At 49.0% G+C, this 120,951-nt stretch overlaps 1 long non-coding RNA gene across 1 annotated transcript, besides 11 other annotated features; it reads right to left on the bottom strand.

Moving 5' to 3' along the window:
• Window positions 948-1,674: an enhancer, noted in NCBI's record as "H3K27ac-H3K4me1 hESC enhancer chr1:29877072-29877798 (GRCh37/hg19 assembly coordinates)". NCBI's record gives its function as "activates a minimal SCP1, AML or CMV promoter by ChIP-STARR-seq in naive H9 embryonic stem cells {active_cell/tissue: H9 hESC(naive)}" and the evidence as "EXISTENCE:reporter gene assay evidence [ECO:0000049][PMID:30033119]".
• LOC107984933 (uncharacterized) lies at window positions 27,133-109,290 on the bottom strand. The gene is made up of 3 exons (XR_001737955.2): window positions 109,236-109,290; window positions 34,531-34,647; window positions 27,133-32,626 (listed from the first exon to the last, which is right to left on the bottom strand). It is a non-coding gene; the product is annotated as an uncharacterized LOC107984933 (long non-coding RNA).
• Window positions 50,018-50,699: an enhancer, noted in NCBI's record as "OCT4-NANOG-H3K27ac-H3K4me1 hESC enhancer chr1:29828047-29828728 (GRCh37/hg19 assembly coordinates)". NCBI's record gives its function as "activates a minimal SCP1, AML or CMV promoter by ChIP-STARR-seq in naive H9 embryonic stem cells {active_cell/tissue: H9 hESC(naive)}" and the evidence as "EXISTENCE:reporter gene assay evidence [ECO:0000049][PMID:30033119]".
• Window positions 50,700-51,381: an enhancer, noted in NCBI's record as "NANOG-H3K27ac-H3K4me1 hESC enhancer chr1:29827365-29828046 (GRCh37/hg19 assembly coordinates)". NCBI's record gives its function as "activates a minimal SCP1, AML or CMV promoter by ChIP-STARR-seq in primed H9 embryonic stem cells {active_cell/tissue: H9 hESC(primed)}" and the evidence as "EXISTENCE:reporter gene assay evidence [ECO:0000049][PMID:30033119]".
• Window positions 51,382-52,063: an enhancer, noted in NCBI's record as "H3K27ac-H3K4me1 hESC enhancer chr1:29826683-29827364 (GRCh37/hg19 assembly coordinates)". NCBI's record gives its function as "activates a minimal SCP1, AML or CMV promoter by ChIP-STARR-seq in primed H9 embryonic stem cells {active_cell/tissue: H9 hESC(primed)}" and the evidence as "EXISTENCE:reporter gene assay evidence [ECO:0000049][PMID:30033119]".
• Window positions 63,177-63,808: an enhancer, noted in NCBI's record as "H3K4me1 hESC enhancer chr1:29814938-29815569 (GRCh37/hg19 assembly coordinates)". NCBI's record gives its function as "activates a minimal SCP1, AML or CMV promoter by ChIP-STARR-seq in naive and primed H9 embryonic stem cells {active_cell/tissue: H9 hESC(naive and primed)}" and the evidence as "EXISTENCE:reporter gene assay evidence [ECO:0000049][PMID:30033119]".
• Window positions 63,809-64,441: an enhancer, noted in NCBI's record as "H3K4me1 hESC enhancer chr1:29814305-29814937 (GRCh37/hg19 assembly coordinates)". NCBI's record gives its function as "activates a minimal SCP1, AML or CMV promoter by ChIP-STARR-seq in naive H9 embryonic stem cells {active_cell/tissue: H9 hESC(naive)}" and the evidence as "EXISTENCE:reporter gene assay evidence [ECO:0000049][PMID:30033119]".
• Window positions 79,817-80,387: an enhancer, noted in NCBI's record as "OCT4-NANOG-H3K4me1 hESC enhancer chr1:29798359-29798929 (GRCh37/hg19 assembly coordinates)". NCBI's record gives its function as "activates a minimal SCP1, AML or CMV promoter by ChIP-STARR-seq in naive H9 embryonic stem cells {active_cell/tissue: H9 hESC(naive)}" and the evidence as "EXISTENCE:reporter gene assay evidence [ECO:0000049][PMID:30033119]".
• Window positions 86,170-86,370: a silencer, noted in NCBI's record as "peak143 fragment used in MPRA reporter construct". NCBI's record gives its function as "represses an SCP1 promoter by STARR-seq MPRAs in K562 erythroleukemia cells {active_cell/tissue: K562}" and the evidence as "EXISTENCE:reporter gene assay evidence [ECO:0000049][PMID:32103011]".
• Window positions 86,371-86,571: a silencer, noted in NCBI's record as "peak142 fragment used in MPRA reporter construct". NCBI's record gives its function as "represses an SCP1 promoter by STARR-seq MPRAs in K562 erythroleukemia cells {active_cell/tissue: K562}" and the evidence as "EXISTENCE:reporter gene assay evidence [ECO:0000049][PMID:32103011]".
• Window positions 96,763-97,741: an enhancer, noted in NCBI's record as "H3K27ac-H3K4me1 hESC enhancer chr1:29781005-29781983 (GRCh37/hg19 assembly coordinates)". NCBI's record gives its function as "activates a minimal SCP1, AML or CMV promoter by ChIP-STARR-seq in primed H9 embryonic stem cells {active_cell/tissue: H9 hESC(primed)}" and the evidence as "EXISTENCE:reporter gene assay evidence [ECO:0000049][PMID:30033119]".
• Window positions 98,827-99,327: an enhancer, noted in NCBI's record as "H3K4me1 hESC enhancer chr1:29779419-29779919 (GRCh37/hg19 assembly coordinates)". NCBI's record gives its function as "activates a minimal SCP1, AML or CMV promoter by ChIP-STARR-seq in naive H9 embryonic stem cells {active_cell/tissue: H9 hESC(naive)}" and the evidence as "EXISTENCE:reporter gene assay evidence [ECO:0000049][PMID:30033119]".
• Window positions 109,291-120,951: the final 11,661 nt, after the last annotated feature.

The following is a 120,951-nucleotide window of genomic DNA, read 5'->3' as shown; positions in this document are numbered from 1 at the left end:
GGGCTGCTGCCTGCACATTCTAGGGGGCGCCCTTCACGGCATGTCCATGTGTGAGTTGTGCAGTGCACAGCCTGTGCAGCAGTATGCTGAGGCCCTGAATTCTAGAAAGCCTTTCCTGACTGGCCGAGTTTGGTCAGGGGCCTCTCTCTCCTCTCTCACCCCTGGTCCATACCAGTCTGTGAGTTCCTTGAGGGTAGAGGCCTTGTCCTGCCCACCCCTGTGTCCCCAAGCCCAGCTCAGCACTTGATCCACAACAGGGCAGGCACCAGCAACCATTCCTTCAGCTCATGGGCGGCTGAACAGAGATTTACATCTATGTTTAGGCTCCAAAGCTCTTAACTGAGGTCCAAAGAGGTTAAGTGCCTGAAATAGCTAAACATACCCTATTGATATTTGCAAAGCCAGAGATCTGAGGTGGACAGTTAGACACGGCCTAGTGTCAAAATGCACAAATCCCACATCTCATTGCCAAGTCACATGCCTGGCAACGCCCATGTCCCCGCCCCTCCCGGCTTAGTACCGACTGAGACTTCGAAGAGACACAGTGAGGGTGTCTGTCTCAAACACCACTGAGTTCCCTGGCACTGCTGGAATCCTAAAGGTCTATTTCGTAGGCCATATCAAAATATTTCTGATGTTGCCCAAAAGAGCTGCACGGGACACTCGTGCTGTGCCAACCACAGGAGGAGAAATGGCCCAAACATGTGACATAAGCAGATGTGATGAGCTGCACCCCCCAACACACGGGAGGGGCAGCTCCGAGTGCAGGAGAGTCCCAGCCTTCTCCAGATGTCCCCAAAGGGCCATGCAGGGACCAGGACTTGGCGCCCACTCACCTCAGGCATTTGGTTTCCCGTGGTGCTGACTGGGAGGCAAATGTCCCTGGAAGGGGGCGTCAGGCTCAGTGGCCTTTGGGGACAGCTGGAGCCTCCATGTGCCAGGCCCTGTGCTGGGCACTGGGGATGCAGAGATGCCAGATGTCTTCCGGGGAGGAGCGTCTATGCTGAGCCCCGAGGGTGAGATGTTAGGCAGACGTGGAGGGTGGGGACTGACCATCACTCGCTGCTGTCACCTGCCACGTGCTGGGGCTGTGTTCTAAGCGTTTACTTGTATTAAATCCTCACAGTAGCCCCCGTGAGAGTGAGGGAGACACTATCACTACCCCCATTTACAGATGAGGAGACTGAGGCACAGAGAGGTTAGGAACTGCTCATCATCCGGTCACCCACCCGGCCAGGTTTCAGACCGAGGGGGCCTGGTTCCCGAGTCCTCCCAGGTCCCTGCTGTGCACGGGCAGAGGGAACAGCAGTGGCATAGGCTCAGAGGCAAGAGTGGGGGCAGGGAAGACTCAGGCAAGGGACATAGCTCAGTCTCACCTGGAGTGACAGCATGGGCAGCTGAGGGCGAGTAAGGCTGGGGGAGGGGCCGGCCCCGGGGAGCCTGACCCGCAGTCAGGGTATGACCACCCACACTCACTGCCCCGGGCAGGAGCACAAGGACAAAGCTTTGCCCTCAGGGCACTGGGTGGTGACTCCCGCAGGTCTCACTCCCCAACTTCGGGGCTGTGTCATCACCTCTGGGCCCACAGGCCCTGGCACAGGGCAGGGGCAGCCTTTGTCCATTTGGACTGCACAGGGCATTGCTTTCTCCTGCTCTGCGCTCAGCCCCGAACAGGCACGATGGAGCTGCAGACATGGGGGACACTGCCCTCAGTAGCTCTCGGCCCAGCCAGGGACACAGGTGAAAGTTCTGAGTGCTGCACCCGACATCACCAGCTCCCACATTCCTGACAAGTGGCTGAATGCACTTGAATCTGAAGGGAGATGTGGCCACGTGACTGGCTCTGGCCACTGTGCTGTGAGAGGCGGCGGCGTGTGTCACCTCCAGGAGGGGCAAAAAGGGCCAGGGCAGGGTTGATGCCTTCTTCCTGTTGCTGCATGAAGCCCTGTCCAGGTGAGAGGTGAGAGACTGCAGTGAGCAGAGCCCCGAGCCCCACCCTGAGCCACCCAGGCAGAGGCAGGAGCCTGCTCCTGCTGAGGGCGCAGGGCCGTTGATCACTGCAGCACAGCCCAGGCCCAGCCCATGCCCTGCACAGAGCCAGGTCACCTGAGAAGGTAAACACCACTGTGAGGAGGGAGGGGGCGGGGAGGCCGACTCCCCAGCCCCCAGTTCCCCAAGGAGGCTAGTCCCTGTGGGACGGATCCCTCAACGCCACCAGTCACAGGTCTATGGTGGTCCTGCCAGCATCAGGGCGGCTCCCAGGCCCCACCTCCAGCCTCTGACTGACCCAGACCTGGGGCCAGGTCTGCATTTACTCAGCCACTCAACAGGGAACATAGCCAGACACCAACCCTGTGCCAGGCGTGTGCTGGGCCCTGGAAATACCCAGGAACAGGACCCATGAGGCCCCTGCCCGCCTGGAGCTCATGGACTAGTGAGAGCAACAGTGATTCCAGTAAACCCCCAAGGAAAGAATTACAGAAGGTGCTGAGAGAAACCAGAGGAATGCCAAGAAGCTGGGGTGAGGGGAGCCAAGTCTGTGGGGCAGTGGGGGGAGAGGTCACATTTAAGCTGATGAAGATCAAAGGGACCGGCCAAGTAGAGGAGAGCAGGAAAGGGCATTGCAGGTGGAGGGAACTGCGTGGGCAAAGGCCCTGTGGCAGCAAAGCGCTCGAGTGTCCATGGGAGAGACAGCAGGGAGGGGAGGGAGGGCGAGGGCTGGGCCACACAGGCCTGGGAGCAGCAGTGGGGGGTCTGCACTTGATCCTGGAGGGAAGGAGAAGCCACTGAAGGGTCAGGAGGAAAGGGATGTGACCAATCCTCATTTCAGAAGAATCTTCTGGGAGCCCAGGGCTAAGCACAGGGCCTGGCATACGGTTGGTGCTCAATGAATGCTTGCTGACAATGACACTGCAGGAGGGAAGTGGGGACACTCCATGTAGGGCGACACTGACCGGCCCTGCACGATGCACCTGCACTAACACCCAGCTAGGGAGGGATCCCCTTGAGGACAGTGAGGAGCTGGTGTTTGTGGAGCAGCTGCCACCTGCCTGGCCCTGGGCTCAAGCTTCTTACACGACAGATGAAATGTCCTCAATGATGATCCCAGGAGGAGGGGCACAGGTGTCCCCAGTGAGGACCAGGAAGAGGGAGCACAGACGTCCCCAGTGAGAACCAGGAGGAGGGGCACAGACCTCCCCAGTGAGGACCAGGAGGAAGGGCACAGAAGTCCCTAGTGAGAACCAGGAGGAGGGAGTACAGACGTCCCCAGGAGGACCTCAGGAGGAGGGGGCACAAACGTCCCCAGTGAGGATCAAGAGGAGGGGCACAGACCTCCCCAGTGAGGATCAGAAGGAGGGGACACAGATGTCCCCAGGAGGACCTCAGAAGGAGGGGCACTTGTGTCCCCTGTGAGGCCCCTGGGAGAAGGGTACATTGTCATCGCAGCTAGGGTCCCAGATGGATGGTACACAACATGGCTCCAGTGAGGACCAGGAGAAGGGTACACCACTCTCCCAGTGGGAACTGATGCTGTTTTTACAATGAAAGAGGCTCAAAGTGAAATGCTCTAACCTGATGCTAGTGCACTTGAGACAGGACTCTCATTAAAAAGTGCATCAAGAAATATTTCAATCCAGAAATCAATGGGAGCTCATGGAAAGAATTACTTGCTGAAAAATGAGGAAGGATAAGTCAATAAAACTGAGTATACGGCAGAGGAGAAAGCTACAACTCACCTCCTGATTGTGTGGTCTGAGACACCAAATTGATAAAACCGTGACTTTGAAATATGAGAAAACATGCAACTTCTTAACAAGAGGAAGAAGCCAGCTATTCTGACAACGAAAGATACTGGGGGAACATCAGAGCCTGCAGTCGGGTCTGGGCATTTTCTAGCCACATGAGTGACTCTGGAAGACCCCACCTCTGTCCCGAAATGAGCCCTGGGTTGGACCCTCAACCTGGCCCCACACTTGCTCCTCACAGAGTCAGAGCTCAGTCTCCCCAGCACCTTCTCTGTCCCAGAGGCCAGTCAGCCCTGTCCACCCCTCCACCCTCAGCATGTAATCCACCCCTTCCAGGAAGCCCTGATTACTCCAGGCCCCACGGTCACCCAACTCTGACCTCAGCCCATCTTCTTCACCTAAACAGCAGGTGGGCACAGCAGAACATCCTGAGCCATGTCCTAACGTTTAGGAGTAATGTGGACAGGGACAGAATAATGTTCCTGCAGGTAAGAATTTGGACTCTGGAGTCAGAGAGACCTGTGTTGACATTCCAGTTTGTGTATGACCTTGGCCAAGGGGCTTTACCATCTGAGCCTCAGTTTCCTCATCTGTGAGGTGGACTCACGATTCCCACCTCACAGCAGATTTAATGAAATGCTGAACGTAAAGTGTTGCCACGGTGCCTGGCATTTAGGTGGTGCTCAAGAAATGTTGGTAACAATTATCACAGCACTTCACGGTCTACAGGGTCCAGCCACACCTGTCAGGTTGAAATTCCATCCCCCGTAGAAGGGACTGCGTCTGGTCTTTCCGCAGCATTTTGGAGTTTGCAGAGCCCAACCTCGGCCTTCATCTTAGGGATCCTCAGAGCAACCCCAAGGAGCAGACCAGAGTGTGCGCCTGGGGCCAGAATCCCTGGGTTCACATCCTGCCTCCACCATGTCCTAGTTACCTTGAGCAAGGAATTTCCCCTGTTTAAGCCTCAGTTTTCCCACCTGTGAAATGGGACCGCCCATAATGCTTGCTTTGCATGGCTGTTGTAGGGTTGCACACAGAAAGCATCTACCTTGTGTCATGTCTGGGATCTTCATCATCCTCTCCATTTTACAGATGAGGAAACTGAGGCTCAGAGAGGGAAAGTGGCCTCCTTGAGTCCTTGCAACTGGTGACATTGCTGACCCAGGATTCAGACGCCTGTGCTTTGACCCGCTCTCCACTGCACCATCCTGGAAGCTGCTTTATCTTCTCAGTTTTATCAGCACAAGACGTAGGCAGGAACCAAGAGTCCCTCGCTTTTGTCTGCACAGGCTCAGGGCCAGGCCGGCATCTGCTGCCCAGGCAGTGCCCAGGAGAAGGGGGTAGCAAAACTGTCCAAAGATGACTGACCTCACGCCCATCATGGCACTGAGCACCTGATCTTCGTTTGCCCCTTTGTCATGACGACGACTCTATTCCCACTTCACAGTGGGGCAAACTGAGCCCGGGAGAGGCTGAGACACGTGTCCAGGATCACACAGATAATGGCCATCAGAGTTGGCTCTAACTTGGATCTGTCTTTGTCCAGGTCCCACATCCCACCCACCCATGCCAAGTGCTGTGCGGCTCCCAACACACATTCATCTCATTGAATCCTGCAGCATCCTTGGAGGGAAATCTCACCCCACATTGCACAGGCTAGGAAACTGCCAGGTTGGGCATGGAACTCCCCGAGGCCCCACAGCTAGTGAGTGGGAGAATCCCACATAATTCAAACCCAGGGCCCATCTGTTCCCAAACCCACAGCCAAGGTGGTTCCCTCCTCCCTGCCTTGTTCTCGAAGCCTGCAGGGAGATCGATGACCCCACCATGGGGAGGGCACTGCAGGAACAGAAGGGCCAGCTGGGGCCTTCAGGAGGGCAGGTGGGGAAGCCAGCCCCCAGGTCTCCAGAGATGACTCAAGTTGTGCAGTTCCCAGGAACTTTGCAGACTTCAACCCTTTGCAAAGCCAGAGGTCTTAGGGCAGAGCCAGTCTTCTGAGAGCCTGGGCGGAAGACATCGGGTGAAGCTTACTTCCTGGAGTTCATGCCTCACAGTCCTCCTCCCTGTGGCACTAGGAGAGCCACTTGTCTGCACCAAGTCATATATCTAAGGGCCTAGCGATAAACCCCAAGAAGATGGATTTATCATAAACCCCTCATTATCTTTCCCTCCCCAGGGTCAGAGGTCACATCGATAACTTCCTGCCCACTGCTTTCTCGTACAGATTCACATCAAGGCTGCAAACCTATTTTAGGAACTGTAAATCCATCCCCACTTCCCTCTAGAAATCAATTGGAAACTCGGTTGTTAAATCCACCCTAACAGAAAAGCTCTTAAACCACAGGCTTTTGCTGGGCCAGGATGGGGCTACATTCTGAGTCTGGAACACTTCAGACCGGGGTTCTATATAGGGTTGTGGAGAACAATGGGGATTTTCCAGGGCCAGGCCTGGCCAGGAACACAGAGAGCAGATGACACTGGAAAAACTTCAGCTGGGCAGCCTCTGTAGTTAGCACCTCCCTCTCCTCCTACTTAGAAGCCTGTTCCCCCTGGGCAGAGATCATCTCCATCAAAGGGATAAAGATCAGCTCAGAGGCAGCGAGGGTCCCACCATGGCTTCCACTGTGCATCAGGCTGAGGATGAGGACCATGGCCATGCTGCCCAGGTCAACCTTTGGTCCAGGAGACAAGGCTTTCTCACTGCATCAAATGTAGAATCATGAACCCAGGATTTCCTTAGGATAAGCTGGCCAACTATCCTTAGGATAATCAGACCAACTAGTGTGATCCCCATAAGCTGCTCTTGTTTTTAAAGAAGAGAAAACTTTTATGTGCAAGCGGAGAATGGATAGTCCTGGGTTCACAGAAAGGAGGTGACTGTCTCTGCAAGTATTGCAGGGCTCCAGCCTCCTGCCTGCCTTCTTGGTTTCCAGAATAGAAGAGAACATGCCATGTGCCTTTGCTGAATGATTGACTGGGATGGGTCAAACTTAGATATGGCACCTAGAATTGGAGATGATCTTTGACCAAGTTTCTGCAACAGCAATATTCTCCACCACAAAAAGTGGCAATTTTAAAACATTATCACAAATTCTTTAAGTTCTCCTCCCATAGAGAGGTGGAGTCTATGCCCTTTCTCCTTGAATGTCTGAGGGTTGTGACTGCTTTGACCAATGGTATATGATAGAAGTTGTATCACTTCCAGGCTAGGTCCCAAAAGCGGCTACGTGAGAAGTCCAACTACCCCTAAGGCTACCATGCAGTGAGGAAGCCCAAGCTACATGCAAAGGCTACAGGTAGAACTCTGGTTGACATCCTCAGCCAAGTGCAGTCTTCAAACCCATCCCAGCTCAGCTATCAGACACATGACTGAGAAATTATCTGTGTGCTTTCAACACCCAGCTGTTCAGGCCATTCCCAGACATTCAACCCTGAAAAGGCCAGATTTGAATTCCAGCTAAGGCCTCAGCCATTGTGGAAGGGAGATCAAACCATCCCCACTGTGCTTTGTCCAAATTCCTGACCCATATACTCTAGTTGTTATTTCATACCACTAATGGGCAGCCAGAATACCAACGAAAGGTCCAAACGCTATCCAAAGTGCTTTGACTCTGAGCCTCCATCTTGAAATTCTCAGGAAGGTTGTTTCCTTATCTTTGGAAAGATTACCAATCCTGAGTGCTTCCATTACCCTTTGCTGTGTAACAAATCACCCCAAAACTTGGAAACTTAAAAACAACAGCAATGCACTGTTTCTCACAATGCTGTGGTTGGCCAAGCACGTCCCTGCTGGTCTCACCTGGACTTTCTCCTGTGCTGCATTCCATCTGGCCTGGAAAGCCCAATCAGACCTCCCTGACATGGATAGTGCTTGGCTGTTGGTCAGGAAGCTTCAGCCATCCATGTGCCCACTCATCTCCAGCAGGCCAGGCCAGCTTCCTTAAGTGGTGGTCTCAGGGCAGCATTCTAAGAGGGCAGAAACAGAGGCTGCAAGGCCCCTGAGGCCATCTCCCAGAAGTCATATAGAATCTCTTCCCCTGAATTCTATAGCAAAAGCAAGCCATGGGCCTGCCCAGATTCAAGGTAAGGGGAAGCAGACTCTGTCTCTTGATAAGACAAGCAACAAAGTCCTGCTTCAAAGGGCATGCACATCAGGATGGGAGGAACTTGTGGCCGTGCATTAAAATCTACCCCACTAAGGAAACACCCGGCAAGCCTGTGGGAACAGAGTGTGAGTTCATGCAGAGAGAGAGGTTCAGGGACAAGCCTAAGAACCCCAAGTGGCTTACTCAGCCCCAAGGGGGCAAGCCCAGATTGCCACTGCCTCGTGCAGAAGACAGCAGGCACATGATCTCTGTGCCAGTCTCCATGGCCCCTGCAGCTGCCTGGACAGTCCTGATCCCCAGTGTCAGACAGCAGGGGTCAGATACTTCCCTCCCTGGTGTTATGTCTATAGTCTGCCTTCTGGTCCCAGCCCCACAGCCTTCTGTGATGGGTGGGCCCTCATACAGGCCAAAGAGGGCTCTGCTGAGCACCTGGTGAGGTGTGAGTGGCAAGTAGGCCTGGAGCAAGGTTGGGCTGTCAAGCTGAATGGATGGCGGAACTGGAATGAAAGTGCCGAAGGCAAGGACATCTGGAGGGTGGGTGCTGCCCAGGGGTAATGCAGGAGGGAGGGAGGGAAAAAGATAAAAGCAAAAAGCTGAGCTGGGGGTGGCCTGGGGCTAGGGCATGTTAAGGTAGGGCCGTCTCAGGCTCCGCTGGAAGCTGCCATAGTGGTATGAGGCAGACCCCTCCGCCACAGCCCCACCTGGGGACAAAAGCCCACTGGGAGTTGTCTTAGTCCATTTGGGCCGCTACAACAAAATACCTTAGACTGGGTAATTTATAAATGACAGAAGAGTGTTAGTCACAGTTCTAGAGGCTGGCAAGTCCAAGATCAAGGCGCTGGCAGAGTTGATGCCTGCTGAGGGCCCATTCCTCATAGATGGCACCTTCTTGCTGCATCCTCACATGGCAGAAGGGACAAATACACTCCCTCAAGCCTCTTTTATATAAAGGCAATAATCACATCTACAAAGGCTCACCTCATCACTGCCCAAAGGCCCCATCTCTTAATACTATTGCACTGGAGATTACAGTTCAACAGATGAATGTGGGAGGCCACACGCATTCAGACCACAGCAGGAATCTACCACCAGCAGCATATGGAGTGGGGGTTCATCTCAGCCTTATTCAACTCTTGGGGGTCTGCAAGCTGGGGGACTAGGATCAGCCCAGCATTAGTCAGGCACCAAATTTAGACTAAATTAACAGTGGGCAGGAGAGGGAACAAGATCAAGGAAGACCTTGGGAGAGCCCCCACTATTGCCATGTGGAAGGGGTTGGGGAGCAGGTGCCTTGAAGAGAAGGGGAACTGGGAAAGTTGCAATTCCCATTGCACAGATGAGAAACCTGAGGCTCATGGAGCAGAGGGAGCTTGACTGAAGTCACAGAGCTGGGACCTGAACCCAGGCTCATTGTGTCCCGGAGTCTGTGCTCTAACCACCAGGCAGCAGAACCTCAGACTACACTCAGGAGAGCCTGCAGAGATCGGAGGGGACGCAGGGCCCAGGAACCAGGACACCCGGGAAGGCTGGCACTCTGCCCCAGCTTCCCTCAGCCCTCTCAGAAGGCCTGGCTGTGTGAGCACATGTAGCATATGGGGGCTGAGGCGGGGGCACGTCTGGAGCTTCCACTCCTCACAAGCAAAGCTAGTGCCAGTAAATCACTCCAAATAATGGGACCGTTTGCTCAGGAAATCGAGGAGGCAGTAAACAGTTGCCAAAGTAATTAAACACACACAGTGGACGTGCCAGACTTCCCAATGCTGCCAAGCTGCTCCAGTGGTAGCCTCCCCTCCTCAGGGTGGGAGGAAGCCTGAGCAATCAAGAGTCAGAGAATTCAATCAAAGCCTTGATTTACAGATGGGGAAGCTGAGACCCAGAGAGGGTGAGAGACCTGCCCAAGGACACACAGCTGGCTAGAGACAGAGGTAGGTCAGGGTTGTTCCAAACACACCTGGCTAAGCACAGGGTCAAGGTCATGAGGGGCAAGGGGTGAAATCTGGCAGGGGATGAAGGAGGAAACCGAGGCTCAGAAAGGGTAGGTAACTTGCCCAACAGTTCACAAGTTAAGTTGTGGAACAAGGAGTTGAGCCCAGGTCTCTTGAACATATTTTAATTATTCTCTGCTGCCTTTTTCACTTTAGCTGTGGGGTCAGGACTTTAAGAAGAAGGATGGCAGTCAGAGAGGAGATTTCTAGAGGCAAGGGAAGGCAATTCCAGGCTGAGGGCAAAGCATAAGCAAAGATAGGGCAGGGGAGACAGGGGTTGGGGGTACCCTGCCTGGTGCACGTATTAGTTAGTCCTCTATGCAGCAGTAAAAGGCCCACTCACCCCAGCTCAGTCAAGGGAGTTTAATGGGTCATGGAACTGAGAGGCCCAGAGTTAAGCCCTGGACATCTTCCATGTGTCCATCCCAATCCACCCCACCCTGCTCCGTGCTCCAGAAGGATGACCCATGTGGACTGCACTACCATCCGTCTAGCTCAACTGGTGGGGATCACCCACGGGACACAGGAGGGAGGGAGGAGCGTGCGTCCAAGGCATTTACTGCCTGACTCCCTGAAGGGGCCACCAGGGTCAGTGACCCAGGCTCACAGCTCCAACAGGGCAGCCCTCTCCACCCAGCCCTGTGTCTCCAGGCTCTGATAATTGCTCACTCTCCTCACCCTTTTCAGGCCCCAGGGTAGTAATGGCCCCTTCGTTAGTTGCCCTGAGGTGCTGAACTATCCCTGGGGTGTCCCCTTCACCCTGCCGTCACCTTTTATAAATTGTCCATTTATCAAACTCTCCTCAAATTGCCCAGTTTTGTTTTCTATGGAGATACAGACTCACGAACAACTTCAGGTGTGGCTTGACCTAGCCGCTCAAATGATATCAACTTAGACACAGGCTCTCTCCATCTCCCTGCTCTGCCTTCTGAGATACCAGTTTAATCTTCAGGCTTCCCAGGATAGCACTCCTCGCTCTTCCCATCCCTCTCCACCCCCGCTTCCCCACCCCACCCCCGCTTCCCCACTCCACCCCACCCTCATCTCCAATGACCCACATTCTCCTGGTCTCACCTCTTCACATCACACCATTCGGAATGGAAGAGAGTCTCTAGCCATAGCTGAATGTAAAAAAAGAACAATTCGTTTCCCTGAAGTTGGAGCAGACATCTCCACATCTCATTGGTTCCGATTCAATTACGTGTCCAACCCAGCCAGTCACAGCCCAGTGACTATCTGGCTCAGACCAATCAGGGCCCACCCTGGAGCTGTGAGTTGGAGCAGGCCATCCCACCCAAACCACACGACTGAGAATCGTAAAGGAGAATTCAGGAGAGACTGGATGTGCGGGGTAGGGGGCGGGCAGTCAGGAGGCTGTTACAATGGTCCAGGTAGCACCGACAGGCTCTGGCCTAGGGCAGGGCTGGGGACAGTGAGAAGGAAGAGGGTTCAGAGACAGAAGTGTAGACATCCACTCCTGCATCCCAAAGGCCTGGGTAAGAAATTGAATTCCAGAGTTGGCGTCTGGCCCTGCCTAATTCAGGACTTGCCTCCTAGGTCTTCCCAGACAAGGTTGGTGGATAATAGTGGGGAAAGACCGGCAACCACGCAGGACAGGGGAAAGGTGTGGACTGAGGAATCTTACAGACCTGGGTTCAAACCCCAGCCCTGTCCCCCACTTCCTGTGCAACCCTACACAAGTTACTGATGTCTCTGAGCCTTGGGTTTCTTATCTGTACAAAGAGGGGTTAAACTTGCTTACAGGGACCAACCACCCATGTCAAATTCTGGGGCAATGTGGGCTGCAGCACAAAGATGGACTCTGAGACTGGAAAGGAGAAGTTTCCCACCCTGGCCCTCCATCCCACCCAGCTAACAACAACAACAACAAACAGCACTTAGTTGCGCTATTCAGGTACTGAAAACAGGATGAGCCTCAGCTAGGTATTTTATTGAGCCTTATGTATACATTGACCAGAAAATCTATTAAAAGCATCTGGGACCTGATCTGCAGGCGGTGCTTAGAGACAGCCCTACTCTTGGAATCCATAAGCCCAAGGACCCTAATTCCGGATCTGTGGCTGGTTGGAGCCTATGGTAAAGGCAGGATATTTTCACCGGCAGGCACTTCGTGGGGTTTGGGATTCCCTGCCTCCCCTACCCAGCTACCCTGCTACACTCCACTGGGTAAACAGCTAGGCCTGCTGTGGGTGCTTGTGGAGACCACACACCTCATGCAGGCCCCCCAGGTAACACTAGAGCAGATATTTCCATCTCAGGCTGGGTCCCCTAAGATGCTGGCTGCAGCGTGACGGGCACAACAGTATTCTCTTAGTAAATGGAAACAGTGTTCGAGGGGAAAGCAACTCTAGCCCCACAAGCGAGTCCCCCTAATGCAAAAAGGATGCAACCATACCTTTAGGGGTCCTGTTACCTCCCCTCAATTACTCACAGGGGTAATTTTTCACTACCTGAAATATTGGTCCCGATTCCAGGGAGTTCCTGAGAGTGCTCGGGCTTGGTTTACTGGCAGCGCAGCCAAACTATAAACTGATGGTGTCCACTGGGCAGCTGTCTAGCTGGAACAACTCAGAAAGTCCCACTTCAGGAAGGGTCAATGAGCACAGTGGGCCCAATTGAAAGTCATTGTCCTTGCCTTGGATGGTACTCCTAAGGACCAGACATGTTATATTTTCATCAACTCTGGGACAATGGCCTGTAATCCAGGTATCTGGTCAAGTACATGGGTGATGGCTGACTGGTATATTAAGGACACATTTCTGTGGAGCTGTGAGCTCTGAAAAGCCATGGCAGCAGCCCGTCGGGACATTTATAAATCCGTGTGGATGTCATACTCACAGGCGACTGGGTGGAAGAGGTAGCCGACATCACTACTAGGATCCGTCATTGGCATGGGCACAGCAATTCGGCCACCATAACCCAGTGGGCTCAAAACATGGTCTCCATCTGCCTGCCAAGGGGGGGCTGTGGTACCTTCAGTGGCAACTTCCCGTTCCTTACAGGAAGGGAACTCACTTGTTTAGTACTTGTTACAATGTTTACTGCATGCTCTAAAAGTACCAGACCCTTAGCCCCGGATTCCTCAGCTCCAGCAGGACTCACTGTGTGTGCAGCATCCACCAGAGTCCATCCCTTTGCCCCATGGGATTTGGGGCAGGGAATCCATGCAACTGCACTAATGGGCCCGCTGCCTGCTGCACATAGGTAAGAAACTGCTGTGCTCTGGTCTACTAAGTCAAGTCTGCTTTGGGCATCTGTGGCATGTAGCAGGGTTGCTCCTTGCCATCGTCTGTAAGGTTGGAGTTTTTCCATGACAGCCCCCACTTCAGGGCTGGAGAAGACACAGGGGAGCTCTCCAAACAGAAGCTACAGGAATGGAACTCTCATTGGCCCTCAAGGATTCTTTCTCTGCCTGTCTTTCATCTGTCTCTGCCTCATTCTGCAAAGCAGCCTCTGTTTCTCTCACCACATCCCATGAGGACAAGGAAGGGGGTCCCAAGCAGCAGCTTCTTCCAGCTGTGTGACCCCAAAGCCAAGAGTTTCTCCCATTATCTGCAGTGGAAGTCCCAGGGAGGGCTCTGACTGGCCCATCTCTGAGCCAATCCCTGTGGCCCAGAGTGCAAATCTGACTGGCCAAGCCTGGGTCATGTGCCTATCCTGGACTGGCTCCGGTGAGAAGAGGTTAAGGAATTGAGAGTTCCCAGAATTACGTGGAGCCATTGAGAAGTTCTCACGAAGGGAAAGAAGGTGCTGTTACTAGAAAAGGGGAGGGGAGATCAAGAAGTAGACATTTTACACACCCACACACACTCACACGCTTAAAGTCTGTTTCACCTGGTTAATTCCTACTCATCCCTTAAGACTCAGCTCAGCCTCCACCTCTGCCAGGAACCCCCTCCCCGGCCACCCTTAGACTCTATCAGAAGCCCCTTTTTTGTGTCACAGTAGCATCCCACATTACCACCATCACAGCCCTGGGCAGCTGGTGCAAGTGTGTCCCTCCCACCGGGCTGCAACTCCCGGCCCTGCCTGGTGCACATGCGCCTGGCATAGAGAAGATTTCAGCACCAGTGGTTTGTTGAACACTTCGTTGCACACCTCCCCTGACCTTTCCTAGGGTTCATTGGTAGTCGGAATCAGTCATCACCAGTGGGACAGGGAAGAGAGAGGGGACCCAACAGTGTGTGCAGCTGGGCCCGTAGGTGACCCGAAGGGTTGTTCTGATCATTCTGCCCAAAGGGCTACCTGGCCAGGGGCTCAGTGTCACCAGGAACTGTCCAAGCTCCTCCTGTCCCTTTGTAATTCCTCTCTCCTGTTCTCCATCCCCAAGCAAGCACTGATCTGTTTCTGTCACTGTAGATTGGTTACATTTTCTAGATTTGAATATATATGGCCACAGCAAGTAAACTATTGAATAAATGGAAGATCCTCTCCCATCTTGCAAACAGCCACCTGGGACCTGTAACCCACGTCTTCCACAACCTCCTATGGCCACAAACAAGGCCCACCCTGGCAAACCCTTCCACTCTGCAATTACACTTCTAGTTACCAATACTATAGAAAAACTCTCATGTGAACACAATGAGGCATGCACAGAATGTTTATTGCAATATTTTTATAGAGAGAAAAATGGAAACAACCTAAATTTCTATTAGTAGTAGGGGAATGATGAAGAAAGGGAGAAAAGACAGAGGGAGGGAAGGTGAGAGACAGGGAGGGAGGGAGAGAGATGCAAGCAATTGAACACGCCTTCTGAAAAAAAATGAGGTAGCTCTGTATACACTGAAAGATGTTTGTGATTTTAAATGATAAAAAGCCAAATACAAAACAATCCATATAATACAATACCTTTTGTGTTTTTAAAAACACACAGAGCAAACATACATAGCTAAGCATACATGTATGTACAGAGATGCATATTAAAAGCATCTGTAGGGCTCACATACCACTCTGATAACAGTGTACTGTGGGGAGGATATTGAAAGTTGGAAGTGACTGCAAAGGTGGCTAGAGTGGAGGAGTTTCCCTTTATCTGAATTCATGAATATAAAACAATGAGAATGTCTGCATGCAACACTTGTGTCATTAAAAATAATTTTAAATGAATGGGGAAAATGACTGGATACGTTTATTGTAACATTGCTGTCATAGCAGAAAATCCAAAACAACCTAAAAATTCATCTATAGGGAGCTAACTAAATACATGGTGGTGCCTATGGCAACAGAATTCTAGGCAGCCAGTGAGAGAATGGAGAAGATCCATGTGGGAAGATGAAGTGAAAAGCAACTTGAAAAAAATGCATATTATATGATGCCTTTTTTTTTTTTTTGAGCTCGAATCTCTCTCTGCACCCAGGCTGGAGCGCAGTGGTGCTATCTCAGCTCACTGCAATCTCTGCCTCCCAGGTTCAAGCAATTCTCCTGTCTCAGCCTCCCGAGTAGCTGGGACTACAGGCACACACCACCACGCCTGGCTAATTTTCAGTAGAGACAGGGTTTCACTATATTGATCAGGCTGGTCTTGAACTCCTAACCTCAGGTGATCCACCTGCCTCGGCCTCTCAGAGTGCTGGGATTACAGGTGTGAGCCACCGCACCAGGCCATGATGCCATTTTATAAAAGCAAAGAAAGAGAGAAGGGAAGAGAGAAAGGAAGGGAGGAAAGAAGGAAGACAGGAAGGCAGGCAGGAAGGGAGGGAAGGAGGGAGGGAGGGAGGGAAGGAGGGAGGGAGGGAGGGAGGGAGGGAGGGAGGGAGGGAGGGAGGGGAGAAAGAAAAAGAAAAAGAAAAAGTAGAATATACATTAAAATGAATGCCATATTATAGAGAGTAGGGCCTTTGGAATTACACAGAATTGGGTTTGAACCTCTGCGGTGACAGTTACTAATGGGGTGGCCTTGGGTGGGTCACTCCATATCTCTGAGCCTCAGTTTGCCCATCTTGAAATGGCAATAATAACAGCATCCACATCATGAGGTTCATGGGGAATCGATTGATCTAATATATCCAAAATGCTTATCACAGGGGATGCAAGAGAGTGAACTCATGATCATTATTTTTGTTCTTATTTCCAGTGTTTCATCTGAGAAGTGGATTTGGAGTGGAGGAGGAATGTTGCTTTTACTCTTTCTTTAAAAAGCTGTATTGAAGTGTAATTGTAACGCAATAAACTGAACACATTTAAGGTATAAAATTGGATAAGTGTTTACATAGGTACACACCTGTGAAACCATCACCACAATCAACATAAAGAAGGCATCCATCACCAATAGCTTCCTCCTGTCCCTTTGTAATTCCTCCCTCCTGTTCTTCATCCCCAAACAAGCACTAATCTGTTTCTGTCACTATAGATTGGTTACAGTTCTAGATTTTAATATATATGAACTCACACAGTATGTGTGCTTTTTCATCCAGCTCCTTCCACTCAGTGTAATTATTTGATGATTTAGCCATGTTGATAAATGTATCAAGAGTTCATTCATTTTTATTGCTGAGTAGTATTCCATTGTCAGATTTATATAAATCTTTTGTTAGATGTATTTCTGAGTATTTCACATTTTGTGCCATTCTCAATGGGATTTTTTTAATTCAAATTTCTGATTTATTATTGCTATTGAGATTATCTTTTTAAAAATGTGTTATGGTGAACTACATTGATATTTCTTACACATATAGGATATACATATATACATATATAGGATATACATACATGCATAGGCTATACACACACACATATGTGTGTGTGTGTGTACATATATATAACCACATATACATATATATAGATATATGTGTGGTTATTCAGTTTATCTGTTTGTTCTTCAATGAGTTTGGATACTCAGTGTCTTTAAAGTGTCTTTCAAGACATTGGGCCATTCCATGGAAGTTATCAAATTTATGTGCATAGGGTTATTCATAGTAATCCCTCATTATAGTTGTAATGTCTGTGGGCTTGATACCGACATTGGTGGATTTGTTCCCTCTTTCTCTCTCTCTCTCTCTACTAATGAGGATGTACCAATTTTATTTCTCTTTTCCAAGAACCAGCTTTTTATTTTATTGATTCTATTAATGATCTGTTTTCAATTTCAGAGATTTGTACCCCAATTTGTGTTATTTCTTTCCTTCTGCTTGATTTAGGTTTAATTTGTTCTTCTTTCTCTACTTTTTAAAACAAGTTATTGATTTTGAGATCTTCTTTTCTAATACATGCATTCAGTGCTATAAATTTCTCTCTAAGTGCCACTTTAGCTGCATCCTACAAATTTTGGTATGTTGTATTTTCATTTTCATTTAGCTCAAGATAATTTTTTATTTTTCTTAAGACTTTCATTTCAATCCATGGTTTATTTAGAAGCATGTTACTTAATTTCCAAATGTTTGGGAATTTTCCAGGTATATTTCTGTTATTAATGTCTAGTTTGATTCCATTAAAGTTAGAAAACATACTTTGCATAATTTCTGTTCTTTTAAATTTTTTAAGGTTTGTTTTGTAACCCCAGGTATGGCCTATCTTGGTGAAAGTTCCATGTGTACTTGAGAAAAACATGAATTCTGCTATTGTTGGGTGGAGTGTTATATAAATATCTATTAGGTTAACCTGGTTGATAATATTGTTCAAATCTTGAACAATTATGGATTAGTTTCAATTGATTGGTTTTCCTCCGCATTATGGGTCATATTTTTCTGCTAGTTTGCATGCCAGGTAATTTTTGACTGGGTGCCAGACATTGTGAGCTGTATCTTCCTGGGTGGTAGATATTTTCATGTTCCTATACATGTTCTTGTGCTTTTGTTCTGGGATGCAGTTTTTACATTCACACAGTTTGATCCTTTCAGGTCTTGCTTAAGCCCAAAGGAGTGTTCAGTCTTGGAATAACCATTCCCCATTCCTGAGGCAAGACCCTTATATGAATTCTACTCAGTGTCATGTGAGTCAGGAGGCATTCCCATCTGGCTGGCGGGAACAGACACTATTCCCAGCCCTATGTGAGTATGTGGCACTGTTCTCTGGGTGGTATTTTCCCCCAGCCACAGGAATATTCATCCTATGTATGCCCTGGTTAGAACTCAGGTGAATACTTGAAAGGACATTCTGCAGATCTCTCTCTCTGCATCGCTCTCTCCTTTCCAGGACTCTGTCCTGTGAACTCTAAGCACATTGGTCTTCCTAGACTCTCAGCACCGTCTCCTCTACTCAAGGAGTCCACTGTGTTCTGTTTGGATTCCCCCTCCCTGCACAACATACCACTGAAAGCTCTCTCAGAGCAGTAAGCCGGTGACATCACAGGGCTCACATCATTTGTTTTCCATCTCTCAGAGACCACCATTCATCGCCTGTTGTCCAGTATCTTGTGTACTGTTGTTTTATATTTTTTTAATTGTATATATTGTGCTCAATTTGTGGCAGGAAAAATTCAGTCCCTGTAACTCCATCTTGTCCAGAAGCAAATCCCCTCATTTTATTCTTATATACTTTTACATTGTGTGATGTAAAAGTGTATAACTCACTTGTAATACATTTCTAAATTAAAATGTATGTTTACAACGCACTTGTATTACTTTCTAAATTAAAGAAGAAAGATACTCTAATTAAGATTAAGGTGCAGGAAGGTGTATGTTCATTAAAGCGCTATTCACAATAGCAAAGACATGGGATCAACATAAATGCCCATCAGTGGTAGACTGGATAAAGAAAATGTGAGATATATATATATATAAAACATGGAATACTATGCAGCCATAAAAAACAATGAGATTATGTCCTTTGCAGGAACATGGATAGAGCTGGAGGCCATTATGCTTAGCAAACTAATGCAGGAACAGAAAACCAAATACCACATGTTCTCACTTATAAGTGGGAGCTAAAGGATGAGATCACATGAACACGTAGAGGGGAACAACACACACTGGGATCTATTGAAGGGTGGAGAGTGGGAGGAGGAAGAGGATCAGGAAAAGTAACTAAGGGGCACTAGGCTTAATACCTGGGTGACAAAATAATCTGTATAACAAACCCGCATGACTCAAGTTTACCTGTATAACAAACCTACACATGTACACCTGAACCTAAAATAAAAGTTCAATTTAAAAATATGTATATTAAGATGCAGGGAGAGGTGAATAACTCCAACCCAGCAGCTGCCTGTGATACATTCTTTCTTCTGGGTTCTACACCCTTGTGCTACCCTGAAGTGAAGGTCCTGGGGCCATGATGCTGGCCCTGCTGGCTACAGCTTCTGGTAGAGTGTGCCAGGCCATCTCCACTCTTATCTCAAGAAAATTGCTTTCAATTCTATGTAGTTATGGGGAAGTGCATATGAGTTGAGCCAGGTCCTCAGAGCATAGCAAGACAGGCCAAGATGGTCACTTCCTGGCAAGGGCTTGGCTGTGTCTGCCCAGTGTTCTCCCATTGTGCACACATGCCCTGTGAGCTCACATAGTTTTGAAATGTCTCCAGCTGTTGGTGGGAGGGGCTCCAGCCACATGACATTATACAGATAAACCCTTAAGCAAAGAGTACTGAGAACTTGCCTCTCTGACATTTTGCCACCAGCTCCGCCACAGCCCAACAGGTACATTAAATGACTAGAGTTCATAATGAGATACTCTAAGGGCTGAAATAAAAAGAGGGAGAAAAGTGGGAGGACCGCAAAATGGGCTCCTGCTTGAGAGCCACGTTGTTGTGTTGCTGTCACTTTTGGCAGAGGGAGCATCAGGCAGGTTCTGGGGGACTCCATCCCATTGTGGCAGAAGAGACAACACTAGCCCCATCAAGAGGATGTCAGTTCCACATGGACCCACAGAAGCGCAGACAGCTGCTCTGTTGGCCTTCGACCTGCAGGGCACAGATCAGTTTTGTGAAACAGAAAACATCAGTCCATTCAGCTGTGTGATGGAGTTGGGGGCTCCAATGCCATGCATTGAACACCTACTATGTGCCAAGCCAGGACAGGCCCCAAAGACGCTGCAGCAAACAAGACAGGCGAGGCCTCTCCCCCATGGACAGTGGTCGTCACCTTCACCATAAGTCATATATTCCTTGGTTGCTATGGCTGCAGTTCTCTGCTAAGTGCTTTACACGCATTTTTTTCAATTAATTCTCTCAAACACCCTCTGAGGTAGAATTTTACAGAAAAGGAAACTGAGGCTTAGAGGAATTAAGCATGCTCCCCACTAGAGGCAGCATGTTTTATATTTTTTTAAATTTTAAAATTTAGAATACTTTCTAAGAGGCAGCATTAGAGTTTGAACCCAGATCTCCTCTGTCTCCAGAGCCAAACCTGAAGCATTGCAGGCTTCAGCATCTCTCATTCTCTAGAACTGCGCTGTGTGGCACTGGGTGAGTTGTTAAACCTTGTACAATTGGCTAAATAACCCCTCCCCTGGGTACATACTTGTGTGATTTCTAACAGCTCTTCAACTCAAGACAAGGGTTCCTAATAATTATTTCCCAAAATCCTATGTGTCCCTAAACCTGGCCTTCTCCAGTGTTCAGATTTCTGCCCCCACGTCACTGACCTTCCTTCTGACTCCTGACCTAAGCAGCCAGGCATGAAGGCTCTGGAGTCTCCTGCACAGGTCCATAGGTGAGGGGAGGGACCAACTGGGGGCAAGTGGTGATGGCTGGAGAGAGTTCTCTAGGCTTTGTTGGCTGACACCTGCGAGGCAAAGCACTGAGCTAGAATGGTGGGATTGGGGAAGGAAACTGAGTGAGAGAGAGGCTTAACCATCTCCCAGTTTGGGAGCCTTAGGCCTCAGTGTCCTTATCTGTAAAATGCAAATAATAAGTTCAAATAGTTTATTTAGTAGTGGGGAGTGACATGATAATGTGGGAAGAAACATGGAGCCCCATCCACAGCCTCTCCCAGCAAAGATAAAACAACATGAACCATTTGGAATTTTTACAGGCAGATGATAGAAAACCCAATCTGAACTTAAGAAAAATTGAATATATCAAACGCAGTAACTGAAAGGATTATGAGGAGTTCAGTTTCTGACCTGGCTTCATCTAGGGTGAGCCCATGATCTCCCCACAACTTGGTTTCTCTCTCCCTATCTCTCTTTTCCAATTTTTCTTATCTGGCTACATCTTCAGACCTGCTCTCCATTGATAAAGATGAGATGTCTGCCGCAACAATACACCTGCTCCAGAGGTCAAAAAGTTTCCCTGGCAGGCTCAGCATAAGTCCTAGAAGTCACTTTGATTTCCTCCCTGTTTTTTATTATTTTCTTTCTTCAGCTTACTTTGAATTTAATTTGCTCTTCTTTTTCTAGTTTCCTAAGGCAGCAGCTACAGTCATTAATTTGAGATATTTCTTCTTTTCTAATATAAATTTTTGGTGCCATAAATTTTCCTCAAAGTACTGCCTTAGGGACATCCCACAAATGTTGACATGCTGTTCTTTCATTTACATTCAGTTCAATATACTTTCTAATTTCCCTTTTGTTTTTCTTTGATCCACAGGTAACTTTACAAATGTGTTTTTTGTTTGTTTGTTTGTTTGTTTGTTTGTTTGTTTTTGTTTTGTTTTGAGATGGAGTCTCGCTCTGTCGCCCAGGCTGGAGTGCAGCAGGGAGATCTCAGCTCACTGCAAGCTCCGCCTCCTGGGTTCATGCCATTCTCCTGCCTCAGCCTCCCAAGTAGCTGGGACTACAGGCACATCCACCATGCCCAGCTAGTTTTTTTGTATTTTTAGTAGAGACGGGGTTTCACCGTGTTAGCCAGGATGGTCTCAATCTCTTGACCTCATGATCTGCCCACCTCGGCCTCCCAAAGTGCTGGGATTACAGGTGTGAGCCCCTGTGCCTGGCCTACAAATGTGTTTTTAACTTCCAAACTTGGTGGGGTTTATAGGGAAAGTTCTTATTTTCATTTCTAATTTAATTCTATTACTGCCAGAACATAGTTTGACAACTTAAATCCTTTTAAATTTATTGAGATTATTTTATGGCCAAGAATGAGGTTTGTTTTGATAAATGTTTAATGTGCATTTGAAAATAATGTATATTTTTCTGTTGTTGGAAACAGTGGTCTATGAATATCAATTAGGTGGAGTTGTTTAACAGTGTTATGCAAGTTTTCTGAGCCTTACCAATTTTCTGTTCACTTTTAAAAATCAGTTATTGACAGAAGAATATCAAAATCTCTGACTATACTTATGGATTTGTCTATTTCTCCTTACAGTTTCATTAGTTTTGTTGCATGTATTTTGAAACTCTGCAATTGGGGGCATAAAAGCTTAGGATTCTTATGTCTTCTTGATGAATTAATCACTTTATCATTAGGAAATGTCCTTCTTTATCCCTGGTTATGTTGTATGCTCTGAGATCTATTTCTTCTGATGTTAATATGACCACTCCAGCTTTGTTTTGATATTAACATCGCATATCTTTTTCAATGCCTTCTACTTTTAAGCTATTTGTTTCTTTATATTCAAAGTGCATTTTATAGACAACATACAGTTGGATCTTGCCTGTTTATCCAATATGACAATCTCTGCCTTTTAATTCAGGTAATTAGACCATTTATGTTTAATGTAATTATTAGTATAGTTAAAGTCTCTTGTCATTTGTTTTCTATGCTTCTCAACTGTTCTTTGTTCCCTTTTTTCTTTTTCTGCCATTTTTCAGATTGAGTTTTGTGTGTGCATGTGATTCCATTCTATCTTCTTTATTAACTTATTAGCACCATCTCCTTGTTTTGTTATATTAGTAGCTGGCTTTATGGTTTATAGTATACATTTTCAAACTATCACAGCCTACCTTCAAGTGACATCATACTACTTCATACTATATCCTACTATTATAATATGACATAGTATCATACAGTATGAGAATTTTACAACGTATACATTCTTTTCTCCCTTCCTGGCCTCTGTGCTATATTTTCTGATACGTTTTACTTCTACATTTGTTATAAATCCCACAATCCATTGTCATTGCTTTTAATTTATAACCAGGTAATTATCTTCTAAAGGTCTTCTAAATAATCAGATAAAAAACCTTTTACTATTTACCCATGTAGTTACTATTTACCCATGTAGTTACTATTTCCTGTGATTTTCATTCTTTGTGTAAATCAATATTTTCATCTGGTATTATTTCCTTCTGCCTGAAGGATTCTCTTTAACATTTCTCATAGTGTAGAATGAATTTGCCAAGAATCTGTTATTCCAGGCTTTTTCACCCAGACACCCAACACCACAATTTCCCAGGAATTATGCCCTCCAAAAAATCAAAGTGAACCAACATTTCCTGTCAACCGTGTGGGGAAACAGTGTATAAATACCACAGAGCCACTAGCCAGACACTCTTTCGTCTAGTATTCAAGGTCCTTCTAGAGCTGATTGTGACCATTCCTCAACCCACTTCTCATATGCTTACTATCCCTAGAAAGTCTCTGCTGTTTTCTGCCTCCATCCTTTGGCATACATTGTGTTTTGTTCTCCTAAACATGTCTTTCCCCAGCTCATCCAATGAGCAAACTCCTATTCATCCATCAAAAGCCCAAGTAGAGGCCACAATCTCTGAAAAATACCCCCTGCCCTCTCCCAATCCCTGTAGAGTAAATCTTCTTCTTTCTACTGCTTCTGACTATGTAACTTCTTCTTTTTTTTTTTCTTTTTTTTTTGAGACGGAGTCTCGCTCTGTCACCCAGGCTGGAGTGCAGTGGCGCCATCTCGGCTCACTGCAAGCTCCGCCTCCCGGGTTCACGCCATTCTCCTGCCTCAGCCTCCCGACTAGCTGGGACTACAGGTGCCTGCCACCACACCCAGCTAATTTTTCGTATTTTTAGTAGACACAGGGTTTCACCATGGTCTCAATCTCCTGACCCTGTGATCCGCCTGCCTCAGCCTCCTAAAGTGCTGGGATTACAGGCGTAAGCCACCGCGCCTGGCCTATGTAACTTCTTATACAGGAGTCATTATCAACTAGATTGTAATTTATTTATTTGAATAAATCTCTCTCCCATGCACAGGTACAGAATGCTGTAAGGAGGCCAGTACAGACCTTGTCCAAGGCTTGAGCCATTAGCTAACACTGAAACACTCTCGCTTCCAACTCTAGTAAATGGGGGGACTGGGGAAGCAGCCAAGCATGTGCCCAATCACTCCCCTGGCTTGAAGTTTATACCCCTTTGAGATGCAGAACTTCCCAAGGACAGAGACTAGAACCTCATCTTCTTTGTCTCAGTAGTGTCACTGCCAGCAGAGTTTGGCATTTAGCAGGTGTTCAGGAACCAGGAGGTGAAGTGTATTATGGAGCCAGGAAGGGGAAATTTTCTCTGCTTCTGTGTGAAACTCACCCCTACTCTGGTAATTAGATGATGGACACCTCAGAGAGCATGAGGACCAGACCCCTTGGCAAGGACACTGCCATCCCCATCTCTGCTGGGACACCACCAATAGGGCACCTCCAGGCACCTCTGGAGGCTCCTTGAGTAGAGATCACTGAAACAGCCAGGGGGAGGACAGCACAGCCTCCACCTGGTGACTGTAGTTGGTAGGTTGGTTTGTGAACCCACGTGAACCACCCCAGGGACTCCCAGCGAGGTGCTTTGCAAGGGATGGCTGTTCCCTTGAGTACAGGAAGATCTTAAGGCTGTGCAGACCAGCCTTCCTGTGATGACCTGCTGCATTTCCGTGCTAGCTAGCGTGAGATCGCTAGCTACAGCAGACCCCCAGCTGGGTGCACATGTTCCCCTGTGCGCTCCTCCCTTAAGGTCTCTGCAGCCCAGAGTCAGGGTCTAACTCAGAAAGAAAACCTGGCCCATTTTGGTCCCTATCACATCTCCAACTCTGGAGCTATCAGAGTCTGTGATGAGCACAACGGCAGCTGGGTCCAGGGCTGTTTGCACAGAAACATGCTGCACCCCACCCACTCAGATCTGTGCCAGGGACATGAAGAGTTCAGCTCACTTGATCTTTTTCTTCTAAGAAATCAGTGTGTTTTTGCTGGAACCAAGCAGTGTGAAAAGTACAATGTGTGCAGGTGTCAGAGGCATAAAAACCAACTTCGGATTCTGCAGGTTCTATTTGTCTCACCCATGGTCACCTGCTGCCCTTCTCCTCCAGGGTCACCAGGGACTGGCCATGCACAAAGCCCTGTGCTTCAATCCCCTGCGCAAACAAAGGAACAGTGTTTTCTTTTATTTTCTTTGTTTTTTCCCCTCTTTCTCTTCCTATTTCCTTCGTCCTCCCTTGCTGCCTGTAGTCTCTGAGAACAGAAAAACACAATCTCAGAATGGTATTGCCTTCCTCTAATCAGAGGCTAATTCCTTTGTCACAGAGCTCAGAGATGGAGATTTCCAAAGGAGACAGATAAGAAAGATACTGACCGTAATTAACATTTGTCTGCTTTGTGGAAAACAGGAATTATTCCAGGGTGTGGGTTTCTTTTTAAGAAGCTTCAACATAAGAGACACTGGGAGGCCAGCCATGGATTAGCAGATACCCCAGGAGGAACAGCAAGAATTCAGAGGAAAGGAGGGATGCCAAGCTGAGAGATGAGAGGATGAGCCTTGAGGCAGGATTGAGGGGACCTCGTGACAGCGGCAGGAGCCCTGGATTCCCTCTACCAGGACAACAGGATGTTCTGGGCATCAAAGGAAAGGAGAGAGGGAAGGTGGTGCCTGGATCAATTCTGCCAAGTTTGCAAAACTGTTCGTAGTTTCAAACCTTTCCTAATCTCCTGTCCATACCCAATTCCATCATGCCGTGTTAGTGAAAATAATCTTCTGAATCCCAGAAAATTAGAAAGTGATGAGGGAGGATACCCAGTGACCAGAGTGGAGCACACTCTGGGGAAGAATCAGGAAATAAGGGCGGGGCTGGGCAGACCCAGTAAGAAGCTGTTATAGTCCTCGGGTGAGTGATGGTGGTGGCCTGGAGGGGAGAAGGAGACAGATCTGTTACAAGGCAGCAGGTGGAATCAGCAAGACTTGGTGGCCATGGCCATGTGGAATAAGACTCATGAGAAATACGTATGTGGCAAGGTCCACATCTAAACATGAACTGGGTTCCAAAGCTGATGTTTCTGAGGCAGAATTGACAGTCCTCAGGGACAGTGCAGACATGGAGAGGGCTGGGAGCAGAAGAGGAAAGAAGATGTCAGAATTTTACATCCCACTCTCCTCCTGTACATTCTGTCCAGGGCCTTTCCGACCCTGATGTGATTCGCCCAGTGTCCTAATGGCCGACCCATCCCTCCCCAGCCACTTGGAAGAAAACTGAACTTGGAGTTCAGCAGAAGGACAGAAATATTTTTAAAAAACCATCAAGAACATAGGCCGGCTGGGTGCAGTGGCTCACACCTGTAATCCCAGCTACACGGAAGACTGAGGCAGCAGAATCGCTTGAACCCAGAAGGCAGAAGTTGCAGTGAGCTGAGATCACGCCACTGCACTCCAGCCTGGGTGAAAAAAGTGAAACTCCATCTCAAAAAATAAAAAAAAAAAAAGAACATAGGCCCAGCTTCCTGCACATGTGACCTGCGCAGCCACGCAGGGCCCTGCCCTCAGAAGACCTTAGGTTTGGTTTAATGCTCTGCTGTTGCTGTCTTGAAATTCTTAACAACTTTATCTCTGAACTTGTGTTTTGTAAGTGAAGTCCAGTGGAGTATACGCAAGTGAGCAGAGGAGATCCACGCTCTATGTGTCTGCTGTTTCTTGCTGCCCCATCTGCATAGAACACTCACAATATCCTGTGAACTGAGAGTTCTAGGTGTGTACGAGGTCAGCGAGATGCAAAGTGAGCACAAGACAGGAGTGTTATGTCTGTGACCAAGTGAGTGGGGATGCTGACAGCCCCTGAAAGACCACCCTTCCTGTTTGAACCAGAACGGTCTTCAAATGCAGAAAGAGGCAATGGTGTTCTAAGAAATATAAATGACCAAGAACCTTATCATGTCCTTTCTTACCTGCCTTACTGCCCTGCACTAACCAACTATTTGCACTGCAAATGATGATGGAGAGAAAGGAAAAGACAAGGCAACTCATGGTTTCTTTTCCTTCCAATCTTTCTTTACTCAGTCATGATCCAAAGGTAGAGCTTGTTGGCAGAATGTGCATATCAAGAAGTGAAATAAAAGCACTTAATTTTGTGCTGAATTTCCACTCTTCTGATAAGAATGAAATACCTGCGCATGAATGACCCATGAGATACAAATTGTATCATTTCAGTGATTCTGTTTGTCGTTGAATGCTCCTATAATTTGTATTTAAAACTGGCATTGCATAACATAAAAATGAATGATAAAGTTCATGCTAATAATCTAAAGTTCTAAATTTTTACTTAGAACATTAAATAGCAAATAAAAAATAACATGACAAGGGAGAGACTTCGGCGGAAAAGAAAAAACTTTATATTAAAGTATATGTCATGGCATTTCTTGTTCTCCGCTTTTTAAACAAGGGCATCACATATCCGTGTTTCACTGGGCCCTACAAATTATGTAACTGGTCCTGCAGGGAGACGTCAACACACTTCTCCAGGGCAGGGAGGCCGCGTCCATGTTATGTAACTCCTGAGTAGCAGGTTGTGCTAATTAAGCAGGGAACTTCAGGACATGGTGCTGGAGGAAGTTTTAATTACCTCTCCTCTGAAGGTTGGGAGAAGGTGCGGGGGTGGGGGTGGCAATCCTGCAGGAGAGCGGAGCCCAGGCCCCTCAGAGGTGGAGTTGAGGATGGAGGGAAGTACGGAGGGAGGAGGGGAGGCTGAGGTCACCCAGCTCGCGCCCTTGCCTCTACCATCACCGTGCCTGAGCCCTCACACGTGTCGCAAGCCTGGGGGATGTGGACTGTCACCCGTCTGACAGATGAGGACACTAGGGCCTGAGTGGTGAGGAGACTGGTCCAGGCCCCATAGTCAGGGAGGGCAGAGCTATGTGGTCACCACACGGGGACAGAGATGTCATCGCTGCCCTCCAGACCCTCAGTCCGGGGGAGACAGATGGTGGCAGCACCGTGCGATCTGATGGGGGACACACAGACAACGTGGGAGCCACAGGGGCCCCTAGCCCAACCTGGGGGGTCAGGGAGCTCCCTAAGGAGGTGCTGTCTACATCGGGGCCTGCAGGAGAGCAGGAGCATAGATAGATATAAACATAGACATAAATCCTCCTCCTGACATTTAATGAGTACCTGGGTTGCTGGGAGTAGCACATCCGCGGCCCTCACACACAGTGGGTGCTCAGTAAACCTCAATGTCCACCTCTCCTGAAAAAGACCTGCAAACTCTATAAGTTGCGTCCAATGCAAAATCAACGATGAAAGAAGCTCCTGTATGAATCCTTGATCAGAGCAGCCTTGGGTCCCCAGCCCCACTCTTCAGAGGTCCCAGCAGGACTTGGAGCCCAACTCAGCCTAGGTTTCCTAACATAATTCGTGTGGTTTTTGCACAGACACACTTTACATCCATTATTTAGAATAAGTCTTCCAGGCTGTTCAAATTTCAAATAAAAAATTCTCCCCCAGAGGAATGGCTGCACTCAGCAAAGGTCGCACATAAAACACACCGAACTGGACGGGAAAGGAGGCAAGGACTGGATTAAGCAGCAGTTGCCATTCATTAGGGGAAATTGTAGCATCTCCTTTCAAGGAGCACTTGCTCTGCCAGGGCTGCGAAGCCCAGATGACTGCACTCTCCTCCCCGCCACCTCAGAAATGCGTAATTTAGGAGCTCTGAGAGGCGCTGCTTCTTAAGGCAAGTTGTGTTTTCTGAGCGCTGCTTCCTTGGGCCCACCAGAGCCCTGCACGGTGAGAAGAGGATCATTACTGCCACTGTAGGGGATGGAGACACGCAGGCTGAGAGGTGCAGGGACTTGCCCAGGATCACACACAGCAGGAAGAGGTGGGCTGGACTTTGAACCCAGGTGTCTCTGACTCTAAGGCTCCTTCTCCTTGCCCCCCATTCTCCTGCTCCCAGGGAACACGGGAAGATTACGGCAGGAAACGTGAACAGAGAAATCAGCCCAATCCAGGCAGACACTCCCCAGGCTTTAGGTTCAACCCACTCCTCTGCTCATTTACATATATTTGCATGCCAAGGCTCCAGAGACCTCAAGTATAGGCAATAAAGTTGATTAATTACTGCAACCGACCAGTGGGCACTTAGCTGCAGGATACACTTCATCAAGGTAAAAAATGGAACAGATTCTGAAAATGATCTGCTTCGTCACCTCCCAGTTCAGTAGAGTTGACCCTAAACCAGGCTCAGTCCCCACCACCATCAGCACCTTCTAGTCATAAGAGAGAGGCTCAAGGGGAAAGACCTCCCAAGCTCAGTTTTCTGGGAGAACAAATTAGATACAAATATAGATGGCATAGGCCGGGCGCAGTGGCTGATGCCTGTAATCCCAGCACTTTGGGAGGCCGAGGCGGGCGGATCACCTGAGGTCAGGAGTTCGAGACCAGCCTGGCCAGCATGGTGAAACCCCTTTTCTACTAAGAATAGCAAAAAAATTAGCCATGCATGGTGGCAGGCACCTGTAATCTCTCCTACTGGGGAGGCTTGGGCAGGAGAATTGCTTGAACCCAGGAGGTGAAGATTGCAGTAAGCCGAGATCGCACAGCAGCCTAGGCGACAGTGAGACTCTGTCTCAAAAAAGATAGATAGATAGATAGATAGATAGATAGATAGATAGATAGATAGATAGATAGAGACAGAGAGAGATGGCATAGATAGATATAGACACAGACATAGACCTAGACACAGACATAGATATAGATACAAAAAGGGCCGTGAGAAGCAGGATGGATAACGACCTCTGTTCTCTGCAAACTGGCCAGAGGCAGAGCCTTCTCCCAGCCCAGAGCCACAAGGAGGCTCAGACAACTCCCCACACCCAGAGGTGAAAGGACTTCCTAGGCAGAGTGAGGAAAGGTGATCTGGCCCAGGTCACACAGACAGCACTAAGAGGTGGCAGGCTCCCCTCCAATGGGCAGCTCTGGACTCCCCCCAAGGGACCACCCATTAATGCCCTGCCCCTGAGTGACCTAGGAGGAGGAAGCTGGGTGGGGACCTGGGGGACTTGAGGCCTAAATGAAGTCACACTGCGTTCTTTAAACTGCCCAGCCCCCTTCACAGGCACAGGAGGGATCCTGGTTTCTCACAGCAGAGGCCAGAGTCATGCACGGGTTGGGGGCTGAGGGAGGGCTGGGCGGTGAGTAAATGCACTGGGGAAGGGGAGCTCGGGGCTGATGGGGAATAAACCCACGCCTGGTGAATGAGGGTGCAGGTCCTGAGTGGGCGGGCGGGGGAATGGGAGAGAAGAATGAATGACCGCCCGGGGAACAGGAGACAGAGTGAAGCCCAGGTGTGAGGGAGCTGGGGCTGCCTCCTTCAGTCTACACTGCTGCCCTGCACAAGAGCCACCAGCGTCAACCCTGCCCTGTAGGAGGAGCGTGGGCACAGAGAGGTTAGGCAACATGCCCCACGTCACACAGCTCATGGGGAGAGAGCTGAGATCCCAGCTTCCTGTGTCCCCACAACGTGCCTCCGGCTGCTCCCTGACATCTACCCTGGGCTGGTACCAGGGCCCAGGCTCATCAGGGGACTTGGCCTCATTTATTCCCCAGTTGGCATTTGAAGTGAACTTAATGAGATCCAGCCCTTTATGTCAGAATAAAACCGTGCCAGACCCTTCTAAACTGCCCTAATGTTCCGGTGCTGGGTTTCAGCATCAAATCATTCCATGTGCTCAGGGCTGGGGTTTGGCTGGGCACGGACCTCGTCTGTGTGATGATTGTTTCTGGTGTGTTTTCATTGGTTCCACTTTTCTGCTGCTGCCTGGCTGGTGGGGTCCCAGGAGGCTGGGCAGCTACACTCTCTCCCCAGGCTGATACTGGGCACCAAAGGAGGGTGGAGGGTCTCTGCAGGAGGCTACCTGTGCCTGTTATGGCTCCCAGCGCCCTCACCCCACCATCCTGGATGGTGGCATCCAGGGCCCACTGCCCCCAGACCAGGCCTGCACTTTGCCCCCACATCCTGACACTCCGAGTCTTCAAATGCTCCCAGCTCCCAGGGCTTGGCACAGGCTGTTCCCTGCGCCTGGAATGCCTTTCCCAGATCTTCTCCATCTGGAGAATCCTGCTCATCCCCCAGGCCCAAGGATGGAGGGACAGGAGGGAATTAATATATTTTGCCTTGGCTGTGCCAAGAGCCGTGCTGGGAGGTGAGTGCCCTGCGTGAATCCCAACACAGCCCTGCACCAATCACACAGAGGGGGCTTCATGATCCCATTTCTCAGATGGAGAAACTGAGGCTCTGAGGCATTGAGTGATTTCCCAAAGTTACCTCATGGTCAGCGGCAGGGCTGGGATAACTCTGACCAGCCTTATTTGTCACCTCTGGCCCCAGGCATCCTCTCTACCCCTGAGAACAGGATCATTCCTTCTCCCAGAGCACCACTGAGCTTCCTTCCTGGTGGGCGTTCCTACCTGCCCACCCCTGTCCCTGACCGGCCCCTCCTCCAGAAGAGGAGCAGACTGGACACCTCTTGCTTGTTTGGGTGAACTGAATTGAACTGAAGTGAGCCAAGCAGCCCCATCGGTTCCTGCGTCCTGGTGCCCAACTCTGCCCTAGAGGGAGGCAGACACCTCTGGCCAAGGACCAAGCTGTGCTTGGCTGTGTTAAGCCTCTGTGTGGGTGTCCAGATCACCTTACATATTCAGTTCTTCGTGGGAGGAGGAGCCAGGAGCCAGATTGGTAGGTGGGTCATGTGGAGGCAAATTTAGTCTCAGCACCAGCAGCCTGATCTGCCCAAGAATGGAACAGGTGACCCTGTCAGATGGTGACCTCACCGTCTCTACCAGAGTTCAAACCATTACCCAGGACAGTGAAGAGAGGACTTCCCGCATGACCAGGGGGAACTGGGCTAAGGTCACGTCCTGTGCTAAGATGCTGATTCCACGATATTAGATATCTTCTAATATCACTTCTCCCGATTGTTCTGTGATTCCAGGGGTCTGAGCTGCGTGGGTGAGTCTCCAAGTCTTCCCCAGAGATCCTTTCATTCTGAGAGTCTTGAGTCTGTGAGTCCACAAATGATTCTGTGATCCTGGGATTCTAGGATTCTGTGACAGGGAGCAGATGCTCAGATTCTGTGATTCAAAGCTTTTATGAAAGTGTCTTGGAGCTCATGAAAGAAGCTCTGACTCTGAGATCCCATGTGTGACAGCTGCCATGGAGGGGACTGCAAGATCTGAAAATCCTCCACCCGAGTGTGAGAAGGAAGGTTCCAGGACCCTCTCCTCCTGTTTCAGAATCTGCAGGAGGACGTTGAGCCAAAGATCTCTAAGCTCCTCTCTGCATCAAAATGCAGGGTCCTGGTCACTGACTCCAGATTCCCCCCTCCCATGGCTCACCCCAGTCTCCCCCTCCCAGCACCTCCATGTCTGAGTGGGTTAAACGGGCCCTGAAGCCCCAGGTGGCGAAGCTATGAGCTCAGCCCTTGGCAGATGCATCCCGGCTGAACACACGGCTGCTGCCGGGGTTGCTGTTTTCCCAGCATATTAACTATGAGGAGCGAGACAGGACCTTTGCTGAGTGGAGTTTTCTCGTGACTCTCCCTTGGCATGAGCAGCTTGGGCAGCAGGAGCCAGGAGCCCCTTGTCTTTCATGTCTGTTTATTCTTCTGGTGGACTCGCCCTGCCCCACCATGGAGGTCTTCTCCCATATTTCCCCATTTAATTGGCTGAATTCTCAGTGGGCTCTGAGCAGCAGCTGTCCTGCCAGGGTTAGTTCAGGCTTCTCTGGGAAGAAATTTGATTTCTGGGAAGGAGAGAAATGAGAGAATAGGCATGGAGGGGCTGGAACTCTGGAAGAGACGGGATCAGTACTGAGTCCCCCGGGACATCCCAGGGCAGCCCCCTGCCCACCCATCCCAATCTCAGCTGCTCTCCAGCAGGAAGGTTGGGGTCCAGGGGTGGCCTGTCGCAGAGAGGAAACCAGAGCCCAGAGCCCAGTAGACTTGGCCGTGGGGAGGGCACAAGCCACTCCCCTCTCACACCCTGAGAGGTGGATCTTGTGGTCTCAGCCTATAGTCAAGGACAGGGCAGCTCTGAGAGGCTGTTCAGCTCCCCAGTGGGCGGCCAAGCTGGACTTACACCCAGCCTGCCTAGCCCCAAGCCAGGCCCTCTCCCACATGGCCAGCTGTCCTGCTCAAGGTTCGAGGAGGACACCCTAGTGGGGACTGCCCACAGGATGCTTTGCGAGGATTGGGGTGTCGAGCTCTCAGTCTCTTCCCTACTGAAAGCCATGGGTCACTTCACCCAGAATAACTTCCCTGAGGAGCCAGGCACAGAGTGGCTCATGCTTATAATCCTGGCACTTTGGGAGGCTGAGGTGGGAGGATTGTTTGAGCCCAGGACTTTGAGGATGCAGTGAGCCATGATCACATCAACGCACTACAAGCTGGTCAACAGTGAGACCTTTTCAAAAAAAAAAAAGAAGAAGAAGAAGAAGAAGGAGAAGGAAGAAGGAAGAAGGAAGGAGGAGAAGGAGAAGGAGAATGAGGAAGGAGGAAGGAGGAGAAGGAAGAAGCAGGAGGAGGAGAAGGAGAAGGAAGAAGGAGGAGAAAAGGAGAAGGAGGAAGGAGGAAGCAGGAAGGAGGAGAAGGAGAAGGAAGAAGGAGGAAGAGGAGAAGAAGAAGTAGAAGAAGAAGAAGAGGAAGAGGAGGAAGAGGAGGAGGAAGAAGAAGAAGAGGAAGAGGAGGAAGAGGAGGAGGAGGAAGAAGAAGAAGAGGAAGAGGAAGAAGAAGAAGGAGAAGAAGAAGAAGAAGAAGTCATCCACCCTAAGGATAACAGTGACACTACTAATAACAATAATAATGATCACACCAATCCCCACTACTCTGACTGGGCCGACCCTGTGCCAAGCTCCTTCCAGCACACCACCCTCTTCATCTCATCAACCCTCACTACAACCCTGTGAGCTGCTATGGCTCACCCCACGTCACAGATGAGGAAACTTAAGCTCACAGAGGTGCAGCAACCTGCCCAAGGCCCCTCAGCCCCAGACAGAGCCAGACTGGCCCCGGGTGTCTAACTCTGGAGCTCAGAGGCCTCCTCTGCATCTCCCACACTGGAGAAGCTTCTCTGATACTTTCAGGCGTTTCGCTGTCCCCACCCTCCCCTTATACAATGTTGACTCACACGTCCCTTTAAACTGATTTGAAATGGGGCCCCTGTTTTCCATTTGTCTCACTCTGAGCAACAATATCCATGAAATCAAGGCTTCAATCCACTAATTGCTTGTGGGCTTTTTCCTGATACTATTAAAATACATACATGACTGGGAAACTATGAAATATAAAATGTTTGTGCATGCACAACCCATGCATATCCCAGTGAGTACACCCCACTCCCTGGGCAGCTCCAGTTGCTATTGGAGAAGTGGCAGGATCCAAGAGAAGGCGGCACCCTGGGTGGACATGGCCTGGCCCCTACCAGCCCAGCCCAGCCCAACCCAGCCCAGGGCAAGGCCAGTTCCTCTCCTTCCTGGAGAGGCCCCATCCACACCTGCTGCTCCCAGGCAGGGTCTGGGCAAAGGAAACTCCACGGCAGCTGGAAGGGGCCGGCTGAGCATGGGCCTTGTATGGGAAAGCCCATCAGGGGGATCCAAGGCTGTGATGACCCCAAGGGACCCGAGAATGGGACGCACACTGGGGTACTCACCACGTGCTCCTCCTTCTTCCCAGAGGAAGCCCCAGGCACTGAGGGGCAGGATTCCAGGCTCTGCACCACCCCAGGGAGAGAACCCAAAAGGTGGCTTCTGTTCAGGTGCCAAGGGTCCTACCGCAAACAAAGAGGAAACTGCAAGTGAAAATCTGACAATAAGAAAAGGGAACAGAACCTTCCAGAAAGGCAGCCACATCCAAACGAGCCCTGGCAACAATGGCAGGGTAGGGAACAGGCAGAGAAGCTTCTGGGAAGTAGTAGGGGCTATGGGGAAGGGCATGGGGAGTCCAGACATGGTACCAATCCAGGCAGGGACACCAATCCAAGTCCCCTGAAGAGTACATGGGGGAATGAGAGGTTTTCCACTGGGGAAGAGAAGCATCAGGGGCCTCATGGGGCAGACAGGCCCAGGTTCAAGTCCCAGCCCTTCCCTTTACCACTGCAAGGGCTTGCTCTCTGAGCCTCATTTTCCCCCATCTGGAAGATGGGATCAAATAGTACCTGCGTCCTGAAGCTGTTGTGAAGAACAGCAGTGTTTAGCATGTTCATCTTCAACAGTGAGGGTGCCCAGCCCGTACTCTGCACTTTGCACACATCCCCTTATTTCACAGTCTCCCCTAAGCAAGGAGAATTATTCTTGCCATCTCCCAGGGGAGCAAACTGAGCCCCAGAGCTGCAGTCACATGACCACAGCCACAGGCCATGCCAGGGACAAGGCCCACCACACCAGGAAGGAGGAAGGAGGAGAAGGAGAAGGAAGAAGGAGGAAGAAGGAGAAGGAGGAGGAGGAGGAAGAGGAGGAGGAGGAAGAGGAAGAGGAAGAGTCCATGGTCTCTCCAAGGTGTCTGTGTTGGGGTTCCTCCAACACCTCTGCTCAGTGTCTCTAGTATCCCCCTGCCCCCACCAGGCTGCAGTGACTGGGGCTCACAAACAATTATATTCTGATTTGAGGACAAAGGACTTAGCCATTTGCAAATAGGAACAAGAGAGGATAAGGCACAGGAAGGTGTCTCCTGGGCGTGCCCCTTCTCAGCCCCCACTTCACTCCCAACACACAGGTCTTGGCTGCTGCCCCCCGAATTACAAAGACTCTACACATACAAAGGCCAGGGAAAGTGGAGGTGACCCTCACACAGACACTCCAGAGTCATATGTGGAGGATGGCCCAGCTGGAGAAAGGGGTGTAGCCTTCTCTGACACCACAGACCCATGGTTTGTCCTATGAGCAAGGTCATTGCCTACCTTGGGAGTTTTTGGGAAAAGGAGATTAAAGAGTGAGATGCTACTGATATCCCTCAAGTGACAGGGGTAAAACCAGCTCTCTCTGATCAGGTCTGAGCCAACCCTAGTGCTGAGGACTGAAGGCTCCTCATTTCTGGAGACTCAGAGTCCCCGACACCAGACTCTCCCATACCAGCCCCACGCCTGCCATTCCAGGCCCAGCCTCTTCAAAACACAGCACCCCAAAGCCGAAGGAGCCTTCACACTCACTCCATCCAGTCTCTGGGGCCCATTTCACAGGTAGGAAAACTGAAGCACAGAAAGTGCCACCAGACAGCAGCAAAGAGAGAGTGAACATAACAGAAATTTCTGAGACAACAGGCCTGACTTCAAATTCCAGCTCCCACTTCAGTGCCCAAGGCGGGGTCTCCTTTAACGTCTGGAAAATGTTCATCTCCCACCTCTCTGCATCTAGCCCAGGGTCCTGCACACATTTGTTTGCCTTAGTTCCTCTACCTGCAAAATGGTCTGTAAAAATGGATCACAGCAAAGTTTAAATTAGAAAATCCATGTAAAGCCCCTAGCACATAGTAGGTACCCAAGAAGCAATAGGTGAGACCTTTTCAAAAAAAAAAAAGGAAGAAAGAAGAGGAAGAGGAGGAAAAAGAAGAAGAGGAAGAAGAAGAAGAAGGAGGAGGAGGAGGAGGAGAAGGAGGAGGAGGGGAGGAAGTGGAGGAGGATGGGAGGAGGAGCAGGAGGAGGAGGAGGGAGAAGTGTTTAGCATGCAGCTTCGTCTTGAACAGCGAGGGCACCCGGCCCGTACTCTGCACTTTGCACACATCCCCTCATTTCACAGTCTCCCCCAAGCGAAGAGAATCATTCTCCCCATCTCCCCAAAAAGCAATAGGTGCTTCTTGGGTACCTACTATGTGTTAGGGGCTTACATTCTGAGAGCTCAATAGAGGACCAAGGCTGTCCTGACCCAAATCCCCAGATATTGCATCTCCGTGGGCAGAACAGCCCCTGCCTACACCAGCATACCTGCTGCCAACTGAGCTCTGGTGGCTGAGCTTCCGAGCCACAAGGTAGCTCTGAAGAGGAGGCAGGTGCAGCCTCAGTTAGCAGGAAGCCCCTGAGAAGCTCCTGTCTCCTCCCCTATTAATTGCATTGGCATCTGGAACAGATGGGGTGCTGGGACTTTCCCCCCATCTTTCACAGAACTCTGAACCAGGACATAAGCCATGTAATTAAAAGAAGAGAAATGCAAAATAATCCTCTTAGTGAGACTTAACCATCCTCCCTCCCTTTTAAATCTATTAATGAACTGTAATTGCAAAGACAGACCCTTTATTGAAACCTGGTAATCAATTCACTATGGAGCAAAGAGGTTCCCAAGACCTAAAGATGATAAGAAATGTATATTAATTAGCTTAGTTCTTTATCTGTATAAAAATCAAGCAAACAAAAATATTGGCTGCAAAGCAATTTGCCATCTGCCAATAGACTCTGGCTGCCCTGGGGAGATGCTGGTTTCCTTTTTCCTGAAATTTGTTTATAACTTGCTGTTAATCAAACCTAGAGCAGAGAGATATGTGGAAATTATATGGAGACGACGGATTTCATGAGGACCTTGAGCAGACATGGGAAGAATTGCGACAAACGAGCAGCGGGAACTTGGGTTGCAAGACCCCACGATGCCAGCCCTGCCTTGCTGGGAGCTTGGCAACAGAGCCCTTTCTGAATCAGCCCCTCACAGAGAGAACGTGATCTACAGGATGGCAGGTGCCCGAGGATGGCTGTTCCAGAAGATTCCATATAGGTCGGTCTCCCTAGAAGCAGAGCCTGAGACGGAGATGTGTGGGGATGTGTGGGATTGTGGAGGGCATACCCTCAGGAGAACGGGAGTGACGGAAGCAGCAGAGGGCAGGCAAGAAGCCAGACCAGGGCATGGGCTCAACGCGAGTTCACCCCCAGCCTGAGCCCACGGGGAGCTCTGGAACGTCATCTGTGGCACCACACGGCTCTCCTGCCCTGGGCAGTGAGATAGATTTTTTTGAACCCTGTGTCATTAGCTGAAGGTCACCGTGTGGGGAGAGTTTAACCTCTTAGCCTTTGCAAGGTGAGTCTGCAGTCAGCGCTCTTGAGCTGAGGTTAATACTCACTGCAGCCAGAAAGAATTGGTGCCCTGGTCAGTCAAGAGGATCTGGGTGGGTACCAGCTGTCACGCCTGTTATGGCTTGGGTTGTGTCCTCCAAATATTTATATGTCGAAAGCCTAATCCCTAGCACCTCAGAATGTGGCCTCATTTGGAAATAGGGCCTTTACAAAGAAAGGCAATCAATTTAAAATGAGGTCATTGGGGTGGGCCCCAATTCAATATAACTAGTGTCCTTGTAAAAAGGGGAAACCTGGACGTAGAGACACACATACCAAGAGAATGCCATATGAAGATGGGAGCAGCAATTGGGTAACGCTTCTACAAGCCAAGGGACGCCGAAGATTGCCAGCCATCCATCCCCGAGAAGCTAGGGGAAGACATGGAACGTATTCTTCCTCACAGCCCTCAGAAGGAACTCACATTGCTGGCACCTTAAATGGGGACTTCTAGCCTCCAGAACTATGAGGGAACACAATACATTCTGTCCTTGAAGCCCCTCGGTTTGTGACACATCGTTATGGCAGCTTTAGCAAACTAAAAGCCCATCTGTGACTCCAGCCACCACCAACATCTGCTGATTCTGCCCACCCCACCAGAAGGCTCGCCTCTGATAATAGCCTCCTTATTTCCCTGGAGAAACCCTCTCGGTCCTAAGGGGTCCTGCAGAAATCACCCCACCCCAGATGGAGGGGTAGCCAGAACCCCAGGTCTAGCCAATCAGAGCCTTGCTTCCCCAGCCACAGTGACTGGTTCAGGCATGAGCACATGACCCAATCTGAGCCAATCAGGCTGAATTCCGGCCCTGTCCGTGGAATCAGAGACCACAGGGTGTGAGCGTGGAACCATGGAGCCATCTAGAGGAGAGAGCCTGTCTGTGTGTGAGGCTGGCATGGTGGAGACCAGAGCCAAGAATGGAGACCTGATGATATCATTTAGTTAACCATAAGGCTTTCATTTCCCCCATCATCCTGATTTCTATAAATATATTTCATCCAATGTATAACTAAACTGTTTCAGATCAATTTTGGAACTTATAAATTTAAATACTACAAAAAAATAGGTTGATTCAGACTGCAGTCCAGGGCGATCTTGAATTAGGAAGTGACACTACGTTATTAAACAAAATTATAGCAATCATTTATTAAAGGTGAATTACATACTGTAAGTGCCAGGCATTAATGCATTTGTTTTATATGCATTACCTTAAACCTCACAACCACAACCCTTCCTGTGACGTGAGGCCTATGATTTCCTCATTTTTCAGTTGAAAAAACTTGTGTTACTTTCAACCAGCCATTCCTCTACCCTGATACCAAAAAAGCCAAAGACAGCACACAAAAAGAAAACTACAGACCAATATCCCTTGTTTCTTTCTTCTGCCTTCCTGTGGGTTATGTGAATAGTTTTTTTAGACTTCAATTTTGACTTATCTATACTGGTTTTGAGTATATCTCTTTGTATAGTGTCTATAGTGGTTACTGTCAGTTACATTACATTAATATATAGATAATTTATCACAGTCTACTAGTGTCATCATTTTGCCAGTTTGAGGGAAGTATAGAAAGCTTGCCTCCCTTTACCCTCCTCGTTAATAATATAAATTTCTTAACTATTTCTTCTATATACATTTAGAACCACATCAGAAAGTGCTATAATTTTTTTCAACCATCAAATACAATTTAGAAAACTTAAGAGGAGAGTAAAAGTTCATTATATTTACCCATACTTTTGCTTACTGTGTTCTTTCTTCTTCCTGGTGTTCTATGATTCCTTCTTTTACTGTTTCTTCTCCATTTAGAGAGTGTTTTAGCCATTCTTTTAGGGTACGTTTCTGTTAGCAACAAATTATCTTAGTTTTTCTTCATCTGAAAATGTCAATTTCCCCTTCATTTATGAAGGGTATTTTCCCTGAATATAGGATTCTGGGTTGACAGTTCTTTTCTTTCAGCACTTGAAAAAAATGTTGAGCCACTTCCCTCTAGCCTCCATGGTTTCTGATGAGAAATCCTTTTTTGTTCTAATATTTTTCCCCTGCAGAGAGGTTGTCATTTCTCCCTCACTGCTTTCAAGATATTTTCTTTGTCTTTAATTTTAAAAATTTTGACTATGATGTGTCTTGGTGTGAATATCTTTTGAGATTATCCTGTTTGGAGTTCACTCAGCTTCTTGAATCCGTAGGTTTGTGTCTTTTGCCAAATTTAGGAAGTTTTCAGCCATTATTTCTCTGAGTCTTTTTTCAGCCCCCACCTCCTTTTTTTTCTCTTCCTGGGATTCTGATGACATAAGTGTTAGATCTCTAGTTATAGTCCCATAGGTCCCTGGTGCTCTGTTCTTTTTTTCTCCCAGTATATTTTCTTTCTGTGGTTCAGATTGAGTAATTTATATTGTTCTGTATCCAAGATTACTGACTCTTTCCTCTGTCTCCTCCATTTGACTATTGAACCCATTCGTTAACTTTCGTTGTTTTCATTTTTGTTATTTATGGCACAGGGTATAGTCTTACCTTAGTGACTGTTCCGTGGGCACTTGAAAATAGATGTGTGTTCTTCTGTTTGGGGTAAAGTGTTCTGTATATGTCAATTAGACCCTCTTGATCAGGGATCCCCAACCCCTGGGCTGCAGACCGGTGTCGGTCTGTGGCCTATTAGGAACCAGGCTGCACAGCAGGAGGTGAGCATTAGGTGGGCAGGAATTACTGCCTGAGCCCCACCTCTTGCCAGATCAGCAGCAACATTAGATTCTCCTAGAAGTGCAAACTCTATTGTAAACTGTGCATGCGACGGATCTAGGTTGCCTGCTCCTTATGAAAATCTAACTAACACCTGATGATCTGAGATGAAACAGTTTCATCCCCAAACTATTCTCCCCACTACCCCATGTCCGTGGAAAAATTGTCTTCCACGAAACCAGTCCCTGGTGCCAGAATGGTTAGGAACCACTGCTCTTGATCGTGTTGTTCCGATCTAAAGCTTTACTGATGATCTATTAGTTTTATCAATTGCTGAGAATAGCATATTGAAATCTCCAGCTACATTTTTTGATTTGTCTGTTACTCTGTTCAGCTTTATCAGTTTTGCTTCATGTATTTTGAGACGCTAGTATTTAATGCATACACACTTAGGATTGTTATGTCTTCTTGGTAAATGAATCCTTTTATCATTAGGTAATGTTCCTCTTTCTCTCTAGCAATTTTCTTTGTTCTGAAGTCTGCTTTATCTGATATTAATATAGCCACTCTTTCTTTTCTTATCAACATTTTTATGGTGTATCTCTTTCCATTCTTTCCATTTCAACCTACCTATGTTGTTGTATTTGCAGTGAATTACTTGAATGCAGCATGTTGTTGGATTGTATGAGGTTCTGTTGTAGTTATTGTTGCTGTGGGTTTTTTTTTGTTTTTTTTTGCTTGTTTTAATCCACTCTGCCAATCTCTGTCTTTTAATTGATGCATTGAGACAATTTGCATTTAATTGTTGATATGTTAGAGCTTAAGTCTGCTGTTTTATTTTTTGTTTTCTATTTGTTTTCTTTGTTTCTTATTCCTCTGGATCTCTCTTGGTATCTTCTTGTGGGTTACCTAAACATTTTTTAGGATTCTGTATTGATTTTTTATAGTGTTTTTGAGAATACAAGAATATCACTTTCTATAATTTTCTTAGTGTTTTCTCTAAATATCACAAAATATATACATAACTCATCCTGTTCTACTGGTGTTGATGTTTTAACACTGGGAACAAAGCATAGGCCCCTTACTCCTGTTCAGATCTCTTTACACACTTTATGAGGATAATCATAAACTACTTCCTTTACATCCATTATACACCACATTAGATGGTTTTTAATTTTTGCTTCAACCAGCAAATAGGATTTAAGAAACTCCTAAGAAAAAGGATAGTCTACTCTGTTTATCCCCACCCATTCTTAGAGTCTTCATTCTTTCTGAAATTCCTAGCTTTCCTCCATTATCATGTCCTTTATGTTCACAGAACTTCCTTTAGCTATTCTTTAAGGGTATATCTGCTAGCAACAAATTCTCTTAGTTTTTCTTCATCTGAGAATGCCTTTATTTTCCCCTTAATATTTTCACCAGATATAGAATGTGCTATTGACAGTTCTTTTCTCTCTGTACCTGAAAACTGTTGTGCCACTTAATTTGAGCCTCCTTGGTATCAAAAGAGACATCGGCTGTCATTCAAATTGGTGTAACTTAGAAGTAACATGTAGTTTCTTTCTGACTGTGTTTAAGATGTTTCATTGTCTTTAGTTTTCAGGTGTTTAATTATGATGTGGCTTCACATGAATTTCTTTATTTTTCAGACAGGGTCTCACTCTGTCACCTGGGCTGGAGTGCAGTGGCACACACACAGCTCACTGTAGCCTCGATCTCCCAGACTCAAGCAATCCTCCCACCTCAGTCTCCCAAAAAGCTGAGACTACAGGCATGGCTGTACATGGGACTACAAGCTGGTGCCACCATGCTTGGCTAATTTTTGTGTTTTTTTAAAGAGATGGGGTTTCAGCATGTTGTCCAGGCTGGTCTCAAACTCCTGCAGTCAAGCAGTTCACCTGCCTCAGCCTCCAAAAGTGCTGGAATTACAAGCATTAGCCACCACACCGGGCCGACATGAATTTCTTTGGATTTATACTACTTAACGGTTTATTCAGCTTCTTGAATCGTTAGGTATATGTCCTTCTCTAAATTGGGGGAGTATTAGCCATTATTTCTTCAAATACTTTTTCAGTCCCACTCTCCTCGCCTTCTGAGACTCCAATAATAAGACTGAGAGCTATTGTGCTGATGTCCACAGGTCTCTGAGACTTTCTGTTTTATTTTTAGGTCTATTTTCTCTCTGTTCTTCAGGCTGGGTAAATTCTATTGATCTTTCCTCAAGTTCACTGGTTCCATCCTCCATCATCTCCACTGTTGAGCCATTCATTGAGTTTTTTATTTGGTCATTGTATATTTCAGAACCATCATTTCCATTTTGTTCTTTTTTATTACTTCTATTTCTTTGCTGAAATGTTTTATTTTTCACTTGTTTCAAGATCATCCATAATTGCTTATTGAATCATTTTTATGATGGCTGCTTTAGAGTCCTTGTTAGATCATTTCAACATGTGATTCATCTCAATGTTGGCATCTGTTGATTATCTTTTCTCATTCAAGTTGTGATTTTCCTATTCTTGGTATGATAAGTGATTATTTTTCTATTGTATTCTGAGCATTTTGAATATTGTAAGACTCTAGATTCTTTTTTTTTTCCCACAGTTTTAATGAGAGGGCCAGATGGATATGTGTGTTCTGCTCCCCTTGGGCCTGCCTGCAAAGATGGGGTCAGCTCTACTCCCCTGTTGCCTCTGAATGGAGGTGTTAAGCTCAGCTTCCCACCATGCCCTACTGACACCAGGGGTGGAGGGAGGTGAGGGCTGACTCACATCACTTTATTGCTGCAGGGTAGAAGCAGAAACTCAGCTTCCCACTGGGCCCTACTGACACCAGGAGAGGGACGGGAAGGAAGCAGAGTGCCAACCAGCCCTACTTCCTATCACCTTGTTCTGCTTTATGGATGCCAGATTAGGGTGCAGGCAGTTTCTCTCTGGACACACTGATGATTGCCAGTTGGATGAGGTTGAAAGTGTCAAGTGTAAATAGCCCCACAGTGCATTACCCCCTTAAGTCTCACTGCTGCCAGGTGGAAGTGGAGGTTCAGCTCATGGCTGGTCCTGCTGACACCACCCTGGCAGGGGAGTCAGAGCATCTATGTCTGCTACATGCAGCGGAAGTGGGGATGGATGGAACATCAGCTTCCTGCTCGATCCTGCTCAAATTGCAGGGCAGAAGGAGTGGGAGAAGAGCAGCTTTTCTGTTGGTATTGGAGTAGGGCAGGATTTGACAAAAATATTTCCTCCTTTGGCTTCCCTTTTCCCAGTCCTCTGCGTAGAGCAACAGGTTTTTCTTGGTGCTTTTTAGGTCTGTGTCTGTTGGCCATTCTGGGTTGGGGGCTTATGCAGCACTCTGTCCTAGGATATAAGGGAAGCAATAGGGAAAGGCAGAGAGCTTGCCACCGTGCCATTCCTCACATTCTGAGCATCTAGACAGTCTGCTTTCCTCTGTCCTTCAGCCTTCCTGTGCCTACTGCTGGGTTATGTCCATGGCTTTTTAGTTGTCATGGGGAAGACCTGAAAGGACTATGGAGACTCTATCTTGGAGGAAATGAAAGCCCCATCCTTTCAATATTTTAATGCTACTCTTAGACAGAAATAGGGATGCCCTCCCTAACCCCCACAATAGGTGAGGGCCCCATTACCTGTTTCCATGGCAACCCATGTGCTTCCTGTGTGGCACAACCAGTTGTTTTTTTCATAGTTATGTGTGTGTGTGTGTGTGTGTGTGTGTGTGTGTGTGTGTGTGTGTGTGTGTGTGTTTCCTGGCTAATATTGGTCCTCATGATCCCTTTTCTTTTTATTTTTTTCTCGTTTTTTCTTTTCATCCTTCTAATCAATGGAAACTAAAGTTCTCATCATTACTCATCAACAGGACCCACAAGGACCCAAGAACAGGGACATGTCCTGCTCGCTGCTGTATCCTCTGTGCACAGCACAGAGCCTAAAAAGGAAACTGTGAGATGGACTAAAAGCACCAGCGCTGGGAGGCAGAGCTCCTTTAGATCCCAGAGGGCCTTACTGAGGTGGTGACATTTAGGCTGATATTAGAAAGACAAAACAACAGAGCCAGGCAGGTGACACTCAGAGCCTCCCTGACAGAGGGGACGTCAAGTGACCAAGACCCACAGTGGAGATGAGTTTGGTGCATTTCCAGAGGAGCAAGGAGGTCAGCAGGTGTAGAGAGAGGCAAGGCAGCAGACCACAAGGGTCAACGTCTGCCAGCGTAGGAGGGCGATGGGAAGCCAGGAGGTGACATGGCCTGACTTGGGTTTGGGGAAGAGCTTCTGTCTGATGTGATCTGTGTGATCTGCATGGGCTGCAACAGGCACCCAGGGAGGAGGCTGCTGAAATGCTGAGGAGAGATGGAGTGGGGACCCTGAGTCAGGTTAGGGAAGATGTTAAGGGGTAGTTGGATTTGGGAAGTCACCACCTGCAGAGGGTGAGGGGTAATAATGGGGCAGGGTTCGGAAAGCCCCAGGCACACAGTAGCGGCCCCTCCACCCCGCCCAAGTAGAATCTGATTTCTCCCATCTCAGCTCAGGGCTTTCACCCTGCCCCAGGGTCCTCTGCAGAAAACAGGGTCTGCACCAGCTGCTCCAGCTCTGAAGGGGACAGTGTCAGCTGGCCTCTTGCAGAAGCAGACGTTCCTGCATGTTTTGCCTGTGACTTCTCACCACAGGTTTATTGGAGCCTGTCTCAGCACGCACTGGGGGCCCCTATGGAAGCATCTCCTCCAAAGCCTCACCTGCTAAATCCGGACCATTTCACTTCAAGCCAACCTGCCTACCAGAAATCTGCCATGCATCCAGGGGCTGTATACGGGATCCTGTCCTGAAAGCACAAGGGGAGCCCATTGCTTTCAAGACGCGTTCCAAGTCTCGAATCCCCACCGAGAATCTCACAAAGGCAAGAGTGTTAGCACTGGAACTCTAGGCATCCTCCCCTCCAGCCCCTGCACCTTACAGATGGGGACGCTGAGGCTAAAGAGGTCGAAGGCCCTGAGGCCCTGCTGCAATCATTAAGGGGAGTGCTTCGGGGTCAGGTAGATCTTGGATTCACGTTCTAACTCTACCACCTCATTGCTGAGAGCTCAGGTAAGTGACTTTCCCACTCTCAGTTTCCTCATCTATAAAATGTGGACAATAGTAATAGCCAACCCTTAAACTGTGTCTGACATTATTTTAAGCCCTTTATGTATATTCACTCTTTAAATTCTCAAAACAGCTCCATGAGATGGATAATATCATTACCTCCATTTTACATGGGAAAGTAAGGCACCCAGAGCTTAGGTAACTTGATAAAGATCACCCAGCCAATAAATGCAGAGCCAGATCCAAATCCACCTGGCCTTCAAGTCTTTCTTCCCAGCCCAACCCCACCCTGTCTCCAATATGTCCTTGAAGGTCATCTTACGTTAATTAATATATGTCTGTAAAGGGCTGAGCACAGTCTTGGCACACAGTCAGCACTCAATAAATGTTGACTAAGGTGTCAGGTGCCACCCTGCACTCTAGGGAAACAGAGTGGCCAGATGCAGAGTCAGCTCTCAAGGGGCTTCCGATCCCATGGGAAGGACAGAGGAGTGAATTGTCACTTACAGTGCAGACAGCAGAGCTGGGACTGGAGAAGTTCAGGGAGGCACAGGAGCTCGGGGAGGGGAAGTGGAGGTGACAGAAGAGGAAACAGCACGTACAAAGGTGAGGCAGGCCCGGGGACCCAGAGAGGAGCAGCAGGAGCCACTGTAGGTCCCAGAGGTCTAGGAAGGGACACAGTGAGTGGTGAAGGAGTTTTTCAGGGTCGCTGTAGAGCAGGACAGGGATTAGATGGGGAGAGGGCGGAGCCCGGAGTCAGAGGCTGGTGGGCAGCTGCCAGGGTTGGGGCTGAGCTCACATCCAGGTCCTCACTTCCTTACACTCCATGGGCTTGGGGGGCTTTCATAAGGACAGTAGGGGGCCCCCCTCACCTCCCTCTTATGGCGTGCTCTAGATTGGAAAGAGCAATTCTATGGGCAGATGCTGGCACCCCCGACCTCCTCCCGCTTCTCCCTACCCCATCCCCTCTCTCCCTGAAGATGTTCCCACACAGTAGCACAGTACATGATGAAGCACCCTCATTCCTGACAGCTCCAGCTTCAGGGGGCTGGGCTGGGGGAGCACTCAGGAGAGACACTGGACAGGGGCGGGGTGGGTGGAGCGGCAGAGCCTAGACAACACCACTGTCTTCATGGCACTCTACTGTGTCCTGAGTTTGGCGCAGCAGGTCAGTATACAGCTTAGCAAGCATTTTTCATTGTGTTTACTCACCCATGGTCCCATTTGATCTTGACAACAACCTGTGGCACTGTATTAGCACTGACCCCATTTTAGGCCATGGATATGGGCACAGAGAGGGAAAATGACTTTCTCAAGGTCAGACAGCTGGGAGATGGCAGAGCTGGGATGATCTTTGTCTCTGCCATGTGATGATACATACAGCAAGAAGGCGGCCATCCGCCAACCAGGAAGAGAGCCTCCTCAGATACAGAGTTGGCTGACACCTTGATTTTGAGGTTCCCGGCCTCCTGAACCGTGAGAAGTAAATGTCTGTAGTTTAAACCCCCCAGTCAATGGTATTTGTTATAGCAGCCTGAACTGACCAAGATATACACTGACCCCACACAATCACACACACTTGCTCACATGCACACACCCCACATGCTCACATCCCACACACCCTTTGTACGCTCAACAAATGTGGGTTGCTTTTCTAAGACCAGGTTTGCATCCCAGCTCTGCCACCTCCCACACACCAATTTCCACTGACCACCCGGGGGTCCTGTGGGCAAGAGTCAGGAGTATAGTAAGGGCTTTCTGGGGGAAAGCAGCACAGCCTCAAGAAGAGAGGAGACCCTTGCTGTGTGACCTTGGGCATCTCCCGTCACCTCTCTGAGCCTTTCTTTCCCTACCTGCAAAATGGGGATCATTCCAAATTAAGATGCACTTTATTCATAGCTAGCTAATTTTCATTATTATTGCTTCTGGGTGGTAGCTGGGTCTGAGGACAGCCTGACCTCAGCCTGGAGAAAGGAAGACTGAAAAGGGCCTGGGCTAGAGACAGGAATGAGCCCATGTGGCCCAAATCCCGGGACACTGGGGTGACTCCCTGCAACTTGTAAGCTCGAAAGAAACAGCTCAAGAGGAAAGCAAAGGCATTTCTGCTTCCCAGAGCAGAGGCTGTCAGTATGGGATGTCACATGCAGAGACGTGACCAAGGCCAACACTGGAAATATTTAAATGTGTAAGCATTCAATTATTTACTCTGGGCTTTGTTCCACAGAGGATTTGGAAGAGCATGCAGCAAAAGGCCATTCAATAAAGAGAAAAAATAAACAGAAACACAGACATCAGAACCGAGGAACACAAATCAGAGTGGGCATGGAGACCCAGAGACAACAGGGCTCCAGTTGGCTGCCCAGAGGCAGGAGGGAACTCCACGCATTCCTGGTGACCTGGAGGGAAGGGCACAAGGTCAACCCTTCCAGAATTTTCTAAGCCTTTCTGCTATTTTTTTTTTAGCTCAAAGCAAAGGTTGCAGCTTCTGAGTTGTTTCGGCTTCTGAAGGAGCCCTGGTTGTGGGAGCTCCCACATGCAGAGTCAGGGGCGAGGTAGTATTAGGCACCCTCAACCCTTTGCCCCCGGAGATAATTCCAGGTGAGGGACGGAACCCCAGCCCATCTCTTGTCACCTGTGCTGAGTTCCCTGCAGCCTCCTCACACCCTGCAGTAGGTGATTGGGTAATTTTAACACTTCGCATTGTTTCTCTTCCCCAGGCTGAGAGCTCTGTGAAGTAGGAAAGGTTCTGGATTATAGGCTGTGTGGACCCAGTGTCTGACAGCTGCTCAGTCAACACAAGTCAATGGATGGGCAGGAGCCGATGACTTCGGTTCAATTCAACACACTTTGATTAGACAGCTGCTCTGAGCCACCTGGGATAGAGCAATTCACAGCCTGGGCCTGGAGTCCTGTTTCACTGGAGAGGGCAAGTTCAGGAGAGGGAGGAGGGGGAATGAACTAGTGTTCATAGTGCACCTGCTGTGGGCATGCTTACCATTATTCATGTTTCACAGCAGCCCCTGATGGGCAGAATAATAAATAGCCATGTTTTTCAGAGGAGGAAACGCTGGGTTCAGAGGAGCAAAATTCTTTCATTCATTTATCAGCTAACTCAACAAATATTTATAGAGTCTGTACAATGGTCCAGGCACTGTCCTGGGTACCGAGGATCCGGGCTGGGAAAACAGGCAGGCATTCTGCTCTTGCATAGCTCATAGGCTGGAGAGGAGAGCGGTATTAAACAAGAAAGAACACAGATGAATGGATGATTACCAATTGAGGTAAGTGCTGGAAAGGAAAAGAGCAGGAGGCCAGAAGTGAGGACAACAGAGGGAGATTCATTTGGTGGGTGGAAGGGGGGAATCAAGAAAGGTTCTGCTGAGACTGAAGGCACAAAGAGAAGAGAGAGAAAATGCAGGTATAGACGACTCCGTGTGCAACGGCCCCAAGATGGGGAAACACAAGTGCTGTGTGGCTGGAGCAGAGAGGAGCAGCGAGGTACAGGGGCTGGACCATGTTGGGGCCACCCGAGCCAGAGGAAAGCCTGTGGACTGCATTCAAAGAGCGCCAGGAATCCAGTGAAGGGTTTTAGGCAAGGGAAGAAAAGTAGGATCTGAGTTTATCTTTTATAAAAATAACTTCTATATTGTTCAAGGCAGAGCTAGGACTGACTCAGGTCTGCCAAATCTCCATACATCTGTCCAGCCCACCACATCATGCTATGTCATTCATCCACCCCACCCCCACCCAAACCTCTGCCACCAGCTCCAGCACCCTGGATCCTCTCCTTCTCTCCCTGGGTTGGAGATGTGCTGAGTGACCTGGGGCCAATCTCCTGCCCTTGCTGGCCTCAGTCTTCCACTCTCATCCCCTCAATCTATAGAGTTTCCTGTGAAAGGCCATGCTCTGGAATTCCTGCTGATGGCATGATGTGGGGGGCAAGTGAATGAAGGACCCTGAAACAAGCCTAGGCAGGGCCTCAGGAGGGGGCACAGAGGAGGTTCAGGGGCCAGAGTCTTGGGACAGGCATCCAGAGGCCTAGGGCCTCTGCCACTGACCTCCAGAGAGGCCTGGGGCAGCCCATGACTCCCCATGACTCAGCTTCCCCATCTGCGAAATGGGAATCAGCTTGCTGTACACTGTGGGTGACGTAAACCAAAAATAAACCACATCAGTAATCCCAGCACTTTGGGAGGCTGAAGGAGGGGATCACTTGAGCCTAGGAGTTCGAGACCAGCCTGGGCAACATGTCAAAACCTCATCTCTACAAAAAATACAAAAAGTTAGCTGGGCATGCTGACACACACCTGTAGTCCCAGCTACTCAAGAGGCTGAGGCAGGAGGATCACCTGAGCCTGGGAGGTCAAGGCTGCAGTAAGCCATGATTACGCCACTGCATTCCAGCCTGGGTGACAGAATGAGACCCTGTTTCAAAAAATAAAATAAAATAAAAATTAAGAAGTTTTCTAAGCATAGTGGTGCACACTTGAAGTCCCAGTTACTTGGGATGCTGAGGTGGAAAGACAGCTTGAGCCAGGAGGCTGCAGTGATCTGTGATCATGCCACTGCTCTCCAGCCTGGGTGACAGAGCAAGACTGTGTCTCAAAATAAAAATAAAGTAAAATAAAATTCTAAGCCCCCCAACCTACTAAATGGACCCTCCTCTCAGCCAAGGGGATTTCAAAGAAACCTAAAAAACTAGTTAATGCCATGATGGAACGGGAGGGTCAGACATGCCTCATTATTCCCACCTCCCTTCGGAATTCAGCACAGCTGGCCAGCATTAACATTAAAATAGAGATCTTAAGGCTTACAAAACAGACTCTTTGTAGCAATAAAATATCGAATTCCAAACGGACTCTAGTGTAGCATCACATGACAGATAACAGACACTGAAAGAAATCAAAATATTTTACCCCAAAATATATTTCTTTGACATATTTTTAAATGGCCCTGCAATGCTTCTCTTGTGAGGGAAATTTACATTCTGTAGAGAATTCCTTTCCCTTTCCAGGTCTTTTTCTGATCCCGAAGAGATTAGCTTCGAGTCTAACTCCTTTTAAAGGTCTGAATAGAAAACATTTGCCATCTACTGCCTCTAAGGGTGGCCACCTAAGAGACTTCATCTACATAATAAGAACCTTGGTCTCCACAACTCCTTATCTTAAGCCAGACACTCCTTTCTATTGATTCCAGTTCTTTAGATAATAACTTAACTCATTCAACCAATTGCCCAATTGCAAATCAGAAAATCTGCGAATCCACCTATGACCTCCCCGCCTTTGAGTTGTCCCACCTTTCCAGACTGAACCAATGTATACCTCACATGTATTGATGTCTTAAGTCTCCCTAAAACATAAAACCAAGGTATAACCCAACCACCTTGGGCACATGTTCTCAAGACCTTTCCAGACTGTGCTTCAGGCCATGGTCATTCAAATTTGGCTCAGAATAAACCTCTTTAAAAATATTTTACAGAGGTTGACTATTTTCATTGACAGTGCTTTCTGGTAGCATAGGGCTTCTGACCCAAGTTGTGTTCCAGGAGCCCCTGGAAGGGATGGCATGGCTCCTTTAGTGGATCCCACAGCCAGGGGCAGTCAGGGTGGGTGAGGGCAGGCCCGAGGTTTATCCTGGGTGTCCAAGTGGAGTCATCTCCACTCTGCCCACTCTCTGTCCCCACCCAGGTGGAGGTGCAGGCAAAGGGCTGACCTCTCAGGGGCAGAGAGGCCTGCAGGGAGGGAAAGCGGAAGGCTGTCTGCAGGGGTGACAGCAGCCCTAGGTGAGCACAGTTACCCTCGAGTGTGAGTGTGTGGGTCGGGGGGTGTTAAGTGTGTGTGTGTTTGTGAATGTATGTCTGCATGTGTGTCAGTGTGTTTGAATACATGTGTATGCATGTCTGCACCTGTGCGTGTCTGCATTTGTCAGTGCATATGAGTGTGTGTCAGTGTGTGCTTTTCTGTGTATGAGTGCATCTGAGTGTATATCTACATGTGTGTCTGTTTATGTAAGTATTTATTTCTGTGTATACATGTGTATATGACTCTGTGTGGAAGCTCTGTGACCCCCCAGGCCCTTTCCCGCACCTCCTCCTCACTCCTACAGTAGGCTTGCAGAAGGTTCCAGAAGGGCCTTGGGTGCTGGTCCTTAATGTCTGAGCCCAGCTAGTCCTTGGGAGATCAGGAAGGTCTTTCTGACCTGTCCAGTCCCCGGTCAGCCCCCACCCCAGCACAGGAAGCACCCAGGCCCCACCCTCCTGCGTGGGCATTGCCTCAGCCCGGCCTTGGTGGACGGACCTCGGACACGACTGTGCTGTTCTCTCTTTGCACACTGCTGGGAGAGACCACTATGCCTACTCCTACTACCCGTAAGTAGTTCCACCTGGCCTGGGAGTCCACAGCCCCACCTAGGGGGAGATCTCCCACCCCCGCTCTCTCTGGCTGGGCTTGGGCTCGCTGCACCTGGCCTGGTGTCTGCCCTGTTCTCCATGGCCACCTCAGCCTCTGACTTTCTCTCCTCTGCTCTGTCCCTCCCCTCTGCCTCTTCCTCCTCAAGTCATGGTCATCAGTGCTGGAGCTGACTCTGCTGAGTAGCCCTGGGCAACTCACCTCTCCTCCCTCAGTCTCAATGTCCTTTCCACCACAGGGGCAGTCCCTTATGTCCTTGAACCATTCCCTGTGGTCAGGAGGACGTCCTGCAGAGCACAGTGGCTCAAGCCTGTAATCCCAGCACTTTGGGAGGCCAAGGCAGGCAGATTGCTTGAGCCCAGGAGTTTGAGACCAGCCTGGGTAACATGGCAAAACCCCGTATATACAAAAAAATAGAAAAATTAGCCAGGCGTGATGGTGCATGCCTGTAGTCCCAGCTACTCAGGAGGCTGAGGTGGGAGGATCACCTGAGCTCAGAAGGTTGAGGCTGTAATGAGCTGTGTTCTGGCCACTGCACTCCATCCTGGGCAACACAGCAAGACCGTCTCAAAAAAAATGAAAAACGAAGGACGTTCTCACCACCTACCAAATCCACATCCAGGACCATCCTTACACAGGTCCCACTCTAGAGTCCATGCCTGTGTGCACGTGTGTGCTTGCATGCACGAGGGCAGGGTGGACCTGTCCCGACACTGGCAGCTCTGTTCACAACACAGACGACTCTCAGATCCCCCATGAGCCCCTTCTCCAGCCAGGCAGCCCCAGCTCTGCAGACCCACCACTTCCTGGGCACCTCCTCTGGGCCAAGCCCTGTGCTCAGTTCTGGACCCAGAATCCTCATGACAGCCCTGACAATAGGAGCTCTTATCACTCCCACTTTACTGATGAGGAAACTGAGGCTCAGAGAGGCCAAGGGACTTGTGGGAGGTCGCAGAATGTGCCAGAGCTGGGACACATCCCAGGCCCCTGCTGACTCCACAGCCTGCCGATGCTACTCTGTCTTCTGTCTCTGTCTTCTCCTAATCTGCAAGCCTTCCAGAACATTCCTCCCACATCAGTGCTGGTTTTCCCTACTTCGCAGAGCAGGCCCAGATGGAACTGGGCTAGCCCCCAAGGATGGCAGGTCTCTCACCTCCTCCTCCCTGGACTGCTCCTTACCTTGCTGTTTCCCGACATGAGCTTTTGCAGCAACTCAACACCCAGTGACTCACACTGAGCCTCCAGCTCAGCTCCTGCAGGGGCTGTGGACAGGCAGCTCTCCCTCCCTGCTGCTTGTGCGGTTAGTTTTCAAAACCAGATGCAGAACTTTTCAAAGAACCTGTATTAAATTCCATCTGCTTAATCTCGCATTGAGCTCAGCCCGACGCCAACAGCGTTAGGTGTCCCTCCCAGGTTCCATCTTCTGGGGATCGGGTTGGTTTGTTTCTGTAGCTCTTCTTCCAGGTAGGCCAGGAGTCCTGGGCTGGGAACAGAACCTGTGGCACACCCCTGGAGAACGCCCTCTAGGCCAGCATCTGCTCACTGACGGGTCCTCTCTTGCCTCCATGTTCAGACAGCCTGGCTGGCTGTCCTCTGTCCATGGCCCTGTCTGTCCTCCCTACAGCTTTTTGTGTCTGGCCTGTCCCTCCCTCTCTCTCTGTCCCCTTCCCCATCTCTCTCTCTCTCCTTGTTATTGTCCTTTTCTCTCTTCTCCTCCCCTTCTCCTTCTCTGTCTGCCCCTGATCCTTTCCCCACTCAAGGTGGTCAAGGTCACAGCCACAGAGGCTGCTCCTCATCTGCCCCCAAAGGGTGCTTTGGCTCCGCCCTGGGCCACAGTGAGGGCGATGCCCAGAGCCTGGCAGGGACCAAAGGTAAGAGGCCTGGGCCTGGCGAGCCCTCTCCCATCCAGGCTGGGAAGGCTGTGCCCTCCTCAGTGCCCAACAGCAGTGGTCCCAGTGGGGACACAGAGCCATCTCCTTATCGCAGGAAGGACAACCTGGTCCTAGCAGGAGAGGCATCCAGAGGTCATCCTGTCCTTCCCTTGCCCCAGGACAGGCTGGCTAAAGTTTGTCTAGGAAGATTCTTTCATTGGCCTCCCTGTCCCCATGGATGGTAAGTGTCCCTGAGCCCGCATAACCTGGAAGTCCTTTCTCAGGTCTACCCTGCATCCTGCATGCTCTAGGGCCGAACAGGTGAACAGCTCTCTCCTCTGGAGCCTCCCCTGTGACTGGGCCGCTCGGGCTCATCTCCAGCCTTGACAAGAGTCCCAAGTTGTTTCCCCTGTGCCTGTTTCTTGGACCCTTGATCATGGAGCTGTCTCCTACCTCTCCACCTCCTTCTCTCCCTCCCAGTTTCCTCCAAGTTTTTCCAGGATCACAAACTGCTGTCCTCATGCATGAAACTGGGCCTGGAAGCCTGGGCCATGCAGGGCCCTTGCCTAGAAGCCACTCCAGAAGCTCTGTCCCTCCAGTGGAGGGACTGGGGCCTCTCACCTTCTTCCCCTGCTACTTGGTCTTAACTGGGGATGGGGGCTGGATGGGCTGATTGGGGCTGGCGGGAAGATGGACCCTGGGTGGATTTCTGTTCCATATCCTTTGTAGCTGGCGATGGGCCCAGGCCTGGTGGCTTCTTGGAGAAATGCGCACAGAACTGAAAGGCCCAGGTTGGAGCTCAGCCTCCGCCTACAAGAAACTCCCCACCAACCGGGCTATTGCCAGACCTCGGTCACTAAGAAGGAGGGAGGATGGCTTCACACAGCCCATTCCCACAGCTAGAGAAAATCAACTTGACTGTAGGTCTTTGGAATGGATGACGGGGAAGGGGATGGAGGTGGGGACACACTGTGGCTGGAGCCAGGCCAGCTACCTTCCCAGTTTGGGATGCAGTGGAGGCAGAGGAATTGTCTGCTGTGACACCAAAGTAGGCCTGGAGAGGCTTTCCTTCCCATTTTCTGAGCCCATGGGGCCAGTGAGACCTAGAAGCAGGATCCCAGCCTGAGGTCACTGCTGCTCCATGCCTTGCCCTCAGCAAAGGTCCCCAGGACAGGCACCCTGCCAGCCCCATTTTGGGGAGGCAGCAGCTCTCTGGGTTTGATGAGTGAAGGTTGGAGGCGGAGCCCTTCAGCATCCAGAGATGCTTCCAGGACAGCTGCTGGCTCCAGGCCTCAAGACCCTTGACTTTGGGGCCTCTCCACCCACCTCTGAGCACTGTCCGGCCCCACACAGCACCTATGTCTCCCATCAACCCCCGACCCCCACCCCGCAGGAAGCCGATGAACGAGACCAAGGCCACTGTCAACTACTGCCAGGAGAGGACCCACATGATGAGCACCATGGACCAGAGCTTCACAGACCAGAGCCCCCTGCAGGAGGAGGAGTGGCTGGGCCTGTCCTTCATAGACACTCACGGCTATAGCTCCCAGTGTGAGTACCCGGCCCTCCTGTCCCTTCCTTATTGTTCTGGGGCTCCTGACCCAAGCCAAAAGGATCAAGCCCCTCTGGGGCACTCCCCACATTGGGTGAGTTCTGTAACACCATGAATCAAAATTGAAGCATCTATTCTGCCCCTTCTGGGTACTGACACTGTACTAGAAATACAGAGAAGGCACATGGGGTATCTTGTACAGGAGGAGCTTTTAAATCATTGAGGACTTAGACACAGACTCATACTAAGATATGAAAAGAGTGGGGAAATAATTAGCCCTCTTTTGGGCACTGCTCTGGTTCCACCTAACAAATATTAAAAGCAAGACCAAGTATAATCAAACTGTTTCCAAGTAACTTAACTATATGCCAGACAAAGCTCAAGAATACTTATAGGAATACAAAAATATATGGCTTCCCACAAAAATTTGCAATGTCTAACATCCAATCAAAAATTACCAGACATGCAAAGAAGCATAAAAATATGACTAATAATGAAGAGAAAAATAATTCAATTGAAACTGATTCAGCATGCAGAGCATGGTCAAAGCAGGGGTGGCTGGGAAGCCGTGTTCAAGAGACTAGAAGGGAGTCTCAGCATCTTCTATCTCCTTTCACCTCTTACCCCTGACTGGTCCAGAATTTCACCTTGCTATGGTTTGAATGCCCCCTCCAAAACTATGTTGACCCTTAATCCCCATTGTAACAGTGTTAAGATGTAGTCTTTGAGAGGTTATTAGGATAAGATAAGCTCATCAGGGTGAAATCCCTATGATGGGACTGGTGGCTTTATAAGAAGAGGAAGAGAGGTCTGAGCAGGCATGATCTAGTCCCCTTACCATGTGATGCCCTGCACCACTTCAAGACTCTGCAGAGGAGACAAACAAGGAGGCCCTCACCAGATGTAGCTCCTTGCCTTGGACTTCCCAGCCTCCAGAACTGTGAGAAATAATTTTATTTTCTTTATGAAACACCAAGTTTGTGGTATTCTGTTATAGCAACAGAAAACTACCTAAGACACCCCTCTACCCTTTCTTCATCAAGATGTAGAGACCCAACTCCTCTGGCCTAAGTCTGAAAGCCATGTTATTTTGACAGTTCCTCAATATGAAAGTTTTTAAAAATGGACTTATCAGACACACTTCACACCCCGATTTGTATTTTAATACAATTTTCCAATAAAAGGAATCTGGGGTCCTTGGAGAAATCTGGCTGATTCTAAGATTAGGTTAGAAATTGTACAAAATGGGCCTGGAGTATCTTGTAGTGCCAGAAAATAAGTAGAAAGTGCTTAACACATACACACACAATAATGACAAAGTGTCAAAGGAATACAGGTGCCAACTGAAAAATCTCCCAATGGCAAAAGTCAGAAAAAAATAGCAAAAACTAAATAAAGTAATATCATATTATAAACCAAAGTATAAAATAAATATCCATGCCTTCATACTGATTTAAATAAATTATCTAATAAGTTAATATGGGAGAAGAGACAAACCTCCCATGCAGAATTCCAAATAATTTAGTTAGATGCTCAGCACTCACATGGGTAGAGCTTAACTCCTTCTTAAGGGTGGCTGCATATAATGACTTCCTTCTAAAGTGTGCAGTATGAGAAGAGAGAGAAAGAGTAACCTTATGGTGGAGAAACCTGATGAACGTGACCTTAGCCAGATGATTAAGGTTAACATCATCAGTGATAAGTCTTGTCAATATCACATAGTCTTAATGTGACATAGTAAGAATGGTGACTCTGTAGTCTTCCTGCCTAAAAAATATAACCCCAGTATAATTACAAGAAAAAAATCAGACAAACCCCAATTGAGGCTTAACAAGTGATACTGGGACAACTATTCTAACAGAGGCAAAAGAATGAATCCAGACCCCTACCTCACACCATCTACAAAACTAACTCAAAATGGATCTAAGTTTTAAAGGTAAGAGCTAAAACTATAGAATTCTTAGATGAAAACATGAATGTAAATCTTTGTGTCATTGGATTAGGCAATGGATTCTTAGGTAAGACATGTAAAACACAAGTGACCAAAGAAAAATAGATAAATTTGACTCCATCACAATTAAAAGCTTTTGTGATTCAAAGGACACTCTCAAGAAAGTGAAAGGACAACCCACAGAATGGGAGAGAATATTTGTAAGTCATATATCTGACAAGGGCCTAGTACACAGAATATATAAAGAACTCTTACAACTAAACAACAAAAAAAGACAGATTTTTAAATGGACAAAGGATGTGTGTAGACATTTCTCCAAAGAAGATATGCAAGTGGCCAATAAGCACATGAAAAAATGTTCAGCATTAGCCACGGGGGAAATGCAAATCAAAAACCACAATAAAATATCACCTCCCATCCACTGGGATTGTTATAATTAAACAATAACAAATATATTAACAAAAAACAAATATTAGATGTGGATAAATGGAAATCCTTATATATTGCTATAGGAATATAAAATAATTAAAGCCACTTTAGTAAAGTTTGACAGCATCTCAAAAAGTTAAACATAGAGTTACCACATGACCCAGAAATTCCATTCATACATATATACCCAAGAGAACTGAAAACATATATTCAAACAAAAACTTGTACACAAGTGTTCATATTAGTATTATTCATACTAGTCTAAAAGAAAAACCAGCTCAAATGTCTGCCAAGTGATGAATAAATAAACCAAATGTGGTATATCCATACAATTGCAATATTATTCACCCATAAAAATTAATGAAGACCTCACATCCATTAGGATGGCTACTATCATTTTTTAATTTTTTTTAAGAAAATGACAAGTACTACATTGCAGAGAAATTAGAACCTTTATGCACTGTTGGTGGGAATGTAAAATAGTGCAGCTGCTATGAAAAGCAGTACGGTGGTTCTTCAAATAATTAAAAATAGAACTGCCATATGATCCAGGAATTCCATGTATAGGTATATATCTGAAAGAATTGAAGGCAGGGTCTCAAAGAGATATTTGTACATCCATATTCATACCAGCATTATTCACAATAGCCAAGAGGTGGAAGCAACCCAAGTGATCATCAACAGGTAAATGAATAAACAAAATGTGGTATACGTACAGGTATTAGCCTTTTCTCACATTGCTATAAACAACTACTTGAGACTGGGTAATTATAAAGAAAAGAGGTTTGATTGGCCCACAGTTCCACAGGCTGTACAGAAAGCATGGTTGGGGAAACCTCAGGAAACTTACAATCATGGCAGAAGGCGAAGGGGAAGCCAGCACATTCTACATGGCTGGAGCAGGAGGAAGAAAGAGAGTGAAGGGGAAGATGCTACACACTTTTAAGCAACCAGATCTCATGAGAACTCAATCACGAGACAGCACGAGGGGGATAGCGCTAAACGGTTAGAAACTACCCCATGATCCAATCACCTCCCGTCAGGCCCCACCTCCAACATTGGGAATTATAATTCAACATGAGATTTGGGTGGGGACACAGAGCCAAACCATATTAACACATGATAGAATATTATTCAGCCTTAAAAATGAAGGAAATTCTGAGACATGCTACAACATGAAGGAACCCTGAGGACATTATGCTAAATGAAATAAACCAGTCACAAAAAGACAAATACTATATGATTCCACTTATATGAAGTATCTAGAGTAGCCAAATTCATGGAAGCAGAAAGTAGAATGGTGGTTGCCAGGGGCTGGAGGGAGGGGGAAATGGGGAGTTATTTAATAGGTATAGAGTTTCAGTTTTGCAAGATGAGAATGTTCTGGAAACTGGCTGTAAAACAATGTGAATGCACTTAACACTACTGAACCGTATACTTCAAAATGGTTAAGATAATAAATTTTATGTTATATGTATTTTACCATAAATTTTTTTTGAGATGGAGTCTTGCTCTGTTGCCCAGGCTGGAGTGCAGTGGTGCAATCTCGGCTCACTGCAACCTCCACCTCCTGGGTTCAAGCGATTCTCCTGTCTCAGCCACCGTAGTAGCTGGAATTACATGCATGCACCACACCAGCTAATTTTTGTATTTTTATTAGAGGTGGGGTTTCGCCACATTGGCCAGGGTGATCTCAAACTCCTGACTTCAGGTGATTTGTCTGCATCGGCCTCCCAAAGTACTAGGATTACAAGCATGAGCCACTGAGCCTGGCCTAATTTTTTTTTTAATTTTTTGAGACGGAGTCTCGCTCTGTCACCAGGCTGGAGTGTAGTGGCATGATCTCAGCTCACTGCAACCTCCGCATCCCAGGTTCAAGCGATTCTCCTGCCTCAGCCTCCCAAATAGCAGGGACTACAGGCGTGTGCCACCACACCCAGCTAAGTTTTGTATTTTTAGTAGAGACAGGGTTTCACCATGTTGGCCAGGATGGTCTCAATCTCTTGACCTCATCATCAGCCTGCCTCAGCCTCCCAAAGTGCTGGGATTACAGGGGTGAGCAATATTAAAAAAAAAAAAATGAATGAAATAAGGATACATGCAGTACATCAGCCAGATGAAGACAGCTGAAGACTCGAGGACTACAGCTTCAAGCAGGCGTATGAGGTGCACATTGGCTCCAGTCCAGCAGGACCCCTGCAGGGGTCTTACCTGGCTCCTCCTTTCTGCGGACTCTGACCCTGGTCTGACCTTAACCTGACTCTGATCATCAACCTAATTCACTTTTGACCTTGATCCTGCTCCAATCAACAATTCACTCAGCATTACATTAAGTGAAAGAAGCCAGTCACAAAGGCCATGTATTGTATGATCCTTTTCATATGAACGTCCAGGATAAGCAAATCCACAGAAATAGAAAGTAGACTCATGGTTGCCAGGGTCTAGGGGAGCTGGGGGAGGGAAAGGGGAGTGACTGCTAAAGAGAACTGGATTTCTTTCCAGTGTGATAAAGCTGTTCTGGGAATTAGATAGTGGTGACAGTTGCACAACCTTGTGAATATTCTAAAAACCACTGAATAGGCCGGGCACGGTGGCTCACACCTGTAATCCCAGCACTTTGGGAGGCAGAATTGGGTGGATCACCTGAGGTCAGGAGGTCGAGACCAGCCTGGCCAACATGGTGAAACCCCGTCTCCACTAAAAATACAAAAATTAGTGGCACATGGTAGTGCATGCCTGTAATCCCAGCTGCTCGGGAGCCTGAGGCAGGAGAATCCCTTGAACCTGGGAGGCAGGTGTTGCAGTGAGCCGAGATTGTACCATTGCACTCCAGCCTGGGTGACAAAGTGAGACTCCGTCTCAAAAAAATAAAATAAAATACATAAAAATAAAAACCACTGAATTGTACACGTTAACATGGTGACTTTTACAGTGTGTGAAGTATATCTCAATTTTTTAAAATCCCAACTGAGGAATATTTATGCAAAGTATCTGACCAGTAATCCTCAAAACTGTCAAGTTCAATAAAATAAGGAAAGTCTGAGAAACTGACACAGCCAAGAGGAGACAAGACGATTCAGTGTAAATGTGATATCTTCCATGGGATTTTAGAACAGAAAAGAAATATTAGGCTACAACTAAGGAAATCTGAATCAAGTGCAGACTTTAGTTAACAATAAAGTATCCATAAGGTATCCCTACTGGTTCATTATTTGTGACAAATTTACCACACTTGGGTAAGAGGATAATAGAGGAAACCGGGTTTGGGGGAATATGGGGACTGACTCTGTACTATCTTTGCAACTTTTCTATAAATATAAACCTATCATAAATAAACAGTGTACTTATTTTAAAAGAAATCAAATTGTCATGTCAGGCAAACAGTGGCAGGCTGGTGTGAGGAGCTTGCTGGGAATTTCACAAGCTATTTGAATTCAGTCCCCACTGGCTCCAAAGCACAGTCTGGAAAACCCCCAGATCCCCCAGCCCCATCCATCCTGAGCTCTTGACCCTGGCGGGTGCCAGTGAATTCCATCCAAGTGGTTTGCCAAATAAGTGCCGGTTTCTTTCATCAACGCAAATACTCCTTTATCAGGGGAAACACGGGAGCCTGGGGGAGAACGGGGTCCCAGTGTCAGGCGGGGCTTGGCATGAATCCTGAGGCCACCTCTTTCTTGCTGTGTGATCAGAGAAAGGCCATACTCCCAGGCTCAGGGCACCCGGGGCCAAGGGCAGCAGTGTCACTTGTCCTACACTGCCAGCTGCGTTTGCAGAGCCTCTTGTATTGTCCTTGGACTTAGCCAGGAAGCTGCCTGGCTTTGGCTCCATCCTCCTGACATTATCCTGACCAGGTGGCACTATTTGCTCATCCTCAGACACTGGGAGCTTACCTTGTGCCACTTTCTGATCCCCCAAGGGCACCAGCCCTTCCTGGAGCCCTCTCCCACCTCCTCCTTCCCCTAGAGGGCTCTCTGCTGAGCTCTCTGCACAGCTTCCATGAAGAGCATGACAAACTCTTTGTCTCCCAATCCCCTCTTTCTGAACTCCTAAGAGTTCTTTGAGCAGGAGAAAATTTTCCGTCTGGAAATAGAAGCACACGTTTTGTGCGCTGGCTGCAGCTGTCTCCCCAGAATCATCTCCCAGTGCCACCTTCCAAGTCCTGGGCCAAATTCTCAAACTAAAGGAGATTAAAGACAGATCATGCTCTACTCTGCTCAGCTCCAGCTTTCCTCTGTCCGGAATGACAGAGAATATTATTAGTCTTTCCAACTTTACGGTCAATTCTAGTAATAATAATCCCAACACAACAGCTACTATCTGTGGGCATTCACCACGTGTCAACAGTGGACTGGGTACTTTTCATGCATCATCTCGTAAATGCTCTCAGTAATCACGATACCTCTATTGGATAGTAATAACTTTATCCTCACTTAGCATTTAGGAAAACTGAGGCTTATAAAGGGCTAGTAACCTTCCAAGGACACACAGCCAGTAAGTGGCAGAACTGGGATTCGAACTCAAACAGGTCTTTTTTTTTTTTTCTTTTTCTTAGAGATGGGTCTCTCTATGTTGCCTAGGCTGGAGTGCAGTGGGCATTCACAGGCACAATCCTAGCTCACTGTAGCCTCCAGCTCCTGGGCTCAAGTGATCCTCCCATCTCAGCCTCCCAAGTAGCTGGAACTACAGGCATGTGCCACCACGCCCAGCCCAAACTTGTCTTCATCCAGAGCGCTTGCTCTTAAGCACCATGTCATACTCTTTCCCTAAAGATGTTTTGTGAAACAAACAAAAAATGATCTCCATGATGAAAGAAATTTGGGGAACGTCGTCCTTTTCATTCTCTTCATGGATGTTCACCATAGGCATTAGTGTGTTGGAAGGCCTGAGATGTTCTGCAGCGATCAGACCTGTTTAATCTTGTTTAAACCAAAATTTTTCAAATTCATTCTTAAAAATGAACATTTGTTTTTCTTGTTTACTTGTAAATGAACCACTTTGTCATCTTTTTCAGCTAGTGTTCTCTGGAACACGCTTTGGGAAACACTGCATTGCTAAGTCACAACTTTCCCAGCCTCTGCTGGAGCTTCTGGCCATGATAGAGCAGTGGCGGACTTCCCTCCCACCAGGAGCAACCGGAAAACAAGATAGAATATATGGAAAGACTGTTTTCAGATATTGGGCAACCAGAGACTCAGGACTGCGATCCTTGAGAAGAAAAACAGAACAAGGCGAGTCACATGACTGCCCACATGCATGTCCCAAGGCAGGTGTGGCTGTTCTTTCAGTCCCAGGACCTGATCTCCAGGACCAGAGTGGGACGTCCTTGAGAATGCTGAGCAGAACAGCCGGGGAGAGTGTGGTCCTGGGGGCTGGGGAGAGGGTGGTTTCCCCAGGTGTGGGGGCCACTCTGCACCTCTTGACTGACTCCGCCAGTGGTTACGGCCCCACACGGGCTGACAGTGGAACTGCCTGTGCAGGAGAAAGGCTCCCATTCAGGTGCCTCGCGTTAACCTGCAGAGGGGTTGGCAGCAGCTGCTTATTTCTGATTTGCTTGTCTTTGAATGGGGGTAATTGCTGGGAGCTGCCAGTGTTCCAGGTTGTTCCCTGGAAGAGGGGGAAGAAGAAATGGCTGTCATGGGCTCTGCGGAGTGCTGCCTTCTGCAGGTAGTGCAGTGAAGCCTCGCGGGGTGGAGTGAGGGGAAAATGGAATCATAGCCCAGCAGGGCCGCAAGGGCCCTCGGAGGCCACCTGATCTGACCGGCTCATTCTACAGGTGGAACCAAGATTCGGAGGGAGGGGACATGCCCAGGGCCACACAGGGTGGGCCTGGCTAGGCTGCTTGGCTCCAGCCAACAACCCAGCTGTCCTTGGCATTAGCTGTGCCTCCCCACCCCCACAGCGCCTCAGTCTCTCGGGCTCCCCAAGCTGGGGCATGTGTGTCAGGAACCCCTTTGTCTTTCTCTGACTGCGGGAGACCAGCGCAGCGGTGGGGTCACTGAGGCCAGCAGCCTCCTGAGGGACTCCCTGAAGCATCCCTGTGGCCAGAAGGGCTCCCCGCACCACATGGGGCAGCTGCACCCTGCAGTGCGTGTGGCAGACCTTCTGCAGCACATCAACCAGATGAAGACGGCCGAGGGTTACGGCTTCAAGCAGGAGTACGAGGTGCACGCTGGCCCCGGGCCAGCAGGACCCCTGCACAAGCCTCGTCTGGCTCCTCCTTTCTGTGGACGCTGACCCTGGTCTGACCTTAACCTGACTCTGATCATCAACCTAATTCATTTTTTACCTTGACCCTGACCCTCAATCTAATCCCACACTGACCACAACTCTGACCCTGAATCTCATTCCAGTCTCCATTAAGAATATAAACCCTTGTTCTAATCCTTAACTGACCCTGACCTTACCTTCTGGATTTTGACCTTGAACCTTATCCTAACATTTATCTGAATTTTGACCGTTATCATCACCTGATCCTCCTTCTGTACTTTCTCTGAATTTTGACCTTCTTCCATCAGTTTCCTCTACCCACATCTTGGTTTTGAACAATGGTCCCTACCCCAGCCTTCACTGTGGCTAAGCCCCCAGCCTGCCCATTTTATTCCTGCCAAGAAGTTGACCATCACTTTTCTTCCTTGCAGAGCTACATTGGAGCCTGGATACTTGACAAAGAAACAAGCTCAGGAACCTATGCCCGCCTGTGAGTCTTGGGGAAGGGCCTGGGGCCCAGTGGAGTGGGTCGGAGGCACTCAGAAGGAGCACAGCAGGGCGTGTGTGTGTGTGTGCAGGCATCTGTGTTTGTGCGTTTGTGTCATGCATGTGTGTGCCTGTGTGAGGGTCACATTTGCATGTATACATGCATATGTACATGTGTGTATCATGTGAGTGTGCGTATGTATGTGTCTGTGAGAGGGTGTGTGCATGGTGCATGTGTGCATGTGTGTGGAGGAGGCATGTGTTCTCTGTGTATGTGTTGTGTGTGTATATGTGTGCATTAGGGGAATTCTCAGTGCTCTGAAAGGTGCTATGGGCACGCTTGTGTGCCACACAGGAAGACCCTATCTGAGATCACAGCTGGAGGGATCAAGTTATGGTAATAGGAAGGATTTGAATTAGTCTGTTCTCACACTGCTATAAAGATACTGCCCAAGACTAGGTAATTTATAAAGGAAAGAAGTTTAACTGACTCACAGTTCCACATGGCTGGGAAGGCCTCAGGGAATTTACAGTCATGACAGAAAGGGAAGCAAGGACCTTCTAAACATGGTGGCAGGAGAGAGAAGCATGAGCGAAGGAGGAACTTGTCAAACACTTACAAAACCATAAGCTCTCTTGAGAACTCACTATCATGAGAACAGCATGAGGGAAACCGCCCCCATGATCCAATCACCTCCCACCAAGTTCCTCCCTCAATACCTGGGGATTATGGGGATTACAATTCAAGATGAGGTTTGGAAGGAGACACAAAGCCTAACCATATCAGACTTCCAGACAGTAAAGAAGGTGGCACCACAAAGCAGTTAAAAGTATAGGCTTTGAAGTCAGATATACCATGGACCACTCCCTGGTTTGCCTTGGGAGGCCTTCAGCAATTCACACGACTTCCCCAAGCCTCAGTTTTCATACCTATAAAATAAACATAGTGGCATCTTTCCTCACAATAACCGTATACACATAGACATATCATTATCCCATTGTATAGGGAAAACTGGGGCTGAGAGATACAGTAACACACCTAAGTTTACACAGTTGAGTCAGGAGCTCTGTCCTGAGCTCTGTCCAGGCTATGCAACTTTGCACAGGGAGAAGGCATTGAACTCCACCCAGTTGTGAAGGGGTCATCAGACAAGATAATCTCTAGGGTCCCAGAGACTGTGATTTGGGGAGAGTGAGGAGTGGTGGGGGGTCAGGAATCAGGCGGGTGGGGTAGAGTTGGACAGAGTGAGTTAATGCCTATGTTGGTTGCTCTTTTGCAGTGTCACCTTGACCAGGGCCTCTCTTTCTAGCCCTTGATTTCTCCATCCATAAAACAAAGCTAAGAGCCCCAGCCAGGCCTCCCTCATGAGGCTTTTAGAGGCTCACCAGCCTCATTTCTCGTGGGCACTGAACTTGGTCACCTGGCACTGGACACGGAGGAGCATTGCCCTGCTGTCCTGGAACCGTGACAAGAGCCACAGCATGGATATCCTGCCACCCAACCACTGCCTGCCCTTCCTCATCTCCACCAACAGGGACCCCAGTAACTGCATCTGTGAGGACTCAGGGACAAAGCAAACCTAGGGACGATCCAACCCCATCTAGACTGGGGGAGCAGGGCTGAAACACTAGAGGGGTCCCCTGTGTGCCCCTGTGCATCTCCCTTGGAACCAGGCCTGCGGGGAGATTCCTCTCCCCTTGAAGACTCCTCCACTCAGGACATCAAAGCCAGTGCTCCCTCCTCAGTGTGTCCATCTGTACCCTGGGGGCCTGGAGAGAAGGCTTGCTCAAGGTCCTTCCAGTCCTAAAGGTCTGAATTTGTGAGGGTCTCAATCAGGCTCCCTGGCCCTGATGGGAATGGGCCCAACAGGTGGAGAAGCTCTGGAACAGCCCTGCCTTCTGCTGCAGTCCTTGAGGCCCCTGATGCCTGACCCCAGCCAGGAGGGTCCTGTTGGCTCAGAAGCCAGGAGGCCTTGAGTCTCAGATGGCCCTGAACCTGTCGTTGAGTCTTTTGGGGATGGTCAAGTCTGCAAAGGGCCCCAATGGGCACCCAGGCCTGAGTTTTGGAGTCTGGCTGGGCCTGGCCTTGAGAAGCTACCAATCGTAAGCCTTCAGAAAGTCCTGGATTGGGGAGAGCCCCTTGTTTCTCCACACTGCCTCTTGCAGGATTACAGAGGATAGGTCAAAGTTTGGTCAGGGCCCAAGTCAGGGTCAAGGGCAGAAGAAGCCAGACACGGATCAAGGTGGTGGGAGCCTGTGCCACCCCCTAGGTCAGGAGGGCAGGGTTTAGAAGAGCTCAGGGGAGGAGGGGGGACATGACACAGGGTAGGGCATGGCAGGTCACCAGGGGAGCTTGGTGGCTGGAGCTCTAATGGGAGAAGGTCGGGTGCCAGCTTGCCTGGCAGGATGAGGTTGGGAGCAGAGAGCAGGGTCAGGGCCTGTCACAGCCTGGAGCTTGGGTTGGGATGTCAGATCCTCTTGGTCATGGAATTGAACGTGGAAGGAACCCAAGAGATTCATTCATTAATTTAAGTATATTTATTGGGCCCCTGCCATTTGCTAGGTCCTGGGGATGCTGAAGTGGACAAGATGTTCAGAAACCTCTGCTTTTCCAGAGCTTACATGGGAAAGGCAATAAACAGATAAGAATGGGGTGGACTATCGGGAGCTGGGCAGCACCATGAAGAGCCAGTGGGCAAGAGAAGTGGTTCGATCGTTAGCCTTCAGAAAGTCCTAGATGGGGGAAGGTCTCCTACCTGCCAGCTGCGAGACCCTGGGCATCAGATGCCCTCTCCAGGCCTCAATTTGTTCCTCTGTAAACCGAGGACCATCCTCTTTGGATGAGATGGGATAGTGATTAAGTGCCTTACATGGTGCCAGGCATGCTGAAACAGCTCAGTTTACAAACACAGGGCAGAGACAGGGGCAGAGAAGACACAGCCCTGCTAGGGATGACTGTCCTGCTGCCCCAGCCCAGCCTATTCCCAGCCCCAGCCTCCTCATGGGGTAGAGAGGGAGGAGGAGCAGGCTAACTGGTAGGAACCCAGGTCACTCCTGGCTCTGTCACAAACATGCTGTGTGACTTTGGGCAAGAGACTTCCTATTTCTGAGTGTCAATTTCTTTCTATGACAGCTGGCTCTATGAGGCACTCATTCTATTTGCACACTGGTAGACGCTCTGTCCCTCAGTTTCTCCACTGATTCTTCAGAAGATACCACCTATGCTAATGACCTCAGGAGCCAACATCCTTTCATCTGAATTTAAAGTTTATGAGCCAAGAGCCTGGGCAACATGGTGAAACCCCATCTCTACAAAAAAATTAGCTGGGCGTGGTGGCTCGCACCTATAGTCCCAGCTACTTGGGGGATCACTTGAAACTGGGAGGCTGAGGCTGCAGTGAGCCGAGATCATGCCACTGCACTCCAGCCTGGGTGACAAAGTGAGACCCTGTCTCAAAAAAATAAAAGTTGATGAAACAGTACGACCTTCTAGAGATTGATGTCATCTCTTCCTACCAGCCAATGATTCTGATGTGCACCTCTGAACAGGGCTCTGGGCATTCTGGGAAAGTGTTTAGAGAAGGAGCAGCAGCGACAGTGCCCCCAAGAAGCCCCAGCCCACCAGGGGAAGGAGAGACCACAGCATCATTAGAGGCTACTCCATGGGGAGGCTTCGAAGGTGGCTTAATACTTAACAGGATACTAATAGGTACTTTGTGAATTAATTAAACAATGTGATCTCACCCATGCTCTTCTCAGGCTGGAGACCCTGCCTTTAGGCAAGGTTTAGCTTATTCATGACTCTCTTGAGGTCTGATTCTCAGATGGCACAAGGATTTGGGCCTCCCAGTTGAACAGGACTCTCACCTACCTTTTTCTAGACTCCATAGCACTATTTACATGGTCTGAAAAACACCAGGATGGGCATGGAAGTGTTTGAGCTTTGGAGTGAGGATGAGGTGTAAATTCTCAGCTCTGCCACTTACTAGCTCTCTATTCCTTAGCTTTTCTGAGTTTCAGTTTTCTCTTGTGTAAAATGGTATCAATAATATTCACCGTGCAAATTTGCAGGGAGAGAGATTGTGAGCAGGATGCACTTGGGAACGGGTGGCTGTTCCTATCATTGTTGTTGCTGTTGTTATTAAGCTAGCCAGGTTTGGAGCCCCTCCATCCTACAGGAAGAGCCTTGGCTGGGAATGGGATGGCTGGGAATGGGGAGAGCAACCCAGGGACATGTGATGTGAGAGACACATGCAGCTCCGTGGGCTCACACTGAGCTCCCTGTCAGCCCCTCTCAAGGCCTGGCTCCCTCCTCTGTACCTGAACTGTTGATTTATTTTGCACTGCATGTTTAATTCAGGGTTGCATTTTAAATCCCATCGTGCGAGTCTCAGTCTGGAACTCTGGCCTCTGGGGATTTTCTATCTTGCCCTGGTCCAAAACACTTGTTTTTCTTCCAAGAGCCTGTCATCTGCAAACCCAAGGAGCCTGCCTCCCCGTGGAGGAGTGAAGCTTGCTGATAGTTGTCAAAAGATGCTCAGTTGGGAGCAGCAGGTGCAAACACCCTGAGGTCGGAATGAGCACGATATGCTCAAGGACAGGGGAGAGGCCAGCGTGTCTGGAGATGAGGGTAGAAGATGAGATGTGAGGAGTTAGTGGGAGAAGATCATTTCAGGTCTACAGGCCATGGCAGAGTTTGAATTTTCTTTTTAGTGTTGACAGAATTCATTGCAGGGTTTTGAGCAGGAGAGTGACATAATCTGATCTGTGTTGTAAAAAGACTTCTGTGGCTGCTGGGTGGAAAAGAGGCTGCTGGTGAAAATGGAAGCAAGAAGACCAGGGAGGAAGGATCGCAGAAATCCAGGAGCACCAGGGTGGGGGCCAAGGAGGGCGGGAGAAGTGGTTGCTCACACGTGGAGTTATTGAAGGATGTAGTACTTGTTCTAAAAACATAGAGGCTCAAGTGGACACAAGAGCTGATCTTCAACTTTGGAAGGGCTGTCAAGTGGACCAGAAGTTGGGCCCATTCTGCAGTCCACAAAAGGTCAGATCTAAGACTAAGGGGTGAGGTAGTAACCTCCTCACCACCGGAGATGCACTGCAGAGGTTAACTTACAGGGTTGTAAGGTGTAGTGGACAGAGTTGAGCTTTTAGAATCAGGCAAATCTAAATTCATAGCCTTCTTTTTCAGCCTATTATATGTGCTGCCTTGGGCCACTTTCTGGACCTCAGTTTCCTCATCTGTAAATTAGAACCAATACCTATCACATTGGACTGTTCAATAGAGTATGTAAAGTATCCAACACTGTACCTGGCACATAAAAGGTGCTCAAAAAGTGGCAGTGATGATGGAGATGATGATGGTGATGATGATGATGATGATGGCAATTATGGTGATGGTGAAAAGAAGGAAGATGAGAATGGCGCTGGTGATGATGATGAAGACTGATGAGGATGAAGACAAGAGTGATGAGGATGTTAACAATGGCGAAATTATTTTTATGATTGACAGTGGTTGTTGTGGAAGGAATCCTAGCACCAAACAGAATATAACTAGAAGATCACTAAGCCTCTGTTCAAATGCTAAGATTTAATGAGAAAATGCTCTGTGAGCTGGCTCACTTTATCTGTTGACATCATCATCCCCTCTGTTCACTCTGAGAGTGCTATAGACAGTGGATCAGAGTCTCTTGTACCACCAGACTTAGCCTCTGGACAGGGAAGCTCTGACCCAGCTGGTGATTGACACAGTGCATCCCCTGTTCTGTGTAGCCATGGGAGCCAAGGAGGCCATGGCCAGCTTGGGGGAGGTTTTATTTTTTCCACCACCATTTCATAGTCTCCCATATGCCATACCTGCTCATCCAGTTATAGTCAGAGATTCATAGGTCAGAAAGAAACTTAGACATCTTTTTATCCAACTAACTCCTCCCATTTAACACATGGGAAACCAAGGCCTAGAAGCAGAGACCACTTGCTCAAGATCACAGGCAAAGTCCAGGTGTCCTGACTTATCATTTCACTCTCTTTCCACTTCAACAAAGTGCATCTACTTGTGCCAGTTATCAATGTACTGCCCCTTAGCTCCAAGCTGAGCTTTCAATGCCTGATCTGTAATAGTGGACTGAATTCCTTTTAGCACCTCTCCTGTGCAGTGAACACATTAAGCTTCTTCAGTAGAGGGCTCTGAATGAACATTGCAGGAGGAAGGGGCTTCTCCTGCTGGTTCCAGTGCTTCACAGTCAGTCAACAGTGCGCATCTGAGGACATCCACTGATGCTCTGCCCCAGCCATGCTCTGGGAACACGCGGTCCCTTGCAACCTTGCAGCCTTGCTCTAGCCAGGTGATAACCTTCCTGTGGCCCTCTTGACATGGACACCCATGCCCCACCCACACCAGCACTCAGATTCCATCTGCGTGCCCACCCACATGCCCAGGAACAGGCTACAGCTTGCTACACTAGAGGATTGTTTTCTGCTTGTCCAGTGACTGCAGACCAGCACTGGCCCAGGCAAACCACTGAATGTCTCTGCCGTCCAGTGGGCTATAACTCCACCTCTTCAACAAGGTCTGAACCATCCTTGGCAAAGGAACCCCTTTCCAAGGCTGTCCTTCCTTGGGTGCTATATAAAGTTTCCTTTATCTTATAGTTACTGTTTTATCATAGTTTAATAAAGGTTTATAGTACATTTGCCCCCATTTAAATCACTGTGTGGTTCGTGTCTCATGATTAGACCCAAGCTAATACACTATTGGCATCTGTGTTCTAGTAATTAATCCACAGCAACTATCTTGGCTTGATTGTCCTGACAATCAAGCCCACCCCACACACACCATGCTATGTGAGACTGATCCACATTTATAGGTACACAGCCTAATTACATAGGTCAGCTCCATCTAACTAACACTTATTTTATAGAGATGTTTTATTTAGAAGTCAGTTAACCTTGTACCTGTCCTACTCTCCCTTGCACTAAGAGAAGTTGCTATTTTTGTACCTATTTTATTTATTTATTTATTTATTTATTTATTTATTTATTTATTTATTTTTGAGACAGAGTGAGACTCTGTCTCCCAGGCTGGAGTGCAATGGCACAATCTCGGCTCACTGCAACCTCTGCCTCCCAGGTTCAAGTGATTCTCCTGCCTCAGCCTCCCGAGTAGCTGGGACTACAGGTGCGTGCCCCCAGGCCTGGCTAATTTTTTGTATTTTTAGTAGAGACAGGGTTTCACTGTGTTAGCCAGGATTGTCTCGATCTCCTGACCTCATGATCCACCCTCCTCGGCCTCCCAAAGTGCTGGGATTACAGGCGTGAGCCACCGCGCCCGGCCTGTACCAATTTTATTAAAGTCCCTGTGGATTATCTGGGGTTTTGCTTTTTCTCAGCCATCCTTCAGAATAGCCTAATGTATCTCTTAGGAAATGCATTCATCTGCTAGAAACAGGAATCCAGACAATAAGGTCTTAAGCCAGTTAAAGGTTCACTCTTCCCTCATATGAGTTAAGTCTGGATATAGGAAGCCCAGGACTGCTGTGATAGCTACACACACAAAGCTGTCAAATTCCCAGATTCCTTCTTTGTTTCTGCTCCACCATCCTCAGTGGTGCATGACTTTATCCTAAAGGTTACCTCTTGGTTACATGATGGCTACTGGAGTTTCAGCCCACTAGAGCTGCATTCCAGGCAGGAAAAAGGGAGGGAAAGGAAAGGAAAAGGGGACTTCTGTCAATTGAATAAATTCCCATCAATGAATTTTCCCGGAAGCTGCAACCACCATCTCCACTCACATTTCATTGTCCATCCCCATCTGCAAGGAAAGCTTTGGACACAAAGCCATCCCCAACAGCACTGGCCCCTTATTACTAAAGAAGGGGTGACTAGATTCTGTGCAGACCACCGACAGGCTCTCCTACAACCAGCAACTAGGAGACTTAAATGTGGGCAGAGAGAGCCTGACATTGGCGCTCCACCCACAGAACTCCCTCCAATAAGTCCCCTAAGGGTGGGGGTTCCCTTTGTACTTAATCTGCTTTAAAAATAGTTAAACATACTTTAATATTCTGCTTCTTGCAGAATTTTCTTAAAACATAAAAAAAGAGAAGAGAAAATCCAAATCCCTCTTCATCTCATCAAGCAGAGATTAATAATTGCTAGTATTTTTTGCTTACTTTCTTCTGGGATTTCTTTTTCTTGGTAGATTTAGAATGTATATCCAGGCCTATATGTTGCTTTTTTCTCTCGCTCTTATTTTATCAGTATTTTCTCAGTGTGAATTACTTTCTGACTGTGTCCTTTCTAATGGCTGCACGACTTTCCACCTTATGGTTGTTCTGTAACTGAGGTAGCTAATCCTCAGGTTGTTAGGCATTTTGATGGCTCCCATGTAAGTTTGACCGTTATAAATTATACTGGGATGGCCGGCCCTACCCATAGATTTTGGTCTCCATCTCTGATTATTCCTTGGGATAGATCTGTGGTCTTCTCAGGTTAGCAGGTATGGGTATTTTTAAAGCTTTGCCTATATTTTGCCCAAGTGGCCCTTCCAGGTGGCTGGCCTGGATTCCACCGGCGGTGGGGTCTAAGAGCCTCTTCAAACGGGTTTCTGAGTCCTCCCTCCCACTTTTTCAGCGTCTTCTCTAACTCAGGCCTCCGCCTCCTTCCCCTGGCTCCCTTGGGGAAAACAATGAAAAAGTTTATATTCTGAAATATCTAATCATGTATTTATCTCTAACTACTTGAAAAAGTCAACATAATTACTCTAGTCCCATTAAGTTTAATTTGCAGCAAATTATGCATTTAGCGTGAAGTTGGGGGTGCGTTGCTGGATGAAGTGAGTAGGGTTTGGCTATTTAAAACTGGCGCTGGCGACAGCAGCGCAGGCTGGTTAAGCTGCGGCAGGTCCTTGCAGAGGAGGGGCTCTTCCCAGGAGGGCGCTCCAGCCGAAGCCCCTGTGCGTTCACCTGCTCCATGACCACTTCCCTCGGCTCTCTCCCCTCCTCCACGCCTCCTGGGGCCGCTCTCCAGGGTCCTGGGACGAGACCAGCCCCGGGCAGGGCAGCGCGGGAAGCCAGGGGTCCCACACCCAGGAGCGACCCTCACCGCGAGGGACGGGCTTTGGCGGATAAATGTCCGGCTCCCCTTGATGGGCAGAGTCAGCACCCCCCGACACGGTCCCTGAGATGGCCCTGGGACCGAGCCGCCGCCCCCGCCTCCTTGTGATTCAGCCTCTTTCCGCCCTGCTATCCCCTCCCCACTGTGCCTCCTGGGATCGCCTCCCCAGTCAGCCGCCTGAGCCTTACAGGGACCCCACCCAGACAGCAGGAATCAGCCGCGGCTGGAGTACAGGGAAGGGGGGAAGGGGTCGAGAGACGCTGGGAGGGGGCCGGCGGACTGCGATGGACACAGCGGAGGGGGAGGGGAGAGGTCAGCGCTGAGGCCCAGCTGCCTGCTCTGGCATCTAGTGAATCGTGGTTCCTTCCCTCATTTCCTTACACACTGTGTTGTTTTTCATCGGTAAGGGTTCTTGGTAATCCTTCTCACAGCTGGGTGGTGGTGGTTGTTGTTGTTGTTGTTGTTGTTTTGAAACAAGGTCTGGCTCTGTCGCCCAGGCTGGAGTGTGGTGGAGTGATACCACAGCCCTTTTTGATCAAAGCAGCATAGCGATGCTCATGCCTTGTATAATCCCCTCCCGCTGAGCACCAGCGGGACCTGGGACTTGATCTTCTGAACAAAATATGGCAAAGGTGATGGGATGTCACTGCCATGACTGGCTTATGAGATATGTATGTGTTATGTGTTATATGTGTATCACATAACATGTATGCATGCACACATGTAGATCTACATATGTATCTATCTATCTGTATGTAAAAAGACATAGCCATCATGGAAGCACACATGAGACTCTCTCCTTTGTTGGCTACCAGGAAGCTGCTGTTTCATGAGAGCCTGGTTCAGAGGGCCACATGGCAAGCAGCTGCCGACAAACTGAGAGCAGCCGCTGATGGGTGGCCAGCAAGAAAACATGGACCTCAGTTATGCGGCTGCAAGGAGGTGAATTCTGCCAACAAACTGAAGGTGCTTGAAAGCAGAACTTCCTCATTCAAGCCTCTGATGAGAATGCAGCCTTCTGAGACCTCAGAGGACCCAGCACCCTATGCCAGACTCCTGACCCATGGAAACTGGGAGATGATAAATGTGTGTTGTAGTAAGACACTTCATTTGTGTTATTTTTTTTTTCAGCAATGAAAAACTAATACACCAAGGAAGAACAGTTTTAATGGAAAGGCAGAGGAGAAAGTTTGATCTGGTGGGTTCAGGAGACCCCTATCTCACACCATGCACAACAATTAACTCAAAATGGATCATAGGCCTAAATAGAAGAGCTAAAACTATAAAGCTTTTATGTGACCTTGGGTTTGGTAAATATTTTACAAATATGACACCAAAAGCATGATTTATTTAAAAAAACTTCAATTTCATCAAAATTTAAAACTTTTGGGCTCCAAAAGATACCATTAAGAAACTCAAAAGATGACCCACAGACTGAGAGACAATGTTTGTAAATCATATATCTCATAAGGGACTTGTACCAGACTATACAAAGAACTCTTACAATTCAATAATAAGAAAACATGTACCCCAATTTAAAATGGGCAAAAGATTTGAATAGACAGTTCACCAAAGAAGATATAGGACAAAGATATTAAAGAAGATGTTGGTCAAATGGCCAGTAAGCGCATGAAAAGATGCTCAACATTCTTAGTCATCGGGGAAACAGAAGTTCAAATCACAATGAGACACTTCTTTGCACCCATTACAATGGCTATAACCAAAACAACAGTCAATAGCGAGCGTTAGCAAGGATGTGAGGATGTGGAGAAACTTAAGACCTCATACATTCCTTGTGGGAATATAAAATGGCACAGCCACTTCAGAAAACAGTTTGGCAAATTCTTAAATTATTAAACATAAACATAAACTTACCCTACAGCCCAACAATTTTACTCCTAACTATATACTCAAGAGAAATGAAAACATATGTCCACACAAAAACTTGTGTATGAAGGTTGATAGCAGCATTATTCATAATAGCTCAAAACTGAAAACAACCAAGAGTCCATTGACTGATGAATGAATGTGTAGAATATGGTATATCCATCCAATGGACTGTCGAACAGCCATAAAAATGAACACAGTACTAATACATGCCGCAACATGGATGAACCTTAAAAACACTATGCTAGGTTTTTAGAAAACCAGACAGGAAACCTCGCATATTACATGATTCCAAATATGAAATGACCAGAAAAGGCCAATCTATAGAGACAGAAAGTAGCTTAGTGGCTACCTGGAGATGGGGGTGGAAAGAGGGAGTGACCCCAAATAGGCACAAGACAACTCTTTGGAGGGATTGAAATATTCTAAAACTGATTGTAGTGATGGTTGTCCATTCTGTAAATTTACTAAAAATCACTGAAATGTACTCTTAACATGGGTGAATTTGATGGCATCTCTCTGTGCTTGATTGCTACTGATAGGGTGTAAGCCTGGAGTTGGGGAACATCTCATCACTGCTCGGGAAAAGCCTGTTAGAGAAAGTTGAGCCCAAAGAGGGCAGCAGGATACTCCTGCAGACAAGATTTGGGAACGTGGATCCAGCCAGTCCTGACCTAGTTTTTTAGTTATGTGAGCCAGTGAATTCTTCTTTGTTTTCTTGCCTGTTTTTATCTTAAGCCAGTTTTGGCTTCTTCCACTCGTAACCCAAAGGTTCCTGACAAATACCATAATTCATAATGATTATCTCTGAAGCAGAAACTTTACAGATGGTGTTTGATTTCATCACCACGAAAACCCCGTGTGTCAGGCACAGTGAACTCCATTTGTCAGGTGGGAAACTGAAATGGAACAGGCGAAGCGACTTCCCAAAGCCCCTTGACTAGTTAAGTGCAGAGCCACAATTTGAACCCAGCCGTGTTGGAGCCCACATCCTGTGCTGAGCCCACTGCACGAGGCCGCCTCTCCCAACACAGGGCTTGGCCCAGAGTGGATGAACACCCGGTAACTAGGACTGGCTTTGCTGCCCCAGGACACCCTCAGAGGAGCCAGGAGTGAACCAGATGTGGCTGTGGGTCTGTGTCTCCCTGCGACCTTGCTCCCGCTCCAGGCACTCAGTATTTGTCCTCTCCTGAGTTCATGTGATCCCTCCTGACCAAGAGTGTCCGAGGCCTCTCTTGGTCCCCATAACCCCAGTTCCCCTTCCCCCTAGGCCTCCATCTGGAGCCCAGAGCCTGCTCAGAGGTCTGCCTGATATCACCTGCCAGCCTGGCAGCCAGCCTCTCTGCATGAACAGTGGCCCCCTACCTTGCCCATTCCACTGCCAGGTGCCAGGCCCACCTGGGCATCTCTCTACCCCCTGCCCTGGGCTGATGTTTCCCTCCCCTGCTTTTAAGGCTCAGCCCTGCATATCCTGCTGTTGTGGTTAATTTTATGTGTCAGTTTGAAGGGTGTTTTGGATGAGATTAACATTTAAATCCGTGAACTTTAAGTAAGCAGATCACCCTCCATAATATGGTGGGTCTCATCCAATCAGTTGAAGACCTGAATAGAACAGAAGACAGGCACCCCCGAGCAAGAGGAATCTTCTCCTGTAGCCCGCCTTCAGACCTCCATACCACTGGCTTTCCTGGTCTCTCTGCCTGAAAATCCACACTGCAGATTTTAGCCTCACCAACCTCCATAATTGTGTGAGCCTGTTCCTTAGAATAGACCTCGTTTATATCTATATGCACACATCCTGTTTGCTGTGTCCCTCTGGAGAGCCCTGACTATTACACCTTCCCAGACCAAGATCCCAAAGTCCTTGGGGCTGTTCTGATCATCAGCAGGTGGCCTCCCAAAGCCTGCTCTCTGGGAGCTGGAAACCACATCTTTGCTCAGGTCATTCCCTGTCCCGTCCTGCTACCCTTTCTCCCCTCCTCCCAGATAAGGATCCTTATCAGACTTTGCTCTGGGAAGCCCAACCTATGCTAACTGATAATGGGAATGGCCCTGGGAGGCAGACTCTCAGATGGAATTGTAGAAATGGATCTGCCGTCACCAGCTATAGGAGGTTGTGGTAGTCCCTGATGCAAGATAGCAGTGTAATGGTTCAGACAGTCACCCACAGTGAATGGGGAAGGCACACGGGGGCGGAGGCATGTGCTCTGGCTGGTGCAAGTTCTCCAGCACTAGAAAGTACTGGGAGAAGGCAATTATAGAGAAATTGGCATTGGGGTCCATTGTTAAGTGTCACTGACACATTGAGGACTGAAAATTATAGACTCAGATCTCTTAATCAGCAGTTTGAAGCGAAATGTTCATCAGAGAGCCTACTTGGCAGCAGAAGAGAGACATCCATCTCCTATAGCCACAGACCAGACACAGGACCACAGGGTAGCAGTGCCAGAGCTCCGAAGAAGGGAGAATTATCTGCTTGGCGAGTCTCCTGTGCCAAAGTCAGGGCTCTATAGGAAAAGAATATGACCCTGAAACTTTTTTCAAGTCCATCTGGATGGGTGGACATGAGAGTCCAGATTCCCCTGGACCCTCTAGACCTGCAGAAGTGGCACACTCCCCCCTTGTTGGAAGATAAGAGCCTCCTTGCTAGAAGACTATACAGAGGCCTCAGATTAGGAGGGGGCCTTACAAAATAATGCTTTTTCAACATCTGCCCCGATGTCCCCTTTTCACCACCAGACTCATAACTAGGCTCCAATCTAATCATAAACCAACTGCCAAAGTATCAGGTATTCCCGAGGAAGAGACAGAGTGTATATCCAAGCAGCTGCAGGAGCTGGCCACGTGGACCAGTGGGAACCAGGAAAGCAGGTCGGCAGTGGATCCTGGGGTGTGGGATGAAGGTGGATGAATATGAAGCTGGCCTAGGGGATGCACAGACATGGGGGCTGTCCTGTGACCTGGATTGAGCCCCCCAGGAAGGGCCTGCAGATGGGCTTAGAATGCCGCTGGAATAGCTCTCAGAATCTTGGAAAAAGCCAGGCCCAACATTAAATGAAGTGACAATGCCAGAATCGCTTTGGCCGACTGTGGAGGAAGGGGTCAGGAGGCTCAGAGGCACAGGCATGAGAGAAAAGTTATATTATGCAAACCAGAAAGCTAGTGGGTTCTGTTCCTCAGGGGCCCTGGAAAGTTCTGGTAATAGGGGCACCAGCAACACTGAGAAGCTTAGTGGTGGCTTAGCTCTGTGAGCGAGAGCTGGTGTTAGGAGACTGTTCTAGAACAGTGTTCCCTGGCAGCTGTGGGGAAAGATAAGATCCCAACAGCAGACGGCACTTAACCATCAGAAATGAGCAGCATAATTATCATAATGGGCAGCAAGGTCGGAAGTGTAGCCTCATTAAATCTGAAAACTTTTAAGCTTCAAAAAGCACTGGTAAAAGATTGAAAAAGACAAGCCGCAGACTAGAAGAAAATATCTGCAAATCTTATATCTGACAAAGGACTTATTTCGAGAATCTATACAGAACTCTTAAGCTCAATAAAAAGAAAATAATCCAATTTTTTTAATGAGCAAGAGACTTAAATACATGTGGGTGACAAATAAGTACATGAAAAGGCACTCGACATCTTTAGTTATTAGAAAAACATGAATGAAAACCACAGTGAGATACTACCACATGCCTATTAGAATGGTTAAAATTTAAAAAAAAACTGACATTATCAAATGATGGGAGGATAAGGAGCAACGGCAACCCCTCTGCATTGCAGGTGGAAGTGGAAAATGGCAAGAGCCCTTTGCAAAACAGTTTGCAAGTTAAACATGCAACCAAGCATATGACCAGCCCATTCCACAACTAGATATTTTCCCAAGAAAAGTGAATATAAAAGTTTGTGCAAAGACTTGCACACAAATTTTCGTAGCAGCTTTGTTTGCAATATCAGAAAACTGAAAACAACCTCAATGTCCATGACCAGGGGAATGGATTCACAAATGACAGTATAGCCATACAATCGATTACTACTTGGCAATAAAAAGGAGCAAACTTTGATACATGCAACAGCTGGGTAAAACTGAAGGTAATTAGGCTGAGTGGGAAACAAACAGGCAAAAGTACATGCCTTATAATTGAGTTATATAAAATTCTAAAAAATGCAAACTAATCTATAGTGACAGAAAGCAGACCAGTGATTGCCTGGAGAAAAAGGGGAAGAAGAAAGTGTGGAAAAAGAGGAAAGGTAGTGTGGCACATTCAGGCAGGTAGCTGCCGACTTGTGGTCCACTGGGACTGTGAGCTCTCTCTTGTGCTAAGCAAAGCACTAGCCTGTCTCAATGTCTTCTCAGACTGTCCTCTCCTGGAGCTAATGTCGGAGGAACCAGGCAGGATTTGCTGATGGCAGGGATAAAAAGACCCTTCCCCCACCCAGGCAGGTCTCTGGGAAAGTTATTCCAGCTGCCAACCCAGGCCATCCTGGGTAATGAATGGCCTCTCTTCAATGTCAGCTGGAAGATGGGTCCCTCTTTAATGTGCTGCAGTGTCATTAAGAGAGAAAACATTAACTCCATGGGGCTCCTGATGGCCTTCAGAAACTGCAAGTTAAACACTAACCAGGAAGGGCTGCTCAAGCCTTAACCCTCCCCTTCCCAGCACAGGCCAAGGCATCAGCCAGATGGCTCTGCAGATCACTGACCTGGGCCCCCAGGGACCCTGGCTCCTGTTTCCAGGCTCTTCTCAGACTGGTGAGCAAGAACATATGAGGAAAGAGGGATGACAGAGGGCAGAGAAGAATCCTTGAGGCTCTCAGTTCAGGTGTTTGTAGACAGGGGCCCCATCCACTCCAGGGCTGGTTACAGAGCAGAGCACTTAGAGGCCGGGTTGGGGCTGGTGACTTTGGGCCACTCCCTTGACCTCTCTGTTTGCCAGGTTCCTGCTGGGTGGGGGCTGGATGGGCTCCATCCCTCCAGGTAGAACACAGTGGTCTTCTCCAAGATGGGTGGCATGTCCTCAAACCCCCAGGTCCCTGCACCAAAGCCCACTCCCTGCTCAGACCACACGTGACCAGGTGGGGAGGCCACATGTGGGGCAGAGGGGAGCAGCTGACCTGGATGAGCTGGCAGAGGGGCAGGAAACCCGGGCACAGAGCGTCCCTGGGTGCCTGGCACTGTGCTGGGGCTGTACACACACAAAATGCCTGTGCCAGCCTCATGACCACCCTGTGAGGAGGGGGTGCCATTCCCCCCATTTCATAGCTGACAACATGGGTCCTCTGAGTTCAGAGGGACCTGCCCAGGTTGAACCCAAATCTGCCCCATTCCAAACCCAAACTCTTCCCCATCAGCCTTTGGTAGGGAGTATGAAAGAGGGTGTGGCCTCACCTTGGCCCCTCTCCCTTTTGCACATGCTGTCTCCCCTCCTTGCCTGTCTTCCCCTCTTCTATCCAATTCTTGCCCAGCCTAAGGCAAGCCTCCCTGATGTCTGAGAGCCAAACCCCAAGGGTGCTATCCAGTGAGGACTCTGGTTGTTCAATTTCCCAACATGGCTTTAGACTGTGCTGCCGTGAGTGCAGACGCAAGCATGAGCTCGTTTCATTCTCTCACCAGGTTCATAGGTATTTGCTTGGCGTTGACTTGAAGCCAGGTGCCATGGGTCTGCAGAGAGGATGGGAATAAATATGCACTGAGTCCTTGCGGATGCCCCTCCCGTGCCCAGGGGAGCCCACGTGTCCTCCCAGGCAGGCTTCTTGCCCCATTTAGCAGACGAGGAAACTGAGGCTCAGAGAGGGAGAGGAAGCTGCTCAGGGTGAACCAGTGGCGGCGATTCAACACCAGGCCAGTCCCAAAATCCACACCTGCCCTTCCCCACATTCCCAGCCCTGGTACCCTTTAAGCTCCCTCTGCTGGGGCAGGACTGGCCCTTTGCTCTGGAGCCTCTTGTTGCCCAGTGGGGGCTCAGCAGCCACAGCCATGCAAGGAGGGACGGAACTGGCAGGGCCTTATGTCACCCCTTGGGAGGATAGACTGAGGCACCCAGGGTGCAAAGTTCTGAGGGGATGCTCACCCACAGGGCCGGGCAGGTGCCGACTCTGCTTAGTGGAAGCTCTCAGCCCTCTATTTACCCTCCAGTCTGTGGCTCCACATGGGGAGTCCAGGCCCCTTGGCTGTATACTTGCCTGTCCCCTTTCTCCAAATTATCCCCTGGGCCTGTCTGTAGCCACAGGATGTGGATTAACCTGTCTTTAGGCTTCTGGCTCCAGACGCTCTGTCTCCTGCCTTCCTGGGCTGGTCCCTCGCCAGCTCTGTCCTCAGAGAAATATGGATGGACCAGATGGTGGCAGCTGGTTCTGGGCCATGGGAGGGTGCAGGCCCGGCCCTGGGGCTGGCGCTGGTTGATAAATCCCATCTCTTTGAGCTGGTGGTGGCTTTTCCTGCAGATGAGTCTCAGCACAAAGTAGGGTGTGCAAGTGTGTCTGTGTACTTGCGGGAACAAGGAGTCCCTTTGTTTTCCCAGACGTGGATTTTATCTCTGTGTCCATCCTGGGGCTGCTAGAGTGAGTGTCCACTTTGCTGATAGAGGCTAATAATAAGTGTCACCGTGTGACCCCATTTGGGCTACCCCGGATCAACTTCAAGTTGAAAGAGAAAGTGAAAAGCAGAGAAGAGAAAGAGAAAAGGAGGAAAAGTTAATCCTAAGATGCCATAATCAGAAAGTCCTCCAAAAAACTGAGTCTAAATCTCTTTTATAGATGGGGAAACTGAGGCTCTGAGAAGCTCTCAGCAGGGTCACACAGGGTGAGGATTCAATGAATAGTTGCAGAGCACAGAGAGGGCTGGAAGGAGGAGATGATGACAGTGTATGTAAAGTGCCCAGCACTGGGGCCGAAGCCCAGAGTCCAGGCCTTGGTGATGAACCCCATGGAGTAAAACCGCTATAGGTCAGGACCAATCCAGGGCTCGGGCAGTGAGCCTGGGAGCAGGGCCAAGTGGCCTCAGCCATGAGGGGTGGGGTCAGCCCTCTGAGGTTGTATGGGGCAATGTCTGGCAGGGCTCTGACGGTGACCTACTTCCATAGACATAGACCACAGATGTCCAGGATGAGTCAGGGCAGAGGGCCAGGTGCCTCCCTGGGTCTCTCTGAACTCCTTGGCCAGCAACTCTACAATGTTCTTCCAAGCACCCTGGTATTTTGGCAATTCTGGTTTCCTGGAATCATTTCCCCAACCCTATTTATGGTGAAAGGGACTCTGTGATTCAGGTCACAGACAGGGTCTGCAGTTAGAAAGGGACCTGAGGGAGGTTTTGTCCAGGAGAGACCCACACCCTGACGCCAGTTCTCTAGGCCTCCCTGGGTCCCAGCCCCACTGCCGTGACCCTGGGGAGGATGCAACCATTGATCCCATGCTCTCCTAGGTGGGAAGTGGGGGGGATGCTCTCCTGCCAATCATGTGATGATTAAGAGTTTGGGTTTCTGAAGCAGACAAACCTGAGTTCAACTGGCTTGTGGTGTGACCCTGGGCAAGTCCCTCTGCCACTCGGAGGACAGAGGTCTCATCTGGGCAGGCCCCACTCTGGGCTCTGCAACACTGGGGCTGTCTCGGAGACCATTCATATATTCAGAGAAAAGAAATCACTCTCCATTTTATTAACCTAATTAGAAGTAATCAAGTCGTGGAGATCTGTGCAGAAAGCTGAGTGATTAGGAAAAATTATCTCCTGTGAAGAGTTTAAATTTAAATGTGTTTGGTTCCATCATTGAAAAAACAAATAGAGAAGAGTTGGCTTTCTGTCCCCACCCCTGTGGCCCAGAGTTTCAAGAGGTGGGGGCAGCAGCTCAGAGAGAGCGTCCAACCACAAGCAGGACTGGCAGGGGGTACAGCAGACCTGCCGAGACAGGGGCCTACATGCTCTGGAAGGAAAGCACTCTCTCGAGACCACCACCCTCACCCTCAGGGATAGCCACGGCCTCAGCCTCAGACCTCTGGCACACACACAAAGTCACACTCATGCACACCCACACCCTGAAACAAATGTGCACGTCTGTCCTTGGGCTCAAAGTATTCTTATATCCTGAACAACAGACTCTCCCCCAAGAGACCCAGAATTCTCAGGAGCCCAAGACGTGTGTGTGTATGCGTGTGCATGCGCATGTGGGTGTGGGTTGGGGAGGAGTTGCAGTGACTTCCCTGCTTGCTGTCTCTGTCGATTTGGCTCAAGTGGAATGGAGTGGGTAGGTGGGACCATCATTGTCAGAAGTCTGGAGAAGCAGACAGAGGGATGCAACTGCGGTAGGGCCATACTGCACCCAAAGGGGTGAAGTCACTCTCAGGTGAGTCCTTGAGCATGCACAGTGTCTTTAAGGGTCCCTGAAATCTCACTCTTTCCTTCTCCTTCACTGAGAAGTAAGCCCTTGGGCTATTTCAGAACATAGCACCTGTTTGCAGAGGGCAGGTCCCAGTCCAGACCATCCATTCCCTGGGGCTGGGTGGAGTCTAGAGACAGTTACTTTCAGCCCTGCTGAGTCAGGCATAATGGCCCTTCAATCCACACCCTTTCTTAGCTTATCCCCCAACCTGTGTGGGGCCCTTTCTTAAGGCCAAGACAACTGGGAGGGGGAGGAGTGCATGGCAGAGTGGGAAAGGATGGGAGGAGGTGGGTAGGGAGGCCACATTCTTCAGAGGAGCTGGGAGATCATAGGGATCTTCTCTTCTCCCACACCTGCCTTTGTATTTGAAGAGGAATAAATAGGGCACAGTACTCAGACCATAAAATCCAGAAGCCAGAATCCAAAATGATATATGCCAGAATCCAGAATGTATAATCCTGGGCCCCAGAGCTATAGATAATAAAACCTAGAACTACAGAATCTAGAGGTACAGACCTCAGAATCACAAAATTCCAAACCCAGAAATGCAAAACCCAGAGTCACCGAATTCAGAAACAGGGAATCTAGAACAGAGAATAAGACACTGAACCCATAATTACAGAGCCCAGAGCTCAGAATCATGTGCCCTAGGACACTAGAACCCAGGACGTTTGTGCTGTCTGAAATGTCCTCCCTCTCCTATGATAAAGCCTCCAGAGCGTTTGAGTGGCATGCTATTTCCCACAGGAAGCTCCTGACACCCTCAGATCTTGTAGGGCCCTCCCTTCTCTGCTCAGGTCTCCCCTAGATTCTGTGGTGCTGTTCCTGCCTGTTCCCTCCTTCCACACAGGTCTGACTCCCCTCTGTGCCACATCCTGTCCCTGAATTGGACCTGACCCAGTTCCCTGCTCATGGTGGGCACTCAAGTCATGTTTGTGGAATGGCTTTTGAATCATCTGCCCTGAACCCCATCATGTTCCCAAAGGAGTGCCTGAAGCCCAAGGAAACAGCACATTTTTCCCATGGCCACACAGTATATTTGAGAAGTTCCAAACAAGATTTCAATTCTCCTTCTGCCAAGCCTAGGGCTGCTTCCCTGCCCCAGAATGTCTCTGAAGGACTCCAGTGTTAACATGGAATGCCACCATATCTTCTTGCCATTGTTGTTAGTTTCACCCTTAAAAGCTTCAAAAGTTTAGGAGAAACTGCTCAGTCTGGGAGTAATGGTGATGATGATAAGGATGACGGTAGGCTTCCTGGAAGAAGTGACATCTGAGCTCATTGGGCATGTGGGAATCTATTCCAGTTAGAGATAGGCAAAGAGGTAGGAGATACATCCTATGATCGGTGACTACAAGTGGAAGATAGCCATGGAGAAAAAAAGGTAATGTTAGAGGAGAACTTGCAGTATTTTGTATGCCATCCTAGGATGTTTAGTTCTTACCTAATGTATGTATTATGTCCCTGGATTGCCTATAGCTCCTTGAGGACAGGAACTATGGTTTTCTCCAAAAACCCAAGGATAAACACAGATTTGATTGGGAGAAAAAGCAAAGGGAGATGGGACCTGGCAACAGTATTGCTTGTCCAAGGCTATACTTGTGAGTGAATGTTAAATCAGACCAAGGGGGTGTTGTCAACAGTGTCCTGAACCTCTGAGCAAGGAGTGGGGCGAGAGAGGAAGAAGGTGAGTGGAGGTCAGGAGAGTGGCCAGAAGCCACAGGTTTCTGTGGTGACTAGAGCAGGGGTCCCCAACCCCCAGGCCATTGACTGGTACTGGTCCGTGACCTGTTTGGAACTGGTCTGCACAGCAGGAGGTGAGCAACAGGGTGAATGAAGCTTCATCGGTATTTACAGCTGCTCCCCATTGCTCACATTACCACCAGATCTCCACCTCTTGTCAGATCAGCAATGGCATTAGATTCTCATAGAAGCATTAACCTTATTGTGAACTGCACATGCAAGGGGTCTAGGTTGCATGCTCCTTATGAGAATCTAATGCCTGATGATCTGTCCCTGTCCCCCATCACCCCCAGATGGAACTGTCTAGTTGCAGGAAAACAAGCTCAGGGTTCCCACTGATTCTACATTATGGGGAGTTGTATAATTATTTCATTGTATATTATAATGTAATAATAATAGAAATAAAGTGCACAATAAATGTACTGCATTTGAATTATCCCAAAACCATCCCCTACCGCCACCCCACCCCAACCCCACTGCCACCCACCTACCCATCTGTGGAAAAAATTGTCCTCCACAAAACCAGTCCCTGGTGCCAAAGAGATTAGGGACCACTGGGCTAGAGGATCCATATGGGTTTAGCACCATGGACAGCTACCAGAGCTGCTAGATGGCTTTTCTCTTCAGACTCCTGGGATCACTCGGTTCCCTGTCTTCTAAATGGAATTATCTGGATGATAAAGGAAATTTGCTCTTGCAATCATACATTGTGACCAGGAACGAGAAAACTGACTCTGGAACGAGATGATCTGAATTCAAATCCTTGTTCCACTGCTTACTATTTAATAGTTATATAGTCTTGGACAAGTTTCTTAACCTCTCTATGCTGTGGCTGAGTCTTATCTGTCAAATGACTCCTTCATGGCAGTCTTTGTTCATTATGTATTTCCTCAGTCATTGTTATTGAATAATAGCTGTTTTAGTAGTGATATAATAATATATATTTAGCACTTATTGTAGACTGAGCATTGTTGTCCCAATAATTGTCCCAATTATTGACTTAGATTATCTCATTCAATCTCACAACAATTCTGGTGGGGTCAGATAGTTATTGCTATTATTCTCCTTTTATGGATAAGGAAATTGAGGTTCAAGAATAACGTGCCAAGACCAAGACACTGAACATTAGACAATGAAGGACAGTGATCCCTGAAAGATGGGACACAAAAAGGTGAGACAAGATCCCCCAGCTTATTGTCTTGAGAGAATTTCCAGGCCATGGTGTAGGGAGAAAAAATACAGGAAGCGATGAGTTAAAGAGACAAGGCTGAGAAACTAGGAAGAACAAGACATTTAGAATTCATAAGACAAAGTACCATGAGGAGAGATATAAAAATAGAGAGAAACTGGGCCAGGTGTGGTGGCTTACTCTGGGAGGCTGAAGAGGGAGAATTGCTTGAGCCCAGGAGATTGAGTCTGCAGTGAGCCATGATCGTGCCACTGTGCTCCAGCCTGGGCAACTGAGCAAGACCCTGTCTCAAAAAAAAAAATAGAAAACTGAATGTACACAGAGGGTCTTTCTCAAGAATCCTGCCAAGTACTGACAAGTGCATGCATTTGAGGAAACCATTAAACTCTGGAGAAAGAACCACTCAAAAGAATTGAAGGTAACAGTACCCAGAACTCACACAGGGTTGGACATAGTGCCTGTTCCCCATTAGCCAGGCCAGAAAATCTCATGGTTCACATGAAATTGAATAAAGTACACAGAAGGGTCTTGCCTAGAGAGTGGAAAGCAAATAGCCCTAGATTAAGCATTATCTTATTTCTGCCTAACAACTCTTAAAAGCAAGACCTGAAAGGATCAAATTGCTAACAAGTAAGTTAACTGCACCCAAGAATATAGCTCAAGAAATTTTATGGAAATACAAAAACATCCAGCATCCAACAAGGTAGAATTCACAATGCCTAACATTCAATCAAAAATTAGCAGGTACACAAAGAAAATGTAACCCATAATAAGGAGATGAATGAATCCATCAAAACCAACTCAGAACTGATACAGATAAATAAAATTAGCAGACAAAGACTTCAAAGCTTATTATAATTGTATTCCATATATTTAAAAAGTTGAGACATAGAAGCTATAAGCAAAATCAAATAGAACACTAGTAAGTGAAAACTACAATGTATGAGATAAACATACACTAGAGGAAGTTGACAGCACTTTAGTAATTTCAAAAGAAAAGATTAATGAACTTGACACCATAATAATAGAAACTATTCAAACTGAAACAGAGAGAAAAAAATGAATTTTTTAAATGAACAGAGCAGCAGCAAATTATGGGACAAATTCAAACTGTATAATTGGAGTCTCTGAAGGAGGCAGGGAAGAAAAAACATTTGAAAAACTAATGGCAGAAAAATTTCCAAATTTGAAGAAAACTGTAATCCCAGAGATCAAAGGAGCTCAACAAAGCCCAAGCACATAAGAAAAACTACAACTTTTTTGTAGAAATTGACAAATTGATTCTAAAATTCATATGGAAACACAAAGAACCTATAACAGCCAAAAAAAACCCTTAAAGAGGACTATTTCAAGACATTATAAAACTATGGTAATTAAGACAGTGTGGTGTTGGCATAAAAAGAAACAAATCTCTCAGTGGAACAGAATAAAGTGTCCAGAAATAGTTCCTCACATATATGAATAATTGATTTTTGACAAAGGAGCAAAAGCAATTCAGTGGAGAATAGTCTTTTTATCAAGTGGTGCTGGAACATCAGAATATCCATCCGTAAAAAAATGAACTTCAATCCCTACCTCATGCCATACATAAAAATTAACTCAAAATGGCTCATGGATCTAAATGAAAACCTAAAACTATGAAACTTTTATAAGAAAACAAAGGAAAAACTTTTGTGATCTTGAATTAGGCAAATATTTTTAGATGCCATATCTAAAGAAAAATTCATTAAAAACTAATTGATAAATTAGATTTCATCAGAATTAAAAACTTCTGCTCTTCAAAAGACACCGATAAGAAAATAAAAAGACAAGCTACTGTGTGTGTGGTGGGCAGGGGGTAGGGGCTGTGGCTGGAGTGGGAGGAGGGCAGGGCAGACCTCAGAGGAAACCATGGAGGTCTTTAACAGGCCACAGAGATACAAAGGCAGTCTGCAGAGGTCTACAGGGGTCAGTATGAGTAAAGGCTGGACAAGAACCATTGTCAAAACAGCAGTTAAAAAAAAAACTAACATCTGGCTAGTTTTGTGCCTGGCTCTGTTCTAAGCATTTTATAAGTATTATGCCATTTAATCTTCACAATGACCCTATGAGGGAAGCACTATTATTACCCCCATTTTATAGATAAGCAAACCAAGGCACAGAACGGTTAGGTTGCTTCCTCAGGTCACAATGCTGGTACAGGCTAGGCAGAGACTAAATCCAGCAGCCAGCTCTCAAATCCACACTTTGCCTAACTTTACCCCTCATGGAGCTGCAATATGTTTCCACATGATCACAGCGATCCTCTGTGGAAGACCTAATATGTGTCACACACTGTACAAGGGCTTTCCTCACATTACTTATCTCAGAAAATAGCCAAGTGAAGGAGAGATCACCACTCCCACTTTACAGGTAAGAGCACTCAGGCTCAGGAGACAGAGAGGCTACCGGGATTTGCCAGGACCAGCCAAGGTCTCTGATGTCCCCACTGGGTTCTGGGAGATCTGACTCGAGTCCCCCTCCTCTCGACATGCACCCTACAGGATGCAATAGCAACTCTGAGAATGGACGAGGTTGTCTTGGGGTCCCAACCTGAGAGGCCCAGGTAGCCTGGAGTTCCCTTCAGAGGGAGGGGAGCTGCCTCCTACCCACTACTCACAAGGATCCAACCCCAGCCCTTGCCCCTGCCCAGTAAGACCCTGGGTCACCTGCCCTAATGAGACCAGGCTCCCTCATTCCTTATTAGAAATCAGATAGGCTCAAGAATTTTGCTGATCCCTTAGATCATAATAGAAATTCAGGCCCCAGAGTCCCTTTACTCTGCCAAGAGCCCTTTCCAAACTCATCAGGAGGGAAGTAGCTGCCCCTTTAACTATCCCTGGACATATGAAGCACCCGTTCCTGGTGTCCTGGCATGCAGTGGCCAGGCCAGTCCTGCTCATGGGCCCCCAGTGCTCTCTCTCCTGAATTGCAGTGAAGACGGAACCTGAGACGGGCAGGCTTCTGCTCTCCCTGAGGACAGACAGACGTATGCAGGCAGGGGGCTTGGAGGAAAGCCTAGGGCAAGGAGTTGGGGGGGGACCTGGAAGAAGTGGCCAGGGCAGGGAAAGGGAGACCTCAGATGAGCTGGGGGAGAACTCAACTTTCCTGAGCCCCTACTATGTGTCAAGCTCCCAGGGTCACACAAGCCTGGCCGTGGTGGGGCAGGAATCAGTCCTAGGCCTCCAGTGACACTTAAGTTTAACCTCTTCATCCCGACCACACCGTCTAGGTTTGCTCTTTACTGCATGTGAATCCCCATGGCTCCTTCCACCTTGGTTGTACCCTCACCCTCACCCCAGCACCCACAAAGCCACCATGCAGCTCCCTGGGAAACAGAAGCCTCAGTAAATCCCAGCTTCAAGGAGGAGGGCCTGGTTGATCCCTCCTGAGAGACAGACATTTCCTGGCAGAGTAAATCACCTCGGCCTCTCAGCTGCAGGTGCAGCCAGCCACCCTCCTTCCCCTGAAAGTTTGTAAATCAAACCTTACACCTTGACTCAGAATCTGCTGGGGAATAAATAAGGCCGGAAGCAGGGGGGACATGCAGGGAGAAGAGCAGCTCCCCAAGCCAGGCCCTGGAGGGCTTCTGGGATGGAGGTGAGGGGCACAGGGTGGCCACTGAAAGCCCACTGCTCCCACCTGCCGCTCCAGAGGATTGGGCCAGAGGCTTCCTGGGGTCCCTGCCAGCCCCAGCATTCTGTGTCTCCCTGACCCAGTGTCTGGGAACAGCTGGGGAAAAGGGGCTAGGCTCAGGGGTGGAGGCTGGAGAGGGGGCTTGGAGTCTCCAGCAGCTCTGAACTAAGCCCTGGCTGCGGCGTTTGGTGGAGCAGAGGGGGCTGGTGGTAGCAGAGGACAGGACAGTGTCGGGGAGCCCAGCACAGGCCCCGGGCCAGGGCAGCCAGAAGGAAGCCAGAGGGGCAGAACTCAGCACCCTGGGCTGCGAGTCAGGGCCTGGTCAGTTCTGGGTCTGCTGCAGACTTGCTGTGTGACCTTGAGCAAGACACTTGGTCTCGCTGGGCCTCAGCTGCCTCATCAGCAAAGCAGAGATGATTATTCCTGCCCTTGATGCAGAGCTGTTGGGAGGACCTACTGAGGTCAGGGAGGGAAGAGCCAGATGGGAAGAGGAGCCAGGAGCACAGGGATGGGACTTGGCTGCTGACCTGCTCAGGGCCTGGCCCTGCTCCACCCTCCTCTGCCCCCAGCCTCCTGGTGACTGGCCAGGCCCTGGTGTCCCTGCCCCTGAAAGCTCAGTTTATGGGCAGAGGTGAGGCCTTTATGCAAATGAGGCTGCCCCCCATCTCTTCTCCCCCTTTTCCCCAAGGCCACCATCACTGGGGCCTCCCAGATGGCTTGAGTTTCCCAGGTGGGGGCTGAGTCTTGTAAAGCATTTGACTTCTCATCTGCAGGCACAGCAGCTCAGCTGTCTCTCCCAGGATCCATGCTGCTCCCCAGCCCTGTCTTGGACCTTGTCCCCCTTGGAAGAGCAGCCCTCAGCTTCCTCTTTCTGACCAGTTATGTGACTTCAGGTGGGTCCCTTCACCTCTGAGCCTCAGTCTCCTGCATTAGATGGGGATAAGACAGCCTACCTCCTGGATTTGTCCTGTTTATTTACACATTCTTGGAATCCTCCAACAAATATTGAATATTTCCAGGGAGGCTGCTGTGTGCCAGGCCCTGGTCTGGGCACTGGGAACAGGTGTGGAGGTGGGCAGTGGAGACAGGGCCCTGCTTTCATGGGGCTCCCTTGGGCTGGGTGTCAGGTGGCTACAGCAGGGAGCTTGGCTTTGTCGGTGGCCAAGAGCTATACCAGGGCAGAGTGGGTGGGTGACACACCCAAGGTCACACAGTGGTTCAGTGCAGAGCCCAAGCCAGGCTGTCCCCAGAGCAGACACTGCCCACAGCCTGGGAGAGGACCCACAGCCCAGTGAGGTCACCCCCTCCCACAGGGACATGGGGCACCCACACTCAGCACGAGCTCATGGGTGAGGCTGAGCCCACCTGGTTCCTCTTGTCTCCTCAGGCCAAGCCAAGGGCTCTTGGGCCGTATGAGTGAGGGTCACCTGGTCATACACCCTCAGCCTCCCCTTCCTGAACTCTGTCCTCTAGCATTAAAATGCCCAGCAGACTTACCTTGGGACCTGGGAGTAGTTGGAGCTGATCTTGTTATCAGAACCCTCTGGCCACTCACCAGCCACAGCTGGCTGTGCAGGCAGCACCTTCCTCCCCACAGGTGACAACAGGATTTTTAATTATTATAATTATCCCTTGAAACGTTGCTTTACTGCCACTAATAAATAAAATGAGATTTGACTCCCTTCACCTCTCTCTCTCTTCAGCTTTAAATCTGAGGGTGAGTTTTAAGACATGTGAGAAAGAAGAGTTGGTAAGATGAGGCCCTGAGGGGGACTTTATACAGGGAGGAGTCTGAGTTAGTGGGTGTGAATGGGGACGCAGAGACACATCTGGGGGTGGGATCCCTCATGCGTGCATAATGTGCGTACTGTGCCCCCCAAGAGCGTGTGTCTGTGGGGCGGGTGCTTGTGTGTGCAGTGACTGGGGGTGGCAGGGGGCAGGCAGCACCTTGGCTGGGAGGTGGAGTCAGTGACAGATGATAGTGTGATGGGGAGGGTACTCAGGGGGTGGTGACAGGGTGAAGGTAACAGCCAGGGCCCCAGGGGCAGCCAAGCCAATGTGCCTACTTCCCGGCTGTTCATTTCTCCTCTCTAAGCCTTTTTCCTCATCTCCTCCTGGCTATAGTGACTGTCCCTCCAGCATAGGACTGTTGTGAGAATTAAATGAGACGGGACAGTGCACCCATGTGAGTGCCCAAGTAGGGATGGTTGTTAATATATTTGGCAATGTGGTGACCACACAGGTGACAGGGCATGACCATGAGTGACAGAGTCGGGTCCTGGGGTCCAGGCAGCAGAGCCCAGGCATTAGGTTTGTCTTGGCCAGGAACCCAGCTGTCCTCTGAAGGGACATCATCCTCCCAAGAGGTGGTCTGTGGGCTGTGGTCGGCCCAGCCTCTTCTCCCACTCTCAGCGGCCCCCAGGGAGAGTTTTAGACCCCACGGAGGGGACCATCAGGCCCCAGTGCCAGAGTCACATCTTCAGGAGCCTCAGCCTCAAGGGGGACAGGAAAGCACAGTAGTTACTGAGCACCTACTGTGTGCCAGGCACCTGTGCCTGTCCCTGCTCCCATCCGCCCAACATGCTGCTACTGCCCCACTTTGCAAAAGAGGAAACTGTGGCTCAGAGCAACTAAGTGACTGATTCATAGTTATATGCTGCTGAGTGGCAGGGCCAGGACATGGACCTGGGTCTGTCAGAGAACAGAGCCTGCTCCCTTCCCAGGGTCCCTCTGCTGATCACTCAGGGCCCTGGGGGGAGCCCTGGAGCCCCGCTCTCCCTCTAAAGGGCAGGGCAGTGGAGAAAGTGCGATTGGAGCAGGCAGCACCTCCCCCATCCAGAGAGCAGATTTCATTGTGGGGCTTTCCAGTGTGATCTTGGTGGGTCACTACCCCCTTAGTCTCAGTGTCCTCACCTGTCATGTGAGTACAGTTGTCCCCATCCTGGGGGCCAACTGGGGTCCACACAGAGACCAGTGCAGTGGTTAAGCACAGGGCACTGAATCCCAATGGCCTGGGCTCAGATCCTGTCTTCAGCACCTTCCGGCTGCATCACCTCGAGTGAATTATTTAACCACGCAATTTTCTCATCCCGAAAGCGAGAGAATCATAGTAAAATACTAGGTGTCTCGTACAGACGTCACAAAGATTAGATAAGTTAGGAGACTTAGAGAAGTTACCGCAGGACCTGGTGCTAGGTTACATTCAATGAATGAGAGCTGCTTTATTATGATGATGAGTAGTTACAAATTTTGAGTATAATAATAACTGACACATGGCAATTTGAAAAATAAGAAAGATACGTTGTTGAGTGTTTCATTCAGGAAAGCTCGGTGAATGTCACTGTCCCCATCACTCCCGCTTGGCCTTGGTGCTGCCCACTAAGTAACCTCCTTTCACAGCCCCCATCCAGCCCCAGTGCTCAGACTCTGCCCATCTCCTCTCAAAACCCCACTCAGAATCATGGAAATATGGAGCAGCTTTCAGTCTAACGTGCAGTCCAGCCCTGGCACTGATCACATCCCACCTCCCTAAGGGTTTTGCTCACAGGCTGTTGGGTCCCTGCTGCCTGTGTCTGCAGCATCGCTGAGCCCGCCAGCCCAGCAGCTGTGCAGCTTCTTGCCCTGGGCCCGTCGCAGTACCCAGTCAGGAGAGGGGTAGCAAGAGAGGGAGAATGGGAGGGGAAGGAGGTGGGACAGGCCAGGCCATGCTGGGAATGAGGTAGCAGCTTGGCTCCAAGAAACCCAGGATGTTTGCCTCAGAATGAAGCATTTAGATTAATGAATTTAGCCCTCGGTCTCCTCTCCATTTTTCAGATTGGGAAACTGAGGCTCTGAGGGCAAGAAACGTCCCCAAGGTTATACTATAAATCAGTGGCAAAGCAGGGACTAGTACTCAGGCCACCTGTCTCTCAAGCCAGGACTCTTTAAACCACTCTGATAAGAGGATTAAAAGACTTGTTTAAGGCAGAACACACTGATCAGTTTGCTGCTGTGTGGAAGACAGGGCTGAGAAGGGAGGCCCCTAATTCCAGGGTGAGGAGGTTGGAATTTATTCTATGGGCAAGAGGGAGCCATGGATGGTTCTTGAGCAGGATAGTGACAGGATCAGAGCTTGCTTTAAAGAGCTGTATCTGGAAGCAGCATGGGGGCATAACTGGAGATGATGAGGCTGGAGACAAGGCAACTGGTGAGGAGGCTGGGACATTGATCCAGGGAGGCAGTGATGAGACATGACCATAATCATCATGTAATACCAGTGACCTTACATTGAACATGGGCTCATGTGCTTCATCTTATTTAATCTTCAAAACTGTCCTATTAATAGTCTCTTTTTTATCAGGAAACTGAAGTTCAGAGAGATGAAGTTACTCACTGAGAGTCATACCTCTATTAAGTGGCAGACTTCAGGTTTGAACCAAGCACTGCCTGCTCCACACAGGACTGACAGGTCTGGGACTCCAGCAGTAAGGGTGGGGAGGAGGGATACTTCTCCAGAGATCTGAGAGGACAAACTGACAGGGGAGGGAGGTGACACAGTTGAATGAGAGTGGCAGAATCAGCCTGGGGAGTTTGAGCTTTGGACCGGAGATTGGGATGGAGCCTAGACTTGGGAAGAAGAAAGTGAGCCCATTGCATAGATGTGTAATATGAGGTGGTGAAAGCAATGAGCGTTTCTCTCCCTACTCTCACTCTCAGGCTCTCCTAATCTGGAAAAAAAAGAAATGGTTTTGATCAATCACTAATAACTCCCACAATTATGTAGAAGTGTGAGGTTTGTATCAGTCAGCTTGGACTAGATTGTGCTGTGGTAACAAACATCCCCCACATCTCAGTGGCTTAAATCCACAAAGGCTTCTTCCTCATTCGTGCTACCTGTGCTTATTGGTTGGCTGGGGCCTCCGACCCCCCTTATCCTCTCCCCAGGACAGGCTGATAGGTCAGAACAGGGCCTGCCAGTCATTCAGGCCTAGATGAAAACAGGAGCAAGGGGAATCATGCCTCTTAAGCTCCCATCTGTACATGCTGCTTCCACTCACATTTCATTAAGCAAGTCACATGACCTTATTCAAGTTCAAGTTGGCAGAAAAGTGCAATCCCACCATGTGGCTGGGAGAAGAGGAAAATTTGGTGCATCAACAGCATGGGGTGTATCCTCAGTTGTCCATTCAGGAGGCAGCTCAAACTTAGCAAATTCAAAAGAGAACTTCTTCTCCCTCAAACCTACCTGCCTCAAGCCTTCTCTGTCCCTGCAGATGGCACCTTCACTCACCCAGTTAGTCAAACTGGGAACCTCAGAGTCATCCTCGACTCTCCCCTTTTCCCACCACCCACATCAAATCCATTATTCAGTCCTGTTGATTCAGCCTCCATGATGTATCTGAGTTCCATGGGCTTCTTCTACCTTTGGTTCAGGCTGTTCCTGCCCTGGTCCAGGCTGCCCCAGCTCTCACCTGGACACCTGCAGCAGCTCCAGCCAGGTCCCCTGTTCCTTCTTGCCCCTCCACACTCCATTATCCACAATGTGAGCGTGATGTTTTGAAAATTCACAACTGTGTCACTCTCTCCTGCTTAAAACCCTCCAGGGACTTCAGCTGCTCCCAGAACAAACTTCAGAGTCCTCGTGATGGCCATGGCATTGTGCCTGAGCCATCGACCATCTCCAGCTGGCCCTTACAGCCCCATCTCCTCCCACAGCCCTCATGCACTGCCGCTTGGCCACCCTGACCTTCACAACACTGCTAGATGGTGCCACTGCTATGTCTTCGTATTCTGGCCCTGATCTCAGGATACCCTTCCCTCAGCTCCAGGCAAGGCGGCACCTGCTCATGCACAGACCTAAGCCTAAAGTCACCTCCTCCTAGAAGCCTTCCCAAAAGGACCTCTGCTCCAGCCACTCTTTTCCACAACATCCTGCTTTATTTCCTTCATGGCACTCAACACATTCTGAAATGATCTTGTTCATTCATTCATTGGTGTGTTTATTATCAGTCTCCGCCCTACAAGCATGCAAGCTCCGTAGGGGCAGGACCTCGTCCATTTTGTGCCCTGCTGCATCTCCAGTGCCTTGCATGGTGCCAAGCACAAAGTAGGGAGCTGAGAGACACTTGTTGAATGAATGAATGAATGAATGAGGTGGGCAGGACCCCAGACCTCCTCCCTCCAGTGCTGGGCTCTCCCAGTTCCACAGTCATTGGGAAGGAGGGGTTTTCAGGACGGTCAGTGGCTGCAGGACACAGTAGGGCCTGTCCCCAGGATCCCTGGTCCCCTAGTCCTCCTGACAAGGACTGTCCCCCATATCCAAGGGGTGTGAAGTTAGCATGCACCTCCCCTTCTTTCCAGCTCTCTGCTTACACCTTCCCCTCTCCCTTCCATGTGCCAGGTCTGGACAGAGCCAGCCTGACCACCAGAACCTCAACAGACACCAGCTGCCCAGGCCCTCGAGGAGGTCTGAAGAGCTGAGGTCCAGTGGGAAGCTAGTCCACCACCTTCAAGGAGGCCTCAGGTCGGGGGGACAGTCCTGACTTCAGGAGCCCTCAGTCTGGAGAAGACACGCGCCTGCTCTCAGGAGCCTCTAGGGGGTGAAGTCAGACACCTGCCCAAGGAGGCCGCTCTGACTAGCGGGGGGAGGCAGCCTTGCCAGTAGAGAGTCCAGTCTGCTGGGGAGACCTAGACCTCACCAGGGGCAGGAGCCCTTGCGGGAGGCCAGACACTGCCAGGGAGACCCCAGTCCCTGTAGACTCCAGTCCCTGTAGACTCAGAGACCTGCACTTACATTATTCAGAAACAGGCACGCAAGGTGGCCCCAACTCCCAGGTGGCCAGCCCCCTCCCTGAGGCAGAGGGGCAGCTTGGGGAGGTGGGGCTCCCAGATGGTGGACCCTGGGGCTGAACTGCCAAGAGCATCCATCTCCACGGAGGCCCAGACCCTGTCAGTGTGCTCCCTGGACTGGTGGTGGAAGGAGGGAGCCCGGATCCCAGCCTCGCGGTGCCCACAGCCTCCTGTGGTATCATGGACGGGTCCCTGTCCACTCTGAGACCATCTCCTCATCTGTGGCTCTGATGCTGCCTCCAGGCTGGGATCTCTCTGCTCTCTTCACCTCACACCTGCTTCCCCCTGCTTCACCCTATCACCTGTGTTCTTGATCCTATAATTGTAGAAACAGAAACTTGGCTAATTTCTTGGGCCTGCAAATTGCCCAGTGGGGAGACTGGGTGGGCAGCCCCCGCTTCCACTCCATCGCCCACCCTGATGCATCGTCTGACACTTTCAATTTATTTTTCAATTCCTCTACCATCAGAAATGACGATTAGATTTCCAGCAAAAATACCACGTTACCAAACTGAATTAATCACGGCAAGGAGGGGCACACACAGGCTCCAGGAGCCTGGGCAGAACATCCCAGCATTAACACTTCCATCCTCACCCAGGCACCCATCAGCAGGACAGAGGCTCCAGGCCTCCCAGAAGACGCCACTCAGCCATCATTGGGGTCACCTAATCCCAGACCCCCTCACCCTTTGCAGCCTCCCTCCTGTGGGCGTTCGGAGGAAGAGCCTTGTTCCGAGGAAGAGTCTTGTTCAAGGTCATGTGCCCCATCAGGACAGGGGGCTCATCCACATCCAGAACATAAGATGAGACTACCCAGGGTTTGGCATTGTCCAGGCCACATATGGGATGGGGCTCCTGCAGGTGTGAGGGTGGGGGCATCTGATGATCACAGGGTCTGGGCCCACAGGGGTCTTGGAGGGACCTGGGGGAAACTTCCCACCCCTGTACCACAACCAAGGCATTGCCCCTCCCTGCCAAGGCCATTCATTGATCAGTCCAACCACAGCTAAAGTTGACCTCAACTGTCCCTGACTACAGGTGTAACTGAGAAGAGAAGAAGGAGGAGGAGGAGGAGGAGAAGGAGGGGGGGAGGAGGAGGAGGAGGAGATGAATAGGAGGAGGAGGAAGCCGGGGAGGAGAGCAAGTATGACAACAATACACTTGTATTTAATGCTAACCGCCGGAAGGGGGAGTAAACTTGGAAGCAAGTGGTGTTTTAAGAGCCCCTCCCCTCTCCAGGGGCAGAGCCAATCTTCCCCTGGGCCCAGATTAACAGTAACAACAACAATCACTAGCAGGAGCGTCTAACAAGTGTGTTTGGTCCCTCAGGCACACTCTGTCCCACCCAGGGCCTTTGCACCTACAGTTCCGTCTCCCCAGAGTGCCCTCCTCCCTCCTTTCTGTCTCACTAACGCCTTTGTCTGTCAGAGCCCAGGTCAGATGTCACTTTCCCAGGGAAAACTTTCCCAGGGAAATCTTTCCTGATCACTCCCTCCCTCCTTTGGTAATCCACTCCCATCCCAGCCCCTCTAATTCTGTCTCATAGCACTTGCCCAGATGGGTGAATGTCTACTGGAGTGATTATTTTATTAATGTCTATCCCCTGCTGGACTCCGACCTCCAGGAGTGTGGTGGTCATGTCTGTTTCACTGCCCGTGGGAACACAGCACCCAGCACAGTGCCTGGAACAGAGGAGGTGCTCAGTAAGTGCTGGTGGCGTAAGTAGGGCAGAAGATGAGGCAAATAGATAAAGAAGTCCTTAGAAAGAGTGAGTCTTCCAAAAAGCACTGACCCTGGCCCCAGCCCCAGCAGCAGGGCAAGCCCCGATTCCCAGCTCCTGCTGGCACTGCCTCCCCATCCCCATGCACACATATCTGCCCCTGCTAAGTGACTGGCTGCCTGGCTCAGAAGGAGTTAACAGCCCAAGTTGCAGCCCAAGACCTCTGCAGGACCTACCTGGTTGACTGAGCCCTGTAAGGGTAAGCAGGGGTGGGGACCGTCTCAGGGACCCTCTCAGGAGGCCTGTGCACTCTGGGGAGAGTCAAAAGGACACCCTTCCCCTCCTGCATCCCCGTGCTCTGATTCAAAGCACCGCCACATCCCTCACCTCTCTTCTTCTTGAAAGCAGCCCTGGAGCAGGCTGCTGTCTCCCACATGAAGAAGAGGCCCCGGGAGGAGAGGGCTCAAGGCCACACAGCTGTTGGTGGTGGAGCTAGACTGAGCTCTGTCAGGTGGTTGGACACAGCTTCGGCTTCCACAGTCCGTGAGTGTTTTCCACCCTCCCTGCAACCCTTGCAGGAGCTCCACCTCAACGCCAGTCTGCCTCTCAGACTGCGGCTCAGGCCCAGACCCAGATTCCCTGCTCCCCATCCTTCAAAGTGGCTGAGGATGACAGAAGATTCCCCAGGACATCTGTCATCCCAGCGAAGCCTTTAGAAAGGAGAAATGAACTCACATCTCAGTTCTCTCTATTCTGGGACTTTTTATTAATTCATTCACCCACCCACCTGTCTATCCCTCCACCCACCCATCATTGGCTGAGTAGCTACCGTGGCCCAGGCACTGGCTGAGGCCCTGGGACACCACAGTGGACAGAAGAGGCCCCATCCCTCCCCTCGGGGAGCCCACATGGTAATGGGGAGAGATGACAGACACATAAAGGACTGACCAGCTGTGGGGCATGTGGGTGGCGATGAGGTCAGGGACACAGGACAGGTGAAGGGGCAGCGCATGATGGGAGGGAGTGGGACAGTGACACGTGAGACGCAGTCAGGAGGAGCGCGCAGATGAGGACGTCTGAGCTGAGACCTGAAGTAGGGGAGCCAGGCTGTCCAGGGGCCGGGGTGGGTGTCATTACTCCCAGTGCCATCTTCCAGTCTCCCAAGCATCCCAGTCGGAGGATGAATTCTGTGGTCACCATGGATAATGGGGTCAAATGAGCTCATGGGCATAACATCTTAACTCAGGGCCTGGCATACAGTAGGTGCTCAGTATGTGAGAGCTGCTATTGTCATTACTATTTTATTATCCTTATTATTCCACATGATGATGATGATCCTGAATGCACACGTGTTCCCACTCACCTCCTGCTTCCAAGTCTCAGAAGCTTCACCGTGGAGTGTGCAGGGTGAGCACCACCTCCACTAATGGAGCTGCCCCACCTGGGCTGTTGAGAGGGACGGAGCACCCTGAGCCCCCACTGGGGGTGGGGAGGGGGAAGGTGCCAGACGAGGGGGTGTGGGACAATCCCTCCCCCTCCTCTCATCCTTGCAGACTCGAAGGCGCAGCTGACATATCATCGCGTCAGGAGTCTGGGGAAGGTCTCATTAATTATGATTATTGACACCTTCGCAGATGCTGGCCATGTGACGCCCACTCTGGTGACAAAGGATTCCGGTAATTCTGTTTGAACTGCACTTTCCAGGCAATACGGTTTTCATTTGGGCCACTGGGAAAACGGTTTATCTTCGAAGACACTGTCTGGGGTGGGCTGGTGGGCGCTTGGCCCCACCCGTACTCCCTCCTGGAGGGTCTTGATGGTGCCAGAGCTAAGAGATGGCTGGGAACCAGGTCTGTCTCACCCAGAGCTCAGAGAGCATCTACTGAGGACCTAGTTCTCCCAGACCTCAGGGCAATTCACCTTGGCAACTAACCTCTGGCCTGTTTTTCTCAGCATCTGTGAAGTCACATAACTGGGTAAGGGACTTCATCAGCTTGCAATCCCACACACTCCCATTCCTCCGGCCCCCTGTGCCCATCACACATGGATCTTGGTCTCTTTTGTCCCTGATGTGACCCAAGCTCCTGAAACAGTGCCAGGCACACAGTAGGGGGCTTTAAAATGAGCCTGCTCTTAATGATAGCATCCACTGCTTCCTCGGTACCAGCATGAGCCTTCCACGGCTCTCATCTAACCTTCACACCAGTCCTGTGGGTGCTAATGAGGTAAAAGTCCTCGCTGGTGTCCATTAGTCCTAGCTGTGCGCCAGCAATGTTCTGAGTGCTTCAAATGGCTTGCCTTGCTTGACCCTCACGGAGCCTGTGAGGCGGGCACCATCATTAACTCCCATTTCACAAATGACTCATGCCTCTTGACAAGGACCACAGGGCCGCAGAGTGGCAGAGCCGAGCCAGAACCCGGCAGCACCCCCTGGACACTCTAGAGTCTGCCTCAGCCTCACCACACTGCGTTTCCATCTGGATTTTATACATGGAAACTGAGGCTCAGATGGGGCATACTGGTTTTCTTTCACTGTGACGCAAACCTCTCCAAAACTTGGCAGCTTAGAACAGCCACCATTATATTTTGCTTACAATTTTCTGGGTCAGGAATTTGGCACCTGGAGCACAGCTGTGTCTGCTGTGCGGTGATCGGTCTCAGCCAGGTGGCTTGCAGGGCTGTGGGTGGCTGCAGTGTCTGGGCTGGGGCCGTATGTCTGGGCCTCAGTTCTGGATGTTGGCTGGCTCCTTGGCTCTTCTCCCCATCACTCTGCCAGGCCATAATGTCCAAGATGCCTTCCCCACTCACCCGGTGGCTCCTGGGCCACATCCACCCACTTGGATGTCTGACCCTGGGCTGGGCTCCCCCAGAGGGAGCATTCCAAGGGACAAGAAAGGGAAGCCACCAGTTTTGTAAGGCTGTAAGCACCACATGCCCCAGATGGAGGAGGGGCTTGTTAGCAGGCCGACTCCCAGGACCTCTCCATTCCCAGAAACCAGAACCTCTGGAGGGGGCCACTCCCCTGGGTGAGTCTGACCTGCTCAATATCTGGGCACCACTGTTAATTCCCTCCTCTCCCAAACCTTGCCTGTCTGTGCCAGGCCAGGGCTGACCTCCACCTCCACTGCCCCTGCAATGGCCACACTGCAGCCCTGAGCCACTGCCACCACCAGTCTATGGGGAGGTCCAGCGAGGCTCCCAGCAGAATGGATGTGTCAGGCTCTGCGCTGGGCTCCTGGCCTGTCACTGCCTGTCCCTCCCCCACCCCAGGGACCCTGAGGCCACAATGAGCACAGACTCTGGAGGGGTCCTGGTTGGGGGGAGCCTGCTGAATTTCTTACACCAGCTGCCCAGGAAGGCTGAGGCACTGGCCTTAGAGCCCCCAGCCTCAAGCCTTGAGCTTTGAGGTTCTGCAGTGGCAGGAAGAGAGCCAGAAGCCCTCCCACTGTTTGTAACTCTCTGACCCCAACAGGGATTCACCGCCCCATCCACAGCCCCTCACTCCATTCTCACCAGGCTCCGATCCAGCCACAGGACCAGCTGACCTGGGGGAGCCCCGGTCACTCAGGCTCAGGCAGGTGACTCCATTTTTCTTTCATTACAGTTGCCTGGACCTCACCTTTGGGCCCCAAGTCCTCCTGTTTGTGATTCAGTGGGAGACAGAAAATTAACTCCCAATATTTACTTTATAACCTTCCACTCCTAGGAGATTGGAGTCTGATGGAAAGTTCTGGAACCCCTGAGTTCAAGGAACCTGAATAACAATCATGTTTATTGAAAGCTGACTGTGCCAGGCATACACTTCACCTGCGTCACCTCATTTCACCCTCGAAGCAGTCACACAGGGTATGTTACTCTCTCCCCATGTTGTCAGTGAGGAAACTGAGGCAGGGAGAGATTTGGCTCTTGGCCTGCAAGGCGGGTGGTGGGCTCTGAGCCCCCCCACCCTGCGGCACTGCCCTGGGGCACCTCACGCTCTGCCAAGGCCCTGCAGCCACCTCGGGGCTCCTTGGCAGTGATCACGGCCGAGACTGCACCAAGAGCAAACCTAGAAGAGAAATCAGTCCAGCAGCCCATGCGGCCGTGTCTGCCACGTGGGTCCTGGCTCTGTGAGGCTCAGGGGGGTCATCCCAGGTGGAGCCACCAAATCAGCCCCGCGTGTCCTGTTTTGAGCCCTGTGTCTTAAACTAAAGAGAGAGTTGTGACTGCTCTTTGCTCTGTAAATCCCAGAGTGGCCTTTGGCCAAAAGCAATACAATTCTGCCTTAGAAAAGTTAAAAGGACTTTGAAATTATGAGTCTCAAGCCCTGGCCTGATCCATGGATGAGAATGAGATGACTGAGGCAGCAGAAAGGAAAAGAAAGAGAAACACTTAACAGCAATTTCCCTTCCCGCTCACCTCCTCCAGGTTTCCATTAACCTTGCGCCACCCAGAGCCCTGACCTGAGAGGCAGAGAAGGGGGAGGCTGGGCGGGGGCCGGGGAGGGTGCACAGCTCAGGGCACACACAAGGCCGCCTAACCCTTGCTGACCCCCTGCTGCCTCCAGCCCTGGGTGCTGCAGCCTGGAGTGCAGGAGCTGAAGTGGCTGCCAACCCTGCCAAAGTCATAGTGGTTCTCAATATTTTGGGGTTCACAGCACCCTGGAATTTTTGGCAACACACTGGAAGGTATTCAAAGATTCAACATGGACTGGGCACGGTGGCTCACACCTGTAATCCCAGCACTTTGGGAGGCCAAAGCAGGTGGATCACCTGAAGTCAGGAGTTCAAGACCAGGCTGGCCAACATGGCAAAACCCCATCTCTACTTAAAAAAAAATTAGCTAGGCATGGTGGTGCGCTTGTAGTCCCAGGTACTCAGATGGCTAAGCAGGAGAATCGCTTGAACCTGGGAGGTGGAGGTTGCAGTGAGCTGAGATAATGAGTGAGACTCTGTCTCAAAAAAAAAAAAAAAAAAAGATTCAATATGACACAAAACACTCCAGCCACAACGACACAGCCACGGTGATGGCAGGATTGTGTTCACAGCACCACAGCATTTGCAGTGTCCACAGGTCCTCACTATTTCCTTGCCCTCTTCTCTCTGGGAGTCTCCCCACCATCCCCACTCCCACCCCCACCCCACCCCGTGCCCTCTTCTATATACTCATTGTTCCGTGAACGGGTTTTATATAAAAAGTGGCCCCCAAATGCTGAAGGAGCTGAGAAACCACAGAAGGAGACAGTCAAATCCTTGTCAGACAAATCCGGTTTGTCAGTAAAGAGTGTTTTATTAGCAAATTTACAGACAGAAGCATGGTCTTGAACAGCCACCAGACAGGCAGACCGCCACACTGTTACCCCCAACACCCAAAGCTTATCTATGACTAGACAGCAGACCTCCACACTTTTACCCCCAAGACCCAAAGCTTGTAAACCATAGGGAAAGGCTAAGTGTTCTAGCAAGACAGTCAAAGGCAGCCCTCCAGAATAGGCCAGAGCACTACGTGCAGCATAGCCTATGATTTGTGCAATGACATCAAGATAGACATGCTCTTGCCCCAGGGATAGTAAAAAAAAAAAAAAAAGGAATCAGGAGACATTCACAGTCCTGGGGCTAATCAGAAATCAACATGGCAGATTCACATCCAAGATAAAGTCACTTCTGTCTCCATACTCAGATACAGAAGTTTCTAGCTGAGGCTCAAAGTTTAGATGGGGCCTCCTACCTCATTCTTATATGAGTTTGTTTTTTTGTTTGTTTGTTTTGAGACAGAGTCTTGCTCTATCACCCAGGCTGGAGTACAGTGGTGCGATCTCGGCTCACTGCAACTTCCGCCTCCTGGGTTCAAGTGATTCGCCTGCCTCAGCCTCCCGAGTAGCTGGGATTACAGGCACCCGCGACCACACTCGGCTAATTTTTGTATTTTTAGTAGAGACGGGGTTTCACCATGTTGGCCAGGCTGGTCTCGAACTCCTGACCTCAGGTGATCCACCCACCTCAGCCTCCCAAAGTGCTGAGATTACAGGTGTGAGCCACTGTGCCTGGCCCCTATATGAGTTTTGAGATAGGTTCATCTCTGGCTGACCACAAAGAGAAAGGAAGTTCAGGAAGAGGAGACCCCAGGGCTGAGCGTGCAGCCTCTGGCCTAACTTAACCACTCAGTGCTTTTTTGGACAAGGTGGGAAAGAAGAGTAGGGTCTGGCCTTTATCTGCCCGCCATGTGGCAGTGCCGAAAGTGGAAGAGAAAGCTCTGTGGGGCCCTGGCCTTGCAGCACAGTGGCCCTGCCCTTCCATTACCTGGGCCCAATTAGCACATGGACCCCGATGAATCAGATTAGCAGCTCTATGGTGGGGTGGGCATGACTGGAAAGGAGGGGGCAGATCACCACCCCCTGTTGGACATAGACCTTAGCGATGCTGTCCGCGTCCCATCTGCATCCCTCAACACTCCCCACCCTGGACCAAACCACTGGAATATACAGACAAGTGCCTGTGACTCCATCTGAGGGCTTCCCTGAGCCTGCGTGCCGGGCAGATAGTCTTCAGCCAAGGGTGGGTGAGGACTTGGAGGACATGCACCCCAGGGCCCCACTCCACAGGTGGGTGGCTCAGAGGCAAGCTCTATAACTCTTAGAGTTCCCAGTGGACTCATCCCCCGTTGCCCCCAGGAGTACCTGTTCTGTCATGTGCTCTGAGTGATGACCCTGAACCTTTCTCACTGTGTGTTGGGTGGGTCTCTCACTTTCTGACTTCAGTTTCCTCCTTGGTAAGGATGCCCACCTGGCTGCTTGCTGGGGAGAGTTGTGGAAACAAATGCCAAGTGCCTAGCACAGCACCTGGGTATGGTGTGTGCTCCTTCCAGGAGTGTGTGCTAATGGGCGCCAGCTTTTTGTCTCCCCAGTAACCATGTCCTCTTATTTCAGCAACAGCCCTTGATTTGGGGGAGATCCTCCCTTTCCACATTCAGTCTGTGGTTCTGAGTGGGGCTTCACCCCAGGCCCCAGCTAGTCAGGGTATTATACTAAATTGGCTCAAGGATGATCACATGGCCCATAAGAGCCAACGGAGTGCAACAAAACACTGGTTGGGAATGCTGGGACTGAGGCACAAGCTCTTTGTCTCTGATATTGAACCTCGGGGGACAGACAGGCTGCCGCGGCCATTTGCCACCACACTGTGCCTGAGGATGAAGCCAATGGGGCAGAACCACAGCAGACTCTGGGACAGAGTAAAAGTGGGACCAGGTGACATTTTTTGAGCTCTTGATCAAGCCATTCCTGAAGTCCTACTCTGATTTTTCTGTCACCTATGCTAATGCCTCCCACCTTTGTGCTGAAGCCAGTCTGATGTGGATTTTCTTCTCACCATCTGCAGCTGAAAGCATTGACACAAACGTTGTTGTGTTGCTGTCATTATTATTATTGTCATCATTATGTACCTTCAGGCCTCAGCTTCCCCATCTGTCCAGTAAAAGGATTGAACCTTATGGCATCAAGAATCCAGCTCTGACATACTAGGATTCTAAGCACCCTGAGACCCTGGCAAGGCTTGGGGCTCTCAGAGTCAGGCAGGAATTTTTCTTGCCGATTCCCCAGGTTCCCCAGGGATGCTGAGACAGCAAACAGTGGGAGGAATATTGACAACGATGAGTCAATCATAGCTCTCACTTACTTGTCTGCTGGGAGATTTAGTTCACGAAAAATTGTGCCAGGGGAGGGAAGAAGAGCTTCTTGCTGCGCCGGGGATTGCTCGAGATCAGGAGGCCCTTGTGGTGAGAGTGATGCCCACGGGTTCACAATAATCTATCTTGGTTTTGTAAAATGCATCCTTATCCACTTAAACATCCCATGGCCCCAGGCAGGAAACAGGACCCAGGAGGAAAGGGCAGCCCAGAGAAATTAAGTGGCTCACCTGAGGTCACACAGCCATTACAGGGCTAACCCAGGGCTTGAACCCATCTCCACATGCTCGATCTCCAATGTCCCCAGACAGCCCTGTACCCCTGACTCAAGTGTGGTCAGGTGTGGTGGCTGAGCTGATGTTGGACACTTCTGGATGACCACACATGGCTGCCTGGGTGGAATCTTCCTGCTGTCAGCTGTCACTATGTGACCTCCCAGGAGGGGAGGGGAGGGGAAGGGCAGGGGAGTGGCCGTTGCACGCAGCAGCAAGGTAGCATTGTGGCCACACAGACCCTAGCTGCAACATTCAGGGCTGTGGGTCCTGGGGCCAGTGACCTAAGCTCACCTGTAAGGCAGACACTAACAAGAATCCCTATCTCACAGCCTGAGGTGCTACAGAGCTGTTCGGGGGTGCCAGGCACACAGCGAGTGCTATGTGAGGGTGTCTGAATAACCTATTTGCAGACAGGACACACTCCAGGATAGATAAGTACCTCGAGGGTCTCAGCTGTCATCTAAACCTTGGCCCTGACTCAGGCCCCTGGAGGATCTCAGATTATCTGCATCATCCACACGGAAAGCAGCCTTCTTTCCTCTTGGCATTTGTATCTGAACTCACCTTGCCCTTCAGTTCTGAGCTCCTTTCTCAGCAGGCCTCATTATTTCAGTCCTCCCAAGCCAGCCTTTCAGCCCACCTCTTTCAGGCAGCCCTCCCTGATTCGCCCCCCAGCCTGCATCCCTGCCTTCAGCTTCTCTCCAGTGCTCATGAGCACTGCAGCCAGGCCCCTAGTCCTGCCTCTACTAGTAACCCCCAACCCCTGTTTGGATCCAGTGAAGTTGCTTCTTCTCCCGGGACCTCAATTTCTTCATCCAACAAGTGGGCGTGACCATCCTGCCTGAGGAGCTCCCAGGATTGTGATGCAGATCAAACAAGTACATGGTTGAATGGGAAAATGTGAGAGCCACGTGGAGACTGTGGCTGCTTCAACCCTGTGTGGCTGAGGGTTCTGGCCCTTGTGTCCCGGGGGCAGGCGTGCTCCATGGTCAGGAGCTGTGACACCTTGGGCAAGTCACATGGCCTCTAGGAGATGCAGTCCTCACCTGTGCAATAGGGAAAGCCACATTATCTGCCTCTCATGGGACTCTGGGGGTTAGATGCGAGGAAACAGATCAAACACACTTGAGGGGGTGGACTAGAGAGATGGTGAGACAGGGAAGGGCATGGGGTAGAGCAGCATGCGCAAAGCTGAGAAGGAGGATTTGAGGATTCTGGATGTAACCAAAGCGGCAGGAAGAGCAGCAGCGCCAGAGGGAAGCTGAAGTCAGGTTTGCAGAGCCCTGAATGCCAGGATAAGGCACCGGAAGATGGAGCATGAAATGTGGGGCCTGGGGGGCTTCCTACCACATTTAGTCCTATCCCTCCCTCTAGAGCAGGGGAGGCAAAGCTGAAGTCAAGAGAATTTGCAAATACCAAAGATTTTCATGCAACTTGCCATCTAGCACCCCTGTGTCTGTGCAAACGTCACTTGGCTATTGAGGCGGTGATCCTGTGAGGCTGGGTGAAAACTAGGCATTGCGTTTCTTGGGTTCCCCCAACCCCTGCTTCCCAGTGCAAGGCAGCCCCAGTTTCCACCCACAAATGCCTGGGTTGGAAAAGAGACCAGGACCCCAGGCTGCCTGCAAGCAGAAAGGAGACATCGGGGTGTGTTAAAACACCCCCACCTCGACAACCACCTCCTGCCTGGGCTCCAGGTTCCCCTCCCACCTCCCACCTCCTTCTTCCACTAGGCAACCAGGGCAAAATCTTAAAAATAAGTTAGATCATGTCCTTCCCTAGCTTAAAACCCTCCAGTGGCTTCCCAATGCCCTTGGAACAAAATCCAAACTTCTGTCCACGTCCCTGTATGACTAGCTTCCTGTAGGGCTCTCCTCCACGCCCTATCTTTGACCCCCTCCCCCAGCCACCCCGCCCTGCGCACTCTCTGGTTCCCCTCTCTGGAATGCAGTTCCCCCACTCTCTGCCCAGTGGACTTCCTCAAATCGAAATTCTCAGCTGAAACATGGGGTCAGCCCCCATGTGCTCTGCATCCTTCCGCCAGTTCTGCACCTCCCCGGCTGGAGCAGCACCCTGGGAGGACAGGGACACTGCCTGAATATTCAGCTCTGAATATCCAGTGCCCGCAACACAGCCTAGTAGGTGTTGGATAAATATTTAGCCTGTGAGTGAAGGAATGAATTAACTAACTGATGCACTAGAGCAATCATATTTTACAGAGAGGGACTTACCGGAGATCTCAGGACTGGGACTGGGACTCAGACGTTCCTCTTACCACACACTGCTCCTAATTTCACTGTGAAAGCTGAGGGTAGGGTGGTGGGGAGTGTCTGGGAAGAGAGGAGAGGAGGAGCCAAAGCAGAAACACTAGATCCATTTTTTTTTTTTTTTTTTTGAGACAGAGTCTCGCTCTGTTGCCCAGGCTGGAGTGCAGTGGCATGATCTCGGCTCACTGCAACCTCCTACTCCTGGGTTCAAGCAATTCTCCTGCCTCAGCCTCCCGGGCAGCTGGGATTACAGGTGCACACAACCATGCCCAGCTAATTTTTGTATTTTAGTAGAGACAGGATTTAACCATGTTGGCCAGGCTCATCTCAAACTCCTGACCTCAAGTGATCCACCTGCCTCGCCCTCCCAAAGTACTGGGATTACAGGCGTGAGCCACCATGCCTGGCCAACACCAAATCTATTTATCCCTCCCTAAGCGACAGCCCCCTCAGCCCAGGCTTCTCTGGTGTAAGAGGCGAGGCGAGGGCTGCCAGACAGACAGGGAGGGGGCATGCTAGGGAGCTGGGTTGCTACAGCCAAGCCCGCAGGCTCTGGAGCCAGACTGAACTGGGTTCCAATTCCCCTTCCAGTTACAAGCTGTGCAACCTTGGGCAAGTGACTCAGTCTCTCTGTTGGGCTGAGGGGTAGAGGAACCTGGAGAAGTTTCAGCAGGTAGGAACCGGGTGATATAACTGAGTTTGCAGGGGAAGGGATTGGAAGGAGCCAGGTTGGGTGTGAGAAACCCAGTTGCCATCTGCAGCAATAGTCCAGACCCTAGTAGGCTCTTACAGAGAGGGTCTGCAGGAGCATCAGCTGAGCCAGAGTCTGTTGGTCCCATCCCTCCTCGTCCCAAGCCAGGATGGCAAAGCGGAGGTGGATGCTGCATGAGTCAGGCAGCACTGCAAACTGCCCTCGCCATCCTCTCCACAAAATCAAACATGTGCTGCTCACATAGGAGGTTTCATCTGGCTGCCTCCTTCCTGCAGCCCCCTGATATCTTCTTGTATTTTGTGCAAAGATCTCTCCCAAAACTCCATTTTTGTCAAAACACCAGCTTTGGTTCCATTGTGCAAAACACAATCTAACCAAAATAATAAACGAGAAACAAATTTGATGTTATAAAAATGACAAATGCGTACAGTAAAACATTCAAGCAATAGTAAATAAATATCACCCCCCAAAAAATGTTTTCTATTTGGTGAATCTCGTCCCAGGCACTTCTCTGTGTACCTACATAGAATAGGAGACACAGATAGACAAGGAAAAATGAAATTATATTATATATGCTATCTTTAATAAAAGAATATTAGGTATAATTTTACTTAATTTACCAGGAGAATTGGAAATTGGGGTAAAACTGAAATAAATATTAACTTCAGATAAATGTTGCTTCACAAGAATTTTTTTTTCCTAAAAATACTTTTACAATAAAGGAGAAAAACTTGTAAAATATTAAGATACTGTGGTCATGCTTTTTAAAAAATAACTTTATGTTTTGATTTTAAACTGATTGTATTGACCCCTTGGGAATGAAAGTTAGGAAGTTAGCACACTTATATTGTTTCTTATAACATTATTATTACCTTGCCAGGGTTTATAACATTTCATGATATTTGGGAGGCACAAACAAATCTCATGGCAATTTAGGGTGGGTTCTTTTTTTTTTTCTTTTTTTTTGAGACAGGGCTTCACTCTGTCACCCAGGCTGGAGTGCCATGACACAATCACAGCTCGCTGTAGCCTCGAACTCCTGGACTCAAGCAATCCTCAGCTTCCCAAGTAGCTAGGACTACAGGCACACACCGCCACACCTGGCTGATTTTTTTAATTTTTATTTTTTGTAAAGTTGGGGTTTCACTATGTTGCCTAGGCTGATCTTGAACTCCTGGCTACAAGCGATCCTCCCGCCTCAGCCTCCCAAAGTGCTGGGATTACAGGTGTGTGAGCCACCGCACCTGGCAGGATTCTGCATTTAAATAGGACTAATTCTCAGCCCAAAACATTCCCTTCTTGCTTCCTTTCTTCCTTGTTTCCATCCTTCTTTCTTTCTTCCTCTTTAATTTTTGAGTATATCTTTACCTTTCCTTTGTTCTTTCTTAATTTCACATTTTTGTTAATAGATTTTTTTTTCTGGGAAAACTCATGAATGTTGTATTTCATGAGCTCCTCATACTTCGAAATGTCTCCAACGCCTTTTACTTGAAAGACATACTGGTTGGGTGTAAAACTTGGGGGCTGCCTTTTCTTTCCCTTGGAACTCTATAGGCATCATTCCACTGCCTTCCAGCGTTGGGAAGGAGATGTTTCTATCAACCTAATTTCCCCGCTGCGTTGTGATTTGACTTCTCTACCTTGATGACCAGATGTAGTAACTTTATTTTTGAAGCTCAATTATTTTATGCAGATTTGTCTTGGAACTGATAGTTCTTCAGCAATATTTCCTGGAAGATTGTATATACTTTGGGCCTGCAGATTCATGTCTTTATTTCAAGATTTTCATTTTTAGTGTATCTTTGAGTATTTTTATACCTCTTGTCCCACAGAATGTGTATTCATTGGATAATGTTTGCCTGTCTTTTATGCCTCTCATCTCTCTAATCTTTCACCGAAACGAAACAAAGTTATTTTCTATTTAATGCTGTGTGACTTTCTATAGCTTATCCACAATATTCCCTACTATAGTGTAATCATCCTCACTTTATTTGTAAGTGCTTCTAATGTGGTTTTTATCTCTTTTGTTCCCCACCTCTCTCACTATCTCTCTATCTATATCTGTGCCTATAAATATATCCATAAATTTAGATATAGAGATAGATAGACTTAATTTTATGCCTAAGAACAGCCAGCTTGATTTACATCTCATGCTGTTATTTTATAATCGCTTTTTTCAATCCTCATATTTCTCAAGTCTTTTTAAAGAGACATCGTGTCATCTGAGACTGATTGAGACTCTGAAGAACAATTGTTTTCCCCTGTTTCTTTGGGCAATTCCTCTTGCGGGCTATTTTCTTCATCTGCCTTTGTTTACGTTCCATCTCTCTTTTTGCAGCAGCTAGGCATAGTTCCTGTGTTGGTTACTTTTTACCTCACTCTGGATAGGACCAGTCTTTGTGGGAGGATAGCGTGGGAAGGTGTGGGCAGGATGGCCTCAGGCGGTCTGCAGCTCCCATTTGGGCTCATGGTCTGAACTGTCTCTCACTACATCAGTTGTTTCTTCTGCCGTGGGAGCAGAATTCCGTGTTTGACATCCCAGCAGTCAGGGTGGCCCCAGCCAAGCCGCTAGGGTTCTGTGTCTGGGTCTCAGTGCTTTAAGCCAAGGACTCTTGGATGAAGTTTTTGGGTCTGGGATGTGGCTTTCCTATCTACAACATACTAGGGGGTCCACATGGATTGTCAGTTTCCTCTGTGTTCTGGTCTAGATTTCGCAGTATTTGGAAGAAAGGCTCCAGGGTTTGTGGTTTGGAGCTGTGGTGATTTCTGGTTTCAATAAAAATTAAGGAAACATATTTCCCCTATAATCAGATTTTTGTTTTATTGTCTTTGGTTGATTTCGAGAGACGAGTGGAGTTTAAATGTTCGACGCCATCATTTTCACCTGGAAATTAAATGCTTTCTCATCCACGTCTCTTTTAATCCTAACACCAACCCTGGTAAGCGAGCAAGACAGTGTCACCCTGGGCTGGATGACAGCAGGGCTGACAACTGGAAGACCCACGGCCTGAGCATGGAGCAAAACTGCATGGTTGCCTTAGATAAGAGCAGGTGTCCTCACAGGCACCCTGCCCCGCCGCAGGGAAAAATCCTGATACATCAGCCAAAATTCTCTCACGCTTTGGGTTTGGGTATATTTGAGACTTGTGTGGCAAGTACATAGCACTCACACTGTTGCCTCTGTGGGCACCAGGCAATGGCAGACATCGCTAATCAATCACAGTACTCTTACTTATCCCGCTGCATCTTTTCAAGACTACATTACAGGAGGACATTACCAACTAACTGACATTGGCAATTGAAATGCAACCTATGTGCCACTCCAGTATCAGAGATTCTTTAGCTACATCGAGCATTGACAGAGGAGTCAGAAAGACCTGGGTTGAATTTTAGTTCTGTGATTACCAGAATGATCCAGGCAAGTCTTTTTTTCTCTAAGCCTCAACTTTACTATTTGTAAAATGGGAATCATGTCATCACATAAAGTTATTAGAGGGAATACATGAGATAATGCATGAGTCATGACTACATAAAAACTACTTCAAAACCTAGGGGCTTAAAACAATAAACCTGGGCAAGGGGCAGTAGCTCACACCTGTAACCCCAGCACTTTGGGAGGCTGAGGCGGGCGGATCACCTGAGGTCAGGAGTCCGAGATCAGCCTGGCCGACATGGCGAAACCCCGTCTCTACTAAAAAGATAAAAATTAGCTGGGTGTGGTAGCACATGCCTGTAGTTCCAGCTACTCTGGAGGCTGAGGAAGGAGAATCACTTGAACCCAAGAAACAGAGGTTGCAGTGAGCTGAGATCACATCACTGCATCCAGACTCCAGCCTGGGCGACAGAGGGAAACTGTGTCTCAAAACAAAACAAAACGAAACAAAACAAAACAAAACAATAAGCCTTATTTAGCTCATGAGTCTACAGCACAGCAGGAGGTTTCTTTGCTCTGGACAGACTCATCTCATCTCAGCTGGACTTGCTCTTCTGTCTGTGGTCAGCGGGCAAGTCAGCTTGAGCTGGCAGTCTCAGATGGCCCTACTCAAATGGATGGGTGGTTAGTTGGCTTTCATCTGGGGCAATGGGGGTGATTAGGCCCTTGGGTCTCTTGTCCTCTAGCAGGCTCTCCCAGGCTTGTTTCCACGGCAGCAGTAGAATTCCAAGAGACTGGGTGGAAGAATGCAAGGCCTCTTGGAGTCCAGGCTCTGAAATGACACTCTGTCATTTCCATCCCATTCGATTGCACAAAGCAAGTCACAGGCTGACCCAGGTACAAGGGGTGGAGAAAGAGACTCTGCCACGAGATGGGAGGTGCTGCAAAGTCACATTGTGAAGGGTTTGATTAGTCCATTTTGTGTTACTATAACAGAACACCTGAGAATGAGTAATTTATAAAGAAAAATGTTTTATTTGGCTCATGCTTCTGGTGGCTGAAAAGTCCAAGATTGGGCAGCTGCATCTGGTGAGGGCCTTGGGCTGCTTCAACTCATGGTGGATATTGGAAAAGGACCCGGCATGTTCAAAGAGATCAGATGGCAAGAGAGGAAGCAAGGGAGAGACTGAGGAAGCCAGACTCTTTTTAACACTGCCACATTACGGATCAAATTTCAACATGAGTTTTAGCGAGGACAAACTACATTCAAACTATAGCATTCCACCCCTGCCCCCCCACCAAAACTTATGTCTTTGTCACATGCAAAATATAATCATTCCTGATCCCAATAGTCCCAAAAGTCTTAACTTGTCCTGGCATCAATTTAAAAGCTCAAAGTCTCTTGCCTGAGACTCAAGGCAAGCTCCTTCCCATTTATGAGCCTGTAAGATCAAAAATAAGTTATTCACTTCCAAGATATAATGGTGGTACAGGCATTGGGTAAACATTTCCATTCCAAAAAAGAAAAATTGGCCAAAAGAAAGGGGCAAAAGGCCTCACACAAGTCTGAAACCCGGCAGGGCAGATATTAAATCTTACAGTGCCAAAATAATCTCTCTTGACTCCAGGTCCTGCATCCCGGGCACATTTGTGTGAGCGGTGGGCTCCCAAAGCCTCTACAGCCACACTTCTATGGCTTTTCTGGGTGCAGCCTATGTGGCTGCTCTCATGGGTTGGAGCTGAGTGCCTGTGGCTTTTCCAGGCTCGGGGTGCAAGCTGCCAGTGGCTCTAACATGCTGGAGTCTGGAGAGTAGTGGCCCTGGTCCCACAGCTCCAGTAGTCAGAGCCTGGGTGGGGATTCCATGTGAGGGCTCTAACCTCACATTTCCCCATGGCACTGCCTGAGTAGAGGCTTTCAGTAGAGGCTCTCTGCAGGGTCTCTGCCCTGTAGCAGGTTTCTGCCTCCAGGTCGATACATCCCCTGAAATCCAGGTGGAAGCTGCCATGCCTCCATCACCCTTGCATTCTGCATGCCTGCAAAATTAGTACCACGTGGATGCAGATACCACCAAGGCTTACCACTTAGGATCTCCAGAACTGTGACATAAGTTGCACCTGGGGCTTCTTGAGCCATGGCTGCTCCAGCCAGAGCAGCCAGGATATGGGGCAGCACAGGGTAGCAGTGCTCTGGGCCCGTCCCCAGAAATCAGTTTGTCCAAGCCTCTGGGCTGGTGATGGAAGGCATGGCTTTGAAGATCTTTCAGATGCCTTTGGGGCCCTTTTCCCATTGTTCTGGCTGTTAGCACCTGGCTCCCTTTTAACCTCGCTTATCTATTTAGCAAAGGGTCTCTTGGCTACACCCTTGGATTCCTCCTGAAAATGCTTTCATTCTTTACCACATGGCGGGGCTGCAAAGTTTCCAAATCTTTTCACCCTGCTTCCCTTTTCCCTGGCAGTTCACCATAAGCAGTTAGACATAACCACACAGCTGCCTGAATGCTTTGCTGCTGAGAAATTTCTTCTGCCAAATATTCATCACTCTTAAATATGTCCTTCCAAGGCCCTAGGGCAGGACACAATGCATCCAAGTTCTTTGTTACAGTGTAATAAGGACGGCCTTTACTCCAATTTCCAATAAGATATTCCTCATTCCCATCTGAAACTTCATCAGTATGGCCTTTACTGTCCATATTTTTAATCAACATTTTGGCCACAACCACTTAACCAATCTTTAAGAAGTTCCGGCTCATCTTCTAAGCCTCTGCCAACATCACTCTTAATGCTCCATTCCCAGCAATACAGTCTTTTTCTAGCCTATTCTTCTTCCAACCTCTACTCATTATGCAGTTCCAAAGCTGCTTCCACATTTTCAAGTACCTGCACAGCAACACCTGGTACCAATAGTCCATTCTGTATTGCCATAACAGAATACCTGAGGCTGTGTAATTTATAAAGAAAAGAAGTTCATTTGGCTCACAATTCCGGTGGCTGAAAATTCCAAGACTGAACAACTGCATCTGGTCAGGGTCTCCTTTCTGCTTCTACTCATGGCAGAAAGTGGAAGGGGAGCCAGCATGTGCAAAGAAGTCACATGGCAGGCCAGGTGAGGTGGCTCACGCCTATAATCCCAGCACTTTGAGAGACCAAGGTGGATGGATCACCTGAGGTCAGGAGTTTGAGACCAGCCTGACCAATGTGGTGAAACACCATCTCTACTAAAAATACAAAATTAGCCGGGTGTGGTGGCACACACCTGTAATCCCAGCTACTTGAGAGGCTGAGGCAGGAGGATCGCTTGAACCCAGGAGATGGAGGTTGCAGTGAGCCAAGATCGCACCACTACACTCCAACCTGGGTGACAGAGCAAGACTCCACCTCAAAAACAAATAAATAAATAAATGAAATCGCATGGCAAAGAGGAAGCAAGAGAGAGAAACTGAGGAAGCCAGATTCTTTTTAACAGCTCGCTCCCAAAAGAGGGAGAACTCACTCACCCAGGTGGGTGAGAATTAATCTCTTCATAAGGAATGTACCCCCATAACCCAAATACCTCCTGCTAGGCCCCACCTCCCAACACTGCCACACTGGGAATCTTTTTTTTTTTTTTTTTTTTTTTTGAGACCAAGTTTCCCTCTGTTGCCCAGGCTGGAGCACAGTGGTGCAATCTCGGCTCACTGCAAGCTCTGCCTCCCGGGTTCACACCATTCTTCTGCCTCAGCCTCCCAAGTAGCTGGGACTACAGGCGCCCACCACCAGGCCTGGCTAATTTTTTTGTATTTTTAGTAGAGATGGGGTTTCATCATGTTGGCCAAGATGGTCTCCATCTACTGACCTCGTGATCTGCCCACCTCAGCCTCCCAAAGTGCTGGGATTACAGGCGTGAGCCACCACACCCAGCCTGGGGATCAAATTTTAACATGAGTTTTGAGGGTGGGAAACAAACCACATCCAAATCACAGCAGGTGGAGAATTGTAGCCACTTTTGCAGTGAGTCTAACATAGTATTTCACACTAATGGCCATGATTGAAACTCAATAGTAGGTTTTAGAAAAATTTTTAAATCCCAAATTGTCTAGTTTTTCTCTTGGTTGATGGCGTTCTCTTGGTTGATGAAGACGGAGTATGCAAATAGGCTTCATCTTGTGAGTTAACTCCAGGTTAAGATTGTGAGATCCACGCTGATCGGGAATGGTGCCGAAGCCAATTGACACTGTCTGCCCTGGGTATGCAATGCGAGGAGGCAATAAGTGCATTGCTGGGGAAGGAGTGGGCAATGAGGTCAGAGCTTAGAAGAGCCAGGTTCTGCTCCCTCACACACTCCCCGCTGTTTCTGGTGGACCACAGAGGTATAGGGGAAGAAGGATCTTACATTTTCTTACAACCTGATGACAGTCTAGTGGCCCACATTTTTTCACCAAAACTGATGGGGATTAGGATTAACACGTGCATTGTGAAGGTCAGTGAACATAGCATGAGAAGGCCTATATTCTAGTCCTAGGTCCCCATGGACCAGCTGTGTGACCTTAGACAAGTCTCTCACTTCCTGGGAATGGGGGGGTGGAAGGAAAGAGGTGATGGAAGAGGAATGCCATCCAACCTTGAAAGTGAGGTTAGTCCACATGAACTCTGAGGTATACGATGAATTAATTTTTCGAAGAGAGGCTGCCACCAACTCACATCACCTGACACACCCCATCCCAACTTTCTCTTACCCCTCCAAGTTTCCTAAACAAATCCTAGAAGGTCACTGTCCCCATAAAATCAATGGGCCTGGACTTGCCTCCTAATTTAATGCAAATCCAAGCCTGCCTTATTGTGCTGGAGTTTCTGTTCATTTCAACTTTCTTGGTGACGCAATCCATCCTCATTTCCAGTTGAGTTTCTAATCCCTGCAATTTCCATGGTGCTAGTAATTACAGGGAAAAGGCTGAAGCACAGAAATTCTGCATCCTGCCTATGAGATTACACACTTTAGTGGCGTTTATTAAATTTATTTTGCAGTTACTGAGGAGATGAAACTCACTGTACAACTCCAGAGGGCAAAGCAAGGACTGGTTCATAGAATCCACCAGAAAGCAGCTTGGAATTCAAAGGGAAGAAGCATTTTCTGACAGTCAGAGCTGCTCAGCATGGAGTGAGCCATCCCAAGAGACTGGGGTGAGGCTGGCAGGGCCCAGGCCTGGGGTGGTCAATGTGGGGGCCAATGAAGTGCAATGGCTTTGGGTCAGACCTGGGTTCATTTCCTCACTGCCCACTTTCCTGGGGATTCAGGCAAGAGCTCGCTTTTGTAAGCCTTGGTTCCCCCTTGAGTAAGATGGTGACAGCTGTGCTGGCCCACCTCACACCCAACCATGCAGGAGTCTGAACCCTGATGAGAGGGGTCAATGCACCTCTGATGGGTGGCTCCTCCCTGTCTGGTCCTGAGGTCTGTGGGGTCGAGGGCGGGGGCCACATTCCCTCAGGGGTAAGCACCGTCCTCCAGCATCAGCCTTATGGGTGATAAAGAGGGTTCATTTCTATTCAACATGCCCTTGACCCTGTCAATTGGACTGAGGAAGGGAAACCAGTGCCTTTAATGAGCCCCCAAACCTCAATGTTATTGCCACAAGGGCTGAAAGCTCGGCCAACATCTCACCTATGTTCAGAGGAGAGAAGTCCAAGCCCATGGAAAGACATGAGGAGAAGGATGGACAGGCTGCACCAATCCCTGCTGTTGGCCTGGGGGCCAGGCATGCACCCAGAGAGGGTGGCATTGGCAGACTGAGCAACCACACAACTGGGTATGTGAGTTTGAGGATCAAGATCAGCAGAGGAGAAGGGTTGAGGGGCAAATGTGAAGCTGAAGGGGTGGGATGGGGGCCTGGATATAATAAGGCCACAACTTTACCATCACGGAGACCTGAATGAAGTCCTGGCCTCCCCCTTCCTAGCCATGCAGCCATCAGTACATCATTTAGCCTTCCTAAACTCCACTTTCCTTGACTGGAAAATAGAGAAAACAGGGCTTAGGGAGTAGTAAATAAGGTGGCACATGCAAATCCCAGAGCCCAACACACAGCAGCAGCTCCATAAACGTTGGCTGCTACTTTTATTCATTAGTGAGTGGACATCAGTAGTCACCTACCATGGCAATTTGACAGAGTCCTCTCTGACCTCTTGACCTAGTTCAGGTCCTCTTGTCCTGTATGTTTATAGAGCTGTCTTCTGCCTCTTTTCTAAGGCTCATTACCTTGCTCCATGTCTACCTCCACCTCCAGGACATCTGCTCCAACACTGCAGGGAGCAGGGCGCCCTTCTTCTCCACTGTCTTGCCCCAGTTCCCAGCACAGTGCCTGGCACATAGCAGGTGCTCAATAAAGATTGCTGAATGAATTTTGCTGCCATACAGTGTTAAGGGCCATGACAGGGATATGCACAGAGGGCTGTGGGGTCCCAGTGGAGGTGGGAGGCAGAGTGTGAAGTGTAAGAGTCATAGAGGGGTCTATGAGCTGAATTGTGTCACCCACAAAATGTATGTATTGAAGTCTAACTCCCAGTACCTCATAATGTAACTGTATTTGAAGATAAGTTCCTTAAAGAGGTAATTAAGTTAAAAGGAGGTCTTTAGGGTAACCAGGAAACTCTTCCTTATAAGAAGAAGAAATTTAAACAGACACACACAGCACAGAGGAAACGCCAGATGAGGACACTGCATGAAGGCAGCGGTCTGCAAGTCAAGGAGAAAGACCTCAGAAGACACCAAATCTGCTGACACCTTGATTGTGGACTTCCAGCTTCCAGAACTATGAGAAAATAAGTTTCTATGTATAAGCTTCCCAGCCTGTGGTATTTTGTTATGGAAGCCCAAGCTGTTTAATACAAAGGGCTTCCTGGGAGAGATGGCTCTGAGCTGAATCTTCAAAATGAGACAGAGAGAAGAGAGTCCAGGCAGAGGTAATAGCAAGACCATGTGTGTCAGAAACCAGCTAGGCAGCCTGAGCTGGAGGCTCAAGTCAGGGAGTGACGGGAGAAGAGATCAGAGATCAACAGAAGCCCCATGGTAAACAGCCTCAAATTCCAGGCCTGAAAGACTTTAGCCTGAGATTCTTGAGCTATTTTTTTCCTGAACCTAATCACTTGATGTGTATTAACTGATTGAATCCTACAAGAATCCTGGGGATGTTCATTATCATCTCCATTAACAGTTGTGGAAACTGAGGCAGAGGGAATTTAGGGAAATTACCAAAAACCACACAGCGTAAGTGACAGAGAAGGGAGTCGAACCAGGGTGCTGAGGGTCTGAAACCCATGTTCCTAGCTACTACACTGTTCTTCAGCAAGGGAGGGATAAAGTCAGATTTTATTTTAGAAAGAGTCCTCTCATGACAGCTGTCTTGGTCCATTTTGTGTGGCTATAACAGAATACCTGAGAGTGGGTCAATTTATAAAGAAAAAAGCTTTATTCAGCTCGTGATTCTAGTGGCTGGAAAGTCCAAGAGCATGGCACTGGCATCTGCTCAGCTTCTGGTGAGGGCCAAGTGCTATGTCAAGACGTGGTGGAGAAACAGAAAGGCATGTGCAAAGAAAAAGCAAACATGAGGAGGAATCTCACTTTA

This window comes from Homo sapiens, chromosome 1 (assembly GCF_000001405.40).
Source record: "Homo sapiens chromosome 1, GRCh38.p14 Primary Assembly".
Taxonomy (NCBI): domain Eukaryota; kingdom Metazoa; phylum Chordata; class Mammalia; order Primates; family Hominidae; genus Homo; species Homo sapiens.
This window is presented reverse-complemented; position numbering and strand designations above follow the sequence as displayed.